The 144,179-nt window shown below is 36.4% G+C and overlaps 1 protein-coding gene across 1 annotated transcript; it reads right to left on the bottom strand.

Annotated features, from left to right (window-relative positions):
* Positions 1 to 32,052: 32,052 nt before the first annotated feature.
* VEGFC (vascular endothelial growth factor C) lies at positions 32,053 to 128,357 on the bottom strand. Its single transcript, XM_045552468.1, has 7 exons — positions 127,767 to 128,357; positions 70,462 to 70,675; positions 68,850 to 69,040; positions 54,436 to 54,587; positions 35,816 to 35,922; positions 35,173 to 35,506; positions 32,053 to 32,551 (listed from the first exon to the last, which is right to left on the bottom strand). Exons 1-7 carry the CDS (start codon positions 127,911 to 127,913, stop codon positions 32,437 to 32,439), a joined length of 1,260 nt encoding a protein of 419 aa, XP_045408424.1. The 5' UTR covers positions 127,914 to 128,357; the 3' UTR covers positions 32,053 to 32,436.
* Between the last annotated feature and the right edge of the window lie 15,822 nt (positions 128,358 to 144,179).

Below are 144,179 nucleotides of genomic sequence, written 5' to 3'. Positions count from 1 at the left end.
CCCAGCAGTGTCTGATGGCCAGCAGCCTCTCAATAAGCACGTTTGGTACAAACACACAGGCTAGGAACAATCACTGCGTGTCTAACTTGCTTCACGAATGAAACTGTCCTACCCTTTATTTCTTTTATCAGTTTCATATTTCTCTCAGCAGAGAAAAATTCTGACAATACCTTTCTTTTTCTCAGAACAATATTCAGCTGTGGCGTTTAGGATTAAAAGCTCAGAAGACTAGAATATTTTGAAGGGAGTAGAGGAGACACGTTGAAGACACAACCAAATTTTGTGTGACGTATCTATACTATTTTTATCTTTTTAACATACAGAAACAGTTTTTCTTGTTATAAAAGTCTCTATCCATGTCAAACTTCAATGACAGTTTATTAGGGGCTTTTAAATCTTTTTAGTTAAATCAAAATACCATACTTATACCATCTAATTCTAGAGGGTCCAATGAGGTGGAAATAACGGAGTCATAAGAATTATATTAAACAAATCTGGATTTGAAAAATGCTATCTTAAAAATTATAATGCTATCAAACTTCAATAGGAGCGATTGCAGCCTCAGTTAAATAACAGCAGTTAAAATAAAAAGAGATGAATCAAAATTACTTGAAAAGAGAGAAAACACAGGCTAAGGGTTCGGCTGTGGTTGTGGACGTTCAGAGGAGCTGATAGGAAAGTTGACTCAAAGCTTCCCTGACTGGGGCCCGGAGCCCTCAGGGCTGAAAGCTCTTACTTCCTTGGGGACCTGATGACACAGGGAACCTCCTGGTGTCCCCTGGCCTCTGTGGGCTGCGTGTGGGACAGCCAAAGGGGCCACTGGGAAAGGCTAGCAAGCAAACTTGTTTTAGCCACTGTTTGTCTGTTGTGGTCGTTTTCTGTTCTTCATTCATGGAGCTTTCTCTTGGTCAACAGAGCTTCCATCCCACTTCCTCAACCGGCTTTCCCGTCCTCTTTTGAGGAAGTCTGTTGTGCCCTCAAGTGAAGGCCTGTTCAGACTTTTATCAAGGGCTTCCCAACACAGAGTTTGTGGCTTTAGAGGACTGGCCTCCACCACGGGCAGCTTGAGGGCTTCGTAGGCTCCTGTAATTAGTCTGACCTTTTCACTAACTTTGCAATACTCCTCAACCTGGGCAGAAAATCTTCAGGCAGGCTCTTCCCTCCTCACAGCATATTGGCTGTTTACTATAAAAATAACCATAACGGTGCATCCCAGGACCTCCCAGGGAACCCAAAGAGACCTAGGACTTGTCTCAAGCGTTAGGACAACAGCAGCAAAGCCCCCAACGGCTGTTCCCGGACCAGCTGGAAAGACGGCTTGTGACAGACAGCGGGCCCTCCGGGGCTCCCAGGGCCGCCGCGGCTCTGCCTCCGATTGCCAGTGTCCTGTGGCCACCCCTGACTGCACAGAAGCCTGTGCCACGTTCTTTAACTCAAACAGGTGAGCAGGACAGACCAACGGTCAGGCTGCATCGTGGGCGGGAGCCAGCTGGGTTCTGTAAAACAGTGCTCTCTGATTTTCCCTGCACACACAGACAGTGACATTACTTGCACAGCACATTTGGGAACATGGAAAGGGCTGACAGCAGGCAGGGACCGGAGTGGGGCTTGGGCCCTTCTAGACACAGAGAATGTGAGGATGAAAGCAGTACCGCACCAGTCCCCTTCCCTAAGGCTCCCCTCAGGGGCGCCATTCAGCACACTGTGCGGAGTTAGTGGGGACTGGGGGGCTGGCAAGTCTGACACCCACAGGGCAGCTGGCAGGCTGGAAACTCAGGCAAGAGTTGAAGCTGCATCTGAGTCTGAAATCCGCAGGACAGGCTGGTAAGGATGGAAACGCGTGCAGGATCTCTGCGTTACAATCTTGACGCAAAATTCCTTCTTCCTATTTTTTCATGCATAATTTTATTTTAAATGGAAATCAACTTTATTTCAAATGGAAATAATTTTATTTTCAACTGAAAAACAGAAGGACTTTCAGAAGCAGCCCTCTTGAATACAAACTATGAGAAAAAAAGTAGAGGTAGAGAACATTGGACAAAAAGAATTGCCCTTTCAGGGATTGACAGAGATTTGCAATTTAGAGGTGACCCTCAAAATGTGTAACTCAGAAAGAGGAAAGGAAGAGAGATTCTCAGGCTTGACCTAACTCAGGGGACAGGTTGGGTAAGGGGTGGCCTTGCCCCTTGCCCCAGGGCCAGCACACAAAATGTCTCTGGACTAGAGGTAGCCTTGGAAAAGGAGAAAAAAATTATTAAGATGTTCAATCCTTAGATTTCCTGCAGGCTTGAAAAATGAAGCTGGAAATCTCCCCTGATTTGGGGAGCGGTTTTATTTTAACTCTTTGAACCTAAGGGCAGGGGATTCCCAGCACAATGCGACTGCGGCAAAGCCTTCGCCCCGACGCAGAAGCTGCTGACCTTTTGGCGCCACGGCCTACTCTGAGCAGATTTCCTGCAAGGAGTGGGGTCAAGGAAAGATTTTCACTGACGTGCAATGTATTTTATATTACCACATTAACGTCTTCCTTCTTTGGGAGAGCTGTTAACAAAATACTCCTTAGCCCTTGCCTGAATGACATCCACTGGCCCACCAGGAGAAAATATTCTCAGGTTTCTTTGTATAGAACAGGTTCGCCTGTTAAGGATGTTTTGTTATTTCAGCAGCCTTCAAACGTGCAATAAATAAATTTCCATTGGGTTGGCACTTCCTCTCGTTTCCTGAAGGCGGGGCTGGTTGTTCTGACAGCTCCCTGGGGAGGCTCCAGGCTCCCTCCTGGTTCCCTCAGCACAGAGAACCCGGGCAAGGCCATTTGTCCTGTTAGCACAGAGGCTGGGATTGTCTGCACTGGGATTTCTCTGAAGCTAAAGGATGGAGTTTCCAGCCACAGAAAATGGTAGAAGGGGCTTAAGATCTATTGAGATGTTCTTTTAGAACATTTGGCTTGCGCAGTATCATCTGTAGGAGAATAAAAAGACGTGGTTACTTCTGAAGAGAATGAGCACAAAGTGCAGATGGTTGTGGCTGGCACAGGACGAGAACTATTAATCAGATGCGCCTTGCAAAGATAATGGACGTTGCTGAGAGATGATTACTTCTCTTCAGGGCTACGCGTCCCAATTAGATTCAAGTGTATGTGAAAAACGAGAAGAAAGATGCTGAGGCTGCGCGGTCGCCCACTCAGAATGATTGAAGGATTATGCAAAAGAACAGTCCTCGGAGCTGTAGGATGCTCAGGACTCAATTGCTTCCAGTCCTGAAATGAGAAACTATAATTTGACCGTCACTTAAATGGATATTTGTTCCAATAACAGTGCGTTGCTCATTTTGTAAATGAACCCCAACTCATCAGTTCTAGAAACTCACTAAATTTCCCTAACACCCTAATTTCAGGGATTTAATTGTATAATTAAGAAATGATCAAGGTAAAAGCCAAAAAAAATAAATATAAATAATCTTGAGGGGTCAGTGGGTCTACCTAAAATGACAACATATTGGAATTAATAATATTAACATGAGTTTATAAAAGACTTATTTTCTTAAGTGGTCTAAATCAGTGTGCTTTCTCTAGGGAGAAGAAAAACAGAAAAAACAAAAGAAAAGAAAAAAGGGCTCAAAAAAAGAGAATTCTTTCTATTTCTTTCCTGTCCAACCTCATTTTAAAACCATATTTCTTAGAAATTTCCATATTAAAATAAATATCAATGTATATAAATATATAGCTACAAGTAAGTTCTTTAGAGAATCTTATAATGGAGAAATAGGTTTGTCTAATAAATAATAATGTACTTAAGAAATAAAGTGATAGGTGAAGTTTATCAGCACAGAAGCCTGCTCACAATTCTTCACTTCCGACTTCTAGGGCCAAAGCACTCAATCCCTCAGGTGCTACAGGAACAATTTTTGGCTACTTATGGCTCCCAGCTGAGTTCCTCTCCAGGCATTGCCCCAGCTGAAGGAATCTGGCTCACCTAAGCTTACACCCTCCTCTGAGGGCAACGGCGTCCTTTGACTTAGCAATGCAAGGACACATACCAAGGCCAGCTTCCCAGCGTTAATCCTGGACCACTCTGTAGAGCCCTCCAGCTCTGAAATTCTTTATGGGATTTTCTGAGACCTTTTGCAAGACTATATCATCCGTTGACTTCTTCATCAGCTGAATCCTGTTTCCCTCACGGGTGTTGTTCTCAAGAGCCCAATAAACTTTCTACGGACAAACCTCCATCTGAGTCTGCTTCTCAGAAATCTAACTGTCTTAGTCCATTTTGTGGTGCTATGCTAGGATACCTGAGATTGGGTAATTTATAAATAACAGAGATTTATTTTTTATAGTTCTAGAGGCTAGGAAGTCCAAGGTCCAGGAGCCCACATCTGGTGAAGATCTCCTTGCTGTGTCATCCCATGGCAGTAGGTAAAGGGCAAGAGACCAAGTGTGTGTGTGTGTGTGTGTGTGTGTGTGTGTGTGTGTGTGTGTGAGTGTGTGTGTGTGTGTGTGTGTATTTGTGTGTTTGTGAGGGGGTTGGGGGAAGAGAGAGAGAGAGAGTGAGTATGAGCTCACAGGACAAGAGAGGGCTGAACTTGCTTTTCTAACAAACCCATTCTCATGATAACAAACCCACTCCCGCAATGAGGACATTGATCAATTCGTGAAGGCAGAGCCCTCATGACCTAATCACCTCTTAAAGCTCCCACCTCTCAACACGGTTGCTCTGGGAATTAAGTTTCCACCTCATGGTTTTGGGGGGACACATTCAAACCATAGCCCAACTTCAGATAAGTTGGTGCCAGAAATGGATTGAAGAGGAAGCCATTGGTGTGCTAGTAGATGTTTAACAGCTGTCTGTCTGGGAAAAAAAATAATAATAAATAACCCCTGATTTGTAGCATGTGACAATTTCCAAGGTGTAAATACTCCCAGCTTGGAAGACTCCAGGCTATAACCTGATCTTACTCATGCAGACCTTGGAAGAGATGAGTCCAACTGCTTCTCACGAAGTGGTATGAGGCAGCTTCAGCACACTAGAAGAAGCAAACTCTAAATGAGGTTTGGAACTTTATTACCTACTCACCGGTTGCAGGCAATGCGTACTCCTTCCAGGCAGCAGATGGAGAACTAACAGCCCCTGACATACTGTAGCAGTGCAATTGTTTAGACTTCGCCTTTGGTAAACGGCGATGGGATACATGTAGAAAGGGATGCACTGACGCATGAAGTAGCAAAAGATTGCGAGTTTGGGAGTTTGAAGCAATTAGTGATTATAAATGAAAAGGAGTTGGACAGCTACTACTGAGTACCACGGAGGGACTGGAGACAGACAGCAAAAGGCAAAGGGTGTTAATCACCAATTGAAATAGAAGTGTGACAGTCAGAGGGTCTCTGTGGCTCCATATAAAATGATTCTCACCTCTTGCATCCAAAGAGCAGAGAAAACAGACTTAATTATAAGTCCAAGGATTAAATATAAGTTAGGACTATTGCTTGGTGACTTCAGGCTTCTTGTGCCAAGAAAAAGTAGGCAAAGAGAGGAGTCACCCTTTGGCCAGGGCATGGATCCTCTTGATCAGAAGGAGTTAAAGCTACCATTAAACTACGTGTGCAGGAAAGGCTGTCTTTGCACCTAGGTTACCTGTGCCTCTTTGTACTAATTCCCTTGCTCAATTTTGATTGGAAATGGAATGGTCCTGCAGCCACAGGCTGAGAAAGACGTGATATTCAGCAGCAGAGATCCCTTGTCATGTAACAGCCTCCTAACTGAGAGAGAATAGCGTGGATTAGAATCATTCTCTCATCTGGAATGCACACGACTAGAAGCAGTGATGTGGTGCGAGTGTTGGCCTTCCCTGGGAGTCTCGGTGCACTGTTCAGCATCTTTATTCCCCTGGGACAGTTCTCCAGATGCCTTTCACCTTGACGATGGGATTGACATGGTGAGATGATAGCGATAATCACACACTGTACAAACTGTGGGAAAAGTCAGTGGGTTCAAGCCGATGCTGCGAAGGCATTCTTCACATCATGTGGTTTCCTTCTTTCCCATAAAACGGATGAGAGAGAATGATCATTTTGGAGTAGTCTGCCAACAGCGTTCTGATTGTTAAATAAATTTTAGGTAATTGGAAATACACTGACATCTGGGGTTGTTATATATGTTAACATGCCTATAATCATAAGGATGCTATTTGACAGTATTTTCTATAGGAAAGTTTCTGAAAGTAATTTCTCATGGAGGTTCTTCAATACTGGTTTCAATTTGGGGTGAATGGTGCATTACAGAAGCACTAATAAAGTGAATTTCCCACTTACGTCTTCCAGACAGTACCATTTAAAAATCACACCACAAGACTTCACTTCTGGGAAATAGACATATTTTTTCCTATTTCTCCCTCTAAGAACAATTAAAATCTCCAGCCATTGTATACAAAACAAACTCTGAAAAGTGGAGGGAAGAAGGAAGACTGGCTAGGAAACTCAAGACCCAAGAAATAACACAGCAGTGTGTCCCCTGGGTTTTCTTTTAGCCTCGTATGTCCCAGACTTGGAGAGGAAGAAGCCAGCAGCCCAAACCGGCCAACAGGTGCAGACAGCAAAACCCCAACAAAAGCTTGCTCTCTCTAGCCAAATGGTCCTCGCTCTCTCTAGCCAAAGGACCAGAAAAAGGGCACCCTAGCGAGAAAACTTTTAGACAGCAACTGCACTACTCCAGCAAAACACCGTAGGGAAAACACCCACGCTGATGAAGGCTGAGTTGAGGGCCTAGACTGCCAGCATCACCAGGCGGTAACGGGGTGCCCCACCCCACCCACCAGTGTGGGATCAGAGAAGACTGGGTAGGAAGCTGGGACTGTTATCCCCCCCGAGTGGTCAGGAAGCCCCTCTCGAGGCAGTGTCAGTGGAGACCTGTGAGGATCCAGGACTTCCAACCCCATCTGTCAGTAATGAGGCACCTTCCCCCTGCCCCCTGCTGGGTGACGGCAGTGAAGGCCCAGGGGAGACTTTCCCCACAGCCAATGAGACACCTCCATGGGGTCAGTGGAGAACACATGGAGGGCAGAGAAGAAATGTTTACTCCTCCCAGCCAGGATATAGTATTAGAAGAGAACCAGAGGGAAGACAGAACCTCGCTTCTACCAAGGAGTACCAAGGAGCGCTTCCCCTTTGATTGTCAACAGAAATCGAGGGAGAAACCTGCATTTCTACCCCTACCCATCAGTCACGAGGGGGCACGCCTCATTTCCCTCGCTGAAGAGATGCCAAAGGACACTAGCTGAAATAGAAAGTTTAAATAAGGCTCAGAGTCTCGTAATACCCAAAATGTTCAGGTTGTAATTGAAAATCCCAAGATACAGAAAAAATACAATTTGAATTAAAAACAACAATCTATAGACCCCAACACGGAGATAGCAGAGATGTTAGACTTCTCTGACAATGATTTCAAAGCAGACACTGTAAAATGTTTCGATGAATAATTATGAACACACTTGAAATAAATGAAAAAAAATCAAGGTGTCAACAGGTTTTGTTTTTCTGAGGCCTCGTTCATGGCTTGCAGATGGCCACTGTGTTCTCAAATAATCTTTCCTCTTTGAGCATGCATTTTTCTCTTCTAAAAATACACCACTCATATGGGATTACTGTCTACTCATATGACCTCATTTTACCTTAATTACCTCTTTAAGGCTTTTTCTCCAAATGTACATTTTGAGATACTGGAATGTAAGACTTCAGCATTTGAATTTGGAGTAACACAATTCAGTCCATAACATTGAAATGGGAAAAAATATTTGCAAATCATATACCTGATGAGAAGTTAATATCCCAAATATATAAAGAACTCCTATACTCAACAACAAAAACCTCAATTTAAAAATGGGCAAAAGACTTGAATAGACATTTCTCCAAAGAGGATATACCAATGGCCAGGAAGCATATGAAAAGATCCCCCAGGATCAGTAATCATTAGTGAAATGAAAATTAAAATCACATTGAGATATTGCCTCACACCCATTAGGATGGCTGCTATTAAAACACAAAACAAAACAGTAGACCCTGTAGAAATAACCTTATTTACAAAGGAGTTAGTTTCTACCTATGAGGTCTTTCTTACACAATCTTCAGCAAATAAACTAGTTTTAAGAACTAATAAAACTTCCATATTTACTTTTTAATTGACAAAGTATTTTTGTGACTGGCACTTTGGATTACTAGTGATTTGGCGATTGAAATCCAGCTCTCAGCCCAACAGAAGTGTTGCTTGAGTCCTTTTACAGGAAACATATTGGCCAATTCAAAGGAATGAACACAAAATCAAAGAGAATTTGGAGAAAGTATCCAAATAAGAAAACCATTTGCATATACCTCTGGGCAGCTAGTTTTGAACCTTATCTCACTAAGTGTGACTCTTTATAAACTGATCATTTACTTATTTAAAAGCATAAGTCTTAATCTTTGACTTCACTTACATTTCCAAAAGTTAAAAAATTTCCAAGAGGGAAAACTTTTCTTTAATTGGGGAATAAAAGTTGAGAGTTCTTCTCAGTAATATATTTTCAAAATTCTTTCTTTCTTTTTCTTTCTTTCTTTTTTTTTTTTTTTTGGTCCTGTCTAAACTCTGATGACAGAAACCAGCTCTGTGCTTCCAAATTTCTGGAATAGTTGCAGATGGGTTGATATAAATGCCAACTTTCTGGTTTGGTCTAGTGTCATTATTTTGGTGGTAGTTTTTGTACTTGGTGCTTTTGAATTCATTTATAGGAGAAATGCAGGGTTTTTTCACTTTTATTTTTACGGAGAAAATGCACTCAAGTGAGTCATGTTTTTCCTGGGTTTTTCAGTATCAGAGGAAAAAAACTAAGAAACATCTGTTTTCCTTCAAGCCTCTTTGACTTCTCATGTCCATTCCTCAGTTATTAGCAACAACTGTAAAGTGGGTGATTTTTCTAGGATGCTCTCTAAAGAACAGGAATAAGCAAACTTGGAAACCTGATATTTCTGAACCATAAGATATGCACTTTGGATTGGCAAGCAGTTCTCAGCTCTTAACAAACCAAACTGTGACCAAGTTTAACTTGCTGTTTGAATCTGGTTTGTGCTTATCTCATTTCATCAGCTGTCTCCACGCATTTAATGGTAGAAATATCTGGAAGAGGTGGGAATGACATTGAAGGTAGCATTAATGCCCCAGGGCTTTGTGTAAGACTTGGGGCTTGGTCTGCAGTAGCAAACAATTATTCTGAAATCTTCCTGGTCCTACCATTAACTTGAGATCTTGAAGGAGCTACTTAAATTGGTCTCCAATTTCATCAGTAAAAAGGGAGTGGATAGGTACACATATGTCTACCTCACTGGAATTTTCTGAACCATGAAAAATATAGATATTAGAAACTTACTTTACAAATCAACAGAGAGAAATAAGATTAGTACTAGAGTCTACTCTTCTGAAAAATAAAATTGTAATAAAATTAATAGGACATTTCCAGGACTTATTGGCATTACATTTGAAACCAAATTTTCCAGAGGTTTATTTTTTTCTCTTATCCGTATCAAATTCTCCCAGTAAACATGCAGTGATACTTACTGGTATAACCAACTTTGTAACTGTCAGTATACCCAGAATTAATTTAAAATATTTATCTGCTGATGGTTTATTGTTCTGCCTTTATTTGAGTATTACAGAAAGCAAAGGAGGACATAGAGTGGATGCTTAATAAAAGGATACCGATAAGAGAACATGTGCCGTGCACCTGAGGTGACAGGGGCTGGAGTACAGCACACCTGGACAGCACACCTGCAATTTTACAGAAAGGCAGGAAGAGCTCAGGGATTTCTTTTGAGCACCCACCATGTACAAAACATAGCCCTGGATATTTTTACATTTGCTAGCTCATTTAATGCTCGTAAAACCCTATGGCATGTGTATTATTTTTTCCTTTTTTTCCAAATGTAGAACTTGAGATTCATTATGCTGAATGGATATTGTTACCAAAAGCTCGGCCACTTGTCCACGAGGCTGAATCAGAAGTATGAGGACAAGTTTGAGGAGAAGGAAAGAGACGTCTTATTACTTTGCCAGCAAAGGAGGAGGATGAAGACTCCTGTCTGAAATGCCATCAGCCTAATAATAATCAGAAATACAGAGCTGTTAAAGGGTGGGTTCTCAGCTTCCTGCAATTACTGTTCAACCATAGTTGATGATTCTGACGGTCTCTTGTCCCATCTCAAAGACAATCCCCTGACCTCTACCTGGGACCTCCCTTTACCAGGTTGCACACATAACAAGAGGCCAGCTGGCCTGGGGCAGGATGTAGGTTTTAGTTCTCAAACAGGAGTAGAGGATGTTTTAAAGAGACGTAAAATATTTTTGCCGTTTTTTCAAGCCATTCTCTCTGTTACAATACGTCTGTGATCACAGCTTTGGTTAGAGGCAGAAGTGGAACTCAGAGTTCTCTTTCCGACTCTGAAACTTAGACCAGGTTGGTAGATAGGCCACGTTCAGTTCCTAAGAGCTGGAATTGGCCATCTAAATAGGGAGGAATGAAGGCAAATTAGTGATTTTGTTTGTAGTTTTAACAATGTGGTTCCATTGATGGTGACAAGTGTGGCAGGCAGAATTCTAAGATGCCCCCATGTGCCCTGGGCCCACTCAAAGAATTAAAAAAAAAAAAAAAAGATGCATCTACCACCTACGCTGCATTCCTCCCCTGATGATGTCACTTTACCAGGCAAAAGGGAGTTTGCAGACATTGGAATTACTGATCAGTTGACCTTAGAATAGGAAGAGTGTCTGGATGAGCCCAACATAATCACATGAGCCTTTTGAGATGTTCTCCAGCTGGTTCAGAAGAGTAAGTCAGAAAGAATCTATTTTTTTTTCCTTGGGGCCACGGTGTTTTATTACAAAAATAGAACAAAAACTTCAAAAACAAAACAATCCTTTCTAATTTAATGAAAAAATTATTTTTTATTGTTTGTTGTACGTGAGTTATATGCAACTTGAAAAATAGCTCACGCAGCTCCCAAGATAGAGATGTGTGAGTTACATACGCTTCACGAGGCCCCTGGGTCAAAACTGGTGTGAGTTAAATACAACTCACATAGCAGTTAATGTGCTAAGCATGAGAGGAGTTCTACGTGAGGGAAGGTAACCACTGCTGAGATGCAGGGGCCGTGGCTCAATGACCCAAAAGTGGGTTCTGGGAGCTGTCCCTGGCCAACAGCCCGCGAGAAAACAGGTATTCAGTTTTACAACAAGGAACTGGATTCTGCCCACAATATGAATGAACTTTGAAGCAGATTCTTCCCTAGAATATTAGATAAGCATCCAGCCCAGCCAACTTCGTGAATTTAACCTTGTGAGACTTTTTGTTTTTGTTTTATTTGAGACAGAGTCTGGCTCTGTTGCCCCCGAGAGATTGCAGTGGCGTCATCATAGCTCACTGCAACCTCAAACTTTGAGCTCAAGCGATCCTCTGGCCTCAGCCTCCCAGAGTGCTAGGATTATAGGCGTGAGCCACCACACCCAGCCAGCCTTATGAGACTTTGAGCAGAGTCGACCTTCTGGACTTCTGACTGCCAAGAAGGTAAGCTAATGAATGGGTGTTATTTTAAGATGCTAAATTTCTATAATTTGTTATGCAGCAATAGGGAAGTAACACATTGAGTTAATGGCCAAATTAACATTGTTGGCACTCAGGTACACATACTAGTATTGTTCTTGTCACAACTCTTAATCGTGAACTTGGTTGCCTACTTGGATAATTGCATCAATTTTTTTTTTTATTGCTCTTTAGTATGAGACGATTTCCTCACCTGGAAGACTTGTTCTCCTTTATTTGAGCAGGTTGACTTGTGTTAAATTAGAATATGAATTGGTCCTGCTAATTTTAGCTTTTAAACATTTAGTCTTTTAAGCATTGTTTCTTTTAAGAGAGCGTAGAGTCTGGCCTAAAACATAATTCCTATACGTACAAACAGCAGACCATGTTTTTGATAAGGGATGCAGAGACCTACATGGGAGTAGAATGCTGTCTGTAAAACACATACATCCGTGAAGGAAACAAGTTATTCCAGAAAAGGCATCTTGTGTACTGTTAAGAACTAAACATGCTTTCAATCCACTGGAATATCTGGCAACTTTACTATAAAGTCTTGTTTTCATTAAAATGGTTTGGGCTGAACCTTTCTTTGATAATTTAAAATTCCTTTCCACTCTCCCTCCTCCTGTCTGCCTCCAACCCCCATGCTTAAAACATCACTGATATTTTGGCAAATCAGGCAAACTCGCAAACAAACTACTTACTTCCATTTTTCTCCAACATGTCTAACAATCACACAGAGTTATGTTGATGGGAACACTTTTTCCATGCTACTATGTGTACACAGTTGCTTTTGCCCTCAGTACTCATGAGCAGCCTGTGATCCATGGAGCACTGGTTTCATGATCCCTTTCCGGGAGTTTCATATCCTGTGAAAAGCCTAACTGCTGTTAACAATGGTCTAGGCATGAAAACAATAGTGTTTGTAGTGTCAGTGTCTATTCACGTCAACATTTCTTTAGTCACTTCCTCCTTCACTCTAGTACTCTCTCATCTATCCTTGTTTTGGTTAGGAGTACTATGCAACAAACCATTCCATATGTAGTACTGTAAAACTGCAACAATTGTATTACACTTGTTGATTCTGCGGGTCAGGAATTCCCGTGGAGCCCAGCAGGGATGGCTTATAACTGCCCCATAGTGTCTGGGGCCTTAGCTGAGGGTGATTCAAATATCTGAGCACGGGAATCATCTGGAGGCGTCTTCGTCTGGGTGGGCATGACTCCAAGGCTGGCCTCTGCTGGGACTGTTGATGAGTACACACCCGTGCCCTGCCCATTCGAGTTGGGATAGTCACAGCACAGTGGCTAAGTTCCGTGGGCATTTCAAGATGTCCTGTCATTTAGGGCCAAACCAATGTATGCCTTCCATGTACTGATTTATGAGCTTACGTGCAATTCCTGTCTCCCTGGAAATGTATAAAACCAAACTGTAACCCAACCACAGAGAGAGCACTTGCTCAAGGCCTCTTGGGCTTGGCTCTCCAAGCCCTGGTCATGCATATTCGGCTCAGAATAAACCTCTTTAAATTATTTTACAGAGTTTGGGTTCTTTTCCATTGACACTGCTGTAGTTGTTCTTAACAACGAATAGATTGTTTTTTAGTTACTCTCCCTCTGCTCTCACATTCTACTACAGCCAGCTAGAAGTAGCCATGTGCACGTTCAGTTCCCCTTCCAAAAACCTTTTTTCATCTAGCTTGTTGAATTCATTAGTATATTTCTTATTTTCCATATCACCATAGGTAACATGTTGACAAGCTTGCCACCATTACATATACAAGTTACCTGCCTCTAGCTTCCAATAACAATTTCCTCAGTCTCTTTCAAACCTTCACTGACTATCTTTCAGGGGGCTATATTATTTTCCTTTGGCTGTGAAGGAGCTCAGGAAATTTTACCCCAAAATATGACTCCTTGGTATAAAGAATATTTTGAATTGCAGGCCCCTGGAGATCAACAAAGCACTGGAGTGGGGTTTCCCTCTCTCTGATAAATCAGACTGACCTGATCAAATGATCAAAGGGGGAATCCACTTCCCTTCCTCTCCCTGTTATCTCAACATATTTCAGGAAAGAAGATCAAGGATGCACCCAGACTAGGCCCAAATCATTTGAAGCACAAGACCTGTCTCTCAGGCTAATTTACGAGTCAATCTGTTTCCCCCCATCCATTCATCCTCCTTAGCAACCGTTTATCACCCCTGAACAGAATTACCTACACTCCTCATTTCCCCCTCGCCTCTAAATGGCGTGTATAAAAATACCTCAACTTCACTGGGATATGGGAGAATCACACAGTGATGCACATGGGAAATAAACCTTTCCCTTATCAATCTGCCTTAATTGTGAGTGGATCTTCCAGTGAACTTTTGGGAAAGGGCATGTTTCCTCTAACCCCTACAGCTGCCATAACAGATTGTCACAAGCTAGGAAGTTTAAAACAACAGAAATTTATTCTCTCATAGTTCTGGAGGACAAGTCCAAAGTCAGTGTCATTAGGCAAAGTCAAGGTGTTGGCAGGGCCGTGCTCCCTCGGAAAATCCCAGTGGAGAATCCATTCCTTGCGACTTCCAACTTCTGTTGGCTGCATCACTCCAATCTCTGCCTCTGTTACCACATTTCCTTTTCTTCTCTGTGTGTGTCAAACCTCCTCTGCCTTTCTCTTATAAGGACATTTATGATAGCATTTGAGGCCCATCTGGATAATCCAGGATAATCTCCACATCACAAGATACTTACTTGGATCATATTTGCAAAGAATCTTAAATAAGGTAACATCCGCAGGTCAGGGATGATAATGTGGACATCTTTACAGGGGCAATTACTTAGCCTACCACAGGCCTTCTGGACAGCTGCCTGACACATAATCGTAAAAACAAACCCCGCCTGTTTGAGGTTTTGTTTTGGCAGTACTTCATTTCTAGGTACCCAGTTCTATTTCATTACCATTACTGCTTAGACAAAGCACCTCAGACTTTGTTCCAAAATACAAAATAATAATAATAATAATTCTATTTTCCTCAAAGATTCTGTGGTTCAGGAATCCAGACAGGATGCGGCAAAGTGACTTGTCTCTTCTCCCTGATATCTGGGACCTCTGCTGGCCCTGACTTGAATGACAGGGATTTGGGATCCATGTGGAGGCTTCTCCAAGCGTATGTCTGGCACCAGGGCTGGGCGCCGTTGAAGGCTGGGCTCAGCAGGGAGGGCTGACCAGGACATCCACATGTGGCTTCTCACAGCACGGAAGCTGAGCTAGGAAGGAGGGACCTGAGAGAGTGTTTGCAGAGCCCCCTCTCCCCACTGGGCTTTACTGGTTCAACTGGTCCCAGCTCATCCAGACTCTGGTGAGACTTTGGAGATGCACCTGCAGAGCACAGTCCTGCTGTAGGATGTGAGTTTAGGTTTTTTTTTTTTTTCCTGATTGTAAACCTTTATCTTAAAGTATATCTTCTCTCTTCAGCATAAAGGACAACAAGGAAACCAAGCAGATTCAGCATTCATGAGGAACAAGTTCTCACCACCATTTGTATAGGAAATCGAGAAACCAACATAATGTGCAAAGAATTCTGAATTAGCAACTTGATTCTGAATTTAAGGAGTCCAAAAGAACGCATTGTCAATGCTTTTAGAGTCAACAGCGAGGAGTTAAAAGAGTGAACTCTGAAGCCAGGTGCTCTGGGTTCAGTCCCTGGCAATGTCATTTATTGGCTCTGCAGTTCAGAAAAATTTGTTTAACCTTTGCGTGTCTCAGTTTGCTCATTTCTAAAATGGAGATAACATTGCCTATCTTATGGAGTATAACAGAGACCAAATTAATATCTATATGTAAAACCCAAAAAACAATATAATAAATAGCAAGTACTCAATAAATAGTTTGTATTAACTGTATTTCTCACCTCACCTTTCTATTAAATGACTGAGAATAGACACACAGAAACCACACCCCACCCTCCCCACAAAACATGTGAACACCTTGAATCACTGCCCTTATGAAATAAATGGCCAAGGACAGACTCAGCACTGTCATGAATGCTTGATGGCTGAGCGTTCATAAAAGGGCTACTTGACACAAAATTTAAAAGGCACTCAGGACAAAGAAACATTTTTATAATACCTGAATCCCATCCTTCTTTTTCTGCCTTAATAATTCTTCAGTAGCTGAGCTCTTTAGGAGGCCTAAATAACTCCTCAAGATGCCTGAAAGAAATCTCCCTCCATCACTTGTTCCTCAGAATCAGGCTTTTTTTTTTTTATAGGACATTGATTAGTCAGTAGAATTTTCTCAGCTTTATATTTGTGAATAATGATATTTAAAGAGGGTTTGAATAATGCACTGCATAGTTATTTCCCAGTGTGTGCCTGGGGAAGCCACGGTGGGAGTTTGCAGTGGAGAGAAGAGGGCATTCCATCATGAATAGACAATAATTATTTGCTTGGCCGATTGTTTTTGTTTTTCTTTTCTTTTTTTTTTTTTGAGACAGAGTCTCACTCTGTTGCCCGGGCTAGAGTGAGTGCCGTGGTGTCAGCCTAGCTCACAGCAACCTCAAACTCCTGGGCTCAAGCAATCCTACTGCCTCAGCCTCTCGAGTAGCCGGGACTACAGGCATGTGCCACCATGCCTGGCTAATTTTTTCTATATATTTTTAGTTGTCCAGCTAATTTCTTTCTATTTTTAGTAGAGACGGGATCTCGCTCTTGCTCAGGCTGGTCTTGAACTCCTGAGCTCAAACAATCCACCCTCCTCTGCCTCCCAGAGTGGGAGGATTACAGGCGTGAGCCACCGTGCCTGGCCAAGGCCTATTGTTTTTCATTGCAAATATGAAGGCATTCTCTTGTTATAGACTCAAATTGCTGTAGAACCATTTTAAGAAAACTTATAACCATTTTCAAAATAAAGAGTCAACATGCTGATACTGGAATATTATTATACAAGGGCCAGAATTTCCAAATGCAGGGACTTGCTCTCTAAATACTTAGATTAAATTTTTTCCTTTTATAGGAAATTGGTCTCAAACTTTTCTGGGTGTAGTTTTGGACTGTCAAGCCTGAGATGAATAATTTTGGGTTTTCTCATGACTTTTGACCTGTAGCAGCATGGATTTACTTAGACTCCGGCACCTTCAAAATGACATATTGATGTCATCTGTGTTCTTTTGTGGAGGAATAATTCCCCCTTCCTCAACTGTCCTCTGCCACTGACTTTACTATGTGAGCATTGTGCTGTTTGGAAGCCTTCCCACTTTCCCACAAACACCAACTGGCCACCTTGTCATCCTGGTAAAAGTAGGGCTGCTACTCTCAAAGTGAAATAGTGGAGACGTTTGTGGCCAGAGGTAACTTTGAAACATATTATTATTATCATAATCATTGTTATTGTCCAGTGGAAGACGACAGGACAGCTGGGGTGGCTTTAGCAGTGGGCCACTTCCCAGGCAGTCACCTGTGTGTGGTTTGGACTTGTAAGATGTCTCCCTGCAGATATACTGGTTTCCCTTCCTTTGCTGACATGCATAAGCGCTGTTCTGGCCATAGTTTTATTTGGTGGTATGTGACCCTTGAAACGCTCTCTGTGTGTACTCCGCAGTGAGAAACTCGGTGGGGCTGAAACTGAACACTGTTCTCCGTGATTTATAACGACATGGGAGAAAGATTAGATCTCTCACATAATTACTCAGGATTTGGCAGATTCTTGAGCTGGATTTTAAGTGATTAGAAGAAAAAGGGGGCTTTTGAGCAAAATATTGCTTCATCGTCTTGATTTTTAGGTACTTTTACACTCAGGGCAGCTAAAATACGTATATGAATGTAGCAATGTAGTCGCTATTTCTGAGGTAGTAGAAATCCCCTCGAATTTCTCTAAAGCTTTTGAAGAAGAGTGTTCCAAAGGGGATTGGGTTTGCAGCCTTGACACAAAACACTAACCCTCACCCTAACCCTGACTGCTTCCCAGAATGCTCTCCTCACTACTAAAAATAGATTCATATCTATTCTCTGCTTCAAAATTTATGATTAGGAGGGTTTTAAAATATTTTGTGCACTCCACCAACTTTCTCCGTATCACCCTGGGCAACTCTGGTTTCCTTGGCCGCCACTTTGAATTTTTACCACAATCCCAGAGGTAGGCATGGTTGGTATCTCCATCTATAATAACTATGGAAAAACTGGAACTCAGGTAAAATAATCAGTCATTTTTGTCTTTAGAACACATGTTTTCAACCACTAGCTTCTCATTCTCCAAATCTCTAAATGAGAATCCATAACTAAAATGTTAGAATTTTGAAGAACTAAGAAAATTTGTGTAAAGTACTTAGTGTAATGTCTAATGTATAGCAGCCTTAATTTTAAAAAAATAGCTAAAAGAACCTTCTGGAGATGAAAAGTTCCTTCGATTATGATTCATATTATTGAAAACGTAAGAATTTATTTATCTCAACCCTATTAGGCTTTGAAGAGCCAACCAAATTCTGATTCTGGTCTCTTTAACTCAGCATTACTTCTAGCGGGAAACAGCCGGTTATTCTCTATGTAGTGATTGTATGATAACAATATGCTAGTTCCTTTTATTGAGCAATATTTTGCACGTTATGACTTTCTATTAATATTTCCAAACCCAAAGTTTCAGCAGTCAAATATATTTTTTTCTCTGAAATTTTCCTGTGCAAATGATAACCCAAAGTCACTTCTTTTCAGCATATTTCTAACTCCAAGCTTTTTGCCTCTATTAGACTAAAAAGCGGTGTGCTTTACATGAAATAGAGGATAAGCAGGCTTTGGCTCTTTGAGGGTTTTGGCAGAGAGAGGAGGTGAGGGGAGTCTTACCTGTTGGCTACACAAGAGACTGAACAGTAGTATCTTAATTTGGGGACAGAGACTGAAAAGCAGGGTGTTGCGAATGGCCTGGCTCCCTGAGCTCCGTGGAGATCTGTGGAAAGCCCTGAACCAGCCTCATATTATCAATGCGGCTCACAGAGAGGGAGCTGGACGCCCAGGGTGAGTCTCGTCTTGAGTTCAGGTAAGGCAGAATTCCTCCAGGTGTTTCTGCATAAACAGGCAACTTCCTACCTCCCAATAATGAACCATAGGAATTAAAATGAAAAACATGATAGTCCAATTAAACAATTCAGTAGATAAATTGCAAGAGCAGTCAATCGCCTTTGAGGCTTGAATTATTTGACTGGAAAATCAGGTGTAAAAATATTTCAATGTCCAGGAAAAAAGAATTAAGGAGTTGAAAATCATGAGGGAATTGATTTAGATTTTATCTCGAAAATTAACTTGTTGAGTTTACTTGGCTATGGAGAAAACATTTCAGAGAGTATGAAATTACATGGAAATGTCTCATTTAATATAAATGGAACTATGTGGTGTAGAAGCTCACGAGGCCACGGGGATTTAAAGTTATTTTGTTTTCAAAGACAGATTAGGTCAACAGACTGCACGTAGGAAAGGACGAAGTCAGGCAGGAGAAATGAGGACGGCCCGCCTGGCGATGGCTTTGCAGGGCCTGACCGGACTACTCAGGGTGGGAGAGGTGCTGTCTGAAGTCCTGAAATTCCATTTCATTCGCAATAACTTGTGGGCAGAAAAATAATCAGATTTCCTTGATGATAAAGAAAAAAACTAGTGGATCTCATTAAATACTTTAAAATTGAAGGGATGAACTAACCTTTGACTATTTTAGTCTAAGGGACACAAAATATTGGTTAGAGATTTATTAGAAATTGTATCCAAAATTAAGCTGGCTAGCTTAAGACTTCTTCCTACAAATAAATGGCTTCATAGCACAGGGGCCTACTCTGAGGGGGTGGACGGATCTGAAGTGTCCTTAGAAGGTTGAAATGTGAAAAGAGGAGGGCAACAGGGCAGGAGAGAAAAATAAAATTTGAAATTATTTCTGCAACGGCCCTTCCTTTCAAATACGACTAGTGCTCGTAACATGTGAAGAAAAAAATACACAGAAGGCTGCCAAGTATGATGTTTAAGTTTCCTCTGTTGCCTGCAACTTATTTGACTTCTGTTTGGAAAATGTCAGTGGCATTGTAGCCCGAAAAGCCATTTCCTGGTTCAAAGAGGTCAGGGGTTACATTCCTGTTCCTTTATCATTTTCCATGCTGCGTAGCATAAGCTTTTAACCGACATCATTCGGCTTTTAACCAGACATATTATTTTGAAGTTTTCTAGGGCTGCCATTTAGGAAATGAAAAAAAAAAGACTAGAGAATTGAAAGTTTCAGAGAAGGTAAACATGTCGATCTTGAGCATACCTGGGTACTACAAAGTCACTGGAAGGACATATTAATAAAATGAGAAAATACAGAAAGACCACTAGCACATTCAGGCTCAAGCTATTAGTTTCTTGCTCTCCATTTGTAAATCTTTGGCCTGATGTTTTTGTTTGCTTTTATGTACAAGAGTAATCGTATACTCTTGAAAAGTAAAAGAGTGACTTTTTGAAACATCATAGTCCACAGTTTGAAACCTTTGAATAACACATCTAGTTTAGTTACAAAAAAAAAATTGCTTTTTTTCTAATCTATGGAATTCTATGAGCCAAACTTGGTTATCAGCATTTTAAGCTATTAGGTGAAACAAATGATTGCATATTTATTCAATGTTCTCTTCATATTCAGTGACTCCATTGAAAAGAAGCATAATATATGGAAAAATTACCATGAACTCTAAGCAAACTGACTGAACACCTTGGAAAGGACAGTCGGTTTGAAAAAGCTGTCCAATTAGGTCTGGGCAAGCCAACCGTCAATGTTTGGTGCAGACATAAAGTAAGATTTTTGATTTTTTTCAGATTGCTTTGCAAGTGACTTTTATTTCTCAATCTAATGAAATAAAAACTTAGCAAACGCAGCATTATAGGCATTGTATCTGCGAGAAAGCCAATACTCAACTCCAAACATAAGCTCTTTTTCCTACAACAAAAGCCTAGTGAATCAGCACACATGTGTATATAAAATAAAACTGTATTTAAAGCATGATTATGTTACGCTTAATGATCCTTACTTTAACTTTTAGAAACACCACCAATGAGTTCTGATTACTTACAATGAGAGTCTAAAAACACTTATTTTAACGCCTTTAATTTTGGACAATGAATATGAAACACCTCATACATCTCATACCTATTGCCAACGTTAATGCCAAGGGGCACGTGCTGTCGGACACAGGCCCTCATTGGAGACGTTTCCACGTTCATCCAGGGAATGCCACTCTCTTCCCTCCTAAGCCCTCCCCCATCTTACTTTATTTTTTGTTAATACTTTAACAGATTATATATTTTTATCTGAAGGTCAATAGCTCAAAATGCCATTAGAAGGGAAGGAAATAGTTTTATATTTTTCTCAGTAGGAAACACCCTCACCTGGAGTCCTTAAACATTACCTGGTTGGCGACTAACAAGCCCTGGTGTCAACTCTGTAACCACCTTTGAGGGCCCCTCCGGTACAGAGAGTAAGTTCTAAGGTCATTTCCAAACTGAAGCACGTTTATCCTCAGCACGTTGACAAGACAATTTGCATGATGTAAATATTACGACCTTAAGAGGCAGGAGGGCTGGGGATAAAATGCCCCCGGGTGGCTCAAAGTCCCTCACGCACTTCTCTGAACTTTGTAATAAAATTCTTATGAAGACCACTAATAACTGACTGCTAGCGAGTAGATAGGTAGCATCTGGAGAAATCGATAGGGTTGAAATCATCAGATTTAGAAAAAAGCTGGGGATAGACCTAGTCTTTTGCCTTCTTCAGTAAAGCAGTCAGACAGCTTTGAACAAAACAGAAAATCGCAGTGTGATTCTCCTGTAGTCTGACAGCTGGCGTCGGGAGAGATCACCATGGGAAATTAGGCAGATCTCTTCTGTATGGGTGCTAATGTTGAGAGGACTAGACTGATGTTCTCACTTTCCTTCACCTTTATACATCATGCGCAGATTAAAATTTCCAAGAAATACCATGTGGGAAGTTGTGGGAGTGATTGATAGTGTGTCCTGAGAGGCGATGTCCCTGCAGCTTTCAGTATCTAAGAAAATCAGGGAAAGAAGAGAAGTGAGGGATACTTGCTGTACTCACCAGAAATTAAAAATAGTTAAGGCTCAAATATCACAGTACTGATGAAAGAATAAAAAAAGATGAATTAAAAAGAATAGATGGCCTAGAAAGGAATCAACAATACATAAGAAAATAATATGTAATACATGATACATGGAACAAGAACATACCACACACACACATGTGCACACACACCCTGCACAGGAAGAAATAATTATTCAAAAACATTGGTAGGGAAATTGACTAATTGACTAAATGATTTGGCCAAAACATAGAGCCAATGGTACACTAAAATAAATTCCTGTTGGTTTAAAAAGTTAAATTTTGTATTACTACCATTAAGGAAATGTTTAGTTGTGTCGTAACAAGGTTTCTTTCTAAGAGGAAATGATTTATATTTTATATGATAAATTCTCTGGCATACTTACAATTTGTCAGTCTCCTCTGGATAGTTTGACTTGCTTATTTTAAATATTCTACTACTCCAGGAATTTCCTAATTCAGCAATAAAGAATGTTCTGTGAAATATCATCAGTGTTGCAATTGAAAGGAGCGTCTGAATGTTCCTGCTAGGCAAATGAAATGCCATTCTCGTAGAACCACTGAAGGAAAATAGGAAACGAAAGCCTCCTCTTGTAGAGCTGAGGTCCCCAATATGCCGGCCAAGGACCAGTACTGGTCCCTGGCTTGTTAGGAACTGGGCCGCATGGCAGGAGGTGAGCGGCCGTGAGGGAGGAGGGAGCAAGGCTTCATCTGTATTTACAGCCACTCCCCGTGGCTCACATCACCTCGTAAGCTCCGCCTCCTGTCAGATCAGCAGCTGCATTAGATTGACTAGGAGCGGGAACCCTGCTGTAAACTTTAAGGGATGTAGGTTGTGGCTCCTTATGAGAATCTAATGCCTGATGATCTGAGGTGGAGCTGAGGCAGTGACACTAGCGCTGGGGAGCGGCTGCCAATACAGATATCATTAGCAGAGAGATTTGACTGCACAATAAATGTAATGCACTTGAATCATCCTGAAACCATCCACCACCCCCACCCCACTGGTACATGGAAAAATTTTCTTCCATGAAACTGGTCCCTGGCACCAAAAATGCTGGAGTCCACTGATGTAGAGCATTTCTCCACACTGAGGATGCAGAGAACACAGGTTTAGTTTGTATCCCAGCTTCAGCCTTCAGGTGCCCTGTGGATATTCCCCTGTGACTAATGACACCATTTTCTCCATCACTGACACAATCCTGAAATATCTTCTGAGTACTGCCTTGGTGTGTAGAAAACAACAGCATTTCCTTTAAAAGGGGAAGGAGGCTAAATGAAATAAAAAATGGCAAATTTTTAAAACTGGTTTTACCACACAAAATCTTAATGTTTTGTATACAAAAACAACATAAACTACATTATCAGGCCCATAGAAAACACAGAAAAAATGTGAACAAGTAGAAAATGAAAGATTAAATAGTATTAATATTTTAAAAAGCTCATATAATTTGATAAGCAACCCAATAAAAGCAACCCAATAAAAATTGACAAAGGCCTTGAATAGGTTTGTCAGACAGAAATAATTTGTAAATGCTTGAAGGCGTATTCTACCTCACGAGTGATAAAAAGAATTGCAAATTAAAACAATTTAAGATAGCTCTTCATCCACAAATTAGCTGAAAAATTTTTTGAAGATAATATTAGTTAAATTGCAATGAAATTTGACCATTTCCCAAATGTGTGCAGAGTGAGTCATTACAGAGAAGTATTGTATGGTTATAGTAAAATAAAAGTATCATTTGAAAGTTGAATCCTGTTGATAGTATTTAGGGTTTCTTGGGATTTGCAATAAATGGAGGGTAGTCTACATTTTTTACCAACATTATAGTAGAGTCTTGTTTTACTTTTTAGCTATTATTATTTTGATATTTTCTAAGCACAAACTCTTTGGTCTAGAGATTTTTATAGTTTTACTTTTAAATTATTACCTCCTCTCCTCCAAGCTCTCACAATTCTACACTTTAACCTTTAACCCTTTTCAACAAACTGTGCGTTGAACCACATTGGCTGAGTCTTCTGTTGTTCATCTCTTAGAAAAGTTACACTGGATTTCAGTACATCTCTATAAATTTATTTTCCTCTGAGGATGGAAAGAATAAAAAATTAAATTCAAATATGCTTGAGATGAATGAGAATTCCCAACATAGCTTTTTCTGACATACAGTATTTTTTTCTAACAGTTGTTTAATAGTTACAGATAACCTTATAAGCAAATTATATATTAAGGACACAGTATTACCCCTTTGTTCGGTTTGAAGCAAAGGAACATTATGGATTGCTCAGTGACATTTTCCAGATCATGTTGCCTTTGAAAAATGCAGTAACAATTCTCTCATAGTTAATGTTTGAAAGTTCTGATTTAAACTGGATTTCTAAGGTTTATTAGAAAAGTGATTTTTATTAAAAATTAAGAAAATTCCTACCAAGAAGATATGAGAAATTCTTAATCAACTAGAAATTAGGGTACAAAGTTTATTTTCAACTTAATGTCAATAATATTCAGATGCTTTTTAATTTTTTTCACATGCATTTCCTTTTTCTGTCTTTTTCTAAAAACATATTTTCTTAAGTCAAAACTGTCCCTCATTCTTGGAATATTTATCTTGACCTTTCATAGCTAGCCTCCTGTCTCTGTGTGCCTTTTTTTAACTCATTAAAAGGCAAAAAGTTGGGATTGATATACTGAAAGCATAAAGCTTCATGACCTAATTTGACAAAAAATATGATTGATTCTAAAATGCATTACGACATTGTCTTATATAATCACAAGTGGTGATAAATTCAGATTCTAAAATTTGATACCTGGTTGAATACTAGCACTTTCTCAAGTTTCTCCCCTCTTAGAATTTTCTGTTGTAATTTGTAAATGAGGCTGAATTTCTGGATGCTGTAATTCTGGTTAGAAAGGGAATGTGACATTTGAAACTACCAAAGATTACAGACATTACTCACTGAGGGCTTATTACGGGTCAGGCACTGTTCTAAACTTTAACATATCTGCCAATTTTGTAACCAGCAACCAAAGAATTAAGGGATTTCCCTTGGAAATCAACAACTGTGGCTTTAATTCTTGGTCACCTGTAGAATCTCAGTACAGAATGATGTCATCAGCTTGTATCTTTTGCTTGGAAAATCATTTATAGATTGCCACAAATATCTTCAGAGTTCCTTCCACCAATTTAGTGACTATATCGGTAACAGATGAAAGCATCGGGCAGTTGTTTAGAGTTCAATATAAGCTCATTACAAAGTGACGCATCTTGACGTACAAACTATATAAACAGATAATTTTAAGTCTAACTTGAGAGCAAAATCCCATTTACACATACAGATATTTTATCATTTTTTACTTCCAGCTGAGTAAAGCTGTTTTCAACAAGCTGTCTCAGGTAGAGTTTTCCACATAACTTGAATAATCTTGAATTAATTATTCTCTCTGCAGATTCCCGAATAGTAAAATTATTATTTACTTTTTTCTCATCCCAGCAGTCAACACTGTTCAGAGATACTCTATCAGCCTTAGAATATTTCCTCTGGTTTTAGAATGTTTTATTCATATGTGACTCGTTCTTGCCAATTAAAATTTGCACATATAGAGGGGCTTCTAAGGAATGGATTTTGTACAGCCCCCTCCCCAAATCCGTATGTTGAAGATCTAATCCCCAATGTATTTTGAGATAGAACCTTTAGGGAAGCAATTACAGTTAAACAAGGTCGTAAATGTGGGGCAGAACAATCCAATAGGACTGGTGTCCTGTAAGAAGAGGAAGAGATACCAGCGATCTCTCTCTGCAAGTATACTGGAAAATCCATGTGAAGACATAGTAAGAAGGTGGCTGTCGGCAAGCCAGGAGGAGAGGCCTCACCAGAAACGAACCCTGATAGCACCTTGATCTTGAACTTCCAGCCTTCAGCACCGTAAGAAAATAAATTTCTGTTGTTTAAGCCACCAGCCTGTAGGACTCTGTTATGGCAACTCGACCAGACTAACACAGGAGCAAAGTGCGTTTGAAAATGAGCTGAGTTCATCCTAGCCTGCTGACAAATGTAGGCATGCCTGGATGAGGGGAGCAGCTCTTTGTATGCAGATTAAAGTCCTTGATAAAACAACTCTTCATAAGGGAAGAGAAAATTAAGGCATAAGTATTTTTGTCCAAGAATTCGTGGCTGAAGGGGTGCGGATGATTATAAATCTAGTCACTCAGAGGATGCTCCAGCTCAGCTCACATCAAGTCATGTTTGTGCTTTGATCAAAGGCTATAAAATAGGTGCAATTTTTTAAAAATGTGACTGAAAACCTACAAAGGTTTTCCCATGAATTCTCTGTTCTAAGCAGTATGGCTACAACATTTTGCATAGGGGAGAGGTGCTCTCTCCCTCTCTTGATGACAGCATAGTGGCCCTGCTTGTTGTCAGCAACCCGTGGGTTCCCTGCTCAAAGGGAGGGGCTTCAATGCATGGAAATTTGGCACAATTGCAGCCATGGCTACGCTTGGGTAGATGATACCTTTGGCAGAGAACAAGAGGTTGTTAAAGTAATTCAGTCAAGTAAGCGCCATATTCGAGAGCAGTAATTTGAAAAAGAGGATTAGCAAAGAACTTTTTTTTAAACAAAAGAAAAGTAAAATCTTTTCCCCCAATATCTTGACATAAAACAGATTAAAGCAGGCTGCTCTGCTGGAATCAGGAGTAGAGATCTGTGCCCAGCCTAGGACTTTGTGGAACACACATTAAATGTCATTGTAGAAATGGGAAGAATATCAGACTAAAGACAATTTGCCCTGTGTTTTCATGTGAGTTCTAAGACACTCCACCGCCTGTGTGGTTCCAGGACGAACCTTTAACAGTTCAGGGCTATAGATGACTTTATCTGTAAAAATAAGAGATAAACCTCTATACTGACTGAAGACTCCTTCTAGGTCTCACCTAAATTCCTGAAACTATCTCAGAGGCAGAGAAGGGATTGGATTGTTTAAGCGAACTCTGCAACCTCCAATCTCTCTCCAGCTCATTGAAGCTCTGGATTCCCTGATGTGCGGGGAGTGGAAGTGCCCACCTGATACGGGTGATGTGAGAGTTCTCCTTATGCACACTGCAAAGTGGATTGTGAATCCTGACTGCCACCCAGATGGGACAGGGACAACAAAGCTTGTAAATTTCTCACAAAGGGCCAACCCGTCATATGTATTGTTAGAAAAAAAAAATCACAATGAAATTCTCATGTGATCTGAACTTTCATGTAGAAACATCTGTTTTAAATCTAGAGATGAGGAAATGCTTTACGTTTCCACGTCTTCCCAAAAGCAATGCCCCATCACACGAATGATAGTGAGTGCGTGGCATTTGCGGTGTCCATGTGCACAAAACTGAAATCATTTCACGCCAAACTTCTTTCAGTGTTTTAGTTCGGACTTTAACCTTTGAGATTTTCATAAAACCATCATGGTATTTATCTTTTTTACTTAGTAAATACGACAATCCAGTTAAAAAACTGCTGAGCAGATAACATAATTTTGCCTTTGCCATTCTTATTCACAAATTACAGGAATTTCTCTATGTATTTCCAGAAGTTTCCACACCTTCCTTATCCCTGCCCCAACAGGTCATGAGACATCTTCATTTTTTCTTAAAATTCTAGTGTTCCTGCTTTTTCTCTCTTATTTTCCTTTTTCACCCTTTCTCATTTTTTTCTGCTCTTCCTTCCTGTTTTCTCCCTTCTTTCATTTCCTTCCTCCCTTCTCCCCCTTCTCCTTATCAGTAATTCCAAGTGCTAATCTATGACCCTTTATTTACTGTGTGCTCTGTGAGGAGCGTGAATTTCAAAACTACCATCGAAATTAAGAAATGCTACTAAAATGGAAATCAGTCTGTCCTGTCCAAAGCCTAGGATAGAATCAGAGGAAGGAAGCTGGAGACGTTTGACCTTAGGTACCAAAATCCTATCTGATTCCTGGTGCCCTTTCTCCTTCCTGTGACCCCGTATCATTGAGCATTCGTTGCCAAAAATATCGTGGAGTGGAAACATCAGTGCATGGGAGTAAAGAAATAAATAATCAGGGGCTAAAAATTACTGTTTATGATAAGTGGGCAATAGAGAGAAAAAAGCAGTGCCTTGAAAGGCACCACACAGAAGGGAAACATGAAGTGTGCAGAAAGATCGTTCGTCCCGCGTCAGGCAGGGCTCCGTGAAACCTCCACGCCAAGCCTAAATATCTACATTTGAATATAAGGAAAACTGACTTCCAAAAGTACTGTGAAGATGTATAGCTGCCTTGAAATGAAAAAAATTCCACATGACTTTAACACCACACTAAAACTACTGTTGTGAAGTCCTATAAAGTAGTGTGTGTTGAATACTCCTGGAAAATTTTTTCTCTTTTTGAAAGTATTTATAAATTTTATTTGTAAAATTAAGCATTTCTGTTTGATACATTTTAGAATTCTTTCTTATCCAGCCATTCATTCCTTAGTGGATTTTAAAGAAGTTTTTAATAGTATCTCACAGTCATTCCTACCAAATCAAAACAGTTACCTCTGTCTTCAATAGACAGTCGTGTCTCATCACGTCTGCTATATAATCAACCCTGGTGGCTGAGTCCATGGCAGCCTCTGAGCCTTTTGACCACTGTACTTAGAAATATGCAGATGGCAGACCTGGGTGATATGGGAGCAATTCCTAATCAAATCCTATCATCAGAATGCCAGATGGTAACAACATCAGAAGTCAATTTCTGCTTCAAAGACCTTGCCTGGATTAAATACAGTATTTGTGCGTCTGATTGAGGTTTGGAAGGAGTGCACAGGAAGCCCTAATTTTTGCTATCTTCTGAAAGTTGCAAGGTTTTGTTTTTTTTCAAGATATTTGGAAAGAAATTTTTCCATGTCTCTAGGTGTGATCACCTTTGATATGAAGAAATCAGGAAGAATGATGCTTTGAGCTATCTAAATTTGTTAGGATTTAAGAAGTAGACTCGGAACTACAGTGTAAGGCTGAGCTTTCATTTATACTTTCTTACATGAAAAAATTTTAAAAGATAAATATTTCTTCTTAATGGGGTCACTAATCTCAAGTATAGTGCATCCCTGAAGTTCTTAAAATGTTCTGGTTTTGATTTCCTTCCGTATAGAGTTTAATATAAACTTTGTGTAATTTAAGAGCCAGGACTTCATACACAGTTTTAATCCAACTCCCTCCTCCCCAGACTATCACGCTGAGACTCAGGGGCTTTGGCGATTTGCTCAGGAACACAATAGAAAAGTCAAGATTAAAAACCTGGTTTATGATTTCCCATCCACAGCTATTATAGTATGCTTCTTTAAGCAACGAGTTGTTAGCTATGGAATGAAAAGATCCTATGACACTGGTTTACATTTCTGTAAGTTAAGAACATAGTTATTCCCTGCTTAAAAAATATCCAATATATACCCAAAATTCAAACACATGAACAAATAAATAATAATTTTATAATTGTAAGTAATTACTTTATTACTTTGCATGTATCACTGAATTCCTAAAATAGTTGTCTGGGTGCATAATATGCACTTTTAGGATACAATAATGGATTCATTCAGAACTTTCTAGAATTCATGTACTATCTAACAATCAGACACATCCATGCTGTAGCAAAGTGAAATAATATTTTTATGTCATTCTCACTTATAATTTTATCCTTTAAAAAATCTGATAATGAAAGCTCAGATATTAGGGATAGCATCGTGTGTAGAAAGGAGTGGGCCAAGAGACCTTCATATACTCTTAGCCCAGCACTTCCTAGACAGATGAACATGGGAACTTAAACGCATACAAGGAGTTTCCTAAGATTCGGCAGTATGCTGCAACAATCGCTGGGATAGGAACTTTCTCACCTGTTGTGTCTGCTTCTCCTCTCTCACCCACTGAGTAAAATTCCTTCACAAGCAGGGTCTCCCTGGAGAAAGCCTAGAGCGCACAGAGGTAAGTTCAGGACCCTTTCTCCTTCCCTTAAAGTGCACTCTGGGTGTGCCAGTGAATTCCGTCTTGTACTCACCACTCCAACTTCTGTTTTGGGTGGTGTGAACACAGAAGACAAAGGTTATTTTTAGAAATTCTAATAATGGAATCTGTTTCTCTTGAGCAGTGAGTAAATGTTAAAGCCTCCTCCCCTCCCCATGCCCCCCAAAAATCTGGAAGCTAAATCTCATACAACTGCTTAACAAAACATTTTTTCCTTGAGTCTTTTACACTGAGTATACACTGTTATGTTTCTGGACATAAAATTCTGTTTGTAAACTTTCTAAGATTTGGATATATTAACTGTTTGGAGATGTTAACTGCTGTGAGCTCACAGTGTTTTCTCAGCTTTATCTGTTGGATGGACTGGATCACCATCTTGGGACTCTCACAGTTTATCAACATTCTCACTGTATTTTTTTAGCTTTTTTTTCTGAATCACATTTGCTAATATTCTAAATAATTTTTAACTTTATCTCTAGTTCATCTTCTTAACTAGCTGCAGAACATCTCACTGAAGATGAGATGGGTTGAAGTGGGAATTTTACGGTCCACATACAATTGTTTGCAAGCATCACTGGTAATGTGTTACAGTATCTTTGTTCATGCTACTCTTGCTTTTGGTCAAGATTATTACATCTCCAGGGACAAATTTAAATGGTATGCGTCAGGTTTTACTTTTTGGTCTAGTGATTTCTCTTTGTTTTTTTTTTTTTTTTGGTTTATCCATATATTATAAGAAACTAATAGTCAACAGAGAGTTTAGATTAATTTTTAATCTGATAACATATAAATCATTGTATCAGATTCTAATATTCTTTGGGCCTCAGGTGCTTACTGAAACTTAGATTTTTTCTAATTTTCCTAAAAAATTAATATATATATATTAAATGTATCAAATCTAAAGGTGATTGGCCAGATCAACAGTAACAGATTATATAAGTAATGTTTGCTTGCTTTCATTTTTGGCTCAAATGAGATGAAAAGTATGGAAAGTGACTGAATTGAACCTTAGCTGAAATTCAAAGATGATGAACATTTTATGCAATATGGATCGTGCCCTCTCCATCAGATGAAAAGAGGTTATTTTGATTCTAATTTTCCTTCTGTAATCACCACTGTATTTGTTCTTTTGAGGAAATTTTAAGAAATCTAGCTGTTGTCAGATTTACTTTTCTTTTTGTTTCCTGTTCTCAAGTTTGAAAACTCTGCAGACCTCAGCCAGTATATAGAATGTAGGATGTGTATGTTATCTGCTTAGAGGCTTGGGTTATCTTTACTAAAATATAGGAAGATGGTACATAAATCTATAATGAGGGAGTTTCAGAAGACTGCTTTTTTTCTTTTCCAGTCCATGAAAAATCTTACTTCATGAACTAGATGTTAATGTTGTACAGAGCACATAACTGGAATTCAAATAAAAGTTTACATGTAAAACCTTTTTTAAAAGTTAGCACTGAAAACACTGAGGATATTTTTAAGGCATCAACCTTCTAATTAAATATTTATTTTGTAGCAAAATATATAATAATAGATACTAATATTTTGTATTGTATTGATCAGCTCCCTATGCCAGTTAAAAATGTTTTTGTTATATTAAATTTGCTACCTTCTATAGAGTTATCTTTGCACACTTGCATAGAAGTTTTCTCCTTTCAGGACTAATTATTTCTATACAGTAGCTATGTCACACTAGTATATAATTAATTGTCAACAAACAAACCACTTCGTTGGTTTTATTTAAGCAGACAAAATATTTGTTCCCAGAGAAAAGTTTTTTTAGTGTGATGCCCTTTTAAAAATGAAGCAAGCCCTTCTGTTGTGTGACTGAAATATTTCCTTTTTATCATATGTAAGCATTTAAACATTATTTCCAGTTTATTTTAAATGTATTAGGTAGCAGCACTTCAGTTTGCAAGAAGTATTTTAGCTGATCAGAATAAGTTAAATATTTGGAAAAGATTCTGTTTGAGACAATATTGTAAAGCCATTTTCATACATATAGAAGGATTTTCTACCAAGTTAAAGGTTCTCCCAATGCACTGAATAACTTTCAATCATACGGATGCACTAAACAGACTATCTTATAAGATATTCTGTATTGATTCACTTGGTTGTAAATTCAAAAGTATCATGTGCCAAAATGTTTACGATCATAAATAAATATTAAGAGATGAATTTAAACAAAATGTGATAGTGTATTGTTGTTCCTCTGAAAGTTTCTTTTATAGAATCACACTTCTTCATAGCAATCAAAATCTGACATCTCGTTAGAGAAAAAGAAAAAGGGCAAAAGGAGATCAAAATTTTTATGATTTCAGGTTTTGCTTATTATGTAAGATGGTAATGGACTGACTTACCAGCTTATAATACAATTTTGATTTTATTTTAAACGTATTTTGCATGATATAAAAATATTGATCACAGTGAGCTTTACCAATTGTTATTGCTATAAACAATGAATGCAGAAACAATATTTTTAGTGGAAATAAATTATATAGTCATTATTTAAAAAAAAAAAAATCACAAGAGAAAAACCTCCACTGTTTGGTCATTGGCAGAAAACCAGTCTTTAAAAGAGGCCTTTTGCAGATGAGATCCAGTCCATTTCTGTAACGTTATCCACAGGGTTCAGGAAATACAGACTTTTGTCTTTGTTACCATGGTCCCACAAGGGTCTCTCTGTTCATAGACAGTTCTAATGTGGCAGCACAGTTTTCCACGATAGAAAAATGACGATAGCACAATCTAGTTCATATGTGGTCTTTTCCAATATGAAGGGACACAGCGACACACCTCTTCACTAAATGAAAGTCCCAGCTCACAAGGCTTCAGTCGATTTGTACATGGTCGTCTGTAACAACTAAAAGAACAAAGAGGAACACACTTTTGTTAAGGATCAAGGCAATGAATTCATTATACTACCAAGGTACTTTTGTGTTTTTCTAAATTTTAAACTAGAATAAAAATTCTAATTTTATCATAAAATTGTTTGTAGGTTTATAAAATTTTTAAGTCTGTGCTTAGAATTGCAACAGTTAAGAGGAATGGAAAAACCCTAAAAAAAAAAAAAAAAAAAGTCTTGCTCGCTGATGGTGGATAGCAAGTATTTTTTGAAGTGCTCCCCGCTTTGTGGATGAAAGTAACATAAAACAGAAATTTCAGAAGTGAATATTTAAAGTCTGCTGATTTACTGTGATAACATAAGCATGGCAGAACTTGCAAGAGTCTGAGACTTGTATGGAATCCAGACTTCCAGGCAATGAAACGCAGCCACCTTGGCAGAACCGTGGTCCTCGGTGAACAGCCCCAGCCTCACTGTGGTGTCTCTACCAGGCATCTGGCTGCATGATGGCGGCTAACTCCTCCTTCTCCACCTGCACTCCAGGTGACACAGATGAGGTCCGAGGCAAGGCAGTGAGAGGGACAATGCTCACCAGTGGGACTCCCTCTCCTCCCACCCTAGACTTCCAGTTTCTAGCCGGGGTGAAAGGACAAATTACCGATCAGTAAATCCGGTGGCAGCCCTGTTGCTCCGGAGAATTGGAGCTGTCTTTGGAAAAGTGTGGAGCAGGAGTATGCCTGACATGTGGGAGCAGGTGTGCAGGGAAAAGTGCAAGGCGACCGGTGGTGGAGATCAAAAGTGTGCTACAAAGAACCCTACACATTTAGTTTTAGAAATTTCATTTTTTTTGCTCTAGAAAAGAAAGCATATCTAGTTAATTTTTTTTAAACTTCTTGAATACAAATTCATAGTTATAAAACCCCTGGCATGCTTTACCAAAAAGGGATATAATTTTTAATGAGCTATGAAAGCTGCTAATTAAGGCAATGGACCAAAGAAGTAGTCTGCTCACCACACTTAGCAATAAATATTAAAAGAGAATGAGGAGTATAGATTTATTTCCAAAATGTTAATTTTTTTCAGAATATAGTAGTGCATTTTTAAAATATCCTTTTGGTAATTAGAGTAGGAATATAAAAGCAAAATCAGAATATAGTGATTACTCAAAATAAAAGGATTCCTGTAAGGTCCTCTGCAACAGTAAGGGAGGAAAAAATATAATCAATGAGATACCTAGATTCATTGAGGTTTCTTTACACAGTAGCTAATAAGTTAGTGTAGAAAGATCATCAGAAATATAAATTAAAATGAGAGCAAAAATCTCTTAAGAATCAAAAAGAAGGACTCTTTACTGCACAAAAATAATGATGAACATTAATGAAGATACTAAATTGTAAACAAATGAAATGTAAGCTTTTTCTGTTGAAAAGGACATTATCTACTGATATGTAAAGAGTGGATGGAAGAAGAGAATTCAGTGAAAGTGATTAAAAATAAATGGTCTGAAAATTAAGTTGACAACTAGGAAAAGCAATGTCATGTCAGACACAGAAGAGGTGAGCTTAAGAAAAAAAGGCCACAGGAAGGACAGGTTACCTAAAGACAAAATTATCCATTCGATTTGATAACTGTGAGGCCATTGATACCTTAAACAGAGCTTTGCCACAGCATTCTAGGGCATAAACCAGATTACAGTTGGTTAAATAAATGGGAGGCAAAGGAGAGGTGAAAGCAAATGCCAGATGCCCAGTTTCTGAGCAACTCTGAAGAGGACAGAGCTTGGTTGCTCAAGTGTGTTCAGCATCACAGCAAGACGCTAATAAAATAGAAGACATTTGTAAACTTTTATAACCCAAGGGTAAGGGAAAATAGAGTTGAAGATGTTAAAGTTAGGAAGAGAGAAGGCATGCCAGGGAGCAATGTTGAAGGAATGTGGGAGAAAATGTCAAAAGGACAGATATGGCTTAAAGAGTAGATCCCCTTATTCTCTGAGATTAAATAGGGAGAGGTTCAGGGATTAACACTGAGTGTGCTTGAGTCGAATAACATCATTTTTTTTTTTTTTTTTTTTTTTTGGTGAAGAAGAACACAAAGCCAAGGTTTAAGAAATGAGTCTTGGTAATCTTTAACAGCATATTAATTTATTTCTCTCTAATTCTATTAAAGACTTAGCTTAAACATTTTCATTTCTAGATATAATTCTACAGTAAATGGTACTGTCCTGTCCTTTGTTTGTAAGTGTGGCATAAAAACTGTCTGCACTTAGAACAGTTGTCCTAAATTACAACTGAAGGTGTAATTTTTGGTGGGAGAAGCTGTGGATTGCCCGGATGTGTCCTGAAGATCCCACAGGTCCTCTAACTCACACTGAACGCCACTACCTTCACCCTGGGGCAAGGACTTAGAGTGTATTCTGAGCTTGGATCTGGTTTTGGTCCCCAAGGCTGCTGTCTTGCTTTGTTGGGAGCAAACTCAGTCTCATGCAAGTTTAGCATTGGTTAAAAAATATCAGAATTCATCTTCCAGAACTTACTGGCCTCATTCTAACAGGCAACTGCTATTTTAGTTAAGAAAACTGCTTTTGGTGAAGACTATATTTCCGCTAAGAGAAATGAATACTGGTTCTGAAGATCTCTTACCTGCACGTTTGATGTTGGAACTTCTTTCCTTTTAACAAGCATTTCTGTGGATTTTCTGTACATTCACAGGCACATTTTGCAGGGTTTAGGGGTTGATGTCTCGGGCAGGTTCTTTTACATACACACTGGCATGTGTTTTCATCAAATTCTCTGTTGGCCCCGCATGAACTAGGGAACAGTTTGTTTTTACAGACACACTGGCATGAGTTTCTGTCTAGTTCTTTGTGGGGTCCACAGCTGGAAGGCTGGAGCCCCCCTTTGCAGACACACTGACAGGTCTCTTCATCCAGCTCCTTGTTTGGCCCACAGACATCGTAGAATCCATCTGTCGCGTCTGGACAAACACAGTCAGAACACTTTACTATACCTTACCCTGTTCTCAGTGTGGCAGGGAACAATTAAAAGCATTGAAAAGCACATTCCTTTTTATGTTTTCCATTAAAGGTTGGTATACAAACATGAGTGTGTTCCTTTACAAAAGTTCAAAATAATACCAATATGAAGTAGAAAATGCCCTCTTTGTTACTCACTTACTTTAAAGAATGATGGTCTGAATATTGTTCATGTGATTTTAATATTAAAATATGTGTTAGTCAAAGTAGGGATCCTTGGCATTTAGTCTTTAAAATGCCATTCTGCTTACCATCTCCAGCATTCAAGGAAAAAATAAAGTCCTGCTGAGCCAGGCATCTGCAGATGTGATTGTTCCACATGTAATTTGTGGGGCAAGTCTTGTTGGCTGCCTGACACCTATGGAAGAGATAGATGGGGTCAAGCAAAAGCGTAATATAACTGGTATGTAGAAGGGATCATCTCCTTCCTCACGTATGTATTACAAATCAATACATGCTTGTAAAAAAGCTTTAAAAAACACAATAAATAACATATGAAATGAAATGTGAAAGTTCCCTCTCAAGCTAACTCCACCCACACCTGCTGTCAAATCCCAATCCCAGAGGTGACCACTGTTAGTGTATCATCTTCCGTGACTGTCTAGACTTTCATGTTTTTAAGGAAAATACGATATTTGTATAATCACAGTGTTTTACAACAGCTTGTGGAAAAAAGTGGACCAATGACTTTTTTTTTCCTTTTCCACTAAACAATATGTTATGAACATCTTTGTATGTCATTGCATAAAGTTCTGCTCCATTATTTTTAGTGGCTGTGTAACATTTCATGAAAGTGGATGTACCTTTATTTATTTTATTACTCTTTTAGGGTAACTCTGTAAGTAGCTTCCAATTTTTGGTGTCTTCCAATAATGCTGCAGGAGACATCTATATACATACACCTTTGCTGACTTATTTCTGAAGCACAGATCCCCATAGCTGGAAGGGCCCCATTAATGCAAAATTTCTACTCTGCACTCACCACGATGGTATCAGAGTGAATGTTTTGTTTTGTTGGGTTTTATTTTTTCTTAGCTCTTTCTTTCCTTCCTTCCCTCGCTCACTCCCTCCTTGTTTCCCTGTCTCCCTCCTTTCCTTGCTTCTTCACTTCCTTTCTTGTTTTAATGAAAATTATGAACATATGGGCTTTGATAAGTACAGCAGTTACTCCCTCGATGCTCCAATTGCCCACTGTTGCCTAACCCTAACCGGGACGGTCCACGTGGGTGCCCGTGTGGCACGAGCCCTCTCCGGGATGAACAGATGCCACAGGCTCATCTTGCTCATTTTCTCCTCCACACCTGGAATCAGCCGTGCAGTCAAGGAGACCTAATTCCCCTTGCTGGGAAATGGCACTCAGAGTATCGTTTGGGGTTAGGAGTGTCCGGTGCTACCCGATTACGTTACTTCTAGGTCTTTTCAGGGGGCAGAGCTAGAAAATGCAGGCGTATCCCGCAGAATGTTTCTCTAGTTAGTGTTTACCCAGTAGAGGGAGTATTTATAGATCTCTCACTACCTCATTTTTCAACTGATGTTGGTGTAGACATCAGTGGAAATATTTATTTACATCTTTCAAGCTCGATACAACACTGTAAAAACCATTATGTGGTGGCAGAGTGTTGAGTTACATTACAAACGGGTAGAATATAAGAATCGTGCGTAGACATCTTAGAAAGTGCACTGAATGTGAATAAGCAGGTCAAGTGCTTCAGATCTGCTAAGAAAGTTTCACGGAGTCAGAGTCAACGTGATGATACACGTTTCTCTTAATAATAGCCTGACAACTCTTATAGCATCACATGAAGGAATTTCTCAACAAAAAAGAAAAAGCAAATATACATTTTGAAGCCATTTCTTCCTTCCACTTGAACACCACCTCTGAAGACTTGACAGAGGTTTCCTGTCCGGCAGTCTCTATGGGAGCTCCGAGACGCAGAGAATCTCCATCCATCCCTCTCAGTAGTACAATTTGTGTAAAACTGGCCCCGTCTTTCATGCACATCATCACCTCCTGCCATTGTCTGCAAATGGCAATGACTGCTTTCGCCTTACCCCTGCTCCCTTCCTGACTCGCTTCAAGACATGTTTCCTTTAGCTTGGTGAAAAACAATCTATTATGGGGTCTTTCCTTGAATTTATTTTAAGTTTGATTTTTATACGTTTTGATTGCTGTGTGTTATTTACTATACCACACCATAAACTAACAATTTCTCGTGCAGCACATATATAGTCCACGTAACTACACACAAACCAACTGTGTGTTAGTAATAATTGCTGGATGATCAGAAAACAATGTTTAAAACATTTTAGATCCTATCAAGATAGTCTGTTACTTTTCTGCAGGCATTATTGTGTATAAGTTATTTTGTAGGAAATAAGCTATGTTTGGGGTTTACCTACAATTCATTGTATTTTTCCCATTTAAAATAATAAAAATATGCTTACAATGTATGTTTTTGAAAATAGATTTTGATATTAAGCAAGGAATTCTTGTATGTATTTCCAGAGAAAAAAAGAGTTCATACTCTTGTATCTAAATCCAATTTAAGATTACTAGAATTTTAAATGTACTCCTTTGACTTTATACTAATAAATTCCATTAAAATGTTGGCTTCACTCTTAATGTAAACATTTATTTGCTTTACCCTGCATATATTGTATGTCTTTTTGTTACTTTTAGTTTTTGAAAATGTAAAACATTTATGTAATTATCAGAATTAAGATGAGAAAATATATATTCAGAGAAGTTCATACTGGTCCATATCCCCAGCATACTGTTCCTTTTTGTAGTTTTTTGGTTTATGTCTTCAGTATTTCTTTTTGACCAAAAAAGAAAAAAAGTATGTATGCATGTATTTTTTTCTCATTTTGTTACATAGAAAATAAAATCCCTTATATACTATTTTAAACCTTGTTTCTTCACTTAACAATATTTCCTGGAGAACATTATACCTTTCTAATAATTCTATGTATCCTTCAGGCTAAGTATCTACTCATTATACTTTTTTTTCATTATTTTCTTGGTCAATCATGAACATACATTGTTCCAGATAAAACTTAGATAGTGTTTATCAATTTTCCAAAAGGTTATTATTGTTTTTTAAATTTACAACCTACAAAACATTAATATCCTTCCATCAAATATGATGAAACTTTTGTTATATAATAGAAATGCAATTAATCCTGACTGCATGAAACTCATATCCTTCTTATATAAATGATGGTAAAACCATTTTGGCCACGTTGCCTCAATGTTGACCTGTACACGGTTTAAGTAACACACTGCCGTGTTGGCATCAGGCGGGCACAGTACTGTGGTGGTGGGAGTAGAAAGACATCTTTCATTTTAACAATATGTGATTTATACTGCCATTACCTAAGCCAGTGTTTTTCCAGCTGGTGGTTGCAACCCATTAGAGGATCATGAAATCAATGACATGGGTTGGGAAATGCATTTTTTTAATGTAACAGAATGGCATACAATAAAATATAAACTACTACAGTGCATGTGGTAAAGATTGTTTCCTGCAATTTTGTTTCAATTATAGACACATGCACACACTCATGCATAAATAAGCAAATACAACCCCTCACACAAATAACCTCCCCTCTCCCATGTGTATGATGTGTATGTATGTGTGTAATTTAGTTGCAATGTCAAATATATTTGTTTTTAGTTACAGTCTAAAAAATTCACAAAACACAAATCTAACCTTTTTAAATGACAAAAATCATGAAGCATGATCTTACTCACTAGCCCAAGTGATACTGGTGTACGATGAGATCTTCTACTGGAGTATGTGTTAATATGTCTGTGCTTAAACTTTAAATATGCATACAAAATTGTCCTTAAAAAGCATGAAACAAAAAATTTCCTATCTCTCATGTTGTCAGGAAAAAATATAGTTTTCTCTTTGATATTTCAACAACTTCAAAAATATAAATTCAAAAGCATGAACTTTGTGTGTAGAAATAAATGTAGGAATCTATTTCTGGAAATGTTATACAAAAGAACAAGGTGTCTAGTTTAATAGAATTAAATAATAATTTCACATATCTGGTTATACTAGCTCTTTTGCTTTTCCATGTTCCTGCTGAATAAAAATATAGACCTCAGAACAATATTTTCAATTTTACTACACCTGAAACATTTTTGCAACATAAACTTTATATTACTGACTAATTATGATTTTCTAAAAGTGAATTACATATTTCAGTTTCTAACAGTCTTAAAACATAATTCAAATTTCTAGAAAAATATGATTCTAGAAGCTTTGGCAAAAATAAGAAACTATTACTCGTTACTATTTTAATGTTGAAATTTGAAATTCTGCTAGATACTACTGAATTAAAGAAACACATTTGGATAGAATGCATTTTCATATTATAATTGCCAAATGAGGCTTCCTGCTCCAAAAGTGAATAGCAAGTTCTTAGCATTTAAAGCTTCTCATGTGAAAAAAAGGGAGACAAAATTTCTACAATATTGTTATTTTAGAATGAAAAGAAATGCTTTAATGGTGGGTAGAAGGCTTAGCACATGATGGACAGAATGTTTTAACTCTTGTATATTTTAATTTCCAAAGCATTTTCTTCCTATCGAAATTTGTCTTTAAGTTCTCAATGTGCACACGCATCTTAAAAATTTTTATAAATAATTTGTTTTGTATACTCTATTTATAAAACATTGATTCAAAGACACATTTTGTCTGCAAAGCAATGACAAGGTTGTATAATTATTTGTGAAGTACATCTATGTTGAGAATCATGCAAACAAATTAACTTTTCTGCTTTTGCCCTCCCCAAACACAACTGCAATCCTGCCTGTAACTTTTATGAAGAATAAAGATGCTTTTACGGTAAATATTTCAGTAATTATTTCAAAACTTCACTCAACTGTGGTTTGGTAGTTACTGCTTTTTGTTGGTTTAAATCAAAGGACAGAAATTTAAAGGTATATGTGTTTTTCAATGTACAGAACAACTAATTTAATGATAGAGACAATCTTACTTTATTATTTATCCCTCCTTTGAGATTTTAAAAAATAAATGTGCTCCAAATATGATCTGTTAAGTTATATTCTAAATGCTGGGTAATAACTATTAGTTCTGATACTTTGAACACCGTAGCACGCTCTCTTGTACATGCTATTTTTATGGTTCTTTCATATTCTCCATATTTTGGCTCTGGGTTTTTTAATACACTTGGAGATTCCTTGACTCCCCAGATCCACACCTAAAGAACTAAAACATGCTACTCTACCCTTTGTTTGGCATTAGTTAGAACTGCACTGAAATATTATTTTAAAGAGCTGTAATCTTTGTAATTTCTTTTTCTTTCTTTCTTTTCTTCCCTCCCTCCCTCCCTCCTTCCTTCCTTCCATCCATCTTAGAGACAGGGTCTTGTTCTGTCACCCAGGCTAGATTTCAGTGCCATGATCATAGCTCACTGTAACCTCAAATTCCTGGGCTCAAGTGATCCTCCTGCCTCAGCCTCCTGAGTAGCTGGGACTACAGGCATGTGCCACCAAACCAAGCTAATTTCAAAATTTTTTTTTTGTAGAGATGGGATCTTGCTATGTTGATCAGGCCGATCTTGAACTCCTGGACTTAAGAGATCTTCCTGCCTCGGCCCCCATAGTGCTAGGATTACAGGTGTGAGCTACTGCGCTGGGACTATATCTCTTTTTTATTAATTACATTAATATATTTTCCAGCTTTAATGAAGTATAATTGACAAATAAAAATTGAATATGCTTAAGGTTTACAAAGTGATGTTTCGGTGTATGTATAACATCGTGAAATGATTACCACAATCAAGCTAATTAACAGACCTATCGCCTCACATAGTTACTATTTTTGTGTGTGTGGTGAGAACATTTAAGATCCACTCTTTTAGGAAATTTTAATATGAAATATATGATTATTAACTATAGTAATCATGCTGTACATTAAGTATCCAGGGCTTATTCATCTTATAACTGCACATTTTTACTCTTTGACCAACATCTCCTCATTTCTCCCATCCTCCGGACCCTCTATTCTCTGTTTCTATGGATTCTACTTCTTTAGAATCCATATATAAGTGAGGTCATGCAGTATTTTTCTGTGTCTGGCTTATGTCACTTAGCACAGTGTCCTACAGAGTCATCCACATTGTAAATGGCATCTTTGTAATACATTTCTAAGTGAAAGAAAATTTAACTGCACCTTGATTTATGTTAAATTACTTATTGATTTACTTTCCTAGATTTTTAAAATATTTCATAGATCATTAAAAATGAGTCATAACATTAATACAAATTCAACCTGTAGCACTTAATGACTTTAAAAAAGCAAATTATTTCTGTGGATATGAACTGTGCTATTAATCAAGTAATTTCATTGGAAGCTCTTTTAATAAGGTATTTTCACAACAATGCAACAATTAAAATTTTGCTATGTGGTACCTTCACTCCACAGGCGTGTTCCTCAAATATCTGTCCTAGCCTAAGTCTTATTAAGTATGGAGTGCGATCCATTATCATTAGTGAAACCCATGTTTGAAAGCAGGTACCATGAGCTCTCATACATTCCTTCGGAGCATCTTTAGATCATTCAATGGGCTATCCAACAAGATGCTCTTTATACCATTTAGAAAACAAATAAGGGAAACCCTTACTACATTAATAATTTTAATAAAAATCAGAATAGCTTTTTTATTTCCTGAATGCCAACTGTTGATGCTATCTGAACTTCAAACCTGTAACTATATTATGGAAGAATATAGATCCAGACCCTTCTTGCTCAAGATTGCTGTCTGAATAGTAGTTGGAAGGGCAACTACATTCTTTCATTTTCAGAGCTACAGAGCCCTGGCTAAAACGCCTCAACAGTTTTGTTCTAAATGTCTTTGAATTATTGTGTTCATCTTGAGTTCATTATGCACGGCCCTTGAATTCATTTGACTATCAACACAGATGATGATTTGCTTATATTTTTTCTAACAGTATTTAATAGTGAATGGGAAGTCGTTAAGTAAAAGTAGCCTTTATAGTCAATGTTATTTATAACTTCTTCAGTACTGCAGACATAAATCAGAAATACATTCATTTTTAGGTTCTATATAAATTGTTTAAAATAAAAAGACACACGTTGAAAAGAAATATATGTAAATAAAATGCATGTACTTATCTTCCTTTATGTTGATTTTTATTGATTTCACATGATTTGTGCCTCTGTCTGTTTATGTCACTGTTCGTCCTCCACTAGTCTACTGACAAGAACGGCAGTGGATGGAGTTTAGGTTTGTCAGGATATAAGAGGAACAAATAGCAAGTAGGACTAATTAATGGAAATTCCATGGCTTTAACAAGTTTTCCCAACAATATCTGAAAGGCTAATAAATTAGTTGCATTAATAAAAAAGTGGTTTTATATATCTGATCTTTTTCTTTTTGTGTGAGTATAAATGACTGTTTTGAAGCAGTAATCTGCAATATACACAAGCTTTCCCACTGAGTCTTGGGTATAAAACACAAGTCACACCATGTGGTCACCGGTTGGCTAAGCACAGGACTTGGCAGAGGTGGATGGATCGCCACTGGAACTGCGGTCCAGGAACATGGGGAGCATAGAAGTATGGAGGCTGTGCTTTTTTGGTTTATTATATTTTATATTTGCTTGGATATACAAATTTGAGAGAAGCATTAGTAGGTTGAAACAACAGAAACCTAGTGGTTACTACATTTATCAGCTTGTCAGGTTTTATTCCTAAATTTAATCCAAACTAATGGAATTAGAACAGAGAATTGATAAAGGTAAGTAACCAGGAATTCAGTAAAAATGTCCTTCAACAATAGCTGCTTGGGTCATTACCTTGTCACAGCCACACTTCATGAACAGAAAAATGAAAACTAAAACAAAAACTGATGAGGAAAAAATGTGTTGAGCCCATTAGAGTTGATGTGACATCAAAATGGATGGTTGTTGTCAGGAGTACGGGAGAGGGAGAAATGAATAGGGGATTGTTAGGTCAGTAAAACTGTTCTGTATAATACTACAAGGGTGGATACATGTTATTTGCACATTTGTCAAAATCCACAGAGTGTACAAGATGAGGGGAGTCTAATGTAAGCTATGGATTTTAGTTAATAACAGTGTATCAATATTGGCTCATCTACTGCAACAAATGTACCACACCAATGCAAGATATTAATAATAAAATAAATCAATGGGGGAGGATAAGATGTTATATGAAAACTCTCTGTACTTTCTGTTCAATTTTTTGCTAAAACTAAAACTGCTCAAAAAAAAAGTCTATTAAGCTTTAGAAAATAACTGGTAGATTTGATCTAATAATATTATATTTATTAAAAATAATTGTCAATGTATTTTGGTTAAATGCAACATTACACTTTACAAGAATCTTTGATCCAATAGCCCCTGGGCAAATCACAGACCCAATCTCAGTGCAGAGGATGTACTAATGGACTCTTCCCAGCTGTATACACTCTGCTGTTATTTCTCACAGTGACTCAGCAAGCCATAGGAATGCTATGCTTTCAATTATCATCTTTTAGAAGGTAGAAACCAGACAGTCCAATAGCAGGCATACTGTACGTGGCATAGTTAGCTTCTCTTTAGAAAAAAGTAATGCTCAGGAATTGGAATCTCTTGCCTGATTTCCACTGGTATATCAATTCATATCAACAGGTATTCATTTGAGGTGTCAGACAATGTTTAGATAATGAACTCTATAAAAAAGGCAATGAACAAACATGTGAATTAAGATTTCAAAACTAATTGCCTAGGAATATAAGGATTTACAACTTGCGAAGAGGATATTTTCAGGATAGAATAAAGATGTATGTTTTAAAATGCCGGAAAAAAATGTAGTTTCTGATCATCTGATGGCAAGACTATGCCCCAATTTAACCTGTAGCTATGCTGTCTCTACATTTCTGCTCTGATATAGCTTATTAAATTAATTTTATCATGTTATTTTGCTTATTCCTATTTTTGGTAAAGCAACAATGTATGATCTTCAAATTAAAAGAGAAATAATGGGAAATTAAAGTGGAAAAAAGGAAAAAATCATGGATATTCAAGCTTCTTAGCATTGGACTGAGAATCTGTTAAAGATGAACATCCAAAGACACTGGGCACTCAGGTTCCAAATCACAGGTTGCCTCCACTCCATAAATTCACTCTGTTTGTTGGAAAAGAGGTGAGTTCTCACAGGAATGAAATTTTCCTTAATAAACCCCAGTAAGCACAACTTCTTAGAAGCAAATACGTTTTAGTAAACAATGCCAACATTTTTCTACAAGAAACAAAAAACAGTAAACAAATAAAAATACAAATTAGCCCGTAGGCTAAAATTATTCATTTTTCTCCTCTTTCTTCACCCCTGTTTTTCTCTGTCTCATCACAGTGCGACTGTCTCCCAAAGACTGATATAGCTTCTATCACATTGAAATAAAACATATCTTCTATTTTTATAATCCATTAAAAACAATTCAAGATACTCTGGCCATGCTGATGTCTTGTCATTCCTCTACCCAAAAAACTCCCTATGGCACCCCAATACCTCCACAGAAAAGGCAAAACTCCCTGGGCTGGCGCTGAAAGCTGCAGAGGCATGGCGTTAGCATTGTCTTTTTTATCTAATATCCTATTGTTTTCATGGATTAAAACTCAAATTAATCTGGTCTATGAATTGTCCTCAGAATGTGCTATTTCCTTACACCTTGAGGGACATCGCCCATGCTAACCAATAAACTAACCGATAAATTTACCACTGTGAACTTGCAGGCACCTGTCTATGTGACATCCCTCTCCCTACTTTGTTATCTTTTCCTCATCTGTAGTACATTGACGTCCTTATAGAATACTGTCATCATAGAAAAAAAGCATAAAAACTTTTTCGTTTATTTATTTAACAGACTACTATACAGCTATTAAATGAACAAACCAGGTCTACAGACATTAATATGATTGCATCTCTAAAACACAATGTCAAGAGAAAAAAGTAATGTTAGCACTTGAACATAAAATTTAAAACACTCAAAGCTGTACTATAGAATCTCTTGTAGTATGTTAATCTATCCAGAGGCCATAAAAAGAGAAAAGCAAGAATGAGAATGATGCAATTTCAGAGTAGTGGTTACCTCTGGGAAACCTCTATTCTCAATGGTGATTAGGGCTTTGGGTTGTATCTTAAGTACATATGACAAAATAGTCGTTAAATTTGACATTGTGGTGGAGGAGTACATTTTTTTTGTCCTTCACTGTATGTTTGATTTCTTTTAATTTAAAGAAGAAGTTAAAATAAAGAAACAAATATGCATGGTGTATATATATATTGTCTTATGTATATAATATTATATATACCATATACATACCATAAAAAGAATGAAATCCTGTCATTTGCAGCAACATGGATGGAAGTGGAGGTCATAACGTTAAGTGAAATAAGCCAGACATAGAAAGACAAATATCACATGTTCTCACTCGTATGTGGGAGCTATCAAAGTGGATCTCATGGAGGAAGAGAGTAGAATGATAGATACTAGAGGCTGGGAAGGATGGGGGCAGTGAAGAGATGTTGGTTAATGGATAAAAAAATACAGTTACAGAAAAGGAATAAAATTCTAGTGTTTGATAGCACAGTAGGGTGACAACAGTTAATAATAATTTATTGTATATTTTAAAATAGCTAGGAGAGAAGATAGGAAATATTCCCAACATACAGAAATGATAAATGTTTGAGGTAAAAGCCAAAATACCCTGATTTGATCATTACCCATCCTATGCATGTATCAAAATATCACATGTACCTCATAAATACATATAATTATTGTCTTAATAACAAAAACATGCAGTAATGACCACACCCCAAAAGGAATGGATTATAATCAAATAAATTTAGTTTGAACCTCTGCTTTGCTACTTTTTAGTTGTGTGATGTTGGAAAATTTTACTTACTCCCTCTGTTTCAGGCTCGCATGTGTAAATGGGAATTTCATTCACATTCCTGCTTTCTCTCCCTCTTTCTTAAAACCATCTCCCTTTCTGTTCCTAGTAGATGATAAATTATTAAAGAATAAATATACTGTCTCCATTTCATGCTCTGCAGCCAATGGAGTCAGTCCTAGTCATTCCTGAACTTTTCTAATATTCGACGTGGCTCACCACTTCCTCCCTTCCTTAAACTCCTGTCTCCATTGGCTTACTAATATCTTTCTTTGCAGTTTTTATCCTAATTGTTCTAACTGCTCGTTCTCAGCCTCCTGAACAGATTTTACTGTTTCTCCAACAGTTTCTTAAATAATGATTTCCCCACGGTTGTGTATACAGCTCCTCTTCTTACTTCCTATATTTTCCCTGGTTGTGTTCATCATCTCTTCCAGCAGTTCTAACTACCACTCTGATTTTTTACAAATAGTGCAAACACTCAAACAACACATGTAATGGCGCAGTTCTCCTTTTCACACCAGTTCTTCCCGTGACCAGGTATCCCCTGTCTTTTGGAATCTCATCCACAGTTTTACCATTAACTTCTCCCTCTTTATCATCCCCCACATCGTGTCCATATCGTACGTTTTCTTCTATTTCAAATGGCATGTCCACCCCTTCTCTTTCCATCTCCATTTCCACTGCCTTGGCCTCTGCTCTTATACAATGTCTCTCTTGGATTATTTCAAAGGCTTCCTCCCAAATTTTCCCAACTCCTGTTTTACTTCCTCTAGTACACATTGCTACTACTTTGCCACCAGGCAGTTCATTCTATAATATAAAAGTGCAGACACCACACACTTACATATACATTTTAGTGGTTCTCAAGAGACTTGAAGAAAAAGCCCATGGCTGGGTGTGGTGTCTCACACCTGTAATCCTAGCACTTTGGGAGGCCGAGACAGGAGGATCATTTGAGCCCAGGAATTTGAGGCTGTAGTGAGCTATGATGACACTACTGCACTCTAACCCAGGCAACAGACTGAGATCCTATCTAAAAAAAGAGAAAGAAAAGAAAAAAGAAAAAAAGAAAAAAAGAAAAGAAAGAAAAGAAAGAAAAGAAAGAAAGAAAGAAAGAAAGAAAGAAAGAAAGAAAGAAAGAAAGAAAGAAAGAAAGAAAGAAAGAAAGAAAGAAAGAAAGAAAGAAAGAAAGAAAGAAAGAAAGAAAGAAAGAAAGAAAGAAAGAAAGAAAGAAAGAAAGAAAGAAAGAAAGAAAGAAAGAAAGAAAGAAAGAAAGAAAGAAAGAAAGAAAGAAAGAAAGAGAAAATACCATCCCAGGCATGGCATAGGTGATGTCTGTGATTCTGCTCACCTCTCCGCACTCATGTATGTCCTCTCTGTCTCATTCTACTATAGTCATGCATTCATCCTGATTTCAGTTATATGTTTACATGCTGGACTTGAGCATGAAATTATTTCTGGAGTAGCAATTCTATCTTTACGTATTTCCATCTCCACAGCCTAGCACATTACTAGTACCTAGTGGGCACACAAACGCTGTTTACTAAATGACTGAATGAGGCACAGCATAGTGTTTTATACAATTATATTAGAAATATTTATGTTTGTACTCTGGTACATGAATTCTTTTAGTTAAGTAATTTTATTATTCATTTTTAAATACCCCACATTTCCTAATACAGTGTTACACAGACGGAAGATTTGACATAAATATCTGATGAATGAATAAATAAATATTACTTCTACCAAGTAGAAAAATCTAGGGTATCCCTGCTGATCAAAAATGGCTCCGTCCATAAAAAGAGAGCCTCTACCAAAGGGGCCATGGAATATATGGAGTTCAACTGAAAGAAAAATATGAAAAGAGATAATTGGAAAGAAAAAGAATAACCTTTGAAAACATCGACATGAATATTGATATCTAACAACTGCTTCTGCTAGAGATAATCGCTACTACCTCTGGAATTTATGATACACTCTGATATTGAGACCAGCAAATTTTTCTGTAAATACTAGAAATGCTATAAGATATTGGGGGAAAAGCATGGGTGCCAGAGATAAAAGTGACTTGAATTGTTATCTTTTTCTGGCAGCTTTTTAGCTGTTTAGCACTGTACATGTTAACTAACATTTCTAAGACTCAATTTTCTCATTTGTAAAATGTTAGCAAAAATAGCAGCCATCATTTACTGAATGCTGATCGTGTGTCAGGCACTGTGTTAATATTTAACACGGATTGCTCATTACAAACATCACAACAGCCCTGTGAGTGAGGTGTTATTATTATTACATTACACTGTTATACAATATTAGATTAATATATGACATAGTATGTTACTGAACAGATTGTGAGGATTAAGTTATAAATATTATACTGTGCTATGTTATATATAACATTCTTACTTTTATATCATTTTTATACATGAGAAAGATGAGTCACAAAAAAGTTTACAGAACTTACCCCAAAACTCAAAGAGTGCATAGAAAATGAATTTTCCCAACAGGAAGCCGTCTATAGTTTCTACACTCTTAGACCCTGTGCTGTATGATGTGTGTCGTGAACGCAGGCATCTAGCTGGATTAGTATGAACATGAGATTACGTGTGGCAAACAGCGCTTAGTAGTATTTAGTAAAATAAAACAATAATAATGATATAAATATAACACGTGTCCTTCCTCCTTGACTGTGAGTGCTCTGACGTCAGCCCAGCCCAAGGACATCATTGTCCTCTCACAGTACGTGGAAACATTCTTTGTCTATTTTAGTGACTCAACAGATAGTTTATGGATGACCCATTTTATGAAAGGGTCCTTTAGTTTCTGAATTTTACTTCTTCATAAATAATGCAAAATAAATGGTCTGCTACTGATTTAATTTCACAATAATGTAAGTGGGTTGCCACACATTTGCAAAGGCTGTCCTGTCTTCCTCCTGACAATGGTGGTGAGAGCAAAGGATGGAGCAGAACTGTCACTCTGCTGCCTCTGAACGCAATTTCACTCTGTGTGAAGGAGTCTGGGAAACCCTCTTTCCCCAGCAAGTCACAAGAATCTTGAAGATCTGGCTTAAAGTGTTACCATACAGATTTTAAGAAACCTACCCTTTTAACCCAAAACTCATTTCAAAAGTATAGCTAATTAAAGGGCTCTTTTTCTTTTGGCTTTTCAAAATTAATTTTATGGAGGAATAGTTTGTATATGATAAAGTGTTCCTATTTTAAATTCATTTTTTTCATAAATTTACGTATCCACATAACTACCATCACAATCAAAATATAGAACATTTCCATCACCTCTAAATAGTCCCTCTGCCCCTTCCTGGTCAATTCCCACCATCCACATCCTGAAGCAACTACTTAATTGCTTTCTCTCTGTCTGGATTATATTTGCTTTTTTTAGGGTTTCATGTAAATCAAATCATATAGTATGTATTCTTTTTAGCCTAGTGTGTTTCCCTAAGCTTGATGTTCCTGAGGTCCACTCATGTAGCATGTACCAAGTTCATTCTTCCTATATTGCTCAGCATGGATGTACTGCAGTTTGCTTATCCACTCCTCTTTCATGGACAGTTGGGCTGCTTCCAGTTACTGGCTAATAAAGAACATTTGTGTACAAGTTATTATGTAGAAATATGTTTTTATATTACTTGGGTAATACTTTATGTGTCATATTGCAAGTGTATGTGTTAAATTCATAAGGATCTGCCAAACTTGTGCAAAATGGCTGAACTATTATTTTACCTTCCCATCAGGGATATATGAGAGTTCCAGTTGCACTGCATTCTCTCCAACACTTTCTTTGTCAGTCTTTTTAGTTTTAGCCATGTGGTGGCTGTTCCTCTTAACTTTTTTTTTTTTTTTTTTTGGAGACAGAGTCTCATTCTGTCACCCTGGGTAGATGCAGTGGCATATCATTGCTAACTGCAACCTGAAACTCCTGGGCTCAAGCGATCCTCCTGCCTTAGCTTCCCGAGTAGCTCAGACTACAGGCGTGTGCCAGCACAGCCAGCTAATTTTTCTAATTTTTAGGCGAGATGGGGTCTTGTTCTTGCTCAGGCTGATCTCGAACACCTGAGCTCAAGCAATCCTCCCGCCTCGGCCTCCCAAAGTGCTAGGATTACAGGTGTGAGCCACAGCACCCAGCCTTGTTCCTCTTATCAAAGGTTACAATTTTATAACATAGCTGTTAATTACACATATTCATCATATATACACTATCATTATTGTTTTTTATTAAATTGTGGGTCATAATTTGTAATAGGTTGTGACCAACATTTTCAGAAAGAGAAACAATAGAATAAAAAATCTGAGTGCATCACATGTAATCATGCACATTCATGATGGGAGTGACATCATCCTACACGGGTAAAAACTGGGTATGAGGTAGGGGGTTGAAATCTTGGTATTACAATGGGTTTGGGCCCTCCAAAACCCAAGAAAATCTTATTCCTTAGTACTTGAATTCTACTGGGTTTATCGGCTATTTTATGACCAGCATTGGTATTGAAACATAGCCCACATGGATGCAAGATAAAAGATACAAAATTATGGTGAATAGATGGTTGTATTTGGAGGACTTTCCCTTGACTGTGTGACCTCAAAGTAATATAGTGAGAGGTAGGTACCTGTGTGTGCAGTTAAAAGTTAAGTTTTCTAAAAGTTGTTAAAGAAATTATTATTTTTAAAATTATTTTATTTTTTCTGGAAAAAAATAATTTTGAATATTTAAAAAATTATATTTATATTGTTACATGTTCACATCAATCGTTACTTTGCATATGTAATTTGATACATTACAATTTATATAAGTAAATAAATTACCTTTAAAGTTTCTCAACAAATACAGGTATAAATTATGTTAGTTGTTAATAGATTTAAAATGTGTAATTTAACTTTTAACTTAAAATTTTATTTTGTCATTTTAACCCAACATTGAATAAAAAAGTAAACTTCCTTCCTATGTATAAAGCATAGATGTGCCTACAGTATAAAGAGATATATAGTATATTTGTGGTATTAAAATTTCATGGGGAAAGTGGTTAGAAAAAGCACGTTTATAAAAGGGTCCACAGGGGTGTGATAATGAAAAAAGCTGAGCAGCACTGTAATAGTGGAAAATATTTTCAGATGGTCCTTTGTTTTTGTTTTATATTTACATATGACTAACCACATGTAAAGTTATATAGTTATCTAATTTAAAATTACATATCATATATACACACTATATATTATAGACTGTGTACATATACATATCTGATACATATACAGGTTTGGAACATAAAATGTATTTCTTCTTGTAAATAGTGGTAATAAAAGAAAACACAGGGACAAGGAGATGAATCAGACATGGATCTTAATGATAATAATAAATCTGCCCTTTCATGACAGCCTCTTGGATGCCAGACTCTTGGCTAAGCACTGCGTAAACATTCAGTACCTCGTTCAGTCCTCTCCGCGCCTTTACAGTTTATATATGAGCAAACTGAAGGTCAGAGACACAAAATACCTACCCAATCATAAAAAAGCTAATTAGTGGCTGACCTGAATTCAGATTCATATCGGCTTTACCCTAAATCCCAGGCTCTTTCTTGCTACACACAACTTTCTGTTTCTTGACCTTAAACAGTTATAGGATAGTAGTTATATGAATAAATAATGATGAAAATATGAGTAAAACATGTCAATGTTATGAAATACGTCCAGACAAATAAGTTACTGTATTTAACAAGCATTCATGTACATTGTCTAGCCCTCAGCTTTGGAGGGTGACTGCCGGCTGCACCTGTAAGACAAGGTCAATGCCAGTGCTGACCTCACAGACGATTTTTGAGAGGGTTAAATGAGACAATGTATATAAGGGATGAGAGCACACTAATAGCTCAATTATTTTTGAGTGTTATTAGCTGGATATCATGGAAGACATAAACCTGCCTGAAACACTCTCACAGTCCAGTTTCACACGCAGCATTCCCAGACCCTGACAAAGCCATGCATGGACGAAGTAAATCCAGTGACTGGTATTCAAGAAGCAAAGGTGGCCGAGGTATTTGGACGAGACAAATGCAGGAGAAAGACCTTTCTCTGAACTCTGAGAAATGGATAGGGCTTTGGAAAGGCAGAAAAGAAAGGAAACTTATTTCAAGCCAGGGCAAGAATAGAAACAAGATACAGAGCAGGAAATGAGCCTGGTGTTCAGGGAATGAGACTTTGTGACACACAGACTTGGTGAATGGTGGGAGACAAACGAGAAAGGAAGGCTGATGCCAGAACAGGGTGGTGAGAAATCTACACTCAATTCTTTGGGCAGTTGAAAGTCACTGACTGTTTCTGGTCAGATAAATGAAATGATGCCTTTGAAAGCTTACTTGTGACATTACACAGAAGTAGGGGAAAGATTTGATGCTTTAAAATCGGTATTAACATAACTGCATTGCATTGCACATACATGCAGAATGAAGTGGATGAAGACAGCAGGGCAGTGATGGAAATGAAATATATGTTTAGGACACATATCTCCCCTTCCCCCAAAATAATCAGTCCTGTTTGGATGGAACATAAGAAGGAAGAAGTCATTAAGGACAACTGTGTTATTTCAAGGCCTCAAAGTATATTAGAAATCAAGAAAACAGTCACATATTCAAATGTAATTTTGGAAACCATGAGCCCAGAGACAATGGCTGAAGCTCTCAGAATGGATGAACTGGCCAAGGGAGACAGGGCTGAGAAAGGTGACCAGGACTCTAAGGAGTGCAGGAATGAAATCGCACGTACGGCATCCTCTTTAGTTAGATGGCAGTGGTCTCTACTCCTAACAACACGAATTTATTCACAGACATCTGTAAGATCTTTTCTTTCTCACTTCAAGGGGGACAGATCTCTGTCATTCAAATTAGGCTGTCCTTGAGTTTTGACTCAGGTGTCCCTGGACAGACAGGGCCTCCTACCTGCCACACTAAGTAGAGCAGTACAAAGAGATTGAACGGGGAAGACCACTATTATTTAATAGCATATTAACATTTATCATTGAGTCTCCTAGAATGTGAGGTTTTCTTTACATTTTTGGTAATAAATATGTTTATCCACCAACTTACTCATACTTTTGTTGCAAACATTGAAATTATGTAAGTTTTATCCACATGCACTGGATATCCTAAAGAACAAAAATTTGCATCCCTATTTTGGGGCAGAAAGTTCCTAAGTCTCAGATGGCAAAACATACTGATTCATTATAAACTATTCTCAGGGTCAGGGCATAATTCTCTATATAGGTTCTTCTATGTGATCAAATGAAGTATATGCTGCCATTTGCTAAAGTAAAAAATAGGATGGGAAGGAAACTTGAGTAACAACTGATAGTTTGAATATTTGAAATAATATTAAGAGAAAATTCTTTCAAGTAATTAAGCACTATTTCAATATTTAATACTTGCTGAAATAAGAAATATGGATATATATCTATATATTTTTTCATATTTGAGACTGAAAAAAGGCAACAGAATGCTAATAGATATAAAATTAGTTATTTATATTTACTTTTTGTTTTGGACTAAAATCTTATCAAGGCTTAAATGTTTTGAGCTTTAACATCATTTATGAATTAGCACACCTGATTTCATACATGTTAAATCAATTAGGCTACCAGACTGATATTGTATGAACATAGTGGGATATGTGTTACTCCATAGAAATACTTCTTTTATATTGTGATCTGCTTTCCCTATAAAATGGGCTTCCCTGTTTCAGTTTAATTTTATTTTCATGGTACACTATAAAAATTTTTGTCTTTGTTTTGTATTTGATGCGAAGTATATTATAGCAAATTTCATAAAATTTCCTTTAATAACCTTGTGTTTACTTTAAAATAATTTTATATTAGTAGAGGATGCAGAAAAAAATAGATTTAATTCATACTCACTGTGGTAGTGTTGCTGGCAGGGAACGTCTAATAATGGAATGAACTTGTCTGTAAACATCCAGTTTAGACATGCATCGGCAGGAAGTGTGATTGGCAAAACTGATTGTTACTGGTTTGGGGCCTTGAGAGAGAGGCACTGTAATTTCAAACAACTACAAAGAAGGGACAAAAAGAAGAAAAAATTATATAGATGCTGTAAAGCACTTTTATGGTAAATGTTGGAGTCCACAAAAGAGTGAGATTAGTTCCTTATGATTAAGTAGTGCTGCATAGCACATGCAGGACACCACTTTTTTAAATGATTATAATGTAAAAACTATTTTGTTCCTAATTGGTATGTTTTATAAGAATAACAAGTAGTCCATATGCTTATCTCATGTCACTAGTTAGGCAGCATATTAGAATTATGATAACCAACTAATGATGTCAGAACAGAGATATGACAGACCAATGTGTTTCAGAAAAAGGAATTGTTTCTGTCCTAGATTATATGATATCGAAGTTTAAAATATCCCAGTGATTTAAAAAGTGGCACAGATATAAACATCTTTGTGATTTAAGAGCAAAGCTATTGGCCACACAACCCAGAAATGCTTGGTTAAGTCCTATTTTAGGTAAACTGCATACATAGACAAAAATTACATAGATGTAAAATTAATTTTCATTCAAATTAAATTTTTACCTCAATATAATTTTACATTTCTCAGATCTCTTATGAATTTATTATGTTTAAAAGAAAAATAAACACATTCATTATTTAATAGATAAAACTGTGTTTCTGCTATCTTGACAAAGAAAGGCATTATAAAAATAATGAGCTTAAAATAAGGTAGGGCATTTTACATGGTTCTGGATTAAAGTAAAAATTTAGTTTAACTAAAGTCTCATTCTGAATGCCTTATTTATGGAGAACTTTACTTGTCCTTTTCATTCTCCAACAAAAAAGTTTTGTTTTGTTTTTTTTACTAAAACAATTCAGAATGCACAAAAAAGTTTTAAATTAAATGCACAAATAAATTATTAAGTAAAACTAAGTGAATTTAAATTCTTAAGTTTCTTAAACCCTAAATTATTACTAGTAAAAAACGGTAAAAGTGAAATCCTGCCCACTAACTGCTTGAGAAGATCAATTTGTAGTAATTTAACTATATTTGATATCTTTATAGCAATCTGAGCAGTGCTAAAAAAAACAGTGTGTTCCAGAGCCTTGGGACTTGGCTCCTTGCTATAATTTCATGCCATCAGTTGAAGATCACTGCAAGTATTTAGAGGATGGAATTAGTTGCTAATTTTGTCCACATCAACAGGGAAACTTTTTAAATAAATGTTGAACAATGAAATATAGAAACATCTAAATTAGAAAATGTACATTTCCTTCATCCAAAATGTATTCATTATATATTCATATAAAAATTGAGCTACATTCTTAGCACGAAGATAATATGTTCTAGGCAAAATGGGCAAAGGGTTATTAGACTCAGACAGGGTACTTTAATTACCTCCCTTACTTACAAGTCATGTGAATTTGGAAAAGTCGTTTAACTTCTTCAAGCTGTATTTTAAAAAATCAGTAAACTGAGGATAATATTTTTTCTCATTACTTCATAGGATTATTATTATTATTGTTATTTTGAGACAGAGTCTTGTTCTGTCACCCTGGAAAGAGTGCAGTGGCATCATCATAGCTCACTGCAACCTCAAACTCCTGGGCTCAAGCAATCTTCCTGGTTCACCCTCTGGGGTAGCTGGGACTACAGGAGGGCACCAGTGTGCCTGGCTAATTTTTTTATTTTAGTAGAGACAGGGTCTTACTCTTGTTCAGGCTGGTCTTGAACTCCTAAACTCACAAATCCTCCCACCTCAGCCTCCCAAGAGTGCTAGGATTATGGGGGAGCCTCGGTGCCCAGCCTTCATAGGATTATTATAAAGATTATATAAGCTAATGTACATGTATGTGATATATATATTATTTGCTATACAGATGTGAGTTTTATGATTTGCATAAATTCTCAAGATTCTAGGTATTTTCCCAAATACTATCTATTCTACTTAGATGACCTCAATATATGACCTCAACATAGGCCACTATTAAGATTTTGACTGTTTCTTCTCTAAAAAGACATTTGTTTATCCAGTTTGGATGAAACCTTTTGTTAGGTGAAATGTTGCAATGGCAGAAATCTTTTGCACTACATATAACTATTTTAAGAGAAATAATTCTGTAGTGTCTACATAAGCTACAATTTTTCTTTATCTTAGGATATTTATAAACCCTATGTTGAGAACCAGCACTACAGAAAACACATAAAGTGGTTTCAAAATAAGCAATTTTTAACAAATTTATAAATTATTTTTAATTTATATATATATTTTTTTAGAGGCAGGGTCTTGCTCTGTCACCCTGGCTGTAGTGCAGTGGGATAATCGTAACTCAAAGTAACTTCAAATTCCTGAGGTCAAATGATCCTCCCACCTCAGCCTCCTGAGTAGCTAGGACTACAGGTGTGCACCACCACGCCCGGCTAATTTTTAAATTTTTTGCAGAGATGGGGTTTCCCTGTATTGCCTAAACTGGTCTTGGACTCCTGGCCTCCAGTGATCCTCCTGCCTCAGCCTCCCAAAGTGCTGGGATTACAGGCATGAACCACTGAGCCCAGCCATTTTAATTTTTATATTTATATAATGTACAACTTGCTTATTTAAAGTCTGCAATGGTATAAATGGTAGGAAGGTTTACAGCTCAGCAAACAAAAGCCCAAGAATTGTGCTCGCTTCGGCAGCACATATACTAAAAGCCCAAGAATTTATGTCTAGCAGGCAGTTACATATACGTGTCAGAGCTTAGGAGAGCCATTTAAAAGTCATGAACATTTCAGTTGCAATTGAAGTCTTGGACATTGACATGATTATTTGGTGAGAGCATTCTGAATGAAAAGATAAAATATCTTCATTATAGACATGTGGGAACAGGAACATTTAAGGGTTGAGAAGAGGCAAATGAACTAACAAATACGTCTGGGAAGAAGTACAACATGATGCTGGAGGGACCAGGAGGGGTGCTGCTATGACAAGGGATGCCAAAGAAAGGAGGAGAGCTTCTGAAAGGTGCGTGTGGTCACAAGGCTAGATGTCTCTGGGAAATCAAATATGGTAAGAATTGAGCAGAGACATCTGATACCAGGAATGGCTCCAAGGGCTGTGGCAGGGCAAGGGCTGCAGGAGAGGAGCAGCGGTGGGAATGTAGGGACAAGAAGAGGTGCCCCTTAGGACTAGAGTTTCCCTCCAGGGCTCAGGTGGTTAGGAATATCAGGAACCTTTTTGCTAACAGAATTCTTGTAATTATCATAGGATTTGGCGTCATCTCAAGTGACATGAGGCAAGGCAGAGCCTAATAGTCAAGGTAAGGCACTATTTGAGAAAACTAGCAGCTGTTGTTGGAGAGCTGATGTTTTCCCACCTCTAGCCCTTGGTTCCTGATCCCAGGGTGGCCGCCATTCCCGATTCCACCCCAGCCCGTTTTCCAAAGGGGAGACAGACCACAGTGAGCAGGGTCAGTGACGACGGACAGGAATCACCCACTCCTGGGTGGGCATTGGCCACAATCAAGAAGTGCTCATAGGTACCAGGTGTGTATCAGGGATGGCGGCTTTGAAGACGTTCTGGAGAACAGCTACATGGAGATGGAGAACAGCTACATGCACGTGAAGAAAACATCCTTCTGGAAAATTAAGCCTGGCTTTGTGCTTTCAAAGGTTGGAAGAGACTTGTGTTGGCACATACACCGACTGAAAGGATAAAGAGACACTAAAGCCAAACCCCTGTTTACAGAATTGTTTTTCCTGTAAGTTGAAGACTTCTATAAGCATTAAAATGACAGTACTGTTTGAGAGAAAAATTTACCTGTAATTTAACTCATTAAATAAAGGAAAATAAAATTTTAATTACTGATGTCTCACTTTTCTTATTTGTGTCTAAGTAGCCATTGGCAGGCTGAATTCAGTTAATTTGATCAAAAGGAATAAATAAGTTGAAAAATTAAAGTAAAAAAATCTTTTCTTCTTGTGAAATATATCCTCCACTTCCAAATTTAGACCTGAGTTTTAAGCCAGTCTCCTTAATTTTCTACTTGACACTATGGGTAGAGAAAAATTTTAAGGGTCCAGAGAAAGATGCCGTTGACCAACATTAAAAGTAGAAAGCTTCTTGATAATTCAGTTTTATTTATCTATGAACTGCAGAAAAATTAGGAACATCTGAGAGTGTGCCATATGTATGTGTATTAAGACATAATTGCACCTATGCTAGCTCTTGTCATATACTGCAGGTACCTCTTTAATTTTTCAATTTCTTTCTGCACTAGTCTTATGTGTGTATATTGAATTATTTTTTCTCAGTTAAAATGATTAAATAAAGTACTGCCTTTTTAATAAATATAGTAAATTCTATTTTCTTGTTTACAGACCAATTTGTGAATTTTGTACAGGTATATTTAATCCTTACGTTACTAACCATGTCCATAGGCCTTTTTTCCTACTCAGATAGCCTAGAAAACGTGATTAGAAAATGTAAACTCTTTTGAACTGAAAAATATATTAATAATTAGAAGTGCATTATAAACTCACATGTACCCCTCCCAAAATAAATACATATAGTACTTATCAAATAACTGGCAACTTCCCTACTCTACTAGAGATATAAGAATAACCAAGACCTTAGTCTTAAGAAACAGACAGACATTAATTAGAGTCCTGGATCTGTAATTTACCACTTCTGTGACTTGGAAAAATTATCTGACTTCCCTAAGCCTCCATTTCAATATCTATAATATAGGGAATAATAATGGTGGTGATTTCATGGTAACGTTGCTTCCTCTTCTTCCTCCTCCTCCTCTTCCTTGTCCTTTTTATCATCATCATCATTGGCCAAGACTGAATTGAATATTTGGTAAAGGAATTCCAAAATTTTAAACTTCTGTTTCAAATCTTTCCTTGTTTAGTTTTTGGTAACTACTTCTGAGTACCTGCAAGATGCCAAGCTCCTTGCTCAAATCTCAGGGTCACAGTTACCTATAACGGCTTTTGCCGCTGTGCAACTGACAGTTAACAAAACTCACAATGACAGTGAAGGAGAAAAACATATTCATATATATTTTTGATATTATGTTAGAATTTTTAATACACCAAATAATTTACCATAAATGCTGTTCATGAGCAAGAACCTACAGTTTAACTCCCTTGTGAAACCTGTCCTGCCATTAAAGATCTGAACTGACACAGTAACTATAATTTTCTATCAAGAGTTAGGATTGATCCAAATATATCAGTATTTGCAACAATAAGTGGGTTATTTAATATTTTAATAAAGTATTAATCCTGTGCCTTATTATGTGCAAGACAGTATTTTCTATTCTAGATTTAAGTTCAGAGAGTACAAAATTTATGTATTTGTTCAACATTAGTAGTAATTCCATGTATACATATTTATTTAGTAAATACTAATTGATGATACATTTAATTGATAATATAATCAATTGTAATTTGCCATTTTGAAAAATGATAATTTTCCTAAAATAGTTTTATGCAAAAAAGTGAATTGTTCATAAATGATAGATAACATTAATTTGTGTCTAATTTAGGTTCCAAGTTGTAATAATAAAATTTATTATAGACACTGATGTTATATAATTTTACATAGGCATATACTACCAGTTGCTGCTTTTTGAGAAGATCAAAAGGACTTATTAAAAAAAGGCATTTAAGCAAGGCTGGAAATTAAAAAAAAATCTACATATTCTGTAAAACTGTAAAAAACAAGAGGAAATGGCAAATATTTCCAACTGAGAGGTTCCATGGTATTGTCTACTGGCATTCTTTAATAAGAATATTTAATAGTCAATTCTCACTAACAAGAATGGACTTCACATAAAACCATATTTTGAAACAATAGGTTGTTTACATCAGCATAGCAACAGTTGTAAAGCAACAATACCTATTTCTACTTATCTTGCAGGCTATTCAAGAAAAACGTGTAGAACTTCCTTACTGAGAAGTCCTGTGTTACAATTTAGTACTAGATTCTAAAGAAATGTTTGTGTGGATACAAATATGACACAAAAAATGCCTTCCTTCAAAACATCTTTATACCTAAAATACAACCTGTTTCTTTTCAGATCATACTAGCTCACTCCCATATTTAATTTAAATTTAAATATTCTAAACTTGAGTCCATTAATTAAACATGGAAACAATATGCAGCCCTTGGAAGATATGATTAATAATTGTAAGATCATATTGAAAAACTACACATTTAAAGAAATAATCCCTAAAAATGGGAAAAGGTGAAAATAGAGACCTCACTGTTAGCATTTCGACTTAGTATTCCAGCCACATGGCCAGCTATCAAGGGCCTATGGAACTTAAATTGGGTCTAGGAAGGATATGAAATAGCAGATAGCCTAACACATGCACATCTGGTACTGAATTAGTTTTAACTTACTGTTATGCATAAAATGTAAACACAGTACTACAAATTAAAATAAAAATCCCAATTCAGGTGTCTTTTAAAATCTGTGATATCATCAGTAGCCTGAGTTGGAAAAAAGTGGCATTTTCCGCAGATGCATTAATTATGTTCTTAAGGCAAATGTTATTCTTAAAGAAACTTCTGATAACTTGTATTAGTGTAGAGTTCTTTTTCCACATCAGGATAAAACCTAATTTCCAACCGCTGTGCTTGCCAAATATTAATTTGCTAAAGATACAATACAAATCACGTTCCACTTGCTGAATACATATGAATGTAATAAATTAATCTTCCAGACTGCAGCAGCATTCCGTTTAATTAATGGAAGAAATATCTCTGACTGCAGTGCAAAATAATACTTCTAAGTTTCATGATATAGCTGCATATTTTCTTAGGTTTAAATATTTTTTGTTGTAAGATTTTATGAAACATTCAATTTAAATCAAATGTAATCTGGAATGCCTTTGATAATATATATGCTCATGTTATTTCTTTATAAAATAATAAAAGAGAAATAGCTGTTTCTTTTAAAGATGGCAATATAGAATTTTAAATAATGCTGTTTCTGTATATCAGAATTAGCTCATGGAGACCTCCCTCCCACACCGAACTGGCTTCTTTAGTCTAGTACTAACGAGCACAGCGAGAACCTGTACTTTCTTGAGTTCTAATCCCAGGGTTTGCAAGGAGGATTGAGTAGTTTTTCTTTACTCACCCGTATCTTCAGTAAAATATATCAAGTAAATACTAATATTTAAACAACTTTCTAATCCAAATGGGTGCCTAGAAAGCAGAAGATGACTTTGTTCTGCTTCAACTTTCATCACCAAATAAATTACCTTCTACAAAATTCACTTTCTCCTTTTTGGTTATATCTCTTAAATATACAACTTTCCATAAGAAAATATACTTAAAGCATATGTTTATGACAAAGGTCAAAAAGACATTCAATCTACTTAACTTTTCAAAGCCACTTAGATATTAGTTGTAGAGGACTTTGAAGCCATTGTTATTGATTAGTTCACTTTGGAATGCTCAGTGTATATGATTTTACTTCTCAACTGATGGCTGCCTTCCTCAAACATTCTGATAACCTGCCCTTCACTGAGCCCCATAAACAACATTTCTATGAAGTATCTATAAAAAACTTGAGTTTACTGTTACTTAAGGTACATTGTCCTTACAATTTATTTGAATCCAATTGATGACTTCACTAAAATCTATCTGGAACTCTTTTAATGAAACAAAAACTCTTTTTTTTTTTTTTTTGCTTTCAGAATGCATAGCAATAAGAAACTTCCTTTTATATTTGAAAGAAATCATCACACACTCCCATGTACACTATATTGATAATATAATAAATTGAATGAACTCAGGAAAAGGTGTTACTTAAGTACAAGCTTTTACAAATCGCAATATTTGTAAAAATACAGTAAATACAACAGAAAGAACAGTGTCCTGCTGCCTTCAACAGTTTTATGCCGTGCCCTCCCTTGGTTTGCAAACTTCCTTTATATGCATTTCCATAAGCCTCTGTACTTCTCCTTCACACTTAAACTATTTTTAATTACTTGGTTAATGTTGTAAGCTCCATTAGGGTAGGATCTATACATCATTGTATACCTAGTACAACAAAGCATTGTGTGAAGCAGTACACATTAGGTGCAAAATATGCACTTGGTTAATTGGATTTAAATTTAAATTATTCCTTTTACTATAAACAGAAATGTGAGTGGATTTTTTGGGTAGGAGAAGGGCATGATATTACAAAATCATAGGAAGAAATGGAAGGGACAGTCAGTGATGCTTCCCTTTGGCATTGGCTTTTGCTCTCCTCTTTTGATACATGAATTCTCTAAGTATTAACAACATATCAGGGCTTCAAATAACATTTATCAATATGATGCTTCCTCTCAAATCTATATCGAAAGACCAATCACTTCTCTAGAATTCTTTGCCCAGTCTTCTTCTGGTATCTCCACCTAAATACCATTCAGACTCCTTACAACATATTCAGAACTCTACCTTTGACCCTAAATTTGTTTCCTGTATTCAAGTATTCATTCTGTTCAGTTCAGTTTCAGTACTTTACCATGTGCCAACTGCTGTGCCCCATGTAATAAGCGAACACAATCTTTGTATCATGGAGTTTAGAGCCTAGGGAATAAAACGATCTGACAGATAAGATGATGATGCTAAAATATGGACAGCAAAGGATGCCATGAGAGCAAACAACAGGAAGTCATGGAAGTGACATTTATGTCTAGGCCTAAGGATGAGGAGAAATGAACTTGATAAATGGAGCTCTGGGGATTGTGTGCAAGGAGAGGTTTCAAACACAGAGGACAGCACTGTCATGCTGAAGGTGACAGACACTGACATAACCTAAGAACTAAGACTTTGGGTATTGGTGGAAAGTAGTTTTTGAGGAGGAGAGCAATGACAATTGAGGCTGGAGATTTATGTAGCACCCAGACCATGGAGGGCCCAGGAAATCATGTTAGGAGATTTTGTCTCCAAGTAGGGTGCCATTCAAAATATTTAACAACTTAGGGCATTTGCACCAATCAATTCAAACAGATGCTGGCCTGAGCAAGCCAATTTGAAAAGACTGGCTTATCAGTATACTAGTTGAATGCTGGCTCAGTCCCAACAATGCAATGCTATTAAAGAGTTTTTACCAGTATCTTAGTTAGCATTTAGAGAAAAAAATCACTGCTAAAATGTGGCAAACAGATTGGAAGACAGTAAGAATGGAGGTAGGAGACTCATTATTAGGCTGGTCCCGGTGTAATGGTCTCTCGAGGGAAAAATGTGGCCCATATCAGATTGAGATCAGCAGAATGGAGAAACTTGATGAGTTCTAGAGACTTTTGGATAATAGATTTAACAGGAATTATTAGTTAGGCCTTTACAAAAAGGAAGGACAACTTGGCATGACCAACTTGTTGAACGCTGGTGTCATTTCCTAAGTCAGAGACTGCTGCAAAGAGAGCAGGATTCATCTACTTGCCTGTTTATGTGGGCAGGGATAGGTGATAGCCCCAGTATGAGACAGATTGACCTCGACCTGCCTGAGGGACAGCCCGGTCACTAGGTTGAGTAGGTAGTATGGAAATCAGGAGATAGAGATTTAGGAGTCATCGTCATGAGGAACAGAGAAGCAGATGAGGAAACATAAGGAGGATGTGCAGAATCAGAAGAGAGAGTGTCTTGGGACACAATTCTCAGCAGTAAAATGCCACATTTTCAATTAACTACAATTTTTGAAGTCCCCAAATCTGCAAATCTTTAAAAAATTGAAATGGCAAAATAAAAACTAATGATATATAAATTTTAAAACCTTACTGCTTTACAGATCAGAATTTATAAGTATTGTGATTACTGCAAGTATCAAGCCTATCAAAAAGGATCAAAAGTGAAAATCAACACAAACCAATGACAAAAGACCAGATGGACTTTAGCAATGTTATAGGTAAATGCTGATTTTTCATATAAGCAGATGATGGGGATGAAGCTGATGAAACTAGTATCAACATCATGAATCTATTATGAAATTAATCCTAAATTTGTTTGGCAAAAGGATCCATTATTTAAAAATTACACAGGTGAATCAATCAACTATTTTATTATTACTAATCTTCAAGGCAGTAGTTTTAAAACCAGGCTCAAGAGATAAAGGCTAGGGAGTCAGGGAACCAACTTCCTGAAACTGGGGGAAAATGCTGGGGATGTGTCTATATTTTCATTTGTTCTGGTGAGAGGGTCCACAGTTTTTATGTGGTTCTAAAAGGGATTTGTACGCTAATTCTGTGATAGGCACTGGGTTAGTTAGTGCATGGAACAGACCTGTTTTTGCCTTTATGGAGGAGACAGACACTAACCAAGTAATAATGACTATATGATTATAAACTATGTACTTAAAAGCTGTAGTAAGTACTATGGGGGGGGGAAGTATGGCACAGTATAAAGCATTTAAAAGAAATATTGGATCTAATCTAAGGACCTCAGAAAAAATCCCACCTGAGGGCTTCCTTGAGCCACTTGGCACCTGAGTTGAGGTCCGAAGAAATGGCACCTCAGGAAACAGGAATCTAGAAGACCAGGTTAACTTGCATGTGTGTGCAAAGGCCCTGGGGCAGAGAGAATGGAGCGGTTCACAGGAAGTGAAGGAAGCGCAAGGTCAAGGGATACCCATGTTAGATGATGCTGGGAAGTGGGTACAGGGCAGATATTAGAGACTGTGATAAAGATTTTGGTCTCACAAATATTGCATGTTCTCACTCATATATGGGAGCCAAAAAGGTAGATCTCATGAGGGTAGAGAGAAGAATGATGGTTATCAGAGCCCAGGAAGGGAAGGGGGAGAGGGGAAGAAGAGAATCTGGTTAAGGGGCACAACACCACAGTTAGATAGAAGGAATAACTTCTAGTATTTGATATCACAGTAGGGAAATTACAGTTCACAACAGTTTATTGTATATTTCAAAATAGCTAGAGGAGAAAAACTGTCATGTTCCCAACACAAAGAAAAAGTAAATGTTGGAGGTTATGGATACCCTAGTTACCCTGATTTGATCATTACAGATCATATACAGTTACCAAAATATCACGTGTCCCCAAGATATATACAACTATAATATATCAACAAAAAGAATTTTTAAAAAAAGATTTTAGTGTTATTCTAAAAGCAATGGGAAATCATTAAAAGATCTTTAGGCTGGAGACTGACAACATCAGATCTGTGTTTTTTTAAATATCATCCTTGGGGGCAGTTTAGAGAAAAGATTAGGAAGAGGGAAGCTGGAAGTAGGGAGAGTAGGGAGGATGTTATTTCACTAGTTGGGAAAAGCATCAAAGGTACCTCGACTACTTGGTGGTGGTGGATATGGAGATTCGAAATAGTTGGGGAGGAACTAAAAACCAAGCACTGCAAGTTGTCACTTACAAGTAGGAGCTAAGCGATGGGTGTGCATAGTCATACAGAGTGACTTAATGGACACTGGAGACTCAGAAGCGAGAGGGAGGGAGGCGGGTACAGGATGAAAAATTACCCATTAGATAAAATGTACACTACTCAGGTGACAGGTACATTAAAAACCTAGACTTCTCCACTATGCAATTCGTCCATGTAACAGGAAAACACTTGTAACCCCAAAATCTATTGTTTTGGGGAGTGAGTTTGGTGTTGTAGAGAAAAAAAGCTTCTTTGAGGAACTATTATACAAAACATTTGGGCATCAGTACCTAAAGGAGATATATTTTGGAATATTTTACTTTTTAAAAGATCCCAACAAGAAAACATTTTAAAAATAGGCTCATTTAAAAGTATTTTCTCTATATTAACGTGATGAGACATAATAGAAGAATTTGCAGAAGAAATTAGCAATGAAAAATAGCTTTAAAATATTATCAATTAGCAACTGATATTCACCAAGGGAAAAAAAAAAAAGGGAATTTCAAGAAACGAAAAAACAAGAAAAGCCCAACACTACAATATTTATTATTCAACTCTACATATTTACAATATGAGCACTTTGAAAATAAAATTTCACCTAACAACTAAATTCAATAAGGCCTTTTTGAAATGATAATGAACTCTTACTAGATACATTTTGTCTTATTTAATGAAATAATTCTTCAAAATTATCTTTCAGTCTATTGCATATCATGCCATTTTTGAAAGAAATATAGCCCTTTAGACTTTGAAAAATGAAATTGGCATATCTCAACCTTTTGAAGAGCAACCAAAATGTTATTTAATTTAAATCAAACACCATAATAATGAACAATATAATCTAGAACACATTATATTCATTAATTGGATTATTTTTAAATATATACACTATTAAAGATTCCAAAAACAGTATATTTTAATTTCTAAATCACCCACCTTTATTTTCTCTAACTTAAAAAAAAAGATATTTTTTCCAGGGACTTATCAGGCCAAAATTCCTTTTGATGGGTTTGGCTTGAATATAAAAACAACATTTTTTAATATTAGTATCTTTTTTAAATGAATGTTACCTTTTGGAAAATATCTGACTAATTATTTCTATTTGTTTTTAAAAAGTGTTGAGTTCTAACACTCATGAGAGGCTTTTAAAGAATCCTGTTTTACTTCAGGGTTATAATAAGATAAATACATAATACCCAGTAAAATCTGCTAAATTAGTATTATTTTATTCAGAACACTATACTACATAAAATTATAACTTCTTAGTTGTTCAATACAGATTCACGGGGTAAAAATGAACTAAGGATAAGTTTTGGCATGCCCTAGCACTATAATTACATGTTAGTCCATTAAAATACTAGAATTTTGTCATGCACTGAAATGTTATCACATTCCCACAACCAGACATGGTACTGATAAAGTTTCCAAATGCCTGAATATATTTAGGGTCATACTGCTTCCCTTGCTAACATGTTTAAAAATGAACCCTTTGTTATTTTGCTGTACTTTTAGGAAATAATCAGAAGATAAACTACTTATGGCTGGACTTAGCTAAATATGATACTAACAGGAATAACATAAGGCCCCAAAGCATCACCTTTTAATTTTTTTTTTACTCTTTAGAGTTGAGGCAGAAGCAAGCTGAACAGAAAATCCAGCTTTATAATTTATTTTCTTTCCTCTTGCAAATCTTAGTATCTGAAATGGCTTGTTCCTTCACTGAGTGTGTAAACAAGATAAAGAAATACAAGTTTTGAAAAAAGGCAATTACTTTGGATTGTATAATAGGATCATGTCTCCAAATTCAGAGGCCAAATGATCATTACAGTACAAATTTTAGAAGTTTTCAACTAGATGGGAAAATGTTGTTCAGGGAATTGAGGCGGTAACCTCTCATTTCCATTTACGTTACATTAAAATAAGAATACATTTTATTAGTGGGAACCATGTAGATCAGCTAAAGTTTATATAAAATTAAAATGTTAATTTGCTGTCATATTGCACTGAACAAATCAACTCTAACATCACATTTTTCAAATGATTTCATTTTTCATTCTCAAAGTCAAAGGACAGTTCTGAATGTAGCCAGATTACCTATGCTAATCCAACTCTCAAAATTGCTTGGAAAAACCTTTAGGGCAACCACAGTTTTTTTCTTTCAGGGTGAAGTTTGCGTCACCCCGCCCACAGCACCGGACTTCTCTAAACATTTCTGGGCAGAGGTCAGGGGCACATGCAATTCAAACAACACTCCTGTGGTTATCAACAGCACATAAGCAAGCCCTAAGCTGGCCTCTTCTTCCATGTCAGACCCACACAGCAGGTCTGCTCTGAAAATGTCTGATCCAAACCAAACTTGAAGTTGTCTGGTTATTTATTAGAAGCTTAAGATCTAATGTGATGAACTTTACAGGTTATTAAAAATTTGGTGTCTGAATTGTTGCCTTTGCTTTACTAAAGGGACACTAATTTTGTTCAAAGTGATGGCTTATTTCAATACTACACACCTGTTTCACAGAATGCATACATGTAATTATATAATATATTTTGAATATGTAACTTGTGAAATATCTCTATCACTGGAAAATTTAACCATTTACAATTATTTTATTGCTAAATGAAAATGCAGATTCCTAAAGATTAAAACACACACATGTATATGTGTATACATATGTATGTACATTTATTATTTTCTTTACTAGGCTTTGATTTTCCACTGTATGAACAGAGTTCACAAAGCTTCAGTTATTTGCTTTGTGATACCGCATCACCAAAGAAACAAAATACTGAAACACTTCATTCCCCCAAGAAAATGTAAGAAACTCTGACTTGAGCTAAGTTATTCTGACACACCCAGAATTTTAAACACATCATTCCCAGTTAAAGGTTTTGACGGAGAGGGCCCTCGGGTGGAGCTGAAGTTTGAAATACCTACCGTCTTGCTGAGGTAACTTGTGCTGGTGTTCATGCACTGTAGCCCCTCACTGTTGCAGCAGCCCCCACATCTGTAGACGGACACACATGGAGGTTTAAAGAAGGTGTTTGTTGCTGCTCCAAACTCCTTCCCCACATCTATACACACCTCCCGTGGCATGCATTGAGTCTTTCTCCACTCATAATCAATACCTGTCGAGTCATAGGGAAGTCCATAAGTTATACAGAAACCACCAGGGGGAAAAGAAGCCCACAGCAGCTGCAAGTCACTCCCATTTGATTTCAAATTTTAAGGTTTAAGCGTAATACATAACTAACGAAACAGTGGACAGACTCCTAAATTGCCCTGTGAATGGGAATATGATATAATATTTAACAGAGCAGCTAAGGATGTTTTCTAAAAAACTTCAACAGCCATGTAACAAGTGAAATTAGGATCATGCTATACCAATATCCCACAGCACTTATGTTTGGTTTTCCTTACTCAAGAAAAATGAGAATTTAATATATGGATATTTACAAGATGTGCAGAGATAGAATAATGCTTATTAGCTATGTATGTGCTTTTTTGTATTCTCAAAGCAAATGTAAACATGATTTTATTTTTCTTTTTAAACTGAGACGTATATGAGAAGATGGCTATGCTTTTAGACACAAGTCAAAAATCATTTTTAGGCAGGCTATTTGAACTTTGGGTAATGTCATGGCAGTACTTATGTGAAATGCAAGGCTATTTTCTGCCAACTGGGACTTATATCCTGAACCAGCTTTCTTCAGGAAAGTCAAATTTTCCTATCCCTTTCAGCTCTCTCTTGGAATTCTGTTTCCAATGAGTTAGTGGCTTATCTATAACATTGTTGGCTCTTTAAATACTGCATTACAAATGATGTACTTCCTAACTGTTCTAGTTTATTTCTCCCATATTTCCCCTAAAATAAAATTTTTGGAGAAGAAAGGTATAAACTATTGGTTATTCAACCATTAAGCCATTTTTTGTTTGTTTTTGTTCTCAAAATACTTTGCAATATCAAACCTTTATAGCTACCAACTGAAAAGATTTACTTTTTAAAATTATCTCATCATTTTATACTATGACATTTCATACAACATCATAATTTATTTGTGAAGCTTTACATGAGATATCAGCTTTACAAAAGTCCAGCTCTGAGCTAGTTATTTATGAAGCTACAAGGCAACAAAGGGTATTTGAAAAGGTGGTTTGGGTATGTCGAGAGAAACGAAGCATTACGAACTCCAAATCACAAAGAAAATTTATGTATAGTTATTTTGTAAGATACAGAATATTTAAATGATTAAACTGATACGGTGTGTAAAATATATACACATGTTCTTAAAATTTTACAATGGGATATCAGTTCCATTAAAAAAATGTATGTTGATATGCATGGACTTATCTTTGTATTTCCAGAAATCAACTTAACCAAGTGAAATCATAAAATGTATTTTGAAGTAATGTTTTATTTTCTATTTTTTTTACTTTTGGCCCTAAAAGTATGTTCAGTGGTACAAACGCTGAAATTGAAGAAACAGGCTGGTGACTTTCACTGGCTTGATATAGGAGGCTTATTATACATTTTCTTTCCCATACTTACTTTTCAAGATCTCTGCATTATAATGTGCCGCAGCAAATTTTATCGTCTCTTCTGTCCTTGAGTTGGGGTTGGGCTGTTCCTTATTATGTTGCCAGCCTCCTTTCCTTAACTGACACTTGTACATTTTCCAATATTCTGGGTAGAGAACAGTCATGAGTTCATCTACACTGGACACGGACCGCAATTGTTCCTCCAGATCTTTGCTTGCATAAGCCTGTCAAAGAAAAATGTAAGATCAATTACTCACCAGTTAAGGGATTTAGAAACAAACGCACTACAAAAGCTTTAAGTTTAATGTTACATATGCTATATTCCCTAGTAAAATAACTTTTCTTGATAAAATTACATTGATATTTTAATTTGTATGAATCAAAACAAATATATATATTTTTATTTTTAAGACAAAAATGTGATAAAATTAAAAAAAATAATGTTAAAGTAGCTTATTTGTTTTATCTGTAGTTCTTTTACATAACTGGCGAATTTGTAAGTTTGCCAATTTACTCAAGTTTGTAGTACCCTCCTAAATAAGAAAAATTACATTGAAATCCACTCAAAATGCTTTGTTTCGTTTTTAGTTATCAGCAAGCAATAAAATATAATTAAGCAGGATGCCTGAAATTAGGACTCTTACTTTCATGGAAGCTATTTTAAAATAAATAATCACATGAAGAATGGGATTCAACAATAGTGTCACCATAATGTTTATATTTTGGCAGAATCTCCTGATGTTTCAAAAAATTTGATCATCAAGATTTATGCTGCTTTCATAGCAATGAAATAGTTCAGAGAACACTAAATCTGCGTATCAATGGTTACCTGTATATATAAATTGTACTCAGTTAAGTAGAACATTCCAAAGTATATACAAGTAGTTACCATATCTAAGAAAAAATATGCTTTTTTCTAAATTGTACTTTTTTTGGAAGTCCATTATTTATCCAGTCAACAGGTATGTATTAAGCATTCAGCCACAGGCAGGGCACCACGTGAGTTGCAAAGACCCGTACACTGTCGTCTCTCCAAACTGCTTACAACCAGGGAAAGAGAACAGTGAACCACAGTCCCTTCAAACAACCATCTTAATTGCCATGTTATATATAAATTTGACACATTTAATAATTTTATGAGTTGAAAATCATGGGAACATGCCTACACTTGAATTACGGAAAATTTTCTTTCTCCTTTTAAAAGCATTTCCTCTTTCATAGAATAAGAATCAGAGTTTAGTAATGGGCAAGAGTCCATCAAAGGAAAGTCTGATCACACTACAGTTCGAGTATCTCTTATCCCAAATGCTTAGATTTTGGATTTTTCTGGATTTTAGAATATTTGTATTATACCAGCTGAACATCCCTGATCCGAAAATACAAAATCCAAAATGCTCCAATAAGCATTTCCTTTGAGTGTTATGTTAGTGCTCATAAAGTTTCATATTTTGGCGTATTTTGGGTTTTTGGATTAGGGATACTCAATCTGGGTATTATATTTTCATGAAGTAGCCAAAAAAGGTCATAAGCTAATCTGGTTACTAGTCCAATATATCTGTATTTGGGGAAGAGGGAAGAAAAGCAATATAATGTTCAAACTGAAAAATAAGAAATGTTCCTATTTTTCTTAAACTGTCTATGCACTATGTTTAAAAGTCTGTCTCAAGTAATATTTTATATTTGAAAAACATGTATGTTGTCATGGACAATTTTATAAGATTAAACATAGGTAGAATTACTTTGTCAAGTTATCAGTTTAACAATATAAGAAATTCAGTAAAAGTTTCAAAAGGAAATATTTTTCATATTATTCACCACATACATCATCTCTTTGCCCTAAGAAACCAAATTTTCAATAGGCATCAGTCTATCATAAGGTATTTACCAAAGTCAATAACTCTACACTACCACTAGGTTTTTGTTCTTTCTCTTTTCTTTCTCTTTCCTGCCTTTCCTTCCTTCCTTCCTTCCTTTCCTTTCTTTCACAGGGTCAGATCCAATTACTAGAATACATGGTTGCTGAAGTCATTCCTCCCCTAAAATAGCAAAGAAATCTGAATATTCATTCCTTCCTACTTATCAATGGCAGTTATATAACAATGGCAGTTGTATAACAGAATCTGTAGGTTCTTCCATCTCCTCAGCTATATAGGCTGGGCAAATTTGTAAATTTTAAAAATATATTCTAATTATTTATAAATACTTTGTTTTAAGCAAAAATTGGGCTAAGTGGCAGCATATAGAAGGCTTGGGGTTTGAGAAATCATCTAATACATAGTTATAAAAGTCACTTTTGAAATCATCCTTTGGTAGAGAATCATAAATAAATAAGGAAATTCAAATGGTATTCTTCTATGGAATAGGAATTTGTAACTGTTTTATATAACCTTAGCAAATCATTTTATTTAATGTTTCAATGATGGTGTTGAGTCAGGATTCTTTTCCCCTCAGGCCATCCATCATCCATGCCTAAACCAACCTGGTGTGCCACAGACAGGTGACCCTGGAAGCAGATATTTAAATTTCAGTTTAATAGTGGAAGTTTCAATTTTTAATTTAATTTCTGTTTGAAATGTTCTGTTGTAAATGTTGAAAATAATGCCATACAAAAGAATGGACTCTTTTTGTATCTATTATTTACAACATAAAATATTATTTTTTAAAAAAGTTTTTTTTAGTTTGTCATGCATACAAATTAAACAAAAAAAATTTACTTCATCAAACTATAAGTCAAGTAGGCTTTTAAAAATTTTTAAATATTTATTTACTTTCTAATTTAATGCCAAAGTAGGCAATTAATCAGTCATCTCTGTATAATCAACACAATGGAAAACAAAATACTCTATCCACACTGATTTCTTGCACTGAATACTGAAAACTACATGCTTGACTTCTTTTGTTCTGGAATGGAATCCTCATTGATTCCACTTTCTTGTACAATGGCAAAATGACCTCAGAAATATTAATTCCAACCTTTTTCCAGAGATGATTGCAAAAATAGCAACAAGTAGGTGAAGACAAAAATAACAAATGCAATTATTTACAGAATACTAAAGGCAATGCGGAACTAAAATTTATCACTCAAATATTCCAGTATATGTAACAGTGGAGCAGTGGTTCTCAACCAGGATCAGCTCCCTCTATCTGGGACATCTGGCAATGTCTGAAGAAGACATTTTAAGTTTTCAGAACTGTGAACTGTGACAACAGTGAGGAGAGGCCAGGAATAGTGGTAAACATTCTACAATGCACAGGACAGTCCCCTACAAAAAAAAAAAGAAAAGAATTATCCAGGCTAATGTCTTAATAGTGCTTTGTCGGGAAACCCTGCAGTTGAGTAACAGTGGGTTTTGTCAGACACAATAATTTAGCTGTATAGATTTATGAGTCTCTTAAGAACACACCAGAAGTTTGAAAATTTGCTTGAATTTCACCCTGTAAAACCCCTTGGAGACACCAGAATGAGTGAATGAATGAATGTAAAATATCACTAGCAGCTGGACTTAGTAAACTGTAACATTCTTAGGGAGATTTATTTATTGGCCAGGGTAACATACTATTTTTCTTTTTATGACACAAGGGCATTTCTTAATAGTATCGCCTTGTTTCATAATGAGAAGAAAAATACTATGTCACAACTTAGACAGTATTTTTTGGTAAGTAAATACAAATTGTTTCAGAATCATTTTCCTTTTATTGCTTATAATTTCAAAAACAAGTATTATATCTTTTTCAAAAATGTTTATTCAGAAAATTCTTTTCAAATACAAAATTTTAATGGGTTACTAAAATATTTCTTCTTAGTATAATTTATTTTCTTCTTTGATATTTTAAAGACCAATTTATGTCAGTACTATTTAGTACTGGAAGTAATGTTTATATTAATAATACTATTTTAAAAAAAACCTTCTAACTAATGAATAATATTCACACAGAAAAGTGAATAAATCATAAGTAGACAGTTTGATGCCTTTTTACAAATTGAACAAACTCCTGTAATCATACCCAGATCAAGATACAGAACACTGGCCAGGCGCGGTGGCTCATGCCTGTAATCCTAGTAATCCTAGCACTCTGGAAGGCTGAGGGGGGAGGATCACTTGAGCCCAGGAGTTGGAGACCAGCCTAGGCAAGAGAGAGACCCCGACTCTACTAAAAACAGAAAAATCAGCCGGGCATGGTGGTGTGCACCTGTAGTCCCAACTACCAGGAGGCTGAGGCAGGAGGATTGCTTGAGCCCAGGAGTTTGAGGTTGCTGTGAGCTATGATGATGCCACTGCACTCTAACCCAGGGTGACAGAGCGACTCTCTTTGTCTCAAAAAAAAAAAAAAAAAAAAAAAAAAAGGATGCAGAACACTGACCACATCCCAGAAGCTATCTTTATTCTCTTTCTAACTCTCCATTAAATGTAAACAAGAATTGTTCTGTTTTTTACTTTTCTGAATTTACATAAGTGGAATCCTACAATATATAATCTGTAGTGTTGGGTTCTTCTTTTCAACCTTATGTTTGTGAGAGTCATCCTTATTGTGTGAAGCAGTTGTTTTCACTGCTGTCTGGTTTTCCATTGTATGAACTACTGCAATTTATGTATCTAGTCTATGCTCTATGGGTCTTTTGATGGATACAGTATGCCTTTGCAGGGTATATAACTAGAAATGGAATTGATGGTCCCTAAGTATGCATATACTTAGCTTTATAGATATAACCAAACCATTTTCTAAAGTAATTGTACCAATTTACACTCTCGAGGGCTTGTATATGAGTCCCATTGTCCCATGTCTTTGTCAACAACTAGTAGAATTGGTTTTAAATTTTTAGTTGTTCTGATGGGTATGTGATAAAATCTCATTGCGGTTTGAATGTGTAGGTCTTGTATGACTGCTGATACTGAGCACTCATTCATGTGTTATTTGGACATTGGGGTACCCTCTTTTAAGAATTACCAATTAAAATCATTTTATTCATTTTTTCTGGCTGTCCTACTTATTATTGATTTGTAAGAGTTCCTAATGTATTCTGGGTATGAGTTCTTTGTCAAGTATGTGTATGTATATGCAAACATCTTCTTCTACTGTATAACTTGTATTTTCACTCTCTCAATGGTGTTTCTTGAACAAAAGTTCTTAACTAATGATGTCTGAGGTTTTCTTTATGGTTAGTGCTTTTGGAGTATTCTTTTAAAAATCTTTACTTACCCCATAAAAATCCCCCATAGGTCATAAAAATATCCTATGTTATCTTCTAGAAGCTTTGTAATTTTACTTTGCACATTTAGACCTACAATAAAGCTAGAATTGATTTTTGAGTATAGTGTGAGGTAGAGGTCAAGATCTTATTTTTTCTCATTTCTAACTGATCCAGCACCATTTATTGAAAAGACCATCTATTTGCCACAGTATCGAATTGGTCTTTTGCTATGAATCGTATGACTATATATGGTGGGTCTTTTTCTGGATGTTTGGATTTGTTTCATTGGTCTTTTTGCCTGCCCTTATGCTAGAACCATGCTACCGTAGCTTTACAATAACCTTGATATTAAGCAGATTATTATTTGGTCTATACTTGAGATGGCCCAAATTTTAATAATATCATTGATACACAAAACTTATTGCAATTTCATTTCCTTCCACTTCTAGGACTAATTTCAATTAGGGCTTCTGAAAATAACTTGAGGTATCTGATGCCATTAAGTAACATCTGTCATATGCATAGCCTAGTGCCTTGTATACACTGGCACTTGAAGATAGCCATCGATAGTAACAGCAGTAGTGGTAGTGACAGTAAACATGTGGGCAATAATTATATTAAGGGATATTCATTTAACTATATAACAGGTTCAATTCTCAAAGCATACTTTAATATTAATTTTCATCCACCTAAAACCTATATTCTTTGTGAAATCTCCATTTCCTCACTCATATATACACATCACTTAAAATGACACAGTGCATACTCAAAGAAACATTTCTGACACAATGTCTGGCTGAATTCTGAATTCTCTAGGAGACAACAGATTTTGGAAGACTGTACATGCGTGGTGTAACATACTACTAAAAGCATGTGTTTTGGGCACAGATTGACCTGTGTTTGAATCTTTGCTTCTCCACATACTATGTGTGTGATCTTTGAGGCTCATTTCCTCCTCTGAACTATAAGGACTGCTGTAACGATTAAATGAGCTACTATGAAATAAGGTACGTAAATAGCCCAGTGCTTGATTACAGTAGGTTTTTGCTTTAAGTTCTTCTCAAGTTAATTTGTATTTTATTCTTTTTTTCTTTTTTCTTTTTGTTATGCTTGAGCTGAATTTATTAAGCCAACACATTTTTGAGACAGATGATTTTTTTCTTCCTCTGATGTTCCCATCTGCAAAGAAACATTTTATTTATTTGCCTTCTATTCTTTTTATTTAATTATGTCCCTCTATACAAGGGAGCTAGGAATACCTATTTCTACCTGCTGCAAGAATTCATATGTAAGACCAGTATTATGGCAAACAATTGGGCCTTTTCTCAAACAGGGACAATGTGCTCAAAGGCAAGGTCATAGGAGAGGTCACAGGGCTCTGTTTCTAAAAGGACATCCTGTTGGGACCCAGAGACCTGAGTCATCAGGATCCACTAAGCCTGTGAGAACAGGCTGTGTGAGGAGAGAGAATAGATAAAGAAAAAGAAGATGATCAGAAAATAAATATATCATCAAAACATACCCTCCTATTCAAGGGAATAGGAGACAGAATTAAAAGTTTCAGAAACTGGAATGGGAGCTTGTGATTTTTTTTTTTTTAGTGATTTTTAATAATTGTTGTGTGCCCACTCTCTTATTCAATGTGCTGGGCCAAGACAAAAATTCAAGAGCTTCCACCATTCCTTGGCTGGTCTCATCTTGGCAAAGAATCAGCTGCAGCCAAAGCTGAAGACGTCTTAAGCATCCCTCCATCCAGCCACTCAAAGGCATGGACATACTTTTCTTCTTAAAACAGCAGCAGCAAATAACAACCCATACTAAACAAAGCATTTTGGCCAAAAAGCAAAAGGTGGGTCTGGTGTACTTAAGGGTTTGCTGAGAACACCTTTAAGAGGAGGCAAGATCAAAGTAAGATGCCACAAGAACTAAAGTAAATGACATTGATGAATGAAATCACCCATGCTTTCCACTCTGGCACTGCTTCTGCTGCTACTGAAGTTCATGCTTTAATTACCTTGTCATAGGAAATTACAGGTGACACCTGATGGTTTTCCCTGCTTCTGCTGTTCTCCCTCCCAATGCATCCTACCCACGCCAGTTGATCACAGTTCATGAAACACCACTCTGATTTGAACTTCATTCCTCAAACGTCTCCCCTGGTATCCCACTAACAAACAAACCCCATATACATTCTGGAAGTCCTAGTAAGTTTTTTTTATAAGTGTAGATAGTGATATAATAATACCCCCAAGTCTACAGTTCACCATTTAGTAGCTGGGACTACAGGCGTGAGCCACTACACCCAGTCTTAAATCTAATAACATATTTTAAATAAATAGCAAAGCAGGGAAAATATTGATTTTATGACTTTTATTGAATGAATACTATGTGCCAAAGAATGTTCTAGGCATGCTATTTGTAAACAAGATCTTTCCTTTCATAGAGTTTATGAGTTAGAAATTATACATATTTATTTTGAGAGCTAGGAATAATTACTATCAGCTCCTTGAATTTGTTCTTTCCGAAGAATTTGCAGATTTCAAAGCATACATGTTTTGCATATTGCAGTTAATTCCAGATGAATTACATGTTGCTTGCTTATATGTTTCTGTGTGTAAGGGATTCCGATTAGTTACTGAAGTGGCAGTGAGGGGAATTTGTTGCTATGAAACAATGTTGGGTAAAACAAAGCTGAATTATTTAACCAGAAGTACTGTGTCTAAAAACACAAAAATTCCATTTTGCATTTTTACTAACCCTTGAGCTGTTAAATTTCTCTCTATAATTAAAGCCCATATAAGAATTTATTTCAAAGTAGCAAGGGCATAAATTCCATATATGCCTTTTTTTAATAAATTCATTTACTCACCTACTTGTATTTTATGGTACTGATTTTGGATCATGACTGTATTCTGGCTCTGGAAGGGGTGTGTGTGTGTGTGTGTGTGTGTGTGTGTGTGTGTGTGTGTGTGTGTGTGTGTGTGTGTGATGTACGGTAGCGGGTGGTTGGAGTATGCTGAGGATATACACTTAGTAAATAAGCAAGCTGGAAAAAGGACTAAGGATTACCACCATATATAATTCATCTTAATGGATTTGGAAAGTTTTTCTGAGATCAATACCACTTAGTCAGCTTTGGGAAAACCACTTACTTTGAGGAAACCACAGACACTCCCTTATCGAGCTAGGTACTCCTAAATCCCTAACTGCTTACTTTAGGAACAACTTTGCTCAACCCATTGACCAGTGTCAAGATTATTTTATGAAAATATCATGCCACAATACGTTTCTCAATTTTATGCTATTCAGCCATCTAAATTTAAGAATTATTTCCTCTATGCAATTTACCTTTTATGATATTCTCAGCAGGTATATCATTGTAAATACTATTACTGGCAGGCTAACAGCTAAGAAAAGAATATTCCTTATTAAAAGAAGATGAAATTTTAAAACAATATGCTGAAGGCTCGGGGTAACATGTATTGTGCTGCAACTGTCCTGGTTCTTACAAATCATAATTTAGAAAAATAAGTTCTGTGTTGAAGACTCAATTCAACTTTTTACACAGATATTTTTTACCTACTTGTTTTGAGAAGTACGTGGATGAATAAAAGTCCAACTTGAATGAGAAGAAAACAGCATTCATATCACATTAATGAAACATTCAACCAGTCTTCATAACCTAAAGCTAAGATTTCAGTTTCTGGAAAGTGTAATACTAGACCAAATTTTAATCCAAGTTTAAAATCTGACCCCTGAAGGTGAGATTTGGAGTTAAATATTTACATTCTACCACACTCTTTATCAGTAAGTAGAATTCATGTTTAAAGTTTCACTAGAGGAAACTATCCATTTAACTGATACAGACAAAATTCAAACATTTGATTCTCTTCTATTTCTGACTGCAATTCGTTTCCTAAACCTAAAATATGACTGAAGCATTAGCCAGCTCAAAACTAAAATGCTCAGTAAACCAGAAGTAGAATGGAGCTTCCTCAATCTAATAAAGGACATCTATGAAAAAAATCACAGCTAATATGGTTCTTGATGGAAGGCAGAAAGCTTTCCCCTTGTGATATAGAATAAGGCAAAGAAGTCTGTTTACGCTGCTTTAATCCAACATGGAGACTATAGTTGGCACACTAATGTAAATTAATTAATTAATGGCATCCAGGTCGGAAAGAAGTAAAACTGTCTTTATTCATGGACTGTATGATCCTGCATGTATAAAATCTTAAGGAATTTATAAAAAATATTTTACTAGAATTAATAAATGAGCTTAGCAAGGTCAGAGAATACAAAACCAATACACAAAAATCAATTGTATTTATATATTAGCAATGAAGAATCACAAAATGAAATCAAGAAAACAATTTCATTCACAACAGTGCCCAAAAGAATAAATGCCTTGGGAATAAATTTAAAAAAATAAGTTTAAGACCTGTACAGTCCAATGTATAAAACTTTGCCAAGTGAAATTAAAGATCTAAATAAATGCAGAGAAGCACCATGTGCATGGAGCAAAACACTCAATATTATTAAGTTGACAATTCTCCTTAAATTGATCTATAAATTAAATGCAATCCCTATGAAAATCTCAGCAGGTCTCAAACTTTCTCTAAAGCTACAGTAATTAAGACAGTGTGATACTGGGCTTAAAAATAGACTGACAGATAAGAATACAGAATCCAGAAACAAACAAAAAACTAAAAACAAAAAACAAAGCCCACCTATGGTTTATGGTTAAAAGATTTTTGATAAAGACACTAAGACAAATTAATGAGGAAAAGATAATCTATTCAACAGATAAGGTTAGGGCATTTGGCGTTTCGTGGCTTGCGCCAGCTACTCAGGATGCTGAGGCAGGAAGATCATTTGAACCCAGTAGTTTGAGGTTGCAGTGAGCTATGATGATGTCACTGCACTGCGGTGAGAGAGACTTTGTCTCAATAAATAAATAAATGTATGTAATTTGAAAACATCCAGGCAATATTTTTTTTTGTTTTGTAAGTTACAGGACTGGCAAAGCAAATATTTCTGATTTTGCTGAAAGATGCCATCTATAGCTGTTGAAGAGGCCAGTTCTTGCTTTCAAAGAAAATATCAATTTCTGGCAGACTTCTCTGTCACGGAATGTTGCCATTTGTCTCAACCTCTTGGGAACCGTTTGTTCTTGTTGTATGCTGTTCTGTCTTCTCTTGGAGTTCCTTTCTGTATCACTCGCTAACTATAAAGCAATTGAAATACAACTATGCAATCTCCAAGTTCTATTACAGTTTCTCAAAACAGTCTTTCAAGTATAAATGAAAATTTGTCTTCTCTTAATTATATGACTTCAGATAACATCATTTTCCTCTATCCAGCACTATTATCTAGCACTTTTAGGCTAAAAAATGAGACTACTTTATTTGTTGTTATTAATATTTCAGCAGGGTAAGGTTAGTGAGTGTGTGTTTTTAATAATTTAAATTTTGACAGTACAAAATAACTTATTGTTCAGAACAGTCCAAATCTGTTCCACCTTTTGGATGTAAAAAGATAAAATTCTGACTCATAGACTGGTCCTCAAACCAGTTTTATTCTTTACATGTTATAAAATAGGAAAGAAAGAAAAAAGAAACAAGATATTAGTAGATATCTGCCATTACTACTACCTTTTGTTGTTTCAGCACTGGATGTTTTGGACAGAGGCTCTTACAGGAAATCTTAAATTCCTATTTTTGCCTATTATGGTGTGTAGGAAGAATTCAATGGAGCAGGAAATGATAAAACACAAAACTTAAAGAGGTTACAAATGCTAACTTCTGAACACAACACTTTGGACAGAGCACTGCAGGGTAGAATCCTGAATTCTTAAGAACATTTTTTTTTGAGACAGAGTCTCGCTCTGTCATCCGGGTAAAGTACAGTGGTGTCACATAGCTCACAGCAACCTCAAACTCCTGGGCTCCAGCAATCCTCCTGCCTCAGCCTCCTGAGTAGCTGGGACTACAGGCGCCACCACGCCCAGCTAATTTTTTCTATTTTTAGTAGAGACAGGGTCTCACTCTTGCTCAGGCTGGTCTGGAACTCCTGGCCCCAAGCGATTCTCCTCCTCCATCTCCCAGAGTGCCAGGATTACAAGCTTGAGCCACCACTCAAGCCTGGGCCATGCCACTCTTGAGAACTTAACACTGACCTGAAAGTGTGAGGGAACCTTGGGTCACATAGCACCATGCCTATTTCTTCAAAGAGGTGCCTGCTATTTGGGTCATTTTAAAAATCATCATTTGAAAGGACTCTGAAATTGTTTCAGTGAATTATATAAAATTCTTTGCCATAAACTTTTGAAGTATATTTTATGTAAATTGACACATTTACATAAAATAGCCTTTCTATAATGTCTAAAATAGCAAACGCTTTGGAAACTAATTTGCTCTAATTGAGATAGATGTACCTGTTCATTCAAAAATGATTTACGTGCATTTTTTCATGCCAGAGAAAAGGGACCATCTCCACCTGGGAGCATCATTCTTCCCTGAAGCCTCAGGCCTTAATTTCTGAAAGCAGAAAATTTTGTTTGTGGGCTCTGGGCCTGAAAACTGTTTCTTGAATAAGGAGGATAATATTTAAAATAATTTGCACCTAAATCACTAATACAAAAATGAAAGGCTGCATGCTTTTGGACAATGACAGTTTTGAATTTCACTATCTGTCAAAGTTCGCCCATATTTTCAAGCAAGCTTGCATAATGGAAGTGATGATATTTTACATAAATATCCTATAGTTAGATTTTGTAGTGTTTTCTCTTGATTTACAACTTTAGATAACTATTAGTCTATCTATGCATCCAAATATAATAGTGAAGAGACTAATTTTTAGACCTGGCCTGAGAGTTTTATCCAACTATATACCACTTACCAGCTATGGAACTTGAGTATATTATTTCATCTCTCTGGGCCTCAATTCACTTTACTATAAAACGGATAAAATAAACACACTTGCCTCATAATATTTTTGTGATGATTAAAAGAGATGATGTGTTTATAGAATTAAGTATAATGCTTAGCATACATAATAAACACTTCATAAATGGTAAGCTATTTTCTCTGAGGCACTAAGAGAATCATGTACTCTAAAGTTTAAATTTATACACATATAAGGAATGAAAGACTATCTTGGATATAAATATTCATTTCAGTGAGAATATTTCTTATAGTGATTTTGAGATGTTTTTTCTTTTGTAAAATTGTTAGATATTTCATAATTGCATCAGTGTTTTTCATATTCCTAAATAACATACTGTTCACCAAATTAAAAACAATTCCTAGCTAAACAAATAGAGATAGAAGAAAACTATAGACTAAATATTTATCATGAGCCACCACAGTGAAGCATAACTCATTTTATTTTTAAGAATGGATTTTAAAATAATGATCCTTCTTGTTCAAAAAATAACAATTGTTTTTAAGTATTCTTAAACAAAATATCTAATGCATCAGTGTATAAATTTTAAATGGTTACATAAAACATGCCCTATTTACAAACCTGAGTGGTAATATTAATTAAAAGACCACCCATTTTGTTGCATTAACTAATAAACATACTAAAGTCAAATGTAAACTGAGATGGAAAAGGAAATGTAAACTACCATAAAAATTAGTTAACTGAAAGAAGGATTATTATAAAAGAAGTTTGAAAATATTCTAAAAAATATTCTATAATTATACATTTAACATAGAAATGTTAAACTTGAGAAGTTCTTCAGATCAATAAAATATAGATTATGTGGATTTATTTTGATGTTTCTAAAAAAATTTATATCTTTTAGTGTTCCTGTATTTATGTAACATTCAAAATCAAAAATATTTGGAAAAAAATCCCTTTTCTTCACCTGATAAAAAAATCCTCCAATTGCAGTATAAATTTGTGTTCTAAACAAAATAATTGTAAGAAGAGTCTAGTTACATAATTTTTGTATTTGCATTTCTTCCCTATAAAGCCTTCCTAGGTTTCATTAGTCTTTACATATTATAAAACAGGAAAGAAAGAAAAACAGAAATAAAATATTAGTAGATAGATATATGCCATTACTGCTACCTTTTGTTGTTTCAGCACAATTCTTCATAATTTACTTTCACCATATTTTATTCCATAGTGACTATTTAAAAATCATCCATGCTTTCAATTCCCATTATATATATATAATACATATAATTACCAAATTTGGTTTAAAATATATTTATAGACCTCTTTAAGGTGTAGAAAGCAGAAGATGAGCAGAATACGTATTGCCAAACTTAGAGATACTGTGCCACAGTTTTCAGTTGCTGAATAAAGGCTTATTGGTTATAATGATAATTTTAACAAATGGAACAAAATGTCCACTTGAAAGAATAAGATACTAGATCCAAGCAGAAGGTGGGAATAAACTGCTTGAAATCATGAGAGAAAGGCTTTGAATTTGCTTAAGAAATAAAATAAAACCAGATAAATAAGGGGTTGACTCTTTCAATCTAAATGCTAGGCTAACAAGAGGTTATGTTTAGTAATTTCAGTAACTTGTGACAGACAAGTAACCAAGGAAAGATTCTGCACAAAGTGTGCACTAGGCCAAAGTACCACAGTATCTGGTGGAAATCAAACTTTCAAGAGTTTAAAGTCACTCTGTGCATCACCTTATGAAACAATTCAGACACAGGAGCTTTGGTAGATACCACATGTAAATTAAGTGGTGCCTGGTAGTTTGCACATTGGTTTATAGCCTGACGGTGGGAAGGTTGGTCCTGAAAGAAATCAGCCTCAAGCCTACTTAATTCAGAGCAGGAAATGTAAGTGAGCCTTTGTATTTCTCTGCTTAGTTGTGTAAGGATTATGTCTGCAGAGGCCATGAAGAGGGGCTGAGAACATGCCAAAACCACAGGTTTGAAATTGTTTTCAGAACACAAAAGAAAAAATTATCTCATTATTTTGTTATATAAACACTTTGATCAAAACTAATCTTTCCTAGTAATTCTAGGAATACTCACATTATTTACTAGACTTGGCTCCAAATGACTTTAATTGTTTTTATATTTGGCATAATTCAGTGGTCCCCAACCTTTTTGGCACTAGGGACCGTTTTCATGGAAGACAATTTTTCCACGGACTGGAGGGAGAGGATGGTTTTGGGATGATTCAAGTGCATTACATTTATCGTGCACTTTATTTCTATTATTATTACATTGTAATATATAATGAAATAATTATACAACTCACCATAGGTTGAGGACCCCTGATTTAGATTATTCAGAAGAGAAAACTGCCATAGGTCATGGAGACATTTTAAAAAGTAAATATCCCAAACATGTCTTAAGCAAAGGCAAAATTCACATTTGTCCCAAGTTTACTTTTTTCACTGCATCTTAAAGAGTCCTTTACATATAGTAGGACTTCATTTCTTTTACCACTTAGTGGTTAAAGTAAATAACTCTATAATCAAGGAATGCATAAATAGCAAATGCTCAACAAATATCCATTAATTAAGAAAGTCAGTAAGAGCTCTCTGGATTTGAAAGATAAGCCAAAAAGAGAAAGTTAAAGGATAGTTAGCTTTATATTCTTCATTTATCAATTATTTTTTATCAATGTAATTATTCATTGTCCAATATCTCTTGTGAATTGTTTCTTTTTTACCACATGGAAGAGTCCAAGTACTTACTTTTTAAAACAAAAGCTCCATTTTGATAGTTTGTCTATAAAATCATCCTACAGTGTGTTGGAAAGTTATATAACACAGGGAAGGTTTTGTTTATTGGACTTATATCCTAACATTGCAGCACAGAAACATTCTTATTGTACAGAACAGGAAAAAAAAATTCTTGGTGCTAATTCTAGCTGATTTAATTGCTGGAATAATGACTTAATTTATGTAAATCACTTTGGTGCCCAGGGCTATGTGAGCTGGCCTATCAACAATGATGAAAATTGTACTGAAACACTCCATACGCACATTAAAATCTGAAAACTCCAGGCCAGAGAGTCCACTTAGGGGCTTGATTTATCTGGTGTGGTTATCTTTAGTATCATAGCAATTGGGAAACTGCCAAATAGCTACTGAATTATGCTGTGCATGTGATGCCTCAGACCTCTAGATCTTAATTTTAAACTAATAAAGTACACAGTGTCCCGTGCATACTAAAACACATTATGCTGTGGATAATAAAAAAAAAAACACAAAGTGTAACCTTTACTTGAAAACCCATTTAATATGTATTGTAAATTGAAATGTTTGGTGCAACTGTTACTGATTGTACTGTTCATAAGGAAAAAAAAAAAATCAGAACTGCAACCAAGATCTGCATAAGGGAAAGGAAAAGTGAACTAGAGAGATCCACCTTGTGTGGTTTCTTGGTATATAACCAGAGTTAGGAAGAAAAGCTATAAATGATACAGTATTAAATTAATTCTCTTATTTAGTTACGTATTCTTTCTTTTTTTTCCTCCATTTCCTTCTTCTTAAAAGGAAGTTTGGTATCACATAAATCTTGGCTCAAACCCTATTTCCTCTGCTTTCTTTTTGATTTACCTTCAAATAATTACTAATAATCATTCTGAGTCTCAGCTTTATTATGTTTAAATGTGTTTCACAATGATTGTCTTTAGGGTTGTTCTAAAGATTAAAATGCTCACTGTGTTTCATAATGGCATATCACTATCTCCATGCATTTCGCTAGCACTACTTCGTAAGTGGTAAAATTCTAAAAATCAACTCTAATCCTAATCCATCCTGTTCAAATTCCTCCATGATTGGTAGTGTAAGTCTTGCCTATAATAACGTGAAAGTCCAAACATTAAATTTATTCCAACATTTTAATTATGTGATAAGAACTGGGCCAGGTGCTAGAGATGGCAGGTGGAAAATGTCCCCTAATTTGAGACACTAGTGATGCTGATAAGGAAATATTACAGTGATTAGCAACTGAGGTCAGTTATCTACAGAAGGGAGCCCACATGGGTGCCAGCTCAAAGGAAGAGGAAGAAACAGACACTGAAGGCTGGACATACTCAACAAAGGACTGGCAACCCAGGTAAGTAAGAAATGTAAGAACAGATTAAGAGGGAAAGTCAAAAGGTGGACATGGGCAAACACCCACGTTGAGCACTGCTGGCAATTCTCCTGGAACATTCTCAACTTCCTGGTGTCCCTGGGAAGGCCATTTGCATTCAAAGGATTGCGGACAGAGTAGATAGTAGGAGCTTGTTTTCAAACCATCTATTTTCATATTAATAAAGTAAATATTATGAAAATATTTGGGACAAGAAAATCTGTACTACAGTGTTTATGTGGGGTACTTGATATGAACCTGCTTATTAATAAAAATTGACATGAGGTCCAATAAAAATTATACAATCAAAAAGTAAAGCTAAATGATTAAAAGCCTTGCAATGACTGTAGACAAGAGATAAACTGTATTATGTACAATTATGTAGTCATTATGTACAAATAATGTCTAATATTTAAATAATATATAAAAAGTATAAAATAGTAATATAAGCTATATAAAACAATATATATTATAATGGTATATAAATTGTATAATACATATTATTATAATATTACAGATAGATATCAATATATATGTCTGACACTCCAGGGTTGTGAATACTTGGCTTAAATCTCTCCAACTGCAATGGCATGTTATTTTATATTTATACTGTCTAACTCATATAAATGACAAAGGTGTAAGGGCATTTAATAATATGCTATTCAGTGATTTTAAAACATGTATTCTGTAATAAATATTACCTTTCTAAGTTCTTCATAATACCTCAGCAATGTCAATGCGGAACAAATACCATTTCCGACCTATGACCCCAAGTCTTTACCCCATACTTAAGTCCACACAAACTCATCAACATTTTGATATCCAAAAATTCTGGTCACCATTCAGAAAGGGAAAAATAGGCACAATGCCAAGAAACCTTTCTTACCATATTTAAAAAGATCAGTTGTCCATTCTGAAATTCATTTCCTGACTCAAAACTTTTCATGCTCACAGCATTAATAAAATTTGAATGGAGTAAAAATCCCATCCTAAGAACAAAGAGTCACTTTATATTGAAAATGTTTGATGGTGATAAACCCTAGATTCTGATTCCTGTGAATCCACTGACTGTGTTTGGCCATGAAGTCACTGGCTATATACTTATTTTAGTGAGCTAAATTGTACAATATCAGCCTTCACTTTATAAATAGACTTAATGTATTGTTAAGTTTTCAGCTAGAATATAGAGGATTCTAAGAAAATCTAGAGAATCCAGGGCAGCAGGAACACAATTTAAGAAGAAAGAAATACCCTATTTTCTTAAGAAACCTGAAGTGTCCAAGGATAACATCTCCTTATGAAATATCAAGGCTCTTCTCTGAATGAAAAAGTAACTCTCCATTCCCTTTACAATGTAGGGTCCAAGTGAGGCAATGTAATATGCCTAAAAGTACAAAGTTCAGAAAGACAAGTCCTCTTCCTTTAGGCCCTTAACAATCAAAAATGGTGTTTAGCAAGAGAGATTTCAGCATCTCATCCCAGTATTTTGGTAATACTCATGTAATGATAATAAAGTCACTGATGAGGAAGAGGATATCAATAAACATAAGTTTATTATAAAAGTAATAATTATTAGTATTTTTATTGTTTATAACTGGAGTCTGTGCTAGTTTTTCAAAAATACACTATTACTTTTCCTACAACAATACTTAAGGTAGATGATATTGCTTTATTTTATAGATGAGGAAACTGAAGCTTAGAGAGAAGTTAAATAATGCACAAAGGTTATGCAGATATAAATAAGAGAAAATTCAAATCAATATTCCTATGATTTTTACAAGAACCTGTGCTATTTATACCATATAAAACTATTTCTATATTAAGTCTAGAAAGCACTAAATTTTATAATTTTATAATCCCTAGTTGTAGTGCTGTCTCCATAACTGGGTGGAAGCCTTACCTATTCTATCTGAATCCTTCCCCAGACAACCAGCTTTCAACTGGTCCATGATAGAGACTGTCTCAAGTGCTAGTAACTCTGACCCAGGTTTTCAGGACAGAGAGTGCTGAACCAAACAGCAGCCAGTTAGCCTTAGGGATTTCCTAATGCCACCTTTTCTTTGAATCTCTCGGCAAGCTTTGTCAATTCCTTTATGAGTCACCAAGTTTTCATATAATAATGACTTGCCTGAACATCCACTGCTGCCACTCTAGCAGTGATTCTAAAACTTCTGCTTAAATATATACACACACATATATATATTTCTTTTTTGTTAAAAAATATAAACTATAGGTTCATCTCCTGTAGATTCTGATTTATTTATGAGTTCTTCATCATCTGACAAGCTGGCATTCCACATGATTTTTATCATGGACCATTCATGCAACAGCATCCCTTGTATAGTGTGTCCTGCCTGAACCTGCCAGGAACTGTAGGTTTATCTTTCTTCTCCATTGTCTGCCTAAAGCAATGGCCAGATCTAGTTCTAGGAACTATCATGTTAGACAATGTCCCCAAATAATGAAGCAAACGTTGGCCTACCAATAATTCATGGGGAAAAGTCTGAGTATTTTAGGTATGGGCAGGTCTAATATAAGCCAAAAATGTGATGTCCTACAAAAGCTGTACTGAGGACTGCTTGTGTCTGCCCAGGCCATATCACAGATGAAGCACTGTGTTCAGTTGTATTTACATTTTAAGACAGAAGGGAATGACCCAGATGAGGGAAACGGTGACAGTAAGAGTACTAAAAGGCCATATAAAGCATTGTTAACAGTGCTAGAGATACATATCATGGGAAATACAAACCTAAAGGAAGATATGATATCTTTTTGCAAATAATTATTGTGCTCAAATGTGGAAGAGTCTTCTATCACTTAGGATACACAGCCAGAACTAGTGTACAAAGGCAAAATTTTGGTTCATTGTAAGAAATACTTTTCTAAGATGTAGGGCTTTCCAATAATGTCAAGTAAGGGAGGTCAACCTCAATCAGAACCCAGGTAACTTGTGAACAATAGTGAGGAAGATACCCAGTCAGGGATGGTAGAGAAAATATTAGTATCAGAAGATAATACCATAGGTTGTTTTCTATTTATTAGTAACCAGTTGTTTCCACCATTTTTATAAATGAGACAAGTAAGGTATCTCTTTGTCTCACAAAAATACGTTGCTCCCACCCTGGGTAAGTCTGTGCTACCTTTCTGCAATCTGCCTATACCTAACTGGTCCAGTGGTAGAGAAAATGCTAGGCCAATAATGTCCCCCTTATGGGAATTCCAAACTTGTAATGGAAAACACAGAGCTGAACAGTCTTTGGACCCAAACAACCTGAATACCAGTATGTCAAGAGAGAGATGTGAAGTTTACTGCTGGTGTCTAAGAGTAGCTAGGAACCTTCCAGAGCCTTGGCTCCACAGTTTTTGGTTCTCTGCAGTATAACAGTGTCAATTTTTTAAAGGGGGAAAAAAATCCCTTTTAACTTAGTTAATAGTTTGTAAGAGTCAGTTTCTATTTCTTACTGAATAATATATTTTTGAAAATCTCCCCCTCACAATTCTTATATTTTATTGACATATTTTCTCTCTTGGTGCTTATATTTTGGAAAGTTGTGCAAATTAGGGTATATATTATAAAACTATAAGCTAAATAGCCTTTAACTGATTAACCCTGTGATTTGTAGTATGAGTAGAGCAACCAAGAAGAAGTTGGTTGCAATATTAAAATTCACAACAGCACACAAACAATATTAAACCCCTATTGAAATTCCAAAGCTACTACAACAATTATCAAAGGTCATCATGCATCAGTTACTCATATAAAGCCACTAAAGAGAGGCAGATGCCAGATGTTGATAAATTCTTATTTGCTGAATTTATTAGCCAGATGCAGAAATTGACTTATTGCTTGAGTGCTTTGATACCACAGAGATATGCACTTTAAGAATATGGAGATAGGGAGATTAAACAGCATCACTTGACTATGCATTATGCTGCACAACAACGCATACCAAATACACGGTGTGCCTTTTATTCATGTCTCCTATTTACATAATTCAAAGCTTTGACATCATGAAAATAGATCACGGGATTGTATCCTGTTACATCATGTATAAAATTTAACAGTGTGGTTATATAAGCTTTGAAAACAGAAGCATAGGGAAATGAGGTGCACTTAAAAACTAATCAAGATGGATGCAAAGTGCAGTTACGAACTGAATATGTTCTTCTTTACCAGTGCTGTGTATTAATACAAACTGATTTGAATTATTCATACATAAATGATGATGCCAATCTTATTGTGAATAAATAATAAGTAAAAATAAAGACGCAAATAAATTAGATAAAAATGAATCCTTTTTCTAAAAAGAAATACCACAATCAGTCTTCATTCAAAATGTACCAGGAATGTGATCACAAACTCTGGGTGAGTAGCAAACCTTAGACCCCTTAAGTACACCATGTATAATAAACAGCAATCAAGTTCTGCTTCATTAATCAGCTTATAAGGAGGGAGGATGAAATGATGGCCAGAGGGAGGAAGACACTGACTTAAACCAAACAATAATTACTTTGCATACATATACTTGGAGTTTAGCTTAATATCTTAAAAAATATTATTTAAAATTTATATATAAAAAGTATAAAATTTAATTCAAAATATTAATATAATTCCCTTGGGATTGGCACAGGCTTTTAAAATATGTATTGAGACATTTAATGTATATATCAAAACTCCTGGAAATTTTAGACTATACCAAGATTGCACCAAATCTGTTTTGTGTGGACTCCCCATAGGCTTCATTATTATGTGATGACATATATAAAATTTATTTTAAAATAAGAGAAGATTTTTCTGTATTTTAGAAACAACTCATAGATAACTGTTGAAGTAAAGTAAAGAATAATTACTTTACCGTAGTAAATAACAAAGCAAACTGACATAGAATGACATAGGGCATGGATGGTGCCAGAATAAACAAAGACCTCAATCCAAATTCGAGCTTTGCAGGGTTCTACGCTATAAAATTTACTATACTTGCAGCTGTTACCAAACCTCATTAAGCCCCAGTTTCTTCAATTATGAAATGAGAACAATAACATTCATGTCATTAGGTGGCTTGTGAATTAAACATAAAAAAGTAATTAGTGCACTGTATGGATATTTTAGGTACTAAGTACACAGCATAAGTATAGAACTAAGAAAGGAAAGAAAGAAGAGAGAAAGGGAGGAAGATGGCTTGATTTGGCACTCATATACAGGCAACAGTATGATAGGTATAAAACTGCACTCATTTAAAACTGAGTCTTCCAGGAAAACAACTGTCCAGAATAAAGCTCTAAACCCAATAACAAAGAAATGCTCTGTGAGCATCATTCACATATTGTACTTTAATTATAAACCTTTGCTAAAACTCTTTAGCAAAGTTAAGTGATAAGAACTTTAAACAGAAATTTCCAGACATAATTAAATATTTTCTTGATATAGTCTACCCAGAAATTTAAAAATGTACTCATACGCTTTTAAAAATCCTTTTAAAAATTACTTGAAGAATCATGAAAAATGAATGAGAGTTAAAATGTTTCAATACACAAGAGTGGAGAAGTCTTGTTGGAAACACAGGCTCTGATCAATAAAACAAAATAAAAATTCATCTAAATAATTGGGTAAACCCATCATATAGCAAGATGAAAGCTCTTATTTTTCTTGAACGAAAAAATTTATAATGCAAAGAATTAATGTAATATTCTCCATCTCAACGTGGATAATGTTACCAAAGACTGAGAGTGGTTGGAAGTTAGAGGAGAAATTAGAAGGTGACTTGGTCTCAAATAGGAAAGTTTCAACGATGTTGAGTCACTTAGTTTTGACAATAAAGAGGAAAACAGCCAAATGGACACTAATGGAAACCTTAAAAATACTCTGCTCCCCTTTCCCCACTGGAAATTAAAAAGCTTAAAAAACATGGAGGATAAACTCAAAGAAAAGAATAACCCAACTGTAAGAAAAGGGAAGTTATAGTGTTGGAAAAATCAAATTTGAGAGGCTATTCATTCATATTAAATATAAATGCTTTGATGTGCTCCTTTGATGCCAAGGTATTTAATAAATAATTTTTAATTTTTAAAAAGTCAAATGTTATAGACTTTTTAGACCTTTTATTCTCAACTTAATTATTTACCCATAAAATGATCTTCATTACCTAAAATTAGGCTTCTTAGGATAAAAATATTTTATTTTTTCCATCATATATTAACATATATATTTAACATTTAGTAACAATAAAGTTCATATCACTTAATTTCTTATCTTGAATGTGAGGTACATATATGCATGCAAAAACATTTCTAAAATATATAAAATATAAAATTTTTAATAGCATAAAAAAATCTTAGACAGCAGTCAAATAGATACCAAAAATCCAATTTAGAGTCATTAAATTTGACAACTGAAATTGAGATAGCATGTCACTGCTTCTCGTTTTATGGATTAGAATTTGGCTCAGTTTGTTAAGTGATTTTTCCCTATAATAACATAGATCAGTAGTAGCAGAAGCAAAAATAAACTCTAGAACCCTGACTTAACTAACCCACCATGTGTTCCATTATGCAATATATTTCTTTTCTTGTCAAAGATTTCATCTTTGAAAAACAAAAAAAAATCATTTTTAACATTACTTTGAATTATTGAAAATTACACTGTAAACATTTATAAAAATTGATGGCAAAAAATATATTAAAAGAAAATAGATCAGTAAACAATCTGGAATTAACAGGACATTTAAAAGAACTACAGATTTTTGATTTCTAAAATTAAATTTTAAAAGTTTTGAGAAAAATGAAAAAGTAAAAGAAATACGGAACACTTTATGATTAATCCTTACGGGAATGATGATGACACTGGGTGCATGCAGAACCATTAGTTATTAGTCTCGCCTCTAAAATTAAATGCAAGGAGGTTATTTAAACAAATGAGGGCCCTTATTAAGTTCTAATATATCACTAATTATGATAACATGGGTTTATCAAACACAAATTAATGACAGAGATGATCAGATTTGATTTAAAAAAAAATCATATATGGTGATTACAAGAATCATACCTCAAACAAAATGACATTTGTTTTGAAAGTTTGAAATAAAGAGATTAAAAACGATATTCTACACAGATACTATAAAAAAAAGTTTATGTAGCAGTATTAATGCCAGTAAGAAAAAAAATTAAGACATAATGCATGAAAGCGATCACAATACAGTAATAGAGTCTACTATGAAACCATTTCAATATAAACCTGACATCACTGCCTGAAATCTTAAGGAATTAGATATCTAAAATCTTAGGCCTACAGGCATCAACAGGGTTCAATTTTTAAGATAAAACATTAATCACAAAAAGGAAATAACATGTTGAAGGATGCATGTACAATATGACATAATTTACAAAAATTTGTATAGATAGACCAGGGATAGGTGTGGTAAAAGTACAAAAACATGCCAAAAATATACACACCAAATTCAAAATATTGGTTAAGTTGGTAGAAGAAGTGGAATGAGATTTATGAAGGTTTATACAGGGGTCTTCAATTTACCTATAATATTTTCTTTCTTAAGAACAGTATCTGCAAACATAAGTCAAAATGCAAGGATCTGATAGAGCCCAATCATGGGTGCATGAGATTTTTAGGTCTCTGTCCTCTTCTGTATATTTAGAATATGTCACAAAAGAAAATGAAATAATTAAATGGATAAACTTCACATTCCATGTTATTTCTGCTTCTATAAAATATAACTAAGATGATAAGCCCTACCTACCTTACATTCTGCAAAGTTCAATACACAATTATTACTAAGACATAATAATGTATTTCTTAAAAATTTCCATTGAATTGTGTTAAAATTTTTGAACTATATTTTTTCTAGTATGAATATTTCAGTATCCTCAATATTAAACTGAAGGCCTCCACACAGTTGATGAAGTTCTTTTAAATTTTAAAACACTAAACAAATGGAAACAGACTGCCCCTACCGTGGTAAGATGCCAGGAAACAGAGGGCACACTTTATATGGAAAATGGAGTGTGAAGAATCAGTCTTCTCTCGGTGGTGTGGCTTTGACACAGCTCATACTGGCACTCCTAATGGCCCTTGACTTTCCATAATTGAGTGTAATAGAGACAAGGCCCTCTGGCTTTAAAGGTGCTAATCATATTGCCAACAAAAACTCATCTTCTCCTCCACTCCTCAGTGTTCGAGAGGAGCATAATGCCATTTAGATAGGAAGGAATGAAATGCAAAGAGAATCATCCCCATTCTGTTCACTATTAAAGTGGAGAAATGTCGTGTGAGTCTTTAGTCAGTTCAATAGTCAGGCAAAGATGAGGACATCCTCTGATATAAATTTCCCATATAAGATGCTTATGTGCACGTTTTATAGAACGTGAAAGGGTACGTCTCACATGCAGCTAAGATAAAAGACTTTCCCACAGAAGAATTGTAACTTGGCTAATAAAAAGGGAGGCCCTATAGCAAAAGTTCCTGGACTTCCAAGTCCACCAGTTATGCCATGTACTGGCAAGATTTGTAACTTTTAGAAGTCTCAGTATCCTCATTTTTAAAATGACAACAATACTTATGTTCTGATGTTATTTTAAGGACCAAAACCACAGCACACGGCATATAGAATGCACAATTTTAAATGGTTAAATTGCAATTTATTGATGGAGGGCAGGAACTAAATGCACAGAAACAGGTCTAACGTGGCTAGTTGGCATTAACAGTAATTCACTAAAACCCATAAGAAGGAGAAATTTTCACAGAGCTCGGCTTTCCCTGATCCTTGTCCACCTCCAGCCTGATCCTGCTGAAATACTAAGTGACAGGTTGCCACGGTGGCACTTACGGGCTGTTTGATGGTAGTGCTGTCTAAAAATCAAACAGCAAATTGTTTATTATTTTTTTTCCTGGTTTTATTTTGGGGAGGGCCAGGAAATGGCAGAAGATGTCAAAGAATGATGTAGAGTCTGCAGGATAAAAAACTTGAGCACCAATGCTTTATGCACAGGGCTTAAGAAGAGAGAAGCCAGCAGCTACACCTTATGGAACTCATTAGCTGTGTGGATTCCTCACCCATGAGTCCATGGCGCCTCGAGCAGTGCTACAAAGCTGCTCAGCGGGCAGCTCTGTTGGTCTCTGGCAGCTGGGATGACCCTTTCATCAGAGGCGGTTTGTTCTTTTCTGTGACCCAAAAGAGTCTTTGCAAATATTAGGACAGACACAAAGGGAAGAAGAAGACGCAGAATACTATTTTACCAGTTTTAGGAATGCTAGAATTAGAAGTTTTATAACTCCTCCCAAGTGGAAGATGCAGAGAAGTTTAATATCTAATAGTCCACTGAAGTGCTTTTATTTACACATAAACGAACTGTTTAAAAATACTTCTAATTAAGGCATAGAAAAATGCAATTTAAAAATGCATGATAGAAAAATAACATTATTCCTCACCGTTGGTAAATAGTCAATCTTTTAACACAGAATTATGACTTATTTATTATATATATTATGCTTAGTTTGATTCAGAAGTACTCAGAAATCTATAAATTGACTAGAATCATGTGGCTTAATTTCTATCTTTTGAATATTTGATTGCTGAGATTACAATCTCTTTGATGCTACCATTTGCTAACGAAGCCAAATGACTACATGTACTACGTTGTAGTCAAGAATGTCTTTTCACCTGGATTGTCCAAATCGATACTTATGACAAATTCCTGAGTAAAACAAGAATATTACTATGGTAACCACATTCCAGATGATAAATTTAAAGCTATGAAAAATGAAAAGTTATTTGAGACCAAATGGAGAGTAATTAGGCAGAATTCCAACCCCATTTTGCTTTCTCAAATTTCAAATTCTTTCCAATGGTTAAAACACAGCATTTATTATTCCACAGATATAGACAGATAGTTGAAATATTGCTATGATTTTTAAAATATAGGTCTTAACACTTTTTCGCTTGAGGTAACCTTCCATATGTGTGTTGGAACAGGTAGCAGCAGATCCGTTTCCTATTGCTGCTGGAATACAACACCACAAACAGTTGCTTGGAATAACACCAGCGTATTCTTTTATAGCTCTGGAGGTAAAAAGTCCAAACTGTTTCCCACTAGGCTAACATCAAGGCATTGGCTGGAAGACCAAGGTGTCTGGCAGAGCCTTTACGGAGCAGAACCCAGTCTTGCCTTTTCCAGTTTCCAGAAGCTGCTCACACTCTAGACTCATGGTCTCCTTCCATCTGCAAGGCCAGCAATGACCAGGTGAGTCCTTTTCACACCATATCACCCTGAATCTGACTCTCTAGCCTCTCTCTTTTCATTATGAAACCCGTGTGATTACATGGGCCCCACCTCGCCCCTGGATACTCCAGAATCACAATCTTTCCATCGCAAGATCCTTAATGTAACCACCCACATCTGCAAAACTCCTTTTGCCATGTAAGGTAACACACTCACAGATTCCAGGGAGTAGGACGTGAGCATCTTTGGGGACCATTATTCGGCTTCACAGGTAGGTTTAAGTTATAAAAAAAGGCCATGTATTTATACCAGTGTGGGATGCGGATGAAGAAACATAGGCAAATATAGAGATGTCTCCTAGGCTATCTACTGATAAGTCCTCAAGAAGTCTCCTATGTATTATATAAAAATGTAACTTTCTCAAAAATACTGACAATTCCTAAAATACAGACTGTCTCAGGGTCTACACTGATATATACATTCAGATAGAATCCAATTTACTTATTGTCTGTATATTCTATCTCTACTATTACATCTAAATAATTCCTATATTTTACAGTTTTCATTTAGCTACTTTTCATCTGTTGGTCCCAATTCATATATATGTGTATATTCAGAAATACATACAAACTACCACACATATATGGGTAGTTCAGAAGACCCTGTTAATAGCCTGCCTATATGTCCATGTCCTCACTATTTTGGTAAATCCCAGTTTGACTTCCGTCAGCATCTGCATTTCATCGCCTGGGTTTTTGCTCTTACTGCCAGAACTCCTACTGCCCACTTATGGCAGGCAGGACATGCCAGGAATTATGCTCCTCAGAGCAGCCCTCAGCCAAAGATTAACAAGAGTTTGTGTATAAACGTAAATACCTTCCTTACCTCCTTGCTCCGTAGCTGGGATAACTCTGAGTTGCCTGTTCTATACTGTCTCGCAGCGTTCCCCAGTAGAATGAAACTCACAGTGGAAACTTGCTTGATAATGCACCGCTTATCAGGTCCCCTCCCATCCTGTCTCATTTTATCATTTTCCTGCCAGTGTCCTCTGGGATCACCTTCCAAGTAAGCTCCTTGCCTCAAATCCCTGTCTCAAAGTCTGCTTCTAGGGAAATCCAAATTAAGACAGTCAGAAATATTTACAGATAATTCTCATCATCCTTTGACGTGCTATATAAATACTAAACTATAATGCATCCATAATCCCACCAATACACACATATTCATATTCACATAACTATGTATACCCAACCTATAAGTCCATATCTCTAAGATGAAAGTATTACTACATTACTGTATGACTAGTCTGATATTTAAGGTTGATGATTCAACTAAACAGATGTGTGACATATCTAGCTAATTAATGGATAATTTATTATATAAACACTATATTCCTATGCCAGAGATTATTTTGGAGATATACGATTTGATATAGTCATTTAGCAGAATAACTTGGCACCTGGGAACACAATGTGGTATAGAGGTTAGAGACCATAGGTAAAGCTCTAGTGTCTGGCAGACCTGGTTCAAATTCTAACTCTGCCACTGAACTCAGCAGATAACCCTGGGCTTACCTTCTTAATCCTTGATTTTTTTAAATCTATTAAACAATATAATAGCAATACTAAATTTATATTCATAATCTGAGATCATGTGAGATAATATTTTCTTATTTAATAAAATGTACTAAATGATTAGAAACGTTTCTTCAATGTCAGAAATTATTATAGGTTCTAGGCATATAGCTGTGAGCAAGACACTTCAAAGTCTCTGGAGTTTCTATGAGAAAGACAGAATCAATTAGGAAATATAGCAATAAATAAAAAAGAAAATGAAGTGGTGATGACGATACAGTGAGGGTTGTGACAGAAACTGGGTGGCTACTCTAGAATGGATAAGAAAGGGAGGTCCTCTAAGGAATTGATACTGAAGCTGGGACTTCAACAAAAAAAGGACCAGCTGTGCTTATCTAAGGAAGGACACTCCAGGCTCTACGAAAAGAATATTTTTACAATGCAGACAAAAAGAGCTATAGTCTCTCGAAAAGAGTGGGGGAGGCATCAGGATATGTGGGAGAGAGGAAGTCACAGAGGAACTCAGGGGCCAGACGGTGACAGTTCTTAACATCCATGGTAGGGAGTTTGGATTTTGGTCTAAATGTGATGGAAAGAAGTCATTGGTAGGTTGAGATCTAGGAATGACATTATCTCAAAACTAGAAACACATCCTGGCTTCCATGGGTAGATGAGACATAAAGAGAGAAAAAAGATAGGACAATTAGGTTCTACTGCAATCCTTGGAGCAAAGGATCTTTCTGGCTTAGTCTAGGAGAATAACAATTGAAATGCAGTGGAAAAGATATACTTGGGACATATTTTTAGAAGAGGAGAAGCTTTGACTTGCTGATAGATTGCTGGAGGGTTTAGGCAATGAGATAAAATGAAAAATCAAGATGTTTCCTAGATTCATTACATGACACACAAAGCACCTTGCTCCATGGCTGTGACACACTAAGCACTCAGTAAATGGTAGCTAGATGATAAGGCTTGGTGGATAGACAAGAGAATTTAAATGCAGACTGCTAAAATGAGAAATAAATGGAAAGAATATGTTAATAGGTCATGGAAATAAGTATATGGATAGAACAATTATTTCTTATTAAGACATTTTTTTCTGAGCACCATTTACAGTCTAGATCTATATAACTAGGCAGTGAACATTAAGGGCTATAAAGGTACAAGCAAAAGGTAGCTGTCTTCAAGGAAACATATATTAAATGCCAACTGAATGGAATAAGCAGTAAAGGCTGCACAAGGTTAGAAGACAAAGGATCTCCAGATCTGTGATAAAAGCGTAGAATATCAACATTAGAACTATACCGTTTCTAACCTAAGTCATGCCACTCCATGCACAGAGCATTTAACTATAATTTGATCTGTTAGGAACTGTTTTAAAAAAATAATAAAAAGCAAGACTCATACTGCTAACAACAATATTGGTGCAACCATGGATTATCAAAGTCTAATGTAATTTAAAAAACTGGAAAGGGCATCAGCAAAAAAATAAAAAATAAAAAAAAGAAGAAGGAAAAAAATTGTGCTGTCTATGAACATTTCTTAAGATCATTCTTCATCTTGAATTCAATTTTTAAATTCTCTCTACCTTCTACTTGAACATACTTTCTGCTAGTTTTCTTCATTGTCTTCCTCAAGTTCCAATTCTTTTTCACATATTTTATTATTATATAATTATTCCTATGTTTAAAAAGCAATAGTTCTCCTTAATCTAGCTGAAAGTATAATTAACCAAATTAAAGATATGATGTCTTTTAGGAAAATTTATATTAAGGAAAACTATAGATTTAATATATTTTTAGGAAATATTATTTTAATATATAATATATTGCTTTTGCCTTAACCTTTATAAAGGTAAAGTATAATTTCATTGGACATTTTCTGAATCTGAAATCTCATATTTCATGAATGTGAAATTATGTATGTATTCTACTTCTTGGCATTTGCTTTTGTACATCACTCACTCATTTGTTCAGTGACATACATTTGCTTATTACCTGATTATGCATAAAAACTCTTTGTTTTCTTAACCCTCAGGAGAGAAATAAATGATTTAAACATAGTTACATTAGAGTGAGAAATAAAACATGTCCACAAATAAGTTATTAGTAGAAGGAAGGAAAGCTTGGTTATCAGCAACAAATGACAATACCATTATATATTTGAAAGCTCATTTTTGGAGGACAAATAAGCTTATTTGCCTCACTTTTTCTTAATAAGGTTTATTCCTAATCATTCTGAGGTTTGCCACACTTATAGTTACCTCATTGATCTACCAAAATGAATATCCAGATGCAATTTATTTCCCAGTAGTAAATTCATATTTAGATGAATAAGTACGAAGCATCAATCACACCAGACACTTCCTAGAGCTAGGGCATGCACATTGTTTTTGTCTTGGCACCTGGTGCTGGAAAATCTCCTTCTAAGTGACTAAAACTGAATTAAATGCGGTTATCAATCTTGATCCATGCCAGGGAGGATATAAGGTACATTAATAAGTAGCTTCCCAGTTGACACTATTCTGGACTTGCTGAATTTCTTGCTCTGGGTAACTTGTCTGCAGAAAAATGGGTTCCTCTTCCAACCCTAGTTATTAGTGACTGGAGTATCTGTCTTGTTGCAAAGTCTGAGACCTTTCCATGATGTAAATTTCTTGCCCTGTATTATATTCAAATACTAGACTTTATTTATATCCAAGCTGCCAGTGATTTTTCTCCGTAGATGCCCAGGTTTTAACCCTTTCCTGCACTCACACCATCACATGGCCATTCATAGAACACTGGTGTCTTTCATGTGTTAATATTTAGCCTCCAGTGGCAGTTGCTCAGCTCTACCTTACATTGTAGGCCCATCTCACTGCCATGCAAGCCCAGTGAACGACAGAGGCAAGATCACTTGTCTGAAAGTCCATTGTTACCAAATTATATTTTAAATGCCCTAAGAGAGCTTCCCATTGAGACTTTCTGAAAAACAAAGACAATTTTATGACAGCTCTAGAAATGAACTGCCATAAAAATTACCTACCTTCCTAAACCAGTAAAATGTCACAATTAAATTGTAAAAATTCATAAATACACAATAAGCTAAAATAATATCTTCCCAAAGTAAAAACTCAAAAACGATACTGTTTACTGAAATTTAGAATTGTCAGGATAATTTTTCTTATATTTATATTTAGAAATTAAATTTAATAGGTTTCCCTTTGGAAATATTTCTTAGACTTCGCATTTTTTAGATAGAACCAATACAGTAGGAAAAGTAGGGGAAAAAGGTACTTGCGGAAAAATCTATGAGCTGATTTTGAACGTTATATAAAAATGAGTGATGCATATTGAAACAATTCACACATATCAATATCTGGTGGGTTTTTTGCTATGTTCTGTTTTTGCTTTATAATCTTACACATATATAGATGATGAGTTGAGTACATATTTCTAACTTCATTCCTCCAAGATTCCCTTTGAATATAAATATACAAAGAGGGAGTTACAACAGCATAACAAAAGGGACAGAAAGATGGAAGAATTCAAAACTTTCTTAGCTATACTTTGAGCCTAAAAGATTCTAACACAAACACACATATCCCCTACCAAAATTCACCTCAACTTCTATGATGAGGTAATTTTTGTTCATTTATAAAGATGAGGATCAGAGAAAAATTATCAGCTGTGAAAGAATACATCAGTTTTAAAAACTCACTATGAAACTTAGATAAATGATTTTTAATAAAATTACTGCAGACCACAGGAGATTTTTTCAAACTTCCATAATGTATCTACCCAAAAAGGTAACAAAAAAAAAAAAAAAAAGGTCCATAAATGAGAAAAGGTAAAATTGAGATAAGTATCTGACAATTTAATTCAAAATTGCTAAAAAGATGCTATTTAACAAATTGCACTTGGAAAAAAATCTTACCATTGATCTTGGCAAAGAATTTTTGGATATGACCCTAAAAGCACAGGCAACAAAACCAAAAATAGATGAATAGGATTGTATGAAACAAAAAACGTTCTGCACAGCAAAGGAAACAATCTTGCAAAGAGACAGCATACAAGATAGGAGAAAACATCTACAAACCATATATCAGAAAAGGGGTTAATATCCAATAGATACAAGAAATTCAAACAATTCAATAGCAAAAAAACCGAAAGAGCCCAGTTGAAAAATAGGAAAAGGACCAGAATAGACATTTCTAGAGAGAAAATATTCAAAAAACCAGTTATATGAAAAGGTGGCCAACATCACTAATCATCAGGGAAATACAAATTAAAGCCTCAGTGATGTCACCAGACACCTGAAAAAACGGCTTTTATCAAAAAGACAAAAGATAATAAGATATGGTAAGGATGTAGAGAAAAAGGAACTTTTGCACCCTCCTGGTGGGAATGTAAATTAGTATAGCCATTCTAGAAAACAGTACGGAGGTGCCTCAAAAAATTAAAAATAGAAATACCATATGATCCAGGAATCCCATTACTGAGTACATACACCCAAAAGAAATGAAATCAGTATATGGAAGAGACAGATGCACTCCCATATTTACTTCAGTGCTGTTCATAATAAACCAGATACGAAATCAACCCAAGTGTCCATCAACAGATGAATGGATAAAGAAAACAGATAGACAGATGGACAGACAGACAGACAAAAGTATTATTCTACCTTAAACAAGAAAGAAATTCTGCTGTTTGCAAAAAGATGACTAAACCTGGAGGCCATGATGCTTAGTGAAAAAAGCCAGGCACAGAAGGGCAAACTCTGCATGGTCACACTTATATGTGGAATCTAAAAAAACTGAACTGATAGAAGAAGAGTGTAGAATGCTGGTTACCAGGGGCTGGGGATAAGAGGGTGGAAAAGGGTAGATGTTGGTTAAAGGGTACAAAGTTTCAGATAGACAGGAAGAATAATTTCTGAAGATCTAATATGCAGCATGCTGGCTATAACTAAGAGAGTAGATTTTAAATGTTCTCATCACAAAAAATACATATGAGAAGTGATGGATTTGCTAATTAGCCTCATTTAATCATTTTACAATAAAAACATCACATTGTACACCATAAATATATCTACATTTTCATTTTCTCAATAAAAAATAATAGGTAAATAAATACATAATTAAATAAAATAATCTAAGCCTTCAGTCTCCAATTATATCAGTAGAACTAGACATGCTGTTTGGAGAGGAGAGATGCAGCAAATGTTTTATTTTGTATTTGCCAATGAGATAAATTCAGTTATTGGGATCTTTAGAATAAAACGCATTAAAATATTTTTTAAAACTTGAAAGGTAAACATGAATATCGTTGACGAAGGCATAGATTCCAAATTATCAGAGAAAATGTGTAAAGAAATAAGTATTTGCTACACAGAAAAAAATGAAAATAGTTAATAGCAAGGAGGACACAAACAAATAAGTAGAAATGATGCAATGCAGTCATTAAAACCATATTCTTGAGGAATCGTTTAGGAGATGAAAAACAGGATTCTATATATTACATATTAAAAGTAGGCTATAAAATAATATTGATATAGTTTGTATATTTGTCCCTTCCAAATCTCATGTTGAAATTTGATCCCCAATGTTGCAGGTGTTTGGGTCAGGGGGCAGATGTCTCATGAATGCTTGATGTCATCTTTGCAATAGTGAGTCAGTTCTCGCTCTATCAGTTCCCGAGAGAACTATTAAAAAGAGCCTGGCCCCTCCCTCCTCTCTCTCTCTCCCTCTCTTCCTCTCACCATGTGGTGCCTGCTCCCCTGCTCCCCTTCACCCTCCCTCATGACTGGAAGGTGCCTGAGACCCTCACCAGAAGCAGATGCCAGCGCCATGCTTCTTGTACAGCCTGCAGAACCGTGAGTCAAATAAACCTCTTTTCTTTATAAATTACTGAGCCTCAGGTACTCCTTTATAGCAATGTAGATGGACTAAGACAAATATTTTAAACATGATTTTATTTTATCCAAATATAACTTGGGAAAATATAGAGCAAAGAATGGTAAGCTTTGATGGTGGTGTTACAGATAGAAAATTTTCATATATTTCTGATTTTTAAAAGTTAACTATAAAGATCTTAAATTTTTTCTATAATTAGAAAAACAATTCAAAATATGGCCCATTTTTAATTGAATTTTTTGTATATGGTTCGACTAGGACACTAAATAGGCTTTTCTTCAAAGCTGTCCCCAAAGAATAATTTCTCTAGAGAAAGCCATCTTTTAGTGGCTCCTAGATTTAATCTGACTCAATTAAGACCTACCTGAAATGCCTTCAAATGTTTTTAGGCTCTACTGTCTATATATTTTTTAATAAATGAAGTTTCCCCAAGTAGCAGGTAAGAAAGTAACTTAACAGAATTCCACTACACAAGTGTTTTCTGTTTCCTTTTCTTATCCAACACTCCCCCTTACAAATCTATTCCAGAATGTTTTTCATACAGCCTGAAGTTGCTCTGTGAAACATGGAACAAAAGAATCAGCCCTTTCTCTGGCCAATTTTTTCTCATGCATGCAGTTTTGCAAAAGTCCTATTTATTCTCCAGAAATATTCCATTCATTAATAATCTGCTGATTCCAAAACAAAGAATTTTTTTTTAAAGAACTGAACGAACACCATATTGAGGCAGCTTCAAATGGCATCAATCTTAGCTAGGATGTATTCTAAGTTTATCTTTATTCACTCGTGGTACCAGCAACATATTCTAGAATATTTATGGTTTAAGGCCTTACATTTAAGTCTTTAATCCATCTTGGCTTAATTGTTGTATATTCATGACTAAGATCTCAAAAGCAAATGTAACAAAACAAAAATAGACAAATGGCAATTAAGTAGACTAAAAAGCTTTTGCACAGAAAAATAAATAAATAAATAAATAAATAAATAAATAATCGACAGAGTGAACAGACAACCTATAAAGTGGGAGAAAATATCTGCAAGCTATGCATCTGACCAAGGACTAATATTCAGAAATTACAAAAAACTCAAACAACTTAACAACAACAAAAAACAACCCTGTTAAAATGTGAGCAGAGGACATGAACTAACATTTTAAAAAATATACGTATGCATGCCCAAAAAGTGTATAAGAAATGCTCAACATCACTATCAGAGAAATGCAAATTAAAACAAGAATGAAATATCACCTCATACCAGTCAGAATGGCTATGATTAACACATGTTGGTGAGGAGGGAGAGAAAAGGGAATGTGCTTACACATTGTTGGTGGGAACCTAAATTAGTACAACTGCTATGGAAAACAGTATGGAGATTCCTCAAAGAGCTAAAAACAGAACTACCATTTGATCCAACCATCCCACTTCTGGGTATCTATCCAAAGGAAAAGAAATCATTATATCAAAAAGACACCTACACTAGTATGTTTATCACAGCAAAATTCAGAATTGGGGTGATGTGTCCCCCCTTTAGTTTATTACCTGGGAATATATTGAACCCTCTATAGAAGCAAAAACTCAGTTATAATTTTTCATATACAACATCAGACATTCAAGCAAAAACTTTCAGCCACATTTATAAATAAGACTAATAAAAAAAAAACCTAGAAAAAACAGACACTAAAAGTGAAACTGCTGATAAGCCAGATATTGAAATATATACTACAAAGCTATATCTACTATGTTTAAGAAAGCAGAAGGCAAGGTGAAGAATTCGATCAGATACATGGAATTTATTCAAAAAAATAGAAATTTGAGAACTGTAAAATGTAATAATTGAAAATAGATCTCAATAGATTGAATTAATAGTATGAGAGTTAGAGAGAGGAGTAGTGAACTGGAAGACAGCTCAGGAGGAAACATTCAGAGGAAACTAGAAAAAAGGCATAATAGACATAGATGATGTGAAACTAGAGGAGATCAGAGAAGACAGTGAAAAGGTTTAGCATATATTCAACCAAAGGATAGAGACTATAGGGTAAAAGGAATATTTGAATAAATAATGATCTATAATTTTCCAAAATAACAAAAGGCATCAAGCTATATATTCAAAAATTGCTATGAACACCAACCAGATCAAATACAAAGAAAGCTACACCTAAAAGACTACATCATAACAGTGCTACTGAAATCTAAAACTGGAAAACTTTGAAAGCCAACAGTGAAAATCATTTCTTGTTCAAAGGAGCAATAATAAGATTGACAGGAGAAACAATAAAAATCAGAAATAGTGGGAAAAAATATTTAAAATGTGAAAGCAAAATGAACGCCAACTTAGAATACTATACTCAGAAAAAAATAGACAAGGAAATGAAAAAACAATTATCTTTTGCAATGCCTTTAAAAATATCACATATCTAGGGACCAATAAGGAAGAAGCCACTACACAAAAAGAAAAACTTTAAAAATTTTATATGAGAGAATTTTAAAAGGCCTAAATAGAAAGCTCATTATTGCTAATACATCACTTTTCCCCAAATCAATTTTTAGATTCAGTGCAATGCCAGCATATATAATCAAAGCACTGTTAAAGAAGAACAACAAAACTGGAGGTATTTATGCCATAAATTAAGACTTACTACAAAACTACACAAGTTAGGACAGTGTGATACTGATGTAAGACACAGTACAATAATAAAACAAAGAGTCTGAAAAGAAACTGAACAGAGACATCATGTATGACAAGGGTTAACACTGCAGAGCAGTGGGGAAAGATGCTGAGTTAACTAGATATCCATATGAAAAAAAAAAAAACCCTAGAACCCTAGAACCCAACCCTCCACCCTACATAAATATCAATTCCAGGGTTATAAATATAAGTGTAAAAGTTAAAACAATAAATCTTCTAGGAGACTATTTTTGTGACATTGGGTAGATCTATTGAACAAAATAGAAAAATCATTAATCATAGAGGAAAAACAAGAAAAATCAACCTACATTAAAATTAAGAAACTGGCTATTAAAAAAAAAGAGAAGGCCATTAAGATAGGAAGATATCTACAATGCATACAGCTTACAAAAAAGTCTGGCATCCAAATCATGTAAAGGAATTCTAAAAATCAATTTTTGAAAAACAATATAAAACTGAAAAGAAAAATGCACAAAATACTTGAACAGGCATTTTACAAAGGAGGATATCCAAATGGGCAACAAACTTATAAAAAAGTGTCCAACTTCATTAGTCTCCATGGCAAGGCAAAATAAAACCACAATGAGATACCATTACATCACCACCGGAATAGCTAAAATAAAAAAGACTGACTATGCCAAGTATTGGGCCGGGATATGAAGGAAAAATGGGTTGGGATATTTATTCTGCTCCTTTTCTCCCTGCCTCACCACAGTTATGGTGCCTCACCATAGTTAGGGAAGTGTGTGCATTCTACAGTTACAGCTCCTGTTGGTGGCTAGTCTTCCATAGTGCCCAACAATTTCCAGGACTGATGCAGGACTAGGGTTGGTAGAACTTCCCATTGTTGCCAGACCCTGGAAGCTTCACATTGTTTTCTGTTTCCTTAATACTGCCCATACCTCTACAAAATGCAAAAGTCATTGAGCTCTCTACAATTAAAACACTGCCAGTACCCTACCTTCTACTACTTTATAGAGATTTGAGTTTTTATTAATACTTTTTGTGGAAAAGGGAGCTATTCTAGGGCCTTATATATACATTTTAAAAGTATTATTCTGTCCCCTCTGTTGAGGATACTCTCTAAGGAGTTTAGGAATAGAACCAGTGAGACTACTGAACAGTACACTGCTTGATCCAGGTGAGAGACTACGGTGGCTCAATCCGAGAGGTACCAGTAGACATGGTGAGAAGTGGGCAGATATTGCATGTATTCTGAAGACTCAGCCAAGAGGACTGGACTCCCTGATAAATTTGGATGTAGAGTAGACAAGAAATAAAGGTGACACCATGGATTTTTGACTTGACCAACTTAAAGCAATTTGCTGCCACTGAGTTAGGGAAGGCTATGAGTAAACTTGATGAAGTTTGGAAGATAAGAATTTCAATTTTGAATATGTTAAATTTGAAGTATCTATTAGCCACACATGCATGGAAATGTCAAACAGGGAAGTGAAAATTATATCATTATATTTTAAAGTTAAGAAGAGAGGGCTGGATGAGAAATATGGATTCTGGGATATTTAGAACTATGGGACTAGGTTAAATCACTAACCTAGTGTTTGTGTCCCTCCAAAATTCATATATTAAAATCTCACCCCCCCATGTGTTGGTATTAAGAGGTGGGGTCTTTGGCAGGTGATGAGGTCATAAGGGCAGAGCCCTAGTGAATGGGATTAGTGCCCTCATAAAAAGCCTTGCTAGAGCCTGTTTGTCCCTTCCTTCCACCATGTGACTACACAGCAACAAGGTGCTGTCTATGAACAGATCCTCACCAGATGTCAAATTTACTGGTGCCTTGATCTTGGACTTCCCAGCTCCAAAACTGTGAACCATAAATTTCAGCTCTTCAAAAATTACCAAGTCTAAGGTATTTTGTTACAGCAGCCTTCACAAACTAAGATACACGGTAACCCTGTGTGGCGTGTGGTGATCGATCCCCTCTCTAGGACCTGTGAGTATAATAAGTTTTATTTTCTTGTGCCTCTCCTGGGTGTCCTCTTGTGGTCTCACCTGACTGACCATCACAGGAAAGAACGCAGAACAGAGGAATTCTGAGGATTGTATACTGGCTTCAGCAGCAGAGAGGTCATCAGTATCTTGAAAAGAGCAACTTGCTATTTTTATTTAATAAATATGTATTTAGCTAGCAGATATTACATTAGTAAGTAGATATTTGGATTAACCTTAGTCTATCTATGGGCCTTTGGTCAGAAAACCTCAAGTAAGGACTGTGAAGGCAAGAGTATGACTCACACTGATGGAGTTAGCAATTCTGATAGGCCCTGGAGAGGGAATTAACGCATGATCAATAGCTAACATGAGACGTTGCTTTAAAGGAGCTCTCTTACAATGTTGTATTGTACACACTATTCCCCTGTTCACAGCCTGACTCGGGAAATCTGGCTCAGAGCGGTTAAGGCCACACAGCTCCTAAGATGTGGTGCTAAAGTCAAATCCAGTTCTAACTCCAAAGTCCATGCTGTTTTAACCACCTATGTTCTCTAATAATAACATAAAATAGAATAATTACAGAAGTTACACCTGAATTATATGAGAACCAAATCTGGGTCCCTGCACTCCCTGAAGATATCATTTCCTAGTAACCTATGCTTAAAAAATAACTCAATTATATTAATACATATTCCTACAAGGCTTGGGAACAGATCTCTTTTTATTTGAAAAAAACTCTTCAGACAACCTACAAAATATCTGATAATTATATATGATCTCAAAAATAGTAATTCTGAAAAATGAAATTAAACTAGATTAAATATTCAAACTTCCAATTGTAGCTGGATCTTATCCCTCTTTTCTCATGGAACTGAAAATATTTAGAAAAGTTACACTAGCAAAAACCAGGTTAACTTCTTTCCACAGCTACCTAGTGACTTCAGTCAGTATTATTGCTTAAAATTAATAAGCTATGTTTTTCAAAAAATTTTTTTTATTATTAAATTTCCTTTCAAAACACACTTAGCCAATAGATTTGGATACTCATAAAGTCTCTTTTCTAGCCTGACAAGTCATTTCCAATGCCAAAGGGTAAATCCTAATATAACCAACATTGTTATTGTGGAAACAGTTTAAGGTATTAGTCACTAGAATGATTTTTCTAAATATATTTAGCAGGTTTATTTGGCTACATATGAAATCTCTTTTAAAACCTGACATGTTATTTCCAGTGGCCTGAATAGGGTATGTCCCTCAGAAAGCAGAATGGAATAAAGCCGCCACGCAGACTTTCCAGACAAAGAATAAAAACAGTCTCTGATATATTTTCAACTTTGAAATTATCTGTTTCTATTATAGTACCCTCTGGATCACTGCTCCTGAAAAAAATGATTGAGCTCCTATTTCAGCAACAGACACTCTCCCAAAGTGGTTTAAGATTAGGATACAGTGTTCAATAAAAGCTATGAGAATTCCACCGCAGCTGGAAAGCAGCTATGTACTCTTCCTGTTTTTCCATAGGATGGAGTACCTTCTCCGCCACCCCCCTACCAGCCACAGAGTGAACAATTTGACTTGACCTCTGAGATACACATGGGAAGATCCATTCCTTCTATCCCTCTGCCTTAATACAACCTGCTCTTATCTTTCATCCAGTTGAAGGTGCAAGTAACTCATAAACATGCAGAATTTATTTCTCTCAAGGACATTTACTTAAAAATTTACAAAAATAGGAATCAACCTTTGACATAAAATAATTAAATTCTAATGTGGACCCGTTCAAAAATATTAGCCTATGTGATAATCACCCCAAAATAAGGCACATTAAGAAAAATAATTCAAAACATGAAGGACAAATAATATAGTTGCAGGGGAAAAATTTAAATATAAACTGGGTAAATCCTACTATATCAGATGATGGTCTATGGAAATTAAAGAAGGAAAAATAGTCAAACTTCAAATACCCTTATAAAATCTGTTTTCTGCCCTCTTTTAAATGCCTTTCCATGTCAAATTCCTATTAAGTTTGATACATGGCCTACATACCAAAAGCAAATGTAACATACGAGGGCTATCCGGAAAGTATCCAGCCATATGATATGTTCTTATTATAGTAACAATGGCTGCATACTTTCTGGACAGCCCTCGTATATATGATTATGAATTTGAATAATAAAATCAATATTGTATAATATCAAGGGTAATAAAGAAATAACAGAGAAATGTATCCAAAGTTTCCATTAACATCAGAAATGTACTAAATACATTTTTGTGAGATCATGTTTCCCGCTGTTTCTTTCTCAGTGAGTACATATATAAGACACATGACGAGGGACAGGCAGATACCCTGTAGTACACATGCTAAGATTCCTTTACCTGGTACCAGTGCTGTGGACACTCCATTCAGGAGGAAGAATCATTGTTTTTTCTCTGTGAGGATGACACACTGTATCTGTACCAGGTGTTTTATGGGTAGTGTGAAGAAATTTTAATCATCTGTCTCTCTCTTATGCTTAATTTTTGTCATGAGCACACAGTGTGTGATACATAAATCAACATGGTAAAGTCAGGACTGGGGTATTCTGTTATTAGAGTAGCCTGTGATCTGACAATAGGTGCCCCCTACTTTTCACATAGACACTTGTGTGAAGAAAAGGAAGAATGGAAATCTCCATCAATACCAAACTTGTTTCAGAAAAGGTACAGCTTAACCGACAGCAAAGAATGAGCACAGTGGCTACAGAAAGCCCTATTATGGCTCGTGCATTAGGCAATGGAGAGAAAACCATCAAAAAGGAGTCAAGTAAAATTTTAAAATTTTCTGTTTCCAACCTCACAAAAAAAATGTAGGGTAAAAGGAAAAGTGACACCAATATGTTAAAAAAAGTTTTTTAAATGTTATATGTACTTAATCTGGCATTAATTTGTCTTATACAAAAATCTACAATACACTACTTGAATATTTTTCAAGAGCAGTAGCCTTCCCAAGATTTTTCCTTCTCTGTTATACACTTTGACCCAACAAAATTAGCAAGTTTAAATTCTCATGTATTATAAATTTTTCATTCAAGAGCTATCTCTCCGAACTAGACTTTTAAATCTTTTGGGTAGTCAAAAGGTCTTAAATAGTAACATTCATTTTACTTAAAAATCAGTACTCAATAACATTTATCTTTTAGGTGAGTATACAAAGAATGCACCAAGGTGGCAAGCAACCATGGGAAAAAAATATTTAGAAATCACAGCAATACAATGTTACAAACACTACTAGTTGCCTATTGCAATGGTATGAATGAATCCTCCAAAGTTCACCTACTGCAAACGTATTCTCCAATGAAACAGTGTTAAGAGGTGGGACCTTCAAGAGAAGATTAGGTCATGAGGGCTCTGCCTCTAAGAATTGATTAATGTTGTTATTATTGGGAGTGAATTCCTGATATCTTGAGAGTAGGTTCGTTAGAAAAGTGAGTTCTGCCTGCTCATGCTCCCTTGAACACTCACTTCTCATAAGATGCCTTCTCCACGGGATGATGAAACAAGAACATGCTCATCAGATGCAGCCCTTTGCCCCTGGACTTCCCATCCTCCAGAATTGCGAGCCAAAGACATTCTATTCATTACAAATCACCTAGTCTGCAATGTAGAGTGGCATAAAACAGAGTAAGACACTTAGCAAAAGTCCATTCTCCTTTTCTTCTTTACAAAGAGACTTTCAATATTGTTTGACAGTGCATGTACTTTACTTCTCAGCTTCTCTTACAACTAGAGGTGGCCAAAAGACAGTTCTGCCCAGTAAGATATATGTGTAAATCTACCAGGGATTTCTGAGAAAGCTTTTGCTTTGGTTTAAATGTGTTAAGGCAACAGCCTCCCCTCTCCTTATTCTTCCATCCAGGAAATCAGACATAATGCTGTGGAGGAATCAGCCTTGTTGTAACAAGAAAGAAGGCCATCCAAACAGGGACAGAAGAGGGCAAACTATGGCTCTTTCCTGATGATATGATCTTATATCTAGAAAACCCAAAGATTCTGCCACCATACTGGAATTAATAAACAAACTCAGCAAAATCTTGGGTAACAAAATCACTGTACAGAAATCAGTAGCATTCCTATACACTAACAACAGTCAAACTGAGAATCAAATGAAAGACTCAGTACTCTTCACAGTAGCAATAAAGAAAATAAAATACCTAGGAATATATTTAACTAAGGACAGAAAGACCTCTATGAGAAGAACCATGAAACACTGAGGAAGGAAATAGCAGAGGACGTAAACAGGTAGAAAACCATGCCATGCTCATGGGTCGGCAGAATCAACATTGTTAAAATGTCTATACTGCCCAAAGTGATCTACAGATTCAATGCAATCCGTATTAAAATACCAACATCATTTTTCACAGATCTAGAAAAAATAATTCTATACTTTGTATGGAATCAGAGAAGACCCCATATAGCAAAAGCAATCTTAAGCAAAAAGAACAAATTGGGAGGTATCAGTCTACCAGACTTCAAGCTATACTGCAAGGTATAGTAACTAAAACAGCACGGTACTGGCACAAGAACAGAGATATAGACGAATGGAACACAACTGAGAACACAGATATGAAACCATCCACATATAGCCATCTAATCTTTGACAGAGCAGACAAAAACATACACTGGGGAAAAGAATCCTTATTCAATAAACGGCGCTGGGAAAATTGGATAGCCACATGTAGAAGACTGAAATAGGATCCGCAACTTTCACCATTCACCTCTCACAAAAATCAACTGACAGTGGATAACAGACTTAAACCTCAGGCATGAAACTATAAGAATTCTAGAAGAAAATGTTGGAAAAACTCTTGTAGACATTGGCCTCGGCAAAGAATTTATGAAGAAGAGCCCAAAGGCAATCACAGCAACAACAAAAATAAATAAATGGGACCTGATCAAATTAAAAAGCTTCAGCATGGCCAAGGAAACTATCACTAGAGCAAACAGACAACCTACAGAATGGGAGAAAATATTCGCATGCTACACATTCAATAAAGGGCTGATAACTAGAATCTATATGGAACTCAGGAAAATCAGCAAGAAAAAAATCAAACAACTCTATCAAAAAGTGGGCAAAGAACATGAATAGAAACTTTTCAAAAGAAGATAGACTAATGGCTAACAAGCATATGAAAAAATGCTCAACATCTCTAATTATCAGGGAAATGCAAATCAAAACTACAATGAGATATTACTTAAGTCCCATGAGAATGGCCTTTAACAAAAAGTCCCAAAACGATAAATGTTGGTGTGGATGTGGAGAGATAGCAAGACTCATATGCTGCTGGTGGGACTGCAAACTAGTACAACCTCTGTGGAAAGTAATATGGAGATGCCTCAAAGAGCTGCAAGTAGAACTACCATTTGATCCAGGAATCCCAATACTGGGCATCTTCCCAAAGGAAAAAAAGTCATTCTGTAAAAAAGACATCTGCACTAGAATGTTTACAGCAGCACAATTCACAATTACAAAGATGTGGAAACAACCCAAGTGCCCATCAATACATGAGTGGATTAATAAAATGTGCTGTATGTCTACCATGGAGTTCCACTCAGCCACAAAAAACAATGGTGATCTAGCACCTCTTGTATTATCCTGGATACAGCTGGAGCCCATTCTACTAAGTGAAGTATCATAAGAATGGAAAACAAGCACCACATGAACTCACCATCAAATTGATGTTAACTGGTCAACACTTATGTGCACATAGAGTAGTGTTGGGCAGGTGGGAAAGGGAGGAGGGGATGGCTATATTCACACCTAATGTGTGTGGTGCACACTGGCTGGGGGATGAACACGCTTGAAGCTCTGACTTGGGTGGGGCAAAGGCAATATATGTAACCTAAACATTTGTACCCTCTTAATATGCTGAAATAAAAAAAAAAAGTAACCTAGAAAACAGAAAAAAAAAAAAAGAGAGAGAGAGAGAGAAGCGCCACACTCTAAAAATGATCAAGTGAGAAAAACAGAGTCTGGGACGTTGATAACATAATGGAGTTCCACGTTTCATCAACCCTTACCTGCCCATTGGTGTCTTTTGGTTATTGGAGAAAAGTAAATTCTTATTTCCTTAAGCCACTGCAGTTAGATTTTTGTTATATACAGTTAAATCCCATTTTAACTGATACTCTCAAAATAGTTGGTAAAATCACCAGAGACAGAAATAAAATTCTTCTATGGTTTTTGTATGTATCTATATGTATATATATATATACACATCATTCTACCTTCAAAGAACAGAAATATATAGGAGAATCCTTAGGGAAAAGAAACCAATGAGAAAAGAAGAAAGGTGAACTTTTTTTTTAATTTGTGAAGCCAAATAGCAGTGAGAGTAAATAATGATAGCGCTGAGACCAATGGGAAGTAGCAATAATTCTTATTTTAATTACATCTGAGTCATTAGGATGAGGTTATGTTTCATATACATTAATGAACACAATATGAATTCAAGTTATTATACTTAAAATGCCAATCTTCAGGAATCTAGACCATTCACTTATGAAGACAACCTCATTTCTTTATTGAATAAATGATAAGTTAGTATTCTCTCCTTGTGAAATTACTTGTTCCTACCACACTGCTAGGAAAAATAAAATAACAGAATTAATAATACATATTATACAGTTAATTTATGACATGTCATTACTTGACATTCTTAAATAATGTATGTTACAGGACTACTTAATATATAATGCAGCATATGACTTTAATAAAATGAAATTGAGTCCTAAATAAAAATTCTGATTGATATTTCAATTACTCAGAAAAAATTATGAAAATTAACATTGTAAGTGTTCGTTTTTACATATAATAGAAAGGAATATGTAATATAGTTAATAACTTCAGAAGCCACAGAGCCAAATGAGAGACTCACTTCTGCTTGTCACTCAACAACGTTATTTAGTTATGCCAATTATAGCATATATGTGTGGAGTTTGTTAAATGGCTTATTTTTGTGGTAAACAATTACCTTTGTATATATAAAATGGGACAACATGTAAAACAGGAGAATATGAAACTGAAATTTAAATATCAAAGAAATAAGAAATGGAAAAATAAGTCCAATCCTAGAAATTAAAATGATTTCCCTACATAAACTCAGTAAGTAAAAATACACCTCATGGTCCAGATCATGTCTTGAAGGAATACATTAGAACAAATGCTTTAATGTTGCTTCCTGCACTTGACATGTCTTGACATGTCTTGACAATCCACTAGATTGTCAGGTAGGCATATCCTAGAAATCAATTGGTCTAGCCTCAGACTAGGACAAGCTGCAGCCCAACTGATTAGATATGAATAACTGATAGGGTCAAAGCGCCTTGAGCAGAGTAGGCTGCAAATAGTGCTGACTCACAGGTATTATACCGTCTGCCAGATGGAAAATAATGTGGCAGAAGTGACTTTTATACATTTACCCTGGAGTGGAGAATAATAAATCCACAGCTCCAAGGGGAAGCAAGTAACCAGCAGAGAGAAAGCTTGTCAAGTATAAAATCTTTAATTATTTCAGGTATACTACAGTTTGGTCTATGGGCTCCAGCTTCAAATTTTTACATCTGAGAAAAAAAAAACTAAATGAAAGAAAATGTGTTGTGTCTATAAATAAACTATTAGAAAAAATAATTTAAACTAAAATTATATTTCTCTTATTACTTGATGTTGAATTTTTTCCCCAAAATGTTAACTTGAAACTCTTAATTGGTTTAAAAGAGTTTCTTGTATATATTTAAAATAGTGTTGGACAGAGCATTTCTTAAGAATGAGTACTCTGTATGTCAGCCAATCACATTTTTTGAAGCACCTCTGAACATTCCATTGAGTTATATAATTGCAGTTAAAACAGTTCCTGAGACATCTGTAAGCAGTTGTTGACAGATGAGAAGATAAGCTTATAGGCCAGGTATTGTATTTCCAGCTGTTTTAAATTTAAATTAACATTCTTTTGTAACTTCCTATCTTGATGACTATGAAGACAAATTCAGGTTTGCAAAGGCCTAGAATCCAACATGATTTTTGAATAGTCCAGGTGTTTAATTATTCATTGATCTCAATAAAGAATTCAAAAATATTTTTTTGTTTGCACTTTTTTCCTATTAGTTCTGAGACTTCTCATCCAACTTTCTCTAAATCCTATGAGAAGTCTCTGTCTCTGTTCAATCTAGTTACCATTTTCCAAACAATTAGAGATGGTCAGGGGTCATTTCCAGGCGATTAACACTTTTAACAACTAGAAGGGACAAAATGTATAGCCTTACCAATAGACAGAACCTTTATTTATTTGAAATGTACCTATTGAATAAGGCTTATTAAAGCATGTATAAAATATAAAGATAACATTTTAAAGGAACCCATCAGCCAAGCAAAAAATGTTGGATTATAAAATTAAAAAATTATATAAAAATATAAGTTAACTCTATGGTTCAAAAGATTAAGGACATGATAGTACAAATTTATAAAAGTCATTCCACAGTCAAGGGCTTATGTTATTAATTATAAAAGTCTTATTAATGTCTTATAAAGTCTTTCACATAAGACTGAAAGTGTCCTTTTGATAAGCAAAAGTAAACTTTTAAAATTATAAATCATTTTCTGATTTTCAGAAAAGAAAATAAGGGAAAAAGAAGAAAGGCAGGAGGAAAGAAAAGTTCCTAGTAGGAAAAATCCCTACTAGATTTTCACTTATAGGATAGTTTCCAAGAACTATCCTAGGGCAACACTAGCAGTAAAGGAAGCTGAAAAATGAGTTTTTTTGAAAAAAAACTGGGTTCATGTGACCTCAAACAAGCACGGTACAAAAAAGTGACATTTTAAATATTTTTATCTTTAATTCACTAAGTTATGTGTCACTGTGTGTATACTACAGTAATGTAATAACTATGCTGTGGTCATGTGGACATGACACAAAGGTGTGTTTTTCTAAAGTAAAACAGAACTGGGCTCCAAAAGAGTGGTCCTCACTGCTACCAATATTAAAAAGGGAAAAAAATCTTGGATTAACATTTATGACATCATTATTTGCTTAATCTCTATATATGAAGCAGCTTTAAATTACCCAATTCTAAGTGTGATGGTCATGACTCATGAATAATTTTGGCCTTGATAAAATTCTAATTTGGCATGAACAGACACCAAAATTAAAAGAAAGATGTTGGACTCAAGGAGAACAAACAATGAATCCCTATCATCTCAAAAGGAAAATATGGCTCTGAGACAAAAGGATTAGTTTGTTTTTTAGGGAAGTCATACATGTCATGACCCATAAGCAAACATGAATCCAAATAAGTGTTCTATTTTTCAAAACATAAACTTGGAAGAGGACTTTAAAAAGGATAAAGTAACTAAATACACACAACAGACACAAACAAAAAGAAAGAATTAAAAATATTCCATGTAGGCAATGATACTGTAGTAAATGAAACCATAGTGCGGTTTAAAACAGCCTCACATCTGGTATTTGATACTGAGTGGCTACTCCCAAGGAACTTTGAGTGAGCGGAAACAAAAATCCCTTTTACAGATTATAGGAATTCAATCAAAGGATTCATGGCAGCTGTGTGGTCACTCCAGTTAAAAGAATTGACCATTTTCTTTAAAATTCCAGTCTGATTTAATTTGCCAAATTTATTCACTCTTTCTTTGGGGAGGAAGACATGGGGGACCGATTTAATTATAAACAAAGGGAAAGTGAACCATTTTCTCAGCGAAAGGTTTTAAGGTCACTACAAACACATCTTTTTAAGTGAGGTATTTATGTTTGCCATTTCAGAAAAGGGCATTAAGCTTTGAACGCTCCTTGGCGGAGGAGGCAGGTAAGTGGTCAGCTTCCCAACCTCCCAGCCAACTGCCAGGACGGAGAAAGTGCCACCTGTCTCAGCGTGGCACACACCCATGTATGCATGAACCTTCCCAAATAACCACGGTGTCGAAGTCTGGGATTTTTTTTTCATAAATCTTTCCTCTTTTTTCCAGTATTTTAGCAATTTGGAACCAAAAGTATTAATTTCATGAATATTTCTGCTACATACAAAAGAATATTAAATAAGCAATGTTATTTTAATCCTATTTCTGACAAAAAAAAGATGCACAGAACTCGTACTAGAAAAAGAAATTAGTATGATAATGAAAAATTACTATGATGAAAACTACATTAAAATTTGAATTTGAATACTATAACTGGTGAAATGTAATGACACTTAAATATAAAACTTCATTTTATATAATTATATGCAATTCTAATCCCGAAATAAAAATATTAAAATCACTTTACCAAAAACATCATACCAGTATCTGCGTATAGATGTGTATGGATAATATAGTATTATCGAATTTTTATTCATTTACATACTGCTCAAGTGTCTATTTAATTTAGTTCTTTGTTCCAGATTGTCACAAAAAAATTCTCTGTTTAGAAATATGGTATCTGGTCATAAGTTCCTAAAATACTCCAACTCACAAGTGTACTGGAATCCTAAGGAAGTGAGTACTTCCAAGACGTTATTGATAAAAATATGTCATCAGCTCTTCAAGAGCTGGGAAGCATGTACAGCGCTGATTTTTAAGTCCCTTTTCCTGTCTGCTCACGTGCCTCCAACACCCCCCAGGACTGCAAAGTGTTTAGCACATGGCAACCCCACGATTCATGCATTGACTGGCAAACTGGCAAATAGGACCACCAAGCAAAACCAGCTGTTCTGATTGAATTAAAGTACTCACGTAAACCAGACTTACTCTCAGAGAAGGAAAGTATCTATTCCGTGATTCATCTCAATGACAGTACAGAGGGCACACACTTTGCTGGTTGCCATTCACGAAGAGAGCCCCAAAGGAGCAGCGCAATCAAATTTTTCTAAGCAAATTCATACAAGTTTAACTCTTGCATATAAGATTCTACCACTGAATTTTCTTTATATTGTCTTCAGTGAATGTATATTTTTAGTATTTTAGATATTCTGTGATGAGTTCACTATAAATTTAGAATGCATATTTATATGTCTTTTGTAACAATAATATAAAGACTTGAAATGTTTACATGTCAGAGTAGCACTATTAGCATGTTTCATTAATAAACACTTGAAAGTGTTCAAGATGAATTCATAGGAATCTATGTGGCATTATAATAATCTTGTGTGTACCAAAGTACTTTTCACCCAAACGACATAGGTGTGAATGAAGCACTTTAGGGGATGAGCATCACCCCAGATTCCTTGGTTTGGTGGTCTATGGCCAAGGTTGTCACCCGCCAGGACAGGCACAAACACAAGCACTCAGGAGGGGTGGAAACATATCATAGGCAGAAGTACAATACATAGCCTCTCTACACTGAATGATTAAACACCCTGGATCTCCCCCAACTGTCTCAAAATTAAGTATCAATATTACATATTCTTGCCAAATTTTAGAAATTAGAAGCTTATAATAAATAACATAATAAATTAGTTGCAAGGTGCTAGAGAATCCCAGTTCCTCTGCCTAGGGCAGAGTACTAATATGTTATGTTTTTTTCTGATCATGAAGCCTACATATTTAACAAAAATTTACAGAATGCTTACTATGTGCCAGTCATAGTTTTAAGGGTATATACTCTTTAATTCTTAGGAAATAAGCATTAATTATTGTCTTCATTTTATATATATATATATATCAAAAAGCACAGAAAAGCTAAGTAACTTCTCTGAGGTCACACAAGTAGGTGTGCCACAGGCAAGACATGAATTCACATATCCAGGATGCAAATGCAGAAAGGCAAGTTCCAAGGCCTGTGCTTTTATCCACTGCACTGCATCTCTACCTAAACCGTTACGTCACTGATGCAAATGACAGCTGTATGAATGAAATACGCAGAAAGACTGACAGTGAGTTCTAGGCACTATTACAGGCAGTGTAAAACAACGCACATAGGTTCTGCAGTCAGCAAAAGATCTAGCTTTGATTCTGCCTTTAATACTTATGACTACATACTTTACTACTGCATAAAAGAAAGAGAAAATGGTAACTTGGAGACCAAGTTTTAAGGTAAATTAAATTACAAAATAAATGTCTAATAAAAACCTTCACAACTACAGAAGTCACAAATTACATCTTTCTAATCTACCCCCAAATATTCATCTCTTCCCCAACAAATGAGGACAGTGTCCGAATGAGGACAGTGTGGAAACCAAACTCATTGAGAAGTCTGCCTTTTAAACTCTTAAGTATTGCTATTTGCACAAAGTTGCACATCTGAATATTTCCTCTTTCAGTATGTCCATTTTCTAATAGGTGTCTTTTGAGTTTGAGTAAATAGTTCCACATTAAAAAATTTTTTTGTAACAGCAGCTCCAAAGTATTTATACTATTTATTTGACAGTTTATCTGCCCCCCTTCCTTCCTAGTGTTACTGTTAGCAGGACTACCTTTAAGTAGATTTTAAAAGGAAGGAATTTCTGGGACACTTTAGGGTTACTTCTCTTTTTAATTTTCCAGCTGACCTACAAATTAAGTGTACATATAAACTGTGGAGAATGTAATCTCATATACTTTGGGTTTTTTTTTTTTATGTTCTATTTCAATGGATTGTCTAAAAATTCTCATCCAGGCAAGAAAGAATACATAAGTCATGGTCGGCAGTTTGAAGAACTATTAAGAGGTGAATGCATGTGTGTGTGTGCATGTGTGTGTATCTAAGCATGACCACTGTTTACACTGCTTGCTCTGTTTGGAATGCAAACTACAATAACAAAGATATCAGTTGCTATAATTTTATAAATGCATCCAGACAGCACAGTGATGTGGGCTTACATAAGTCAAACGTAATCACCATTATCAACATCAGTGATCAGGAGCATACAGAGAAGGGCAGAATGAGAAGGGCACAGTCATGGCCAAACACTGTAAGAAACCTTGCCTTTGGAAATGCCTTCTGAGAAGCTTCAACTAGCTTCCAGTTGCTTCTTTAAACATTTCTGTGCAATGATGTCAGGCTCCTTAAAATGCCACTTGCAGCATGCCCATCAAGAATCTCTAGTGGCTCCTGTGGCTTTCAACCCAGACTCAAGACTTGTTCTTTGGATTCTCATACTTTCCACCTTATTTCCCTCTATTTCCCTTAGAGCTTTTAACTCTTGAGCCAAGGGAATCTGCTCCCAGTTCCCCAAATACCCCTGTCTATTACCACCTCTGTACTTTGCTGCAACTCTTCAATACCCAAAATATTCCTCCCTCCCCCATTTCTGTAACTAGCATCTTCTCACTTTTCACATTTGATCTCCTATGATGCCACCTTGCCCAGGCCTGCCCATGCAACACCTAGCAGCCTACCCAATAGCTGACAGTAAACTCTCTTGCAAAATCTCTTCTATTGTCTGGATTTATAGTTTAATTCATTTCTGGTATTTTTAACGAGTAAATTTCTTGTTTTTCAAAAATGATTTTAACCTTGTTATAGGCAAGAATCCCTCACTCTACATTTTTTGCTTCACTCACTGAACTGTAATTTCCTGCTTAGAATTGAAGCTGCCACTAGTGAGAATTGATTAAAATGTCCCTGAATTGAAGTAAATTTATATATAAGAACTTAGATTAAAAAGTACATACACCTGGTACTAGGTGGCAAAGTGGATTTAGGAGTAGCCACATGGCCTCCTTCTTGAGTTCCTCAATTTCCTTTGCCTGCCTCTTCCAGGCAGCCTCCAACGCAATAAATCAATTGAGGACAGCCTTTTGAAAAGAACAGTGCTACCATCCCATCCTTTACCTTGAGCCCTTGGAACGGCATGAGTCTCAGATGGCAGGATTTTGTAGGAAACCCAGTGTGTTTACATATTAATATTCACACCAATGCCCCCCCCACAACAAGCAGGATATAGGGCAGCATCTCATGAATAAATAAATTACTATTTCTTCAATGAAGTTTAGAAATATTTGAACTTAGAGAATAAACAGTGACAATAAATAGCTTTATTTCAGTTCAGATTAGAGTTATAGCACCAAATAATTTATAAAAATGAGCTTTTAGATTTTAAAACTGCAAAAAAAACGATCGTGGTCCCTTTCTAAAGCTTGATAAGCCACTAGGGCACTATTAGTTCAAAGAAACTATAAGAATTCATCAGCAAAAAGTACTTTAAGGTACCTATTTGATTGATTCTATGATGAATGCCCAACAAAACAAATTAAATTAAAAAAAATCTCAGTTCTCTAGTGGTTAAACATAAACTCTGAAAAAAAAAATCAGTTGAGGATAGGAAACACCTGAACAATTGACAGGGGTAAATTTCAGAAGAAACAATTACACAGACAAATCTAAAATATTTACAGTAAATTTTAGAATTACATTTTAAATCAAACTCATTAGCATCCCTCCATGTTTAATGTTCTCTGCTACACCTGTTTTTCTAACATGAAAAAAATCAGTGATACCTTAATTTCACAATTTATACAAATCTGAACTTAAAAATATGTGTCTGTAACAAAAGGTGGGCCCATATAATATTTACAGAATGCATATCTACCAGGAATAATGTAACTGGTGAAAGGTCAAAAAATATATGCTCAGAAGTAGGAGGAGGTATAATGCTTCTGCCAACTAAAGCTTGTTCTTTCGAAATCCACTTATTTGTGAAAGGTCATTTGGCATAGGTAAAATCACAATCTTTCACTGAAGTCACATTAGCACAACGTAGAAAAACTGTCAGAAATTTTTGTTGAGCCCCTAGCTAAGCAGTCATTCTAACAATACTACTATTCCTACTATGGATTGGGTCATTTATGGATTACCTTTAGTCAAAGGGACACCATGTGGTAAAGTCTCTGGAAGAAAGTCCATGTTTATTTCAGTTTGTGCCACTGTGAGGAAGTGAGTCCTAAATAAATGCAACAAGGTGGCCACAACTGCAAACTCAAATACAATGCTTCTCTTCACCTTCTTGCACGCTGCTACAAGGGGCTGGAGGAGAATAGCAGAGGGACTGAAAGGAGTATGGATCGTGGGTCATGCACATACTCCAAAGGCCCAAATTCATGACCACACCTCTCTAAAATACATATGCTTCTTGACTTAGAATGGGGCTACATCCCCATAAATCCACCGTATGGTTAAGTTGAAAAGGCATTTAATACACTGTAGAGTACTGGCTGTGTACTCTAGTGACCACATGGCTGACTGGCTGAGGCTCACTGCCCTGTCCAGCATGGAGAGAAAGTATCTTACTGCATATTGCTAGCCTAGGAAAAGATCAAAATTCAAAATTTGAAGTATGGTTTCTACTGAATTTGTATTGCTTTTGCACCACTGTAGTGTCAAAAAAATCCTAAATCGAACTATTGTAAGTCAGCAACCCTCTGTATATACTACAGAAGTGTTTAAAAAAGAAAAAAGCGGGGAAAAGAACCTATTGTTGTTACTGGTTAAGTCATCTGAATCTTAGGTTCATGAATGAACCTTAATGAAAAGAAGAATATCCATCTCATGGATATTCTCATGGAGGTGTAGTGAAAAATAAAATAAAATTAACTTGTAACACTCTTAGTGAAGTGCATGGCACACTCAGCTGCTCAGGACATGGCTGACAATTATTATTTCAACCCTTACTCTCTCCCTAGACCTGCCAAAGGCAAGAACAGTGGTAGGGTGGGGGGATTGGGGGAAGGCTATACAGGAAACCCTCATTACTCTCATGCTAGCTCCTCTGTCCTCAAAAGCCCAAGGAAGAGCTGAGAAACAGCATTCCAGGTTGGACACATGGAGGTAACAAGGAGGCCAGGACTTCCCTCCCTCTTATCAGCGCAGAACTGGAAGTCCAGAAAGAAATCTCCCAAATCCACCACCCTCCACCGTTCTCACCTCAACTTAAAAGGACAGGAATAGAGATCTACTGGTCTTAAAAATATGCCACTGAGATCAATAACTAGCTGCTTCCCATAAAGCAATTTTGATGATAACTGTCTCCTGAACAATGGCTACCAATCAGGTATTCACTGTTCAGAAGAAAGAATACAAAGAAGTGGAAACCACAATGAAGATGAATTGAGCTTTCTGTCTAAAGCCATATATGGCCAGCATCATTAAGAGTAATGTCAGAAATCTCTTATAAGACAAGAGGTTGAGAAATATGCTTACTCATATATTCTAAGGAAAACTGTAAACGTAACGACTGTAGACTTGCCATCTCTAGTTTCCCCATCCCGTTCAGTTAATTTTACTTTTGCAACCCTTACTTTTCTGACATTGACTTGTTTGTGCTAACATCCTTCAGAGAAACATGTTAGGACTTTCCAGTGAAGTCATACAACCACAAATAATTAGAAAAAGGAATCTAATAAATCAAATATAAGTCAAGGAATAAGAAGATCTTGATTCCTTTTGTGATTTCTTCTCCAATCTTTTGTATGGCTTTGGGAATGGGGTGAAGGATGGGATGACTAACCTTGGTTCACAGCCTGTGAGACCTTCTGTATTTTTAAAATATTAAAAAAAACTTATCTAAGTGCAAATTACCAAAAATTTGCATCTACTGGGATTATGTATATTTAGCATCTTCTATTTACATTCTGAAATATCTTGTTGGGGTTTATGTGGTTCATAGAAAATTAGTAATTGGTTCCTCCCCAGTTCTTCTCTACTGCTTAAACCTAAATGAGGTGCTTGTATAGGCCACTAGGGAGAGACATGGAGTCTTTGGATCAGTCTCTTGGAAGTTGGATGGCAAGCTTCATTACAAGGACATAGCAGTTTCACCGAAGGCGTTAATGACACATGCCCTGTGAAGGCTCTATTCACTCATTGGGCAACACTTTAGTGCAGCAATAATACACTGCCTTGTGGTCAATGGAGCTCAGAGACTTAAAATGACATTTCATCACGTGGGGAAAGAACCCATATTACATATAGAATATCAACTCATATTCACCATACAGAGTATAAAAGAGGGTTAAATATGAAAAGTAACATTTGCAAACAAAAATGCCTAGAGATTTTGATGGTATGGGGAATATTTAGTTACATCGCTAATCATTACAATTTTGATAATTAAAAATAAACTTTTTGATCCTCCAATGCCACACCTATATGTAAAAGACACATAAGTGCACATAAGGGCACATACATGCAGGACTGATTCAGCAGTGAATGACTCTCATACAGGTAATTGGCTTATCAGGAAATGTTTGTCATTTTATTTCCTGCTTCTCACTTTCTTACCGTAAGCCAAAGTTGCCACAGGCAATAGAGAGGTGTTGCTTTACTAAGTCACACTTTTACTAGTTTGACTTTGCAGAAACAGAAAGAGAATAGGGAAAGCAAAATTCAAGGATCCAAACTACAGGAAGTGTCACTGGGTCCAGCGCTACATTTTTGATATATTTTAAGGGCAGTAAGATATTCACATCACTGTAGTTATAATAATGTAAATCTCTACACTGAAAATTATTTTGCAATTCACATAATGCACTCTGTTCTGCAACTTAATGTATATTGGTTTTTCTCAAAAGGTTTTCCATTAACATCTATATTGAATTACAAATTCCAATATTTTAATTTTTCCCTAAAATTTAATTACAAAGGTAGTTAGCTTGATTTTTAAAAATTAGTCTTCTCAATCTTAAAGTGTATTTCAAAATATAACTGGGAAGGCAATTTAATTTCTACACATTGTGTATGTGTACACAAAGTCAACTGCAAGTTAAGGTAACACCCCACTGGTACTTCTCCCCTTGCAGTCAGTTGAAATAAACCACTACTATCTGGTTCCAACAAGGGGTACTGTAAGTGTTTGAACTGTGATGGCTCATAGTCGGTCGAATGTAACTTCTTCAGGAGTTCAAGAACTCTCTTAGGCATACTCTACATCCTTAGGTATGAACTTTTAAGTACATATATATCCTTTTAGAAGAGCCCATAAGCAGGCACAAACACGATTCTGAAAATCAGAATGCCTCAAAAGTATGTATCTTAGTAACATTTTTAGGCAAAGGATAAACACCTCTTATTTAAAAACAAAACAAAACAAAATATCCCCAAACAAAAAACCCTCAGTTTTATGTATCTCATGATGAGATTGTTAGAAATGCAGAGTTTATCAGGTTAGAAAAAAGGTTTGCGTTGCTTTTTTAGATTATGATCTAAATGGCTCTAATCTGCTGTTCCATCTCAACTTTAGCCAACTTCAAGGGAACTAAAGTCTTACAACCCTCAAGCGCGGATACTAAATTTCCTTAAACTTTTTCTAAAATCGCGCACGACTCCTGGTGTTCCCCATGCTATGAACACTCAGGAAATTAAGCGTCGGCTGACTGGTCACCCTTGCCTCAGGAGCTGTTTGGGGTCCCACTCAGCGGCTAGGGACAGAAACGATCATTTCCCCCCAAGGACGGGCTCAGGCTCTCCCGAGCCCCACTAACTGGGCAGGGTTCAAGACCCCTCGTGGCCGCTGCAGAGACCGCTCTGAAATAGGCTAGTGATCTCTATCACTAGGACCTCTCTGGGCCCCCTCACTCGTGTAACCCGCTTTCTGTCTAGTAACAACTTTCTATTTCAAAACTGGAAAACTTTTCTCCAAGGACGCGTGCACTGAGCTCGGTAACTTTGCACCCAGCGTGCACAAAGTTGAGCAAGCACGTCCCTCCGTCCGCGCAGGTTCCCGAGTCCTCCGCAGACCCACGCACGCAGCCCCCGGCCGGGACGGCGCGACCCGCGCACCTACCTCGGCCTCGCCGGCGTCGGGCTCCGGGTCGGAGACGCCGAGTCCGGACTCGAAGGCGGCGGCGGCGGCGGGCGCCTGGCGCGCACTGGGGAGCAGCGCGGCGGCGAGCAGGGAACACGCCAGAGAGAAGCAGCCCGGCAAGTGCATGGTGGAGGCGCCGGCTGCGGGACGCCGGCCGCCGTGGGGGCAGGGCCGGGGGCGCCCCTGCGAGGCTGCGGTCCCCTCCGCGTCCCGGTGCCCCGGGCTCCTCCCGGTGACCCCCCGCCGGGCGAGCGCGGCCGGGGCTCCGCGGTCCCAACTCTGCAAGTGCCGGGGACGGCGACGGGTGTCAGGTAAAAGCCTCACAGGAAACCGGACATCCGAGCTCCCCTCGCGCGGAGCCGGCGAGGTGAAGCGGGGCCGAGGGAGGACGGCTCCTCGGTGCGCGTTGTTCGGCTTTTTGGAAAGAGGGGGGAAGCCAGAGACCCCCCGCGACGGGCAGCCCCTCCGAGCCCACCGGGCCCTCGGCCCCCTCCTGCGCCCCTTCCCCGCTGCGGAGTAGGCCGGGCCGCGGGGGCTGCCGCAGGGGCGGTGGCGGCGGCGCCGGGAGCTCCGCGGCGCTGGAGCCTCCTGAGCGCGGGGCTGAGCGGCGGCGGCGGCGGGCGCAGGGGCAGGGCATGGCTGACGCGCCCTCTGCTGCGCTTATGTGAGAGAAAGCGGCCGAGGGAGGGAGCGTGCCGAGCGCCGCTGCCCTCCCCTCTCACTTTCCTTCGGAAGCTCTCCCTGCGGCGCCCGCTTCCCTCGCCCCCTCCCGGGCGGCGCCACCTCCCCGGCCCGGCCCCGCGCTCCCTCCCCGCCGCCTCCCCGCGCCGTGGCTCCCGCCGGGCGCGAGTCCGGGCAGGGGCGGCCGGCGCGGGGCCCGCTGTCGCGGGACGGTGCGGCGCTCGGCGGTGTGGCAGCGGGGAGAAGGTGGGCACGGCGGGGGCAGGGAGCCGACCCTTTGTCCTCGGCGGCGCCCGGGCTCCGGTCCTGCTCCCCGCGCGCCTCGCCCTCGGCATCTAGCTCAAAGTTTGGAAACAGCCCGGGAGTTGTGAGGTTCCAGGAGAAGGTCAACACTGTGGCGGGGACCCCGACGGGAGCTTGGAAGGGTCCCCTCTGTCCCGTGTCTGGGTTCAAGTGGCATGGGGAAGCAGGAACCACAGTGCTGAGAATGCGGGCTGTTGGGATGGATGCTAGTGAGCCCTTGGAATCCTAAACTTCTGGCAGATGAGAAGGTCCAGAATCTTCATGAGAAGTAAACAGACACAGAATCAGTTTCTGCAACAGGTTGGGTTTGTACGAAAAAAGGGGGTGATAAAAAGAAATGAGTGTTATACTATAGAAAGGAAGTAGCATCTGAAGAAAAGTGACTGCAGTTGCCCCTTGGAAAAGCACTCGGGGTCTCAGTTGCCGTGCTGGTGGCATTGGCTGCCTCCATGGGGCAGGGTGGGCAGGTTGCAGAGGACCAAGCTTAAGAGGTTTCAACAGTGTGCAGAACATGAAAAGTCTCCCTGTTACTCCCAGAGTACTTTTAGATACAATGATCTTAGAGGTTCATAAAGTCTTAGATGGAGAGGTGACTGTCTAGGAGATTTGAAGTTCTCACCCATCATTTACTTGAAGGCTTAAATACCTCCAGGGACAAGAACCCTCCACTGTGTGGCTGTCCATTCCCTTTATTGATGATCAACACTGTTGAAAAGCATTTCCTTCCAGCTATCCATTGCTTTTGACTTCTGGAGTTTTACACAATAAATCTAACCTCACTTCCACATGAAAGTTTCTTGGATATTTTGAGAATATCTGTTATGTTCTCCCTATGCTAACTTTCCTCCCACCTAAATATCCCTTTTTGTTTCCCCATATCACATCTCCAGTATCTCTCATTAACCATGCTGTAAGTTTTCCATGTTCACGAAGTATACTGCTCAGAACACAGCTCGGTACTTAGTGCTCTAATAAACGTGCAGAAAAGGGTCTTCCTTGTCCAGACATTATGCCTTTGTTGACCCAGCCTGGGACTGAGTTTATTTTCTGGCAGCCAAATCACAGTGTTGACTCACGCTGCACTTAAAATGAACTAAATTCCTCAAGAATTTTTCATGGGTACTGTTGCTTAGTCACGTCTACATTGCCCTGCACTTGTGGAGTTGGTTTACTGTGCCCAAGATTGGAGCTTTGTTATTTGTCTTTATGAAATTCTATTCCGTCAGACTCGGGCCATCATCCAGCTTGTTGAGATGTTTTGGGATCTTGACGCAGTCAGTGTGTCACTCCTCTTTCTGGCTTCCTGCTGTATGCGTGTTTGATCAATGTGCCATACTTGTCTTCCGACACTCATAGAGCTGTGAAAAGAGAATTGCTAAGGACAGACTGGAGTAAGATTTAAGTAGAAGCTGGAGTTTCTTTTCAGCCATTCCCTGTTACAATGATCCTCAACTTTGTTTGCACTTGGAATCACAAAAGGAGATTTCAAAAATACACATGTTTAAGGGCACCTTCAGAGATTCTGCTTGAATTGGTCTCGGGTAAGGCTTGGACATCAGCATCCTCACAGGCAACCAAAATCAAGAACCACAGGCATCTCCACCACCCAGGGACTAGCATTGTGTGAAGACTGGAAAATCAACAAACGCACAACGTGTCAAAAATGCATGATACTAACTACTGCACTATTTGAATATGGTAGGGAACACATACTGTTTTCCTCTCAAAAATATTATCTTACTACTATTAATATTTTGAGTCAAGAAAATGCTGGCAAAAAGTATACTTGAGTAAAAAAAAAAAAATAATTAATGGTCCCTGAAAACAATCCTGCAGTAATTGTTGAAGAAATCTTAAAGGTAAAACCGGACAGTTGTCGAGAACTTTTTTTCTTTCTTTCCCCCTAGACAATACTTTGTACCACCAGTAGATTTTAAAGGTTAAGAAAGTCCTTTTAGGTGGTTTGCGGGTCCATCACCAGCTTCATGCAGGACCTGTTTTACAACAGGGCTTCTAAAACTGGCTTTTCAGAAACTATTCCTCAGTCAGTGGGAACTGAAGAAAGAGAGTTAGGTAGAAGGGCTCTGGCCAGAATAACACCTCTTCCCTGTTTTACATATGGAGTTTTTGTTCTCTTTGAAGATAGTGTTTGAAGGCAAATAATGATATTAATAATATATCCACTGTGCATTCTAATATCCACTCCGGCCTCTTCTTTAGTTTATTGATTTCTGATTTGTTATTTCCTTCCTTCTTGCTTGCTTAGTTTTATTGGTGCTCCATTTCAAACTTTTTTAGTTGAATGGTCAGATTAGTTGTTTGTTTTTTTTTCTTTCTAGTTTCTGATGAACATATTTGAAAATACAAGTTTTGGTCTAAATTCTGCTTTACATATGTTTCTCAGTTTTGACCCTGTCCTACTTTCTTTGGCAAGCAGTTGTAAATGTATCTTAATTCACTTATGATTTTTTTTCTTTAACTGAAAAGTTATATAATTATATTTTTTTAGTTTACAGACATGGAATTTTTGTCATCAGTTTCTAATTTTATTATATTTAGTTTTACTATAAATGACGTTGATTTTAGAAATCCATTGAGGCTTTCTTTGTGGCCAATGCACATGGTTGATCATTGCAACTGATTCTGTGCATGTTCTCTTTTTGTTTGGTATTAAATCTGAGCATGTTAATTGTAATATTCAAATCTTATTTGGGAGTGACTTGTTAAAATCTCCAATAATAATTAACTTTTTTTCCTGTTTCCGACTTTCCATTATTTTTATTATAATTCGATGCTATATCATTTTGATCTAATTTTGCTTTTACTGTATATAATGTCCAGTGTTTTAACCTGATATTTTTATTTGAAGTTCTACTTTTTCTGATTTTAAAACCATAGGCTTTAAGAATTGAGACCATTGATGAACATGACTTAGATAAAACTATAGATCACTTATGTCATGACTTTGTTGTTTCTTCTGGAAAACTTTAGCCTGGGAAAGATAAGATTGCAAACCAGTAGTTAATTTCACTATTTACTTCTGGAAATGCTGGCAAATCAATGTATTGAAGACAATAATATTCTCACTCTGGCAAACAGCCTACTTATCAATAACAGTTTACTCATCCAGATCCTCACTCACCTGTATCAACCCATCCTAAACTATTGACACTATATCATGAACTTTGCCCAATCTTACTAAATGCCCCACTTTGAAAGACCCACCTTAAACTACTTGAGTCCAGACTCCAAAGCCCTACCATTGTTCTACCCCTTACTTACCCTGAGACATTGCTAAGACACTGTCAAAGTGGTATGCTCCTTTACTGCATTAAGTTCTACTCAATACAACTTTTGTTTATTTAAAGGTTTTTCCCATGATATTTTGGAGAGTTCCACAACCTGGAGATCCCACTGAAATCTTCCTCCCGTGCTTCTCAGGCCAAAGACCCTCAATTCAGAAACAGTGAAAACCACCAAGGCTTCTTGACCTTCCTTGCTCGGAGTCTCTCTGACTACAGTGATGGGGTAAGTCTCACGTTAGAAGTCAGTTCCGATTTCTTTCCATCAAGCTCCCCGAATGCTAAGTGTGTTTTGTCCCCTAAGATTTTTCTTTCAGGAATCCTTTGATGATTTGATCAGATTTGAAAATATTTATCCACAGTGGAAATCTGCCTTATTACTAACAACATTACTTTTTGTCACTGCTTTCTTCATAATTGCCTCTTGGGAGTTGGTAACAGGAAGTTCATAAGACAAAGGACAAGCACAGGCCCTGTGAAGTCAGTTCATGGAGCCATGCCTGGGGGCTAGAGCTCAGAAGGCATCTCCTCATGCTGGCCTCCACTGGACAAACTTTGTCATAAACTTTATCAGAAGCTTATAAAACTTTCTGAAGTCTTGTTTTGTTTATAAGACACCAATTTTGAAAGAGATCTCTTATCCAAACTTTTCTCCTTCCAAGAACTACAGATTTATCAGGTTTGCCATTGCAGATCGCCTAGCCCTTAGGTTGGGGAGGTCAGGACATGAGGTAGCACAAACAACTCATCTGACCCACCATTGCCAGGCTGTGACTCATTTGTCTCAGACTAAACCCAAGTTCATGTCTCTTCCCGGCCAAATTTCTGCCTCCTACATGTATACCCTATAACCAGTATATGTCTCTTTTTCTAAATGTCCTAAGTTTACCAACAGTAATTTAGAATTCCACTGGCCGTTTGGGAAGGCTTTCATAAGAACAAAACTATTCATTTGAGAGATGCCTTCGAATGGAAAGGGGGTGAAATCCCAAACATTCAATGATTGGTGCAAGAAAGCTTACAATAAAAAGTCAGGTTCCACAAATGCATCAGTCACTATTCCATGGAAGAGACAAATGAAAAGTATGAAAGACTATCTCATTTTTACATTGGCCCAAATCATGACTTGAACCTAAAATCATAGGTTATCTTACTATTCCTCTTTTCCCACCCTGAAGCTTCCATTTTCCCCTGCCCTAACACTGTCTCACACTAGCTTCCCTTTTCTTCTGGCTAACCAGAAACATTGAAGGCTCAATTGGTTCTTAAAGTTAACCAAATCAGAATAAACTCATTGTGGCAGATTTTAAGCCTTGGTTGTGGTCTGAGCTGAGAGTCATTTTCAAAGCCTATGCAGGGTAGGCATAAACTTATAGAGCAATTTGTAGTAGGTCTAGGAACATATCAGGGTTTCCATATCACTATCAACTGACTTACGTTATTAGGAATCTCATATGTAATAAAATGGGTTGGAAAAGGTAGGATGAATACCTTGAGTATGACTTAAGAAACTTCAAATTCCATAGTAAAACCAGAAGAATTTAGAAAAGCTATAAATATTAGACAAAATTTTTGAAGTTCATACACCAAAACAAACAAATAAACTAAGAGATGACTGCATTGGGGACATTAGGGGAGACTCTTTCACACCTTGGTGTGTAGATCCTGGAGCAGATATAACCCAAGTTCTTGCCTCACTTTCTCTAAATGGCCTTAAATCAAAATAGGGGAATTTAATATACAAGCAAAAGCTGGAATGGAAAATGGTTCTTTTGCCAGACCTACAAACCTTTGCTGAGAGAAACTAAAGGAGGAAAAAAGGAAGTGGTACTTCCTGTTCACCAGATCTGGAAAAAGAAAAAAGAAAGTGGGAAATCAATGAAGCTGTTGCAAGTGAATATCAAGCACTCAATTTCCCATTCACCCCTAAACTCCCAGGGAAATTTCTGTATACTAAAAGGTGGCCTTGTGAATGTCTGATAATGTCAACTAAAAGCCTTGCCACTGTCACACAACCTCTTCCTCAGAGTGAAACCACTCAAGTGGTGGCTACCTCTAATACTCTACAAACCCTCCGCTTGTTTCACCCTGTATCTGTCATCTTCAGATACTTAAAGAAGAATATTCTTTGGGACATCACACTTGTTTTGAAGTATGGAAAGAGTTATTTAAAAAAAAAAATCACATGAAGATAATCTGTCACTTTCAAAATGGCTGCTTGCTGTCACTAGAGGATCTCAGTTGGAACCTTGCAAATGTTTTACACAAAATTATCCACTCCAAGGAGAAAATTTTATTCAGGCTTCTAAAAATGTGTCTGGTTGCATGTCTCATCTGCACTAGCATAATCCTGGTAAAAACTAAAGGTGGAATATGAGCAAGCACCCAATGTCAGGGTACCTTTGAACCCTTACAAATGGGTTTCATGCAATCACCCCCTTGGTGTAGATTTTGAATATACTAGTCAATGTTTGCCAATTCCCAAAGTGGAACAAAACTTTTGTTTACTGGGAAGGTATGGTTCTGACAGTAAAAAAAAATAAAAGTTACTGTCGCAGGCTTCCCTTTGAAGTTTGGATACCTCTCCCCTAATCTTGGACTCTGCCTTACTTTGGGCAGACATGGCAAAGCACTACAGTGGACTCACACAATATAGTCAGTCTTATCATGAACAGGTATGAATTGCATTTCCTTCATATTCTCCCTCCTGAACCGCCTCTCTGCCACTTAAAAAAGAGAGACTTTGTCATTTGGAAAAGATAGCATAGAAAAAATTTCTAGGAACCTCCTTGGGAAGAAATAGTAGGTAATTTTGGCTAGAGCAACAGTTAACCTCAAGGTTATAGATACCTGGATTTATGTCTTCCAGATAAAAAGACACAAGGTTTGACCCACTGACAACAGGATTGACGACATTTCACTAGAACATTTAAAATTAGGGATTTGTCGATAAAGGGCTAATAACCAGAATCTGCTAAGAACTCAAGAAAATGAGCAAGAAAACACCAAATAACCCATTAAAAAGTGGGCAGAAGACATAAACAGAAGCTTTTCAAAAGAAAATAGACTAATGGCCTATAAACATATGAAGAAGTGCTCAACGTCTCTAATCATCAGGGAAATGCAAATCAAAACCACAATGAGATATCACCTAACTCCAGTGAGAATGGCTTTTATCAAAAACTCCCTAAACAACAGACACTGGCGTGGATGCAGACAGAAAGGGTCTCTTATACACTGCTGCTGGTGGGACTGCAAACTAATTCAATGTCTATGGAAAGCAGTATGGAGATACTTTAGAGAACTAAAAGGAGAACTACCATTTGATCCAGCAATCCCACTACTGGGTATTGACCCAAAGGAAAAAAAGACATTTTATAAAAAAGACACTTGGCACTTGAATGTTTATAGCGGCACAATTCACAATCACAAAGACATGGAAACAGCCCAAGTGCCCATCAATACATGAGTGATTAATAAAATGTGGTATATGTATACCATGGAATATTACTCCACCATAAAATCATGGTGAACTTATATCTTTTGTAACAACCTGGATGGAACTGGAGACCATCCTCCTAAGTGAAGTATTGCAAGAATGGAAAAAAACACCACATGGACTCACTATTAAATTGGAAGTAAATGATCAACATTCCCGTGTACATATAGCAGTAAAATTCATCCAAAATCAAGCAGGTGGGAGGGGGGAGGAGGAGATGGGTAAATTCACACCTAATGGGTACAATGCACACTATATGGGTGAGGGACACACTTACAACTTTGACTCAAACTGTACAAAAGTAATTCATGTAACCAAGACATTTGTACCCCTGTAATATTCTGAAATTAAAAAAGCAAATAAAATTTTATTAAAAATTAGGGATTCTTTGGAATTCTTTAGAAGCAAATGGCCCTTGGATAGAGACAGCTTCCACCACAAAGCTTTGTTTCAAGATGGCAACTGCAAGACAGGGACAGCTTCCACTTACGACCTACAAAACTAGATCTAAATGACTGGGCCACCTGGCCACATTGAATCTACATGCTCCTTTTTACTGTTTTTTTTTTTTTTCCATTTTCCCCTTTGATATTTTCTTTCATCATTGTAGGTTTAAGGTTCTTGGTAGTTAACAGATGGTTTTTATTTCTTAACAAGTGAAAATTCAAGGTTTCTAACATGAATATTACTTTTGGTATCTTTAGTCATTCCTTGATATGACTCAAATATTGGGAGAAATGCATGCATAATTTGGTCAAAACAAACAATCAAGCTCTGCTTTGCACACATTTTCTTATAGTGCCAACCAGCTGGTGCCTATGATTTATTATGAAATATTTGGTTTCATCCATAATCAGACTCAACCACTAATTGAATTTTTATATGGAAGAGAACACAACAGGACAGGTAACCAAAATCAAACAACTCTTTGCAAAGAAAGGTTTCTCTGCCTCCACTGAAACCATGCTCAAGGAGCCTTTCTCAGAGATAACATCTGTAAACAAACTTTCATGGAGCAAAGCCTCAGAAACGGAACAAGAGACAGATGGTTTGTATTTAAGACCTGCCTCCCATTTACAAATCTTACAAAGAGGGCTTACTGTGGAGGTGACTCTCTTGATTGCCTATCAGATCTACCCTGGGTGACCTTTGGTGAACCTCTTTTTGCCATGTGGGATTTATGTGAATACTATATTAGTTAATATGTATGAAGAACTTAAAATTACATTTGGCATGTAATAGTCTATCAATAAATTTTAAATGAAACATGAATAATAATTACTAATATATTATTAATGTGTTATTAATATCATATCTGATATATTAATTTTGATTCTTTATATTTATTATATTTTTCCCTTTTTAACTCATATTTAAGTGATTATTCAAATGGATATCAAAAAGACTTAACATTGACTTTGAAAATGTTATTCCATTGTATTCCTCCATCAAATATTGTACCAAGAATCCTGAGCATGATAATAGTTAATAGCCGCATAATGTCTATTGTGTATTTGGCCATATTTTTATGACTTTTACATATTCTAATATATTTAGTACTTCCCAAAATCTTATGATGTAGAAATTACTATGATCTATATTTTATAAACAAAGAAGCTGAGCTATGGAGAAGTTAAATATCTTGTTTAATGTTCTAGAGCTAATGCTTGACAGAGCCTAGATTCAGGAGATTAAACACCGTCTTCTATTGCCTCTTTAAGAATCTTAATATGATGGTTTTTCTTGTTAATGATCTGCCATTTCTTGTTGGAAAATTTTAGAATGTTCCCTTTGTTTTTGATGTTATTGAATTTTACTGTTATTTGTCTGTAATGATTTATTTGTAACCTCTTTGGCACATTTTGGATCCTTTCTGTCTGAGTTCATGCGTGTGTGGCCTTATTGTTTTTATTGCACCCCTTACTACCAACAACAGAAAGGGGGTAGTTATAGCTGCTTTACATGACTGCTCTTCTACCTCTTTGCTAGCTACAGTTTCTGATGCTTTTAAGTCACTATAAAAGAAGGGAAAGGAAAAAAGTAGAGGGGTAAAGGGATAGAAGGAGGAAAATGATTTCTTGACTTTTACTGACCTAATTCTTTGCCTTCAGTACTCTCTGAGCAGGCAGATATTTGGAGCTAATTCTCTTAGGCCATTTTGTTTTTCTCAAAACCCTCTTATCACTAGAGGTATTATACCTGCAGTTTGCTTGAACTTTATGGATTCATTAGTTTACCAGCTGATGGCTTATGATTTATTTCTCAGCCAGCTCACATAATGCCTTATAGAACTTGTTAAGACTGAATTTTAGGGAAAAGTAATGATAAGTCAGTGGTGGGTTCTAAGATAGATAGTGGCATCATCAGACTTCTACTTTTAAGTTAATACACTGACCACAGTGATAAAAATAGACTGGAAGAGTTTATGAGCAAATGAGGGTTAGGGCACAATTTTGATAATTCGGTCAAGAGAGGACCTTAACTTTAACTCAGGTACTGGCAATAGACGTGGAAATAGGTGGATAGATTCAATAGAGTTAAAGTTTACAGAACTGTGTGTTTTATTGGGCCTGGGAATGAACAAGAGGAAAGTTGTAGGGCTAAATCTCAGGTTTATGGCTTTCAACATCGGATTGATAATGGTGCCATTCAGTAAGATGTGAAAGCTGAATAGGATGAAGTTATGCAAAAAGATCGCAAGTTCCCTGTTAGACATGTGCAGTTGCAGTTGCCAGTGATTCATCCACATGGAAATGTTCAATGCTTAGGTGATGTACAAGACTGGAACCCGGAAGAGAGGCCTGGGCTGTAGATACAAATTTGAGAGTCATCAATACATGCTAACTAGAGCCATGGTGTGAACGTGAGTACTCTCAGAGAATGAATAAAATGAGAATGGAACAGCCTGAGACAAAACCTCGGCAAGCACTGTCAAAAAAATCAAAAAGAGGAGAATGAGGCCACAAAGTAGCATGAGGAGTGGAGTAGGAGTTAGAAGGAAAGCTAAGAGACTGGTTTGTCACAGAGGTCAGGAAAAGAGAGTAGACAAATCCATTAATGAATGAAAGGGTAAATGAAGTCTTAAAACCCAGATTTCTTCACCAGGACTGGTAGAGCCTGAAAATAAACTACATTCAGTGAAAAAAAAAAAGAGAGAGTACATTAAGGTAGACACTGGCAGTGTGAAATCCTGCCAAGAAAGTAAAAAAGGTGAGCTCTGACAAACGAGATTTCTCTGCTGACCTTATTAAAATATTTTCTTGTCATAACGGAAGCATAGGTCATATTTCAGTAGGTTGAAAAGAAAAGAAAAAATGAGGAAATAAAGACAATGAGCATAGAAAATGCTATTGGAAAATATGGGTATAAAGGGAAGAGAGAGTTAAGGGGTAGGTGGAGTGGGAATTGAGGTCAAATATTAATGTATTCATCTTTAATTAAATATTATGAAATAAATGGGACCTGATTAAAATAAAAACCTTCTGCACAACGAAGGAAACAGTCCATAGAGTGAATAGACAAGCTACAAAAGAGAGAAAATATTTACATGCTGTACTCTTTATAAAGGGCTAATAACCAGAATCTACAAATAACTCAAGCAACTCAGCAAGAAAACATCAAACAACCCCATTGAAAAGTGGGCAGAAAACACAAACAGAAGCTTTTCAAAAGAAGATAGACTAATGGCCAACAAACATATGAAGAAATGCTCAACATCTCTAATCATCAGAGAAATGCAAATCAAAACCACAATGAGATATCACTTAACTCCAGTGAGAACCGCTTTTATCAAAAACTCCCGAAACAACAGACGCTGGTGTAGATGCAGAGAGATAGGAATACTCATATAGTGCTGGTGGGACTGCAAACTAGTTCAACCCCTGTGGAAAATCGTATGGAGATACCTCAAAGAACTAAAAGTAGACCTAGCATTTGATCCAGAAATCCTATTACTGGGCATCTACTCAAAGAAAAAAAAGACATTTTACAAAAAAGACACTTGCACTCAAATGTTTATAGCAGCACAGTTCACAATTGCAAAGATATGGAAACAACCCAAATGCCCATCAACACATGAGTAGATTAATAAAATGTGCTGTATGTATACCATGGAATATTACTCCACCACACACACACAAAAAAATGGTGAACTTATACCTTTTCTAACAACCTGGATGAAATTGGAGACTATCCTCTTAAGTGAAGTATTGCAAGAATGGAAAAACAAACACCACATGGACTCACTATTAAATTGGAAGTAAATGATCAACACTCGTGTGTATATATGGTAGTAAAATTCAACAGAAATCAAGCAGATGGGAGGGAGGAGGAGGAGATGGGTAGTTTCACACCTAATGGGTAGAGTGCACACTATATGGATGATGGACACACTTATAACTTTGACTCAAACTGTACAAAAGTAATTCATGTAACCAAGAATTCATGTAACCAGAATATTACCCCTGTAATATTCTGAAATTAAAAAAATAAAAAATTACGTATACATTAAAATTATATTTTCAAAGAATATGGAATTTCATGGATAGATATACAGGATAAAATGAAAAATAAAATAGGAACACACTCAAATATGAATATATAAATATTATTCTAATTATTAACTATACAAGCAAAGAAAAAATGACTAAGAAAATACAACCAGATTTGAACAGTTCATTTCTTGGTAGAAGAGTGAAGGATGGCTTATTTTTTATATCATTCTTTTTGCATTTCACAATATATATAGGTTTTTATAATTAGTACATATTGCTGTCATATTTATTTTAAAAACACTTTTTTTCTGAGACAATAAGTCTGTGTAAAATTCCTGACATGTAGAACACTAATTTTGTATAAATATAAGGCTTGAACTGGCAATAGCATAATACAGACTGTAGTGCTTTTGTAGAAAGCAATAGAGATTGGAGGGACTTGAGAAGGAAATAATCATGGAGGAAGTAAAAGCTGGGCCTGGAAGGACCAATAAGGAATTGGAAACACAAGAGGCTGAGAACAAAGCATTCTCCATGTTCCAGACAAAAGTGTCAGAGTGGAAGGAGTATGAAAAGGGACAAGGACAGAATTAAACCCAGTAGATTTGTGTAGAAATGTGGAGATGCGTATGGAAGGAATGCAAGATGAAATTGTAGAATTTGGGAGAAAGGGAAGCCAAATTAGAGTTAGCTGAAACTTAAAAGCCACTTGAGATTGAATGTAAGTTTGGTTATTACCTGACTGTAATGACCACCCACTGATGGGTTTTAAACAGTGAATGAGAAATGTGTTTCTGGAGAATGAATTTTCACCATTATTTGGGCTAGAATAGAGGTACATTAGGAGGTAGAGAAAATGGGGCTGAAGGTAGAGAAACGGGATAAATTTTTTCCTCACAACCTAGAGGACAGGTAAGGAACTAAACTAGGTAGATTATGTGAGTGTGAACTTAACAATGATTTGCTGGTGAGTATAAGAGTAAGTGAGGATACTTTTATTTATTGAAGTATCCTCTGTGTGAACAATAGGGAAATAAAGTTTTCACACGTATCACCTTAGTTTATCCTAGTAGTCCAATGGGGAATGGGGGCAATAGATGACTCTCTCGTTTTCTATGGATGAGGGAAAAGAGTAAGAAATATTAATTTGCCCGAGTTTATACTGTTGCTTCAAAATTCATTGTATATCTCCAAAATTTGTCTTTTTTCATCACCACATTGTATAGGACACTGTAAAGACAGAAGAACCAGCTGAAAAACTAGGAAAGTAGGGAAGATAACTTAAGTTTGGCATCTGTTGAAATTGAAGTAGCAGCAGGATACATGAGGGAGGACAGCACTGCTTTTGGTTCTTGTCCAGGTCTTTTTTTATTGTTTTGTTTTGTTTTGGGGTCTTTTGTAGGGGTCACCAACAAACTAAGGCATACTGCAAATACAGGTCAGTAATTTTTTTTAGTTGCATTTCTGGAATCCAATCCAAAGAGTTTATTACCTAAAAATATTGATAGGAATTCCTTCATTCCATTCTGTTTTCTTTTTTCTATTCCTCTGTTCCTCCCCTTCTCTCTGCCTTTTTTTCTACCCTTCATTTTCCTCCCTCCATCCTCCTTCCTTCTTGTGTGTGTCATTTTCTCTCATCTGTCTGTATGTGTGACCATCCCTCTGGGCAGATTTCCATGCATCCATCTATTATCTATTTTTCTCACTTTTTTCCCCAGAGAATTTATGGCAGTTTACAACACATAAACAATATATAAATTAAAATCAATTAATATTAAGAAAATAATCTTAGGAAAATAAGATGAGAAGTATTACTAAGGAGGAAGGAATAAAAAGTATGTGAAATAAATGTCAAATGTGCTTGAGTGAATGACTTTATTAAGGATCAGTATTTTTAGTCAATAAAATAGTTGTTTGTGTTTAAATAAAATCTTAGGTTCGTGGCAGAATACATTTAACCATCTGTTTTTTTACCACATTATTTTTGAGGCTTTAGTTTTAAAGAAAACAATAAGGTTTTTATAGAACTTTTATTATAACAAAATAGCACAAATATAAGAATATAGCTGTTTTAAAATTAGAATGATTTCATCCGTAGTTATTATGTTTTAGGATGCAGATAAGCTGCAAAAGAAATAACAGGAAATGCCACTTTTCTGAAAGAATGCCATAAAACACTAAAGATAACATCACTTGCTATTTCTGTTGAATAGGTCATTTAGAGTTGACAGCACACATGAATAATTACAGTTTAACTTATATTTTCTCTACAGTAGTCTATTGTTTAGTAAAAATGACATTTATTTTTAGAGAAATTCACAGTATGTTGTAGTGTTTAAAAATGATCATCATCTCTAAGAAGCCACTAATAATTCTGAATGTCTATGAACTAGTTTGAACAAAAGTCAAACTGTTAAACAACATTTCTTTAAAGCTATTGGTTGGTGTCTTAGTCTGTTTTATGTTGCTACAACAGAATACTACATACTGGGGAATCTATTTGGCTCATGATTCTAGAGGCTGGGAAGTCCAAGAACATGATGCTGGCATTTGGCAGAGGTCTTCATGCTTCATTATCCCATGGCAGAGGGCAGAAGGGCAGGAGAGGGTGAGAACAAGAAAGCAAGAAGGGGGCCAAACTCCCTTTTATGATAAAGCCATGCTCACAATAACTAACTTAGTGCCGCAATAAGGACATTAATCTATTCATGAGGACAAAGAATTCATGACCTGTTCACCTCTTATTAGGCCCCACTTCCCAACATTGTTGCATTGAGCATTAAGTTTTCAACACATGCTTTTTGGGGGACACATTCAAATCATAGCAATTGGCTTTAAAATGTGCTGTGAATTTTATAATTTCGAATTAATATTTTTAGCTTGTGCCTTCTTACTCCTTTTCCCTATATAATCTGAGCTTCTATATAAATTCATTTATATATAACAAAAGAGCAAGCAGTAGTTTTCAAAGTATGGTCACCAGACCAGCAGCAGCAGCATCACCTAAGAATGTGTTAGAAATACAAATTCTCAGGCCCTGCAGTAATCCTGCAATATCAGAACCTGAGCATGGGGCTTAGCAATCTGTTTTAACAAGCCTTCCACGTGATTCTGATGCACATCAAAATTTGAGAACCACTGCTTTAAAAATCCCAATACCCAAGCTGAAATCCAGACCAATTACATTAGAATCTCTGGGTTGGGACTTGGATATTAGTATTTTTTAAAACTCCCTCAATGTTTGTGTGCACCCATGGTTAAGAACCCACTATGCCAGGAAAGTGGCATATATTGACATCTCAATATTAAGTTTTCCAATCCATGAATATGGGATGTGTTTCCATTGACTTTTGTCTTCTTTAATCTTTCAAGAATGTTTTATAGTCTTTATTGTACAAGTCTTTACCTCCTTGATTAAGATAATTCCTAAGTATTTTATTCTTTTTGATGCTGTTGTAAATGAAATTATTTTCATAATTTCCTTTTCAAATTGTTATTAGTGGATTACTAACAATGAATTAACTAACCTTGTATTCTGCTACTTTACTGAATTCATTTATTAGTTCTAAGTGTTTTGTGGAATCTTTAGGGTTTTCTACATATAAGATCATATCATCTGTGAACCAAGATAATTTTACTTCTTTCTTTACAATGTGAATGCCGTCCATTTCTTTTTCTTGTCTAATAGCTCTTGGTAGAATTTCTAATACTATGTTCAGTAGAAGTGGTGAGAATGGACATCTTTGCCTTGTTCCTGATCTTAAAGGAAAAGCTTTCAGTCTTTCACCACTGAGTATGATGTTTTCTGTGGGTTTTTTCCTATAATGGCTTTTATTATGTTAAGGTAGTTTTCTTCTATTTCTAGTTTGTTGAGTGTTTTTTATCATAAAAGGGTGCTGAATTTTCTTCAATGCTTTTTCTGCATCAATTGAGATGGTATGTGATTTTTCCCCCCTTCATTCTGTTAATGTGGTGAATTCTAAGACTCAATCCCACTTGGTCATGGTGTATAATCCTTTTAACATGCTGCAGGATTTGGTTTACTCATATTTTGTTGAGGATATTTGCACCAATGTTGGTAGAGATATTGCAGTGTCTTTATCTGGCTTTTGTA

This window comes from Lemur catta, chromosome 5 (assembly GCF_020740605.2).
Source record: "Lemur catta isolate mLemCat1 chromosome 5, mLemCat1.pri, whole genome shotgun sequence".
NCBI classification, from domain to species: domain Eukaryota; kingdom Metazoa; phylum Chordata; class Mammalia; order Primates; family Lemuridae; genus Lemur; species Lemur catta.
This window is presented reverse-complemented; position numbering and strand designations above follow the sequence as displayed.

Bases quoted from the DNA above. Each gene is read 5' to 3' on its own strand.
- VEGFC (XM_045552468.1), bottom strand. From the start codon at position 127,913: ATGCACTTGCCGGGCTGCTTCTCTCTGGCGTGTTCCCTGCTCGCCGCC. The intron at 54,588-68,849 runs GTAGGTATTTCA...CCTTCTTTGTAG, and splicing joins CAAGTTACCTCAGCAAGACG to TTGTTTGAAATTACAGTGCC. The intron at 32,552-35,172 runs GTAAGAGATCTT...TTGTTCTTTTAG, and splicing joins TTCCAACATCAAACGTGCAG to TTGTTACAGACGACCATGTA.